We start from the raw sequence: 124,461 nt of genomic DNA, 5'->3' as shown, positions 1-124,461 counted from the left end.
GAGATGTTTTTGCATCTTATTTTTGGAGATGAGATTAAGGATGTCATATCCACGACAAATATGCACAATTACTAAATCGATAGGTGTTCTCTTTTTCCCATTGTTAATTGCCTTCCCCTTTTGCCTGCAAGGTTAAAAATTGGGTATAAGATTGTGGACATCTTCTAATTTGCAAGACATAAGTTTCTAGAACACATCAAAGTATACTCCAGCACTGATTCGGAAGAGTCCTTTTCTCGAGTTCATAACCTTTGCAGATATAATCTAAAGAAAAAATGATAATAAAGTATACAAATGTGAATAAAGAGTAACAGAAAGATACTTTCTTTTAGGTAAGAAGTTTTAACTTAGTTTCAGATTTTTTGAAATTTGAAAATTTCCTAACCAAGGATTTTTAACAGGGAGTTTGGGGATATCAAAAACAATAACTTAGGGCGCCTGGGTGGCTCAGTTGGTTAAGCGGCTGCCTTCGGCTCAGGTCGTTATCCTGGAGTCCCGGGATTGAGTCCCGCATCGGGCTCCCTGCTCGGCGGGGAGTCTGCTTCTCCCTCTGACCCTCCCCCCTCTCATGTGCTCTCTCTCATCCTCTCTGTCTCAAATAAATAAATAAAATCTTAAAAAAAAAAAAAAAAAAACTTAGAGCAAGAACCTCAAAAGTTATTCATATGCAAATATTTAGTATTCTGGATCAAGGACTATGGAATTTTCTACACGTAATATACTGGTAAGATTGTTAACCTGATAAAAAGGATATATTACTTTTTTAGATAATACATTTAAATTTTTTTTCTAATAATCCTTGTATTATTTCAGCCAGAAATTATTAAGCAACTAGAAAGGTTTAAAAAAAAAAAAAGGCTAAGAGTGAAACAGTTTTGGCCAGTTTAAAAAGAGAATAAAATAGTAGTTAAAGTACACTTTCTGAAGTGAGAATGCAGTGGTTATTATCGAAGCATTGTTACTCATTCTGTGGCTTTAAGTTAGCCTTTTAACATCTTAGTGCTTCTGCATTCTGACTTTCTAGTTTATCTTTTTATTTTCATCTCCTTTTAATCCTTATTTTTGTTTTTCCTTTGGTGTTCTACAGATTTAATATAATGTTTGGAGATGTGAATTTCCTTTTTATCCTCAATATATGCTGGCTTCCCAGTTCTTTCAATTTATGTTAGTTCTGTAAAACATTTGGCCACTAGTTCTTCAAATACTGCTTTTCTATTCTTTTAGGACTCTGCACAAATTATGGACTTTCTTATTCCATCCTTCATGTCCCTTAATCTCATAATTTTTGTCGTCTTGTTTATCTGCTGCATTTTGGTTAATTTCATCAGCTCTGTCTCTTGTTCATTAATTTGTTTTTCAGCATTGATCTGTTTAAAACACTAATGATGGTTTTAATTTTAATAATTATATTTTTCATTTGATTCTTTTTCTGATCTTCCCATTTATTCATTATAGCCTTTTATAAGTCCGTTTCTAATTTTTAAAAACTCATAAATATTTTATATTCTATTTTTGGTCATTTCAATATTTTAAGTCTTTATAAGTAAGTTTTTGGATATTGTCGTGTACCTGTCGATTAGCCTGTTTCCTTGAGTGTGTGGCTGAGTTTAGTCTGTGGGAAGGCAAAGGACCGAAATTGTGCATGCTTCCCTTCAGATATGATTTGCATTTTTTTTTTTTTAAGATTTTATTTATTTATTTGAGAGAGAGAATGAGATAGAGAGGGAGCATGAGAGGGGGGAAGGTCAGAGGGAGAAGCAGACTCCCCGCCGAGCAAGGAGCCCGATGCGGGACTCGATCCCGGGACTCCAGGATCATGACCTGAGCCGAAGGCAGTCGCTTAACCAACTGAGCCACCCAGGCGCCCCAGATATGATTTGCATTTGCTTCCAGTGAGTCAGTACGAACCCATTTGGTATCACTGTAGCCCCCTGAAGGGTCCTTCCTGAATGCAGTTGTCTTAGTTTGTCTTATTTTCAGCTCCCTGACCTTGCTACTGTCCCAAGGTTTTGTCTCCAAAGGTGGTTTGCAGGCATTTGCTGTCAGGGTGAACCCCACCTTTCAAGAAAGTTTGCTTTTTGCCTGATGCTTCCTGATCCTTTCCTGCTTTTGTTTCAGCTCAGTTTTTTCCCCCTGTGATTGTAGGGGATTCGGGCCTGGAGATTTCCCTTATATAGTTCAACTGACAATGAATTAAAAAATCTGTTTTCTACGGAATCTAGTATTTTGTATTGAAGGAACTCTTAAGAGTATTTGTCCCTCCATAGTGCAGAAGTGGAAATCTATTTGGATTTATTTTTTTCATATTATTTATGCTTTCTGTTTTTCTCTTTTTCTATGCTATGCTATACTTTTTTTTTTTTTAAGATTTTATTCATTTATTTGACAGAGAGACACAGCGAGAGAGGGAACACAAGCAGGGGGAGTGGGAGAGGGAGAAGCAGGCTTCCCGCCGAGCAGGGAGCTCGATCCCAGGACCCTGGGATCATGACCTGAGCCGAAGGCAGACGCTTAACGACTGAGCCACCCAGGCGCCCCGCTATGCTATACTTCTTTCCCATCTTTTTTCTCATCTTGTTTTTGGATTACTTGAATTTTTAAAATATATTTTCCCTTGACTGATTTGAAATGTAAACATTCTAAGTATTCTTGATTACCCTTAAAAATTAAACATGCCTAACATCCAAAAATGGTAAATATATGTACCTTTTTCCAAACAACATAAAGATGTTAAAATATGTTAATTTTTTTAAAAAGATTTTATTTATTTATTTGAGAGAGAAAGAGAGAGAGCACATGAGAAGGGGGAGGGTCAGAGGGAGAAACAGACTGCCCGTGGAGCAGGGAGCCCGATGCAGGACTTGATCCTGGGGCTCCAGGATCATGACCTGAGCCGAAGGCAGTCGCTTAACCAACTGAGCCACCCAGGAACCCTAAAATATGTTAATTTTAATTCCTCTAGTTCTTTATTAACCTCCAAATTGGATATTACTCATATTTTATAGAGTTAATGTTTAGATTTATGCACATGATTATCTTTTTTTTCTGCTTAGCTTTTTTACTTGAATCTCATACATTCATTCCTTCAAAGTAGAATTCACTTTCTGAAATTACGTCTTTAAAACTGTGGATTTTGAGCTGACTTCTTTGGACTGTTTTAAGATATTCCCTTTTACCTTTGGAGATCTGCAATTTTTATTGTATGTCTAGCTACAGACTTCTTTTTATCATGGTTGGGATTTAGGTGCTTCCTGAATCTGCAGGTTTATGCCTTCATCAAATCTGGATTAATTTCAATATTTAAAAATATTTTTTTGTGAAATTTATATGCAGAAAAGTGCATAAGTAAGTTAATGGGTAATTATAAGCAACAACTATGTAACTAGGTCAAGAAATAAAACATATCAAGTGATCAGGAAAGTCCAGAGGTTTTTTTGTTTGTTTGTTTTTGGTTATGTAACTAACTCAAGGGGTTCACTGTTGGGGGTTGAACATCACATTGAACACAACCCAAGGAAATGTTGAAAGCAAAGAACTTTTTATTGCTTGTTACAAGTAAGAAGACAGGAAGGTAGCTCCCCAAGAACTGTCTCACCATGCGGTTAGTGTGGGAAGCTTTTATTCAGTGTGAGGGTGGGAGCAGGGAGCTTGCACAGGCACTTTGGTTCAATTGCTCATACCTAGCCTGTTGAGGGGCTAGTGCATACATCATATGTTCAAAAAATGGCAGAAAACTCCACCCGTAGAAGGAGATTGTAGTATTATAATGAGCTAAATGTAACTTTAGGACAACTCAGCTGGAACCCCTGGTCCTCAGCTCCAGTCCAGCTCAAACTAGCTCAGATGTGGGGCTCTCAGGTGAGACACACCTAGCAAGGGGCTATCAGGTGAAACACCAGTTGAGCTTCTACTTGGCTGGAACTGTTGGTTCTGCAAAACAAAATACATTCCTTCCCTGCTTTTGTCCCTTCCCCCACCTCCCTTCTGCTGAGAGCTTTCAGGTCTCTCTGAGTAACTTTCTGTTCCATCCTAGATAACAGTTGTTTTCTTTTTAAATTTAGATATAATTGACATACTATCTCGGGGTACAATATAATCATTCGATGTTTGTATATGTTGTAAAATGATCACCACAGTAAGTCTAGCATCTATCCCCATTCTTAGTTACAAATTTTTTTTTTCCTTGTGATGAGAACTTTTAAAGATCTAAGGAAGTCCAGAGTTTTTCTTAGGGTATCAACATGTTGGGAGGGTTTAGTAAATCATTGACCTTGTGGTTAAACTCAGTCTCCAATTCCCCAGGGCTCCTACCCTCCCAGGATGTCAGGATGGCTCCAAGTCTCAATATTCTAATCATGTGGTGGTCTTTTTGGTGTGGGCTCTTGCCATCCTAAGCCTTCCTGTTGACATAAACTAGCCCCCCCCACCCTTCCCCCCGCCCCATGAGTCACCTCATTAGCATATACCATGATGAATAAAAAAGACACATTGGGAAATTCTAAGGGTTTTAGGAGCTCCATGCCAGGACAAAGACCAGATAAATTCTACTGCAGAATATTTTGAAATAAGTCTTGAGATGTTTTATGACCCCAAATGTGCTCTACCTTAGTAAATGTTATGTGTGCGCTTGAATGTATGTTTTGCTGTTGGATGGAATAGTGTATAAATGTCAATTAGCTTTAGTTAGTTAGTATTCAAGTCTTCTGTATCCTTACTGATATTTTTGTATATTAATAATTGAGAGAAGAGTATTCAAATCTCCAACTATAATTATAAATGTATCTTTTTCTCCTTGCAGTTTTTTATCAAGTTTTGCTTCATGTTATTTGAAGACACATTCAGGGCTATTATGTTTTAAGGAATTGGCCCCTTTATCATTCTGAAATGACCTGCTCTGAAGACCAGTTTCTTCATAAGAGCCACTATAGCTTTTGTAAAAAGTAATGTTAGACTAGTGTGTTTCCCCATCCTTTGAACCTATTTGTATGTTTATGTAAAAAATGATGTTTTGGGGGGGGGTTATACAACAAATAGTTGGGTCTTGCTTTTTCATTCAGTCTGATATCTTTGCCTTTTAATTGGGGTTTTTGGCCATTCATATTAACATGGTGACCGATATAGTTTTATTTAAATCTACCAGTCTGCTATTTATTTTCTATTTTTCCCCATGTGTTCTTTGTTCTGTTTTTTTTTTTTTCCTCTTCAGGCTTTTACTGGGATTGAGTATTTTTTTTTATCGTTCTTTTATCTCCTTTATTGGCTTGTTACCTATAAACTCTTTGCTTTGCCGTCTTAATGGTTGCTTTAGGGTTGATACTATATGTCTCTAACTACTACTTTATGTTTAGGGGCCTTAAACCCCTTATGTACTTACTTCCATTTCTCCCCACTGGCCTTTGTGCTATTGTTACCATACATTTTACTCCTCCATACATTGTAGCCCCATAATATATTTTTTTATTTTTATTTTTGCTTTATATAATCAAATTTTAAAGATTTTTTTTCTTTGTCTTAGAGCATGCATGTGGGCAGAGAGAGGGAAGGGGGACAGAGGAGGAGGGAGGAGGAAAGGGAGAGAAGCAGATTCCACACTGAGCTTGGAGCGCAAAATGGGGCACAATCTCACAACACTAAGCTCATGACCTGAGCTGAAACCAAGAGTTGGACACTTAACTGACTGAGCCACCCAGGCATCCCTATACAATCAAATTTTAAAAAGAGATTTAAAAATAGGGGGAAGGGCGCCTGGGTGGCTCAGTTGGTTAAGCGACTGCCTTCGGCTCAGGTCATGATCCTGGAGTCCCAGGATCGAGTCCCGCATCGGGCTCCCTGCTCGGCAGGGAGTCTGCTTCTCCCTCTGACCCTCCCCCCTCTCATGTACTCGCTCTCTCTCAAATAAATAAATAAAATCTTTAAAAAAATAAAATAAAATAAAATAAAAATAGGGGGAAAATGCTGTTAAATATACCCACATTTCTGGTGCTCCTCATTTCTTTGTAGATCTATATTTCCATCTGGTATCTTTTTTTTTCCTGCCTGTTAGACTTTCTTTAACATATTTTTGTAGTGCAAGTTTGCTGGACATGAATTCTTTCAGCATTCTTATGGCTTATGTCTTATGTTTTTATTTTACCTTTATTCTTTTGAAGATAATTTTGCTGGGTATAGAATTCTAAGTTGTACGTGTTTTTTGTTTGTTTGTTTGTTTGTTTTTTAATGTGGGAAGGAGGGGTCTGGTTGCCTTTAAGGTTTTCTCTTTATTACTGGTTTTAAGAAATTTGATTATGATATTCTTTGGTATAGTTTTATTCATGTTTGTTGTGCTAAGTATTTGTCAAGTTTCTGGAATCTGTTCATTTATAGTTTTCACCAAATTTGGAAAAATTTCAGCTATTGTTTATTCAAATATTTTTATGCCTCCCACCCTCTTCTTTGGGGACTTGAATGAGATATTTCCATTCAAGTTGTTCAATAGCCCATTCAGTATTTTTTCTGTCTCTTAACTTCTGATTAGTTTTCATTGCTCTGTCGTCAAGTTCACTAATTATTTCTCACATAGTTTGTCAGCTGTTACTTCTATTCACTATGGTTTTTGTGTCAGACATTTTATTTCTTTGGATATCTGATTTGGGTTGTTTTTGTACCTTCCATGTCTCTACTTTTAATATACTCAGTTTTTCCTCTACCCTCTTGAATACGTGGAATATTAATATTAACTTAATTGTTTTAAGGTCTTTTCCTACTAACTGATACCTGTGTCATATTTGCAGCTATTTCTGTTCATTTGCTTTTCTCCTCATTATGGCTCATATTTTTCTGCTATATGTATGCTTGGTAATTTTTTTTAAATGAAGTCTTTTTTTAAGATTTTTAAAATTTATTTGAGAAAGAGAGCACAAGCTGGGGGGGAGGGGCAGAGGGAGAGGGAGAAGCAGACTCCCTGCTGAGCAGGGAGCCCCACTCGGGGCTTGATCCCAGGACCCTGAGATCATGACCTGAGCCACCCAGGTACCCCATAAATTGTTTTGTAGTAGTTGTGAATTTTACCACGTTGCATAATTGGTGTTTTTGCTTTTCTGTAAATATTCATGAGTTTGGTTCTTGGTCACTTTAATGGGCTATTTTATTAGATGCAACCAGAGCAGCAATTAGTCTAGGGACAATGTAGGGATAATATAGGGATATGTTTTTCAGTTAGTTTTTACCCACTTCTCTTTACCAAGTGATGTTAGCATCATATTGTTAATGTAGCATGAGTCCTTCAGGGGAAAATTAGATTTTATCAGTTAGATGTAATCCCATGATTTTTGAAAGGTGAAAAATGTAACAAAATTTACACGGTGAAGGTGAGATGGAGTCCTGCCTATTTATTTTCTGCTGACAAGTAAGGCTGTGCAAACATGAGTCATTTTTGTAGTGATATTGCTCAGTTTGTTCTCCAGTTTTCTGGAGATAGAATTGTTATGGAGATGGTGACTGGACTCTTTGTTCCAATGCCCAGTCACCAATTCATAGATGTCAAGAAGTATTTGCAGAAGTAAAAGTAATGATTTCCTAATGTTTGAATTACAGCTGTAATATATGTTCTTACACGTAATATTTCCAATGTAGACTTAGAAGGAGTAGCTCTTCTGGTAGGATGCCTCCCTAGTATTCTGGGAGACATCCCTTGGCTGAGAACCTGCCCATCCAACTTTTCCAACAATGTTCTAGGTAGCAATTTAGCTGTATTAAATCCATCCCTTTCTACTTAAAATACCTAGATTGTTTCTTTCCTGTATTGTTTCTAGAATGATAAAGTTCTATTTCATTTTTAAAAATTTATTTATTTGATAGGGAGAGACACAGCAAGAGAGGGAACACAGACAGGGGGAGTGGAAGAGGGAGAAGCAGGCTTCCCATGGAGCAGGAAGCCTGATGAAGGGCTCAATCCCAGAACCCTGGGATCCTGACCTGAGCCGAAGGCAGATGCTTAACGACTGAGCCACCCAGGTGCCCCTCTATTTTGTTTTCTTAAAAACTACTTAAACCTTTTCTTATACTCTGTATTAAACCAGTTTATTAGTCCTGTCTTTATTTTACTTGTTTTAAACATAGTCATGTTAATTCTGTATTAGGTAATACAAATGTTTGAGTTCTTTGGTGGAGGACTCTTAATTCTTTGTCTTATTTATTATTTCTTCTGACAATTTATTCATGCTGGTCTTTTTTCTCAGGTATTCTATGATTTTTGATTGTGGGCTCATACTTGTTGGACTTTATTTGTGGGACTCCTATAAGGTCTGGATACCGATGTGCCCCTCCAAAAAATATATACACTTGTTTCTGCCAGCCCTTTGGGAAACCATAATTTTGGACCATTTTACTTTCTCATCTGTACAATTTAACCCTAGATCTGGACAGACTGTGGGCATGATTTTGTAGGCAGGGGATACTTCTACCTTTTCCCCTAAACCCATTCATTTGTCTTTTATTTTATGGTTGGATTATTTTGTTCTAATTCACCATTTTACTGAGAGGATAGTCCTGTGAGGTTCCTGGGCCATCTCATCCCAGTTACCTGCCTTGCATGGGTCCAAGTTTTTGTCCTTTGTCTATAAACTTAGATTTATTTTGTTTTCTTATTTACCACATTTCTCTCTTTTGCATACTATTTCCACTTGTAAATAAATGATTGAGTTGTGTGGAATTTACTCTCATTTGTTATCTCACAACGTTACCTGTACTGTCTTTTTTTTTTTTTTTTTGGAACAAATAGATATAATCTCCATATATAACCTTGTTCTCCTATAAAGTTGATTGACATTAACAAAATGTCTTACAAAGAGTTCTGCCTTTGATATGTAAAGGTGAAGCTCTCATAATTTGGTGATATTTGGGTATGCTTTCTTTCCTAAATTGTATTTATTATATATTAGGTGTATTAAAAATTTAAGATATTGAAAAAATATTTTTAAAATATGCTACAATACTTTGGGATAACTAAACTTCTTTCAAATGTTTTGGTCAGGAAGATGGAACTTCTGTAGATATTTTAGGCAAGAAGATTTAATATAGTAAGTTAGATGCTTACAAAATTATTGCATTGCTAAAGGAGTGGGTTCTGGGCTTGGCCTCTAGAATCACATCTGAGAACTAGACAGAACCAGCCCACCAGGTAAGCTGTCTCGTTTGAAGCCATTGGTGAAACTATGAATTCAAGGAGCTGAAATAAATAGGCTGTCACCACTGCCACTGCTTGACATCTGGAAGGCTGGAGAATAGTCACCTACAATTGTGTCCCAGTGATCGGGAACAAGAAATCAAGAAGATGCTGCTGCCTCTGTCACTGACATACCCACCTTTTGGCACAGAAGAATCTGGCAGGTGGACATTGGAACACAGAAGAAAAGCCCTCACTTGTCAGTTGTCCTTGCTGGCCAGCAGAAACAACAACCACAACCACAACAACAACAACAACAACAACAAAAATAGGAAAAATGGCCTCTGCCTCACTCAGCTCTCACAAGACTTCATCCAATGGGTGTAACCTAATTTGCGACCAAAGACTAGGTGCAGTCAGCTCCTGGGATGCCTGGTTTTTTTTAGCTTTCCATCCTCTTTAATTAGGAGCAAGGTAGAATGAAGGTGAGAGAGCCAATACACAGAATCTGTCAGTTATGTGTGTGTGTGTCTGTGTTTTCATGTGCATATATATGTATATAATATATATGTACAGAATAGTAATTTATATATAAATTATATATATTATATAATTACTTTTGAATATATAATTATATAATTATATATACATATGTAAAAATTATATATAAATTATTTTATATATAATTATATAAATTACATGTATAATTATATGTATATTTTATGTACATGTAATTATACATGTAAATGTATAAATATACATGTAATAATTATGTGTATATAATATATATTATAAAATAATTATATATTATATAAATTACTATTGAATTTTTAAAAAGTGGTTACTACAATATGTTTGTGTCATAGTGGCAATTTTTTATATCATATTACAAACCTGAACTGTGATAAAATTCATCCTGCAGTTGATTTATCTGAACCAAACTTATGGGGATACAGATATATTGAAGTAGAAAAACCTGAGAAGTTGATAGAATATTTAGATTTAGCCAGATTATAGTATTCTAATTAAGTGTCATCAGCTTTTTTGATATAACACTCTAGCAGTAAAAAGAATGGGGAGCCATACACTTCCAGTATCTGTATTTTTTAACTAGGAATACCAAAGTTTAGCTTTAGTCTTGGTATTCAGCCAAATTCAGTTATTTGGTTTTTGGGCAGTTGAATAATCAACTACTTTAGCATCATTTGTGGCTTTACTGAAATTATGCATGAAATTACCATATGATTATATAGGTTGCCATCATATCTAATCATTGTTAATGATTCTAGTCACAAAAATAAGTCATATTTAAATTTATTATTAGCATCTAAGTATTCAGTTTAAATATAAAGTAAGCTTTCCAGATATAACCAAAAAAATCTCATGAGCTTTCTCTTGCAATTCCATCAGAGTATAAATTTGTAATTGTTATTGCAAAGTAAAATGTTGCAGTAAATGATGAGTGTGAAAACTGCTAATTTTACATAGAAAACAATTTTCAAATTATTGAATAGGGAAAGAGATTGATAATTAGAAGATGTGGGGGGGTGTGTATGTATACAGTATACACACTGGATTATTACTTAGCCATAAAAAAAGCACTACATCTTGCCATTTGTGAAAACATGGACAGACCTAAAGGGTATTATGCTAAGTGAAATAAGTCAGGCAGAGAAAGACTAGTACCATACGATTTCATTTATAGTGGAAACTGAAAAATAAAACGAAGAAAACAGACTCATAGATTATAGAGAACAAACTGGTGGTTGCCAAAGGGGAGGGAGTTGGGGAATGAATGAAATAGGTGAAGGGGATTAAGAGATACAAACTTCCAGTTACAAAATAAGTCACAGAGAAGAGAAGTACAGCATAGGGAATATAGTCAATAATATTGTAATAATGTAAGGTGATAGATGGTGACTACACTTATGGTGGGCACTGAGTAATGTATAGAATTGTTGAATCACTATATTGCACACCTGAAACTTATATAACCTCATATGTCAACTGTACTTCAATAATAAATATTTTAAAAGATTGAATTACTGTGGATATTGAAAGGGTGCAATTATTCAATAACTTTATGATGAACATATGTTCTTTTTTAAAAAAGATTTTATTTATTTGATAGAGACAGTGAGAGCAGGAACACAAGCCGGGGGAGTGGAAGAGGGAGAAGCAGGCTTCCCACGGAGCAAGGAGCCCGATGCGGCACTCGATCCCAGGACCCCAGGATCATGACCTGAGCTGAAGGCAGACGCTTAACGACTGAGCCACCCAGGCGCCCGAACATACATTCTTTTTGAGTCAACAAAAAAATGTGTGGTTAGAGGCGCCTGGGTGTGGTTAAGGGTGCCTGGGTGGCTGAGTCGTTAAGCGTCTGCCTTCAGCTCAGTTCATGATCCTGGGGTCCTGGGATCGAGCCCTGCATCGGGCTCCTTGCTCCGTGGGAAGCCTGCTTCTCCCTCTCCCACTCCCCCTGCTTGTGTTCCTGCTCTCGCTGTCTCTCTCTGTCAAATAAATAAAATCTTTTTAAAAAAATGTGGTTATTTGCGTTGTGGCATTATTTGAGTAATAGATTACAGCTACCCAAGTTGGTACTGAAGGTGGGGAGCTGTACAACAAAAACCTGAAGTATATGCTGTTGGCTTTTGGACGGTAGCAAGGTGAGAAAACTGTTCACTGAAGCTGGAGTAATGGTGAGGAAACTGCTTTATTAAGAAGCTGTTGTGGGGGAGGGGGGTGGGAGGATGGGTTAGCCTGGTGATGGGTATTAAAGAGGGCACATTCTGCATGGAGCACTGGGTGTTATGCACAATGAATCATGGAACACTACATCAAAAACTAATGATGTAATGTATGGTGATTAACATAACAATAAATTTTTTTTAAAAAAGAAGCTGTTATGACGCATTTGATAAAACAGCTGTTTGTGCTATCTTAGAAAACAGGAAATAAACCTAATGAACTTTTGGCTTTGGGCAAGGACATCTCCAGGCAAAACGAAGAAAGTGCCACCTGGTGGTTTTTAGCTGCGTAGGCTAAAGTACTCCTACAAGAAAGAGTTGAGCTAAGAAGGAAGAAGAAAGGGAGGAAACTGTTGTCTTATTTCCAGCCAGCTCCACTAGCAAAGTCTCAAAGTAAGACATGGGCACACATCAAACATCAAATCAAGATTGTAACCATCAGATATTTTGATAAGACCTCTGAGTTAAGGTGGGTACTGAGTAGATCTTCTCAGGTGGACAAAAGCCAAGGGGGTGGTCCCAGAGAATCCAGATCCAAAAGTAGCAGTAAGAAAATCTAAAGAAGCATATATTGCTACCAATTATAGGTACGGCTTTTGGGTGTGTGATGGACCAGAACCAGACAAGGAAGCTCAAAAATTTTAAAGAAAGTGGTACTAGCAAAAACAGCAACTGCTTGGGCTAAACTAAAAGATGATCCTGCTATAAAAATGTCTCTTGGGCCTTGACTGTCTTTGGCAGGAAGCAGCTTGAGAAAGTCACTCAGCTGCTAACAAGGATGGGAAAAGAAGGACATGACATCTCAGATAGTATAACAAAAAGCTATGGGGAGCAGTGAGTCAGGGAGCAACTCCCAAAATGCAATTAGAGATTGGGCTCCAATCAGGAACCATTTCCCCGTTGCCAGAGAGGTAGGCCCAGTAGGTGATCAGAATTGTTAGGAACCAGCGACTATATGCTTCCATTTCTTCCCCCCTTCCAGCGAACTATTTATTGTGGTTATTCTGTTCTCTTTTAATTATTATATAGTGTGTGTGTGTGTAGGCAGAGGGGCATTGTCATCTTGTCATTTTATTTCATAGATCTCTGGATCAAGAGGAGCTGCATCTGGACCTGATGTATATCACGAAATCCTAGACTTGAGGGCTGATGCTGTGATTGTATGAGAACTTTGGGGGTCCTGGGATGAGTGAATGTATTTTGCATGTGGAAGGGATGTGATTATGACCAGAGAGTGAGTGAACTGTCCTAGAACAGTTGCATTAATGGTCTCACTTCTCCACCTCTTGTATTCATACTCTGTTACCATCTGACTCTACAGTTTCACTAAAAGGTTAGATTTGATTTCTTTGCTTATTGATTACAAGTTTGGCCATGTGACTTGCTTTGCCAATGGGATGTTAGACTTGAAAAAACACAATGTTTCCACTTCCTCCCTTTGCCTTCATCATTAGAACATGTCTGGGCTAGGCGGCTGGAGGATGAGACGAAGCACAGCCCAGCTTTCCAGTTGTCCATCCTTTTTCACATGACTCAAAGTCAATTGCTGGGCCTGTGAGGGAGCCCAGCTGATCCCAGCCTAAATTACCCACAGACTTAACAGATAAATAAAGGTAGCAGTTATATGCCCCTGAGGTTTTGTGATTGTCTATTATACATTATTATTGTGGTAATTGGTAGTCATAATAATTTATTACAATATACTTGATGAATCCTCTTCATCACAAAGTATACAAAGAAAGTGTTAGGGAAAAAAAGTGGTGGTGAAAACATACTTTCTTCTGACCCATTAAATCCCCAAACAACCTTTAAATGGAGGATAAAACTTAAAACAACTTATTAAAATGATTATTATAGACTCCACTTGAACTTGTGTGTTTTATAATATCAAATATGTATAGTTTCTGCAGGTTTAGTCCAGTAGCTGACAACACTGAGAAATTATTTGTCCCTGCACTCTGTCAAACTTTAAAGTGTTGACGTCTAAATTCTTGAAACAAAATTGTAATATTTTTGGATAAAACCTCAGATTTATCCTTATATCCCAGTTCATTTTATGATGGTGATAATAGAAACTGGTCAAAAACTTATTTTTTTATTGAAGAATAATTGACATATAATATTGTGTTAGTTTCAGATGGGTAACAGTGGCTTGACATTTATATACATTATGAAATACTCACCACAATAAGTCTAGTTACTACCTGTCACCAAAGTTGTTACAATATTATTGACTATATTCCCTATGCTGTACATTACATCTCTATGTCTTATTTTATAATTGGGAGATTATACCTCTTAATTCCCTTCACGTATTTTGTCCATTCCTCCACGCCCCCTGCTCTGGCAAGCATCAATTTGTTCTCTGTATCTATGCATCTATTTCTGTTTTGTTTGTTCATTCATTTTTTTTTCTTAGATTCCACATCCTCACCAACACTTATTAGTGCAGAATTGCTAAACTATTTTTATTTTTCATACTATTTGGATGACAGTGTTATCATCAAACTTTTATATGGAATTTTTGTTATTATAGATGGTACCTTCTAAAATTCCTAGCTATTTAGGGGTAATCAAGATGGTAAAACACCATAATATGTAGGGATAATGACAGGACAAGGAAAAGGAATCAAAGATACAGTACTTAGTATTATTTCTTTGGTATTATTTACATTTTACCTTAAATAGGATACAAGTTCATTAAATATATCATTTTCCTATTTGTGTAATGGGGAAAACAGTTTCAAAAATCATTTGTCTTTCTTGGAAAAATGTACTGTATTAAAATGTGTAATTTTGTGATTTGTGTGTTTGTGGCTAAAAGGCTCACATTCTTCTGAAAGTACAGTCTAAATTGGAAAATAGTAGAAGTGGCATATTCACAAAATAAGGTACATTCTAAATCATAGTATAATTGCATCTTTCATTATGTCTTTTGAAAATTTTGTTAGAAAAGGAAAAATACTCAGAATTTGCAGAGTTTTAGGGAGACCAGCATCCAAGGAGTTGGGGACAGAAGTCAGAGACTTCCTTTAGTCAAGCTGCTCTTCAACATCACAGTGGTTTTCTCCATACTTCCCAGCATCTTTCCCACTATGCCCTCCCGTCCCCCTCCCGACCAGGTTTCCATGCATCCTTTCTCACACAAAGGAGGCTAGTAGAGGAACTTCTGCATCTAGAAGGTGATTATTAGAGGAGTTAGTTACTTTGCTATGAAAAATTTAATCATTCTTCATGAGAATGGTACTTCTGCATCTTCTTACACTTGAATTTTGACATAATTTTCTGTGAAACATCAGAAGCTGTTCAAGCGACAACTCCCAAAAAGGTGTGTACCTCTCTATATATTTGAGATTTGGTATATAATATTTATAAACAAAAGCAGACTTTTTGATGGGGTTAGGTATCTCCTTAACAATCATTCCATACAACCAGATTAGAAACTCTTGAGTGGAGGAATTGCTTGTAAAGACTGTTAAACAAGTACTTCTAATGTAAACACATCAACTATATTGGTAAAAAAATGAGATCTGTGATAGGTTAAAAATAAAATTTTTAAAAACACATGATATTGACTCTGAGATAGCCTTATAGTTTATAATTTTATGATTCATTCAATTTGGGAGGGTTGGATAGGTTTTTAAATTTTTTTCTATCTTTTTTTGAGATAATTGTGTTTTTGCATGTAGTTGTAAAAAAATTAATGCAGAGAGATGCCATATTTCCTTCACCCAGTTTCCCCCGATGGTAGTATCTTGCATAAATGTAGTATAATATCACAATCAGGAAATCCACATTGGAACAATCCACTGATTTTAATCAGATATCTCCAGTTTTACATGCACGCATTTATGTGTATGTGCATGTGTGTGTGTGTTCAATTCTGAGCAGTTTTATCATATGTAGATTCATATGACCATCATCACAGTCACACAGGTTTATCACAAGGATCCCTCCTGCTACCCTTCCAAAACCACAATCGCCTCCCTATTTGGCCCCACCTCCTTGATCCCAGCAAACCTCTAGTTCTGTTGTCCATATCCATCATTTTGTCAGTTCAAGAATGCCATAAATGGAATAATATACTATTTAACCTTTTGAGATTGGCGTTTTTCACTCAGCAATATTCCCTTGAGACCATCTAAATTGTATCAATAGATTGTTCCTTTGTATTGCTTAGTAGTATTTCATGTATGGATTAGTACAGTTTGTTTACCCGTTAACGGATATGTGAGTTTTTGCCTGTTTGGGGCTATTTATAATAAAACTGCTGTGAATCTTTGTGTACAGGTTTTTTGTTGTTGTTGTTTTGAGAGAGAGCGAGAGCTGATGGGGGAGGGGCAGAGGGAGAGGGAGAGAGAATCTCAAGCAGGTTCCATGCCCAACACGGAGCCCAACACGGGGCTCAATCTCAGAGCCCCGAGACCATGACCTGATCCGAAGTCAAGAATCAGACACTTAACCGACTGAGCCACCAGGTGCCCTTGTGTACAGGTTTTTTTGTTTTTTTGTTTTTTAAGATTTTATTTATTTATTTGACAGAGAGAGAGACACAGCGAGAGAGGGAACACAAGCAGGGGGAGTGGGAGACGGAGAAGCAGACCTCCTGCGGAGCAGGGAGCCCGATGCGGGGCTCGATCCCAGGACCTGGAATCATGACCTGAGCAGAAGGCAGACGCTTAACGACTGAGCCACCCAGGCGCCCCGTGTACAGGTGTTTATATGAACATTTGCATTTCTTGGGATAAAGTGTGCAATTGTTGGGTTGCATAGTAAATGCAATGTTTCATTTTGTAAGACACTGCCATAGTCTTTTTCAGCGTAGCTGTACCATTTTACATTTCCACCTGCAATGTATTAGTGATCCAGTTTCTCTACATCCTCACTAATAACACTTGACATAATCCCTATGTTTTTTTAAATTTTATCCATTCTGACAAGTGTGTACTGATAACTCAATGTGGTTATTATTTGCATTTACCTAGTGGCCAGTGATGTTGAATGTCATTTTGTGAACTTGCCGTCTACATATACTCTTCACTGAAATGTCTTTTGTCCATTTTCTAATAGGATTTTTTTTAAAAGATGTATTTATTTTAGAGATAGAGGAGGCCAGAGAGGGGGAAAGAGAGAATCTCAAGCCAACTCCCTGCTGAGCATGGAGCCCAATGGGGGGCTCGAACTCATGATCCTGAGATCATGACCTAAGCTGAAATCAAGAGTCAAGCACTTAACCGACTAAGCCACCCAGGTGCCCCTCTAATAGGATTTTTTAATACTGTTGAGTTTGAGTTTTCAAAGTTCTTTACATATTCTAGATACAAGTCCTTGACAGAAATATCTTGCAAATATTTTGTTCCAGGCTGTGGCCTATCTTTTTATTTTCTTCACAGGGTCCTTCCTAGAGTATACATTTTTAATTTTGACTAAAGTCATTGGCTACTGTAACAAATTACCATAAATTTGGTGGCTTAAAAAACCCAGAAATTTATTCTCTCATAGTCTGGGACCAGAAGTCTAAAATCAAAGTGTCAGCAGCCTACTCTGAAGGCTTTGGGGAGAATCTTCCTTGCCTCTTCCAGCTTCTGGTGGCTCTAAGTGTTCATTGGCTTGTGGTTGCAAAGCTCCAATCTTTGACTCTCTTCTGCCTCCTCCACTGTGTCTCCCTTTTGTACATCTCTCATAAGAACACTTAATGATTAGGTTTGATTTAGGACCCACTCAAATAATCCAGGATGATCTCATTCTGAGGTCCTTAATTATACCTGAAAAGATCATTTTTCCAAAGAAGGTCACATTTAAGGTTCCAGGGATTTGACAAGGACATATCTTTTGGAGGTCATCGTTCAACACACTACAGAGGGGAAACCACTGGAATGCATTGGGTGGGCATGGAGGTGCAGCATCCTGCTGGGCCTTGGTGACACTGGGGTTCGGGGCAGGGCAGTGAATAGTGACCCACACTTCTTTGCACTAGCTGGCTAAGTCTTGTTGTTGCTAAGTGGGGGACACAGGACCCCAACTGACACTACCCCAGGAGGGATATCAGAGGACCACTACCTGCTTTTGCTGGGTGGAAGATGGAAAATCAGCCCCCAGGTTAGTCAGCCTATACCACCTGGAAGGGCAGTCATAGTGCTACTTCTGCTCAACTCTGTCAGAGCACCACCACCTGCTTCTGTGGGATGGAAGCAAGGTGGAGTGTAAGATCATCTCTCTACTTTGCCCCACTGAAACCAAAGAGTGAGTGGGCACAGTTTTTAGGTTGATGTTTGGCTGCTGTAGATTTTGTTCCATTAGGCCACCCTTTTGTTCATAGCTACTTCTAGAGCTATGAGGAAGAAGCTTTTGTTGTTGTTCCTGCCAGGTGGTGGTTCCAGGTTCCTGTTTGGAATATATGGAAGGCAACAAGGAGACCCCGACAATGACTGCTATGTCATTCCTCAAGTCCTAAGGTCACTAGGCAGTTTGCCGCCTTCTTTTTACACATGCTTGAATCTTCATATGCTTCTATGCAGAGTCTTTTAGTTTTAAGAGGAAGGATTTGGGAGGAATGGGTTACTACAGCTTGGCCAGAACCAGAAACTGATTCATGATTCATTCAATTTTAAATTTTAGATACCATTCTTCATACATTCTATTGGAATTCTTCTCAATTTTTATGAGAAGATCATAAAATGATCTTTTTATTTGTAAATGATCAATTTAAGCAGTAAGCAAAGAAAAAACAATTAAAAATATATTTTAATTTTTAATTAGTGCTGACCTCTGACTGTGTATGTTTTCTTACTGATCCTTTTGCAGAGTATTTTCCAGGGGAAAAAAAGCAACAGATAAAAGTGCATTAAGAACACTTGTTATTAACATCATTCTTATATGATTAAAAACTATATTTAATGCTGTTCTCTTGTACAACTAGGAGTTCTTATTTCCACAGAATGCCTTCAGTAATTTGTACAAGGATACGGTCTAGAATAGTTTAACAGTGTTTATGCATACTGACTTGGAAGTAAACTGCAGTAACTGCCACACATGCTTTTCTACGGCTCACTTCTTTAGGAATGATGAGTGACTGCTATGAATGGTACCCACATCCTACTGGAGCTCTGAGTGTCTTTATTCCATCCTTGGCACTGAGGACGAAGCTTACTAAGTTGGAAGGCATGGTTGCTTCAATTACTGATGGGGAGAATTTTCCTCTCATTTCTGTCTGGATAAACATCACTAGTTTGGAATGTGCTGGGTTCCTGTAAACAAAGGAAGAGTTAAAAAATATAAAGATTTTTAGATTTATCTATTGAATTTATAACTGATAGAAAGCAGGATTATTGTCTCATTCACCATGGATTCCCTCCAAAGTGCTGATGATAGGACAGTTACTGAAGGAAGGGGGGAAGGAAGGATACAAAAAAAGGGCAGAGTGATTTGTACTCATAAACATTTTACATAAAAATATTAAGTAGTCAGACTATACGTTACAGTCTTCAGTCAGCTTTTCCTTTTTGTCATTTTGTTAACTTTTTAAAAAAATTACAAAAGTAATGTATGCTTATAAAAATTTAAACAATACAGAATTTTCATAATTATCCTGTTCCCCAGAACTAATCACTATTTATACTTTTGTCTGTATCTTTTCAGACTATTGTCTATGTATATACAAAGATAGCATACATATATGTATACCTACCCCACACATTTTTTTTTCAAAAATAAGATAATTTTTTTCTGCAACTAGCTTTATTTTCCCTCTTAGTAGGATATCATGCACTTCTTTCTGCTAATACATACATATCCACTTGTTTTTCATAACTGTATTATAATATAATTATAGTATTTCATTCTCTATGTAATCAATCCTTTATTGATTATCAGTTGGGTTTTTCCTTCACTTTTTGCTACTATAAATAAAGCTGCAATAAAACATCTTTGTAATGTATCCATTTGCACTTTTTTTTTTAAGATTTTATTTATTTATTTGAGAGAGAGAATGAGATAGAGAGAGCATGAGAGGGGGGAGGGTCAGAGGGAGAAGCAGACTCCCTGCCAAGCAGGGAGCCCGATGCGGGACTCGATCCAGGGACTCCAGGATCATGACCTGAGCCGAAGGCAGTCGCTTAACCAACTGAGCCACCCAGGCGCCCCCATTTGCACTTTCTACAAATACATGGAATTTCTAGGTCAAAGGTTTTGTGCATTTAACATTTTGAAATATTCTTTCCAAATGACATTAGGAGGACTGTAGTATTTTATATTCTAATCCAGTAATCTTCAAACTGGAAAATGTGAAGACTTTCCAAAGGGTATGAGAGAATGAATAACATTTAAATGAATAAATTTACAAATCTCTAACTTCCATATGTACCTTTTCCCTAGACTGATCTGAGTCCATCTCTGATGGAAATGTAGGCTTCTCCTTTTCCACTAGCCTGTTCATATCATCCTTCTTCTGTTGCTTTACAGAACAAAGGTACTGTCATCTTCCCTGAATACTATGGTACTTTACTCTGGCATATAAAAAAGTGAATGACAGAAAGTGAATGACTAGTGATTGGGTAATAAATCCTTACCAAGTCATGTCGTCAATTCTTTGCTTTCAATAAAATTTAGTTGTCAGCTGATAGGTCATTAAAAATAGTTTTTGATTATAGGTCACTATGTAATTTGTGGTATATAACACAAAAGAATTCAAGGCATTTAATGAAAGTCCTGGAATTACACTCTTTTCATTTTAACCCATTTATTTATGCAAACATTTTCTCAGTGCTTACATTCATAAAAATGCCAAGTAGGAGTAGACAATAGTAAGTGCTATCTCAATTTATTAGTATTACCAATACACAGTTAAATGAGTTGTAATTGTTAGAAGCATGGACTCTGGAACCAGTTTGCACTGGTTTGAAGCTGAGCTTTGCTATTACCTATGTTTAACCTCGAGAAAATTACTTCATCTCTCTGGACTTCCATTTTCTTTCTGCAAAATAGAGATAGTAGTACTACCTACTTCACGAGGTTATTGGGAGGATCAAATGAACCGATATATGTAAGTTGTTTATAAAGTTCCTGGCACAAAATAAGTGCTATCTAATTTTTGCTAATAATAAAAGGTGTGTTTTCAATAAGTTTTCTTTTATATTTAGTAGTTATATAACATAAATATATTTTTTACTTTGATCATGTAATAATAATTTAATCTGTACACACATATATTTTGTAACATTTAGATACTTAAGGTCACAGGAAATAAAATGGATTTTTAAAATTAAGCATGTATTTTTTCAAAGAAGAATGACAGGGTGATTAATAAAAGAATAAAAGAATTCAAACCATAAAATATATTCTATTAGGACTAAATTATATGAGGGGAAAAAAGTAAGAATGTGGGAGCAAGGAGAAAATCAATGATGTAAATTTCTGACTGTTAGAGGTTGTATGTATTTTGAAATTGATAGTTATGGTAGGTTTCCAGTTATTATGGTATTCAGAGTTTATTGGGTATGTTTACAAGAATGATATAACACGTTTTTTAAGTGTCAATATTTAGAGTGCTGAAATTTGCACCCTCTTAATCTTATGAAAAAATTTAATATCAATTTAAAACTGTGCAAGGCAAAGTACAGTTTTACAAAATTCTTTTGGGGGGTATGAAGACCACTCCTCCAACAAACCCTGTGTCCATTTTCTTATACTCTTGTCTATGGAGTTTAGACTATTTTCACAGTGCCTTAGGCAGCTAGATTGAGAACATTCACCAGCTGTTGAAAAGGTTTTAAATCTCTATTTGAGTTTGTTAGGGCTTTACATGCTTCAGAAAACCTTTCCAGTATTTACTAAACAGTACCTTTACTACTGATAGTAAGTTTTATAAGTTTACTACATGACTTGTTTACAAATGTTGCCTGCCCAAAATGTTGTGCTGCGTGGAAAGAGAGATACAAAAGAGTCACTTTTTTGTGAGTACCTTTCTCTGAGACTATGGATGAGACTGTATCTTTTCCTCTAACAGGATGCTAGGCAGAGCTCCCACCCTAGATGGGATGTCTAGATCAGAGCTTTTGTCCCATGTTTTTTGCAGTGGAAAGGGAAAATTGACAAGATGCAAGAAGGAGACTTAGCCTGTGAAACACACATCAGAATGTGTAGCTTCCCAACTACAGTCCCTGCCAACCGTTGATTTATCCAACTGATCTGAAGCAGTAATCCTTCCCTTGTTTTGATTTCTCCTGCTGTGGAGAATAAAGTTTGACCATAGATTCAAAATTGACAGGTGGCTGGAAAGACCACCATTGTCACCATCTGCACCAATGATCCTGTCCATTAATATGCGTAACTGTGAATTTCAGTTCTCTAATTCAGTAGAGAAAATATTAAGGAATACAGTCTAAAATGTAATTTTATTTTGACTTTCTTCATGTTTTTTTTTTTTCTCCTCTGATTGAGAGGTTTATATCTGGCCAATATAAAATTTTACATGTTTTTTTTTTTTTAAGATTTTATTTATTTATTTGTGAGAGAGAGAATGAGAGAGAGCACATGAGAGGGGGGAGGGCCAGAGGGAGAAGCAGACTCCCTGCCGAGCAGGGAGCCCAACGCGGGACTCGATCCAGGGACTCCGGGATCATGACCTGAGCCAAAGGCAGTAGCCCAACCAACTGAGCCACCCAGGCGCCCAAAATTTTACATGTTTTTATGTACCAATATCTTTTACTTGTATGAAATCATTTAGCAAAAGCTAAAACTTAAGGAATTTGTGAAATGATATACATTGAATTAATGTACATACATTTACAAAATACGTGTATTTTATGTTACCATTTATTCCTAGGCTGGTTACCTATAGGCAGTGACTCCTCTGATTTCTCCTAGCTCTTTCCAAATTTACCTATTGTAGGTCTCATTCTGCAGGTATTTGTAGGTAGTCCACTGGAAAGAATTCATTTAAGGTAAAGCATTCATTGCTGATAAATGTGAGCGTATTATAATTCTAGGGAAATGTATTTTTAATTTACAAAAAGTCCTTAATAATTCACAGAAGTAACTCAAACAGAAATATAAATCATCAGGTTAAGATTCACTGGAGATGAGGGGATAGAGGGGAATGTGTATGTATGACTAGCCACAGAGACCTCAAACCATACTTTATAGGGAATGATCCATTCTGATGATGAAAATACTTACAAAAATTAATTGCATTTAGGGGCAATTTTTTTTCCCCTAACAGAATATGGTAGCACACACTCCTGCCAGTGAGTTAGGAAACCTTTAGTAGAAATGACAAATTGAACTAAAAAACTTGTTAAAATAGAATAAATACATGCAAGTAACACTTACTCTTGCAGAGAACATATACAGTCATAAGCATGGTTATAACCACGGATATAATTTGAAGATGCAGGATATGCTGGAAAATCCACACTGTTAGCTAAGGGATTTAAAAAAAAATAAAATGAAGCCTATTCCACACAAAGATGAAAAATTATGTTTCAAGTAGCATATTTTTAAAAATGTATGATATAGCATTTAATTTAATTTAGTTATCATCAGCACTGATATTAGTTTTATACATGTATATATACATGTTTGTACACATGCATGTGTACACAGACCAAAACTGAGAAAATACCAGTATGAGCACTACCGTCCTCTCAAATTTTCTCATGCCATTATCGCTAAAGATGCTGTTACCTTTTACATACAAGAAAAAGTATTAAAAATATCATTTAATTACTTTCTGAGATTTGAAGCAAAAGAAGAAATCACAAAGGAAAAGACTATTCCATGAGGGTAGTGGGTTTATAGATTTTTTTTTTTGGGGTGATCATTATTTTTTTATTTATTATTTTTTAAAGATTAGATCCTTTTTAATCTACTTATTTTTTAAGTTTTTATTTGAATTCCAGTTAGTTAACATACAGTGGAATATTAGTTTCGGGTGTACAATATATGTGATTCAACATTTATGTACAACATGTTCATCATTTTCTATTTTTATTGATTGATTGATTGATTTAAAAGATTTTATTTATTTATTTGACAGAGAGAGGCAGTGAGAGAGGGAACACAAGCAGGGGGAGTGGGAGAGCAAGAAGCAGACTTCCCATGGAGCAGGGAGCCCAATGTGGGGCTCGATCCCAGGACCCCGAGATCATGACCTGAGCCGAAGGCAGACGCTTAACGACTGAGCCACCCAGGCGCCCCCATGTTCATCATTTTCTAAATAAAATATTTGACATGGTTATTTTGTCTACCAATAAAGAGAGTTTAAATGCTCTTTTCTGCCGGAGCACCTGGTGGCCTAGTTGGTTAAGCATCCAGCTCAGGTCGTGATCTCAGGGTCCTGGGATCGAGCCCTGGGTCGGGCTCCATGTCCAGCATGGAGTCAGCTTGGGATTTTTCTCTCCCCTCCCCCTGCCCTCTCTCTGTAATATAAATAAATACATCTTTAAAAAAAAAATGCTCTTTTCTGCCAATTCCCTGTACCTAATTCAAAGCATAATTAAAAATCAGTAGCGTTTGTTTTAGGAATTATGCAGCATAACTACATTGTATGTGAATGTAAAAGGGAGGTGATTTGATTATGATTGTTCATGATAATTATATAGACTCTAAAAATATTTTTTAAAATATATATTTTTTTCTGTGCAACAGAGCCCATTGTGTTGGCATAGCGGTACTGCCAGAGGTGATTTTAACATATTTTTTCTCTGGTAAAATATGGAGATTATCCTTGCCTTTCTTTAAAATATTTTGTTGTTGTTATATTCCACAAACAAGTATGGGTCTTTTGTGAGGCATATCGTATGATAGCACAGATTTTGGAAACTCAGAAGACTTGAGTTTTAATTCTGGTTCAGGTGCTTATTAGCTATGTAACTTAATTTCTGTGAACTTTAGTTTCCTCATTGGTGAAATAATGCACACAAAATATTTAGCTCAAAGCAAGCTGCATAGTAAGTTAAACAACAACAAATGGAACATTAAGAAGAAAACTCAGTATTCATCAAAAATTCATTTAAAGAAAACTGCTTAGAGCAGATTTAGTATTGATCACTGGGTGATTGAGTACTACTACTATTTGTTGATTTTAACTTCCATAATTCTTTTTACCTTCCCTCTGACCACTAAAAATGAGATTGAAGTGGTCTGCTTCAAAATACAGAAAATAACAGATCTATAATTCAGACATGCAGTATTTTGTGCTGTAGCGGTGAATAAAATTTTATGTACTCTCATTTAAGGAGACAACTCAGTGACAACTGTATGAAACTATAAGAGACACCTACAGAGAAGCGCTGGATCTCAGGCCTTAGGGGCCTGCTGCAATAGAACTGTGTTTAAGTGAGTGCAGTTAGCAGAATGATGACGCAATCTGGACTCTGAAACTTGAGTCCTAGACAGAGCAGAGCAACTGAAACCTTGTTGGAAAATAATAATTAACAGCACTTAACTGTCCTATCCCCAAGAAGTTTACGATAGAGAAGTCTATTCAGATAGGAATGGTGAGATTAAATTGAAATCTGGAGAAAAATAGGGCTCTAGGCCACTGTCCTACCAAAGTCCCTTCACCAGGAGTTACTGCATTTATCTGAGTCCAAAGATCTTTATGGTATGAACTGGTATGTTTTAAGTGAATAAAGCAAGTTAGGAAATAATTACACATTTGCATTTTACATAGTGATACATTTTCAGGAGGGCTAAGGATATATCAAAACCTCCAATTTCTAAAAGAAATACAAGCACATTTATATAAAGACTAATCTAATGAAAATTTCTTCCAGAATTTTATCAGTTACTGGATATGCCCATTCTACACAATTCAAATATAACATTATATATCCAAAGATTAACTTTGTGTCTTAGTAGTTTTAAAATACATGCTGTGAGGTTTTTGCCTGCAAGTATCTGTCCATACCCAGGGCTACATGGTATAAACTGCAAAAAGGCAAGCAAGAGATGCCATCATTATTGACTGATGTAAATGGCACCTCCAGTGTTGGGTAAAAGGTCAGGATTCTTTGTCTATATGATACATATGTTTATTGGTCTCACTAAGTAAATGAAAAAATAAAAATGAATTGAAAACACAGTATCTTCCAAACTGTGGGTTAAAGGAAAACACATTCATTAATGTCTCATATTAATTCCAAAATGTGGGCAAAATGTTTCAACTTACAACTGATAATATCCATATTCCCTTCGTAGTGCTTGAGGTACACTAAGTCGATAAAGTCTCGGGGGGAAATTGAGCCCATGGCAAAACTTTGTGTAATGGTATGACATATGAATGTGTCCTGGAACAAATCAAACCATAAAGATTGCAAAAGTTATTTGATATCTATTCTTTGTATCACTTCCCAAAGAATTTCACTGCATAAGGTTAGCTACTATTTGGAAAAAGCAGGGCTTCGAAGTTAAAAGAAGTTATCATCTTGCATTTTCAGTGTTAAAGGAACATTAGATCTATAAGTGCAAGGTAACAAAAGCAAAATTAAACAAGTGGGACTACATCAAACTAAAAAGCTCTTCACAGCAAAGGAAACCATAAATAAAATGAAAAGGCAATGTATAGAATGGGAGAAAGTAATTTGCAAATCATATATCTGGTAAGGAATTAATGTAAGTGCAGAAAATTCAGAATGGAATCTTGTTGTCATCTATTCTTTGAATTTTTATTTTATTTTTTTATTATTTTTTTCAAAGATTTTATTTATTCATTTGACAGAGAGAGACACAGCAAGAGAGGGAACACAAGCAGGGGGAGTGGGAGAGGGAGAAGCAGGCTTCCCGCCAAGCAGGGAGCCCGATGCGGGGCTCGATCCCAGGACCCTGGGATCATGACCTGACCCGAAGGCAGACGCTTAATGACTGAGCCACCCAGGTGCCCCTACTCTTTGAATTTTTAGATGAAGACATTGAAGCCTAAGAGATTAAATCACATGCGAAACTAGAGATAAGTACAGAACTAGAACCCATGTTCCTGATTCCCAGGACAGTACTATTTCTACCTGTTCACACTGGCTAGGTAATATATTCTGAAAAATACAGTGATTTAGCACCCTGGTGCCTCAGGTCCTGCCTCTCTGCCTGCACCCTGTCTTGACCTCCCCATGTGGCTCCTGGAGGTGTGCCGTGTACTTTTTCCAGGACTTGTGAGTAATAAACTTCTCTATTTCAATTTCTCTTGTGGTCTTTTGTTGAAATGTGGCTCACCATCTGGCACTCTGTGCTCCATTTAACAAATGCCAATTTAACAAAGTTGGAATAGTCCTCCTCTCCCAGGCTGTGACTAAGGATTAACGAACTGCTGTTGATCTCATTTGTCTAGTGTCGGATGTCATGTGTTTGATCACCCCCTATAACCCTAAAGCAGGAATCCCTCCCTCATTAATGGGGGTGAATGAATCAGTTAAAACACATCCCTGGAGATGCATACTATAAACATTCATAGGAAGGTAAAATAATTCTTACATGTAATGCTACTCAGAGATATGTAGTATATTGGAAAGGGCATAGAATTTGGAATTAGGAGATCAAGTGTTAAGTGATGGTTCTACCACATATTGGCTGTGGCGTCCCTGGGCAAATCACATAATTGCTCTGAATCTGTTGCTAGGTTTTTTTGATGCCAAATATAGTATTCTTTCCATTATTACAGCTGACTTGCAGTAATAGCAGAAATATATGAAGTATGAATGGAACTGTATAATCAGTCATGAAAGAAACAGTCCAAGGTTTGAATTTTTATTTCTGATGGACTATGTTTCTCAAACTGAATGTTTAAATCCCAAGAGGGTAATGGAAAGGTGTTTTTTGTGGATAGGAACTTCAGGACCTTTCTACAAAATGAAACATTTACTTTCCTGGGCTTTTCTACAACCTCTCCTCACTCCCAAGCCTTAAATTCAATTTAATAAATGGAGGCAAAGGTAACCTACAGAATTCTAAGCAAATGATAAGGTGATGGCAGATACGTGGGACATTTGTTTTGATGTGTGGAATGTAGCTTGGAGACACTAAGGACCAAAGACCTGGAATTTTACAAAAGCAATTGTTTGTGAAAATCATAAAAGTTTGCTTTATGACTCAATTTTTCAAAACAGCTTATTGAGGGGCACCTGGGTGGCTCAGTTGGTTAAGCATCTGCCTTTGGCTCAGATCATGATCTTGGGTTCCTGGGATCGAGCCCCATGTTGGGCTCCTTGCTCAGTGGGGACTCTGCTTCTCCCTCTCCCTCTGCTCCTCCCCACCACTCGTGCTCTCTTTCTCTGGCTCAAATAAATAAATAAAATCTTAAAAAAAAAAAAAGAACATCTTATTGAGGTATAATGTACATACCACAAAGTATAGCAGTCTTTTTTTTTTTTAAAGATTTTATTTATTTATTTGAGAGACAGAGAATAAGAGAGAGAGCACATGAGAGGAGGGAGGTTCAGAGGGAGAAGCAGACTCCCCGTTGAGCAGGGAGCCTGATGTGGGACTCGATCCTGGGACTCCAGGATCATGACCTGAGCTGAAGGCAGTTGCTTAACCAACTGAGTCACCCAGGTGCCCCAAAGTATAGCAGTCTTAATAAATAAGAGGTCTATAGTGCGCTGCCCTAATTCTCTCTTAAATTCGGTCTTTTCTCTCACCTCTACGACTTCTTAAACTTTCTACTCTAATTACTTGTATTTTTCTTTTCTCTTTGTTTTTATTCTCCCCCTTCATCTATTTAATTGAGATAATATATTTGAAAGCAAGTCTAAAACTACAACCATCTATATAACGTTATTCCATACTGTATCCTTACTCTTAAAAAAAGTTACATGCTGTTTGCTCTTAAGTCCCTACAGTATGTGTTTGCATTATTCCTGTTATTTAATGTATTATAACTAAGATAAATCTACTGACTTCCTAGCAACAAGGCATGCCTAATCTTTTTCTCCACCTAATGGAGGAGGTGAATACATAAAGTTCAAACCCCTCAAGACAAAAGACACACACCTGCAAGAGCTAGCTAGATTCAGAATGTGCTAAGTCTTTACAATAGAATCAAGCTAATCGGAATTAAACTTTTGACTAATTAAGAGGGAAGTTTTAAGACTTTTATGAAGATTTCAATTCTAGCCTATAAAATATGAAGTGTCTATATCATACTGTCTACATCACACAGGTTTAATATACTTAAATCACTAATAAAACTAAAAATATATTGATACAGTAAAAGTCCAATATCATACAGCAAATTACCAAATCAATCTTGTGTACCATATTATACACTTTCAATGATTTATCCCATGCAACTCTGTTTTCAGGTTTGTAGAGGAAATCAGACAGTTTAGTTATTGATTCTGGAATTATTCCTTCAACACGATATCTGCAGTTAACAAAACAGAAAAAAATCAAAATTTAACAAGTTTCGTCTAAGCTCAAAATATGATGCTATTATAGTATAAAGTAGGTTAATTTAGCAAATAACAGGAAAGAACATTTGAAAGTAATATCAGCAATTCAAAACACTAATTTCAATTGGAAGTAGCCAGGTTTATTTAAATAAGCACTGCAATAACTAAGTTATTTCAAAATGTATTTTTCTACAAATCTTGTTTATACTGTTCTATTGTTGTCTTTTTAGAGGGGGCTACTTTCTTTTAGGATTTTTCTAAAATCTTTTTCATAAATATTTACCTGCCATATTTATCCTAAGCCAAATGTAATTGATGAGAAGTTTGTGTGGTTACACATTATCTTTTTTTTTTTTTTTTTAAAGATTTTATTTGACGGAGAGAGAGACACAGCGAGAGAGGGAACATAAGCAGGGGGAGTGGGAGAAGGAGAAGCAGGCTTCCTGCTGAACAGGGAGCCCGATGCGGGGCTCGATCCCAGGACCCTGGGATCATGACCTGACCCGAAGGCAGACGCTTAACGACTGAGCCACCCAGGCGCCCCGTAGCCCCAATTCTTAATTTAAGGATGTAATGTTTCTAAAGCAGTGGTCAGCAAATTTTTCAGGCCAGATGGTAAATAATTCAGGCTTTGCAGGCCACATGATCTATGTTGCAACTATTCAACTTCGCTAGGGTAGCAGTAAAGTAGCCATAGACAATATATAATGAATGAGCATGTCTGTTATAATTGAACCTTATTCATAGACAGTGACTTTTGAATTTCATTTATTTTTTTATTTTATTTTATTTAAAAAAATTTTTTTTTAAGATTTTATTTATTTATTGAGAGAGAGAATGAGAGACAGAGAGCATGAGAGGGAGGAAGGTCAGAGGGAGAAGCAGACTCCCTGCTGAGCAGGGAGCCCGATGTGGGACTCGATCCCCAGACTCCAGGATCATGACCTGAGCTGAAGGCAGTCGCTCAACCAACTGAGCCACCCAGGCGCCCCTGAATTTCATTTATTTTTAACATGTCAGGATTTGGGCAAGTAACTAACCTTTGTGTTTGTCCATCACTTAAATTAGATGTGGTTATCCATCAATGGAATTAAGACAAGATGAGTAAACTGGATTAAAACTCACTATTTAGGAGAAGGTTGTTGAATAAAAACGAAGTCTGAATAATATTGGCTGTACTCTTCTCCCTGTTAATGATTCTTTCCAAACTGAGGAGATAGTTTTAAGTAAAATCAAAATTTAAAAAAAAAAAAAAAACTCTAAAAAGTTAAAAGTCCTGGGAGAAGTGAGATAAAAACCAAATACTATTATTAGTCTAAATAATTGTCATATTTATGAATGGTTCTTCCTCTAAAACTTTGTTTTTATGATTTGGCAAATAAATAAGGAATTCATTAGACTATTTCTTTGTACGTTAATTTCTCTTTAAAAGCTCAGTTAGTCCTTAATTTTCTTTATGAGATACCCTCAAATTTCCTTACTATGTAATGTTTCCTTCCTTCAGATCTACAAAGTTTTTAAGAGTTCATTATTAAGCTCTGAATAAGATAGTGAGAAAACAACCTGGGATAATTATCAGGTCCTGTGAAAAAGAAGTCAGATATAATACAGTTAAAATTTTTTTTTTTTAAGATTTTTTTTTTTTTTTTTTTAATTTAACAGAGATAGCGTAAGTAGGCAGAGCGGCAGACAGAGGGAGAGGGAGAAGCAGGCTCTCCACCGAGCAGGGAGCCCGATGCGGGGCTTGATCCCAGGACCCTGGGATCATGACCTGAGCCGAAGGCAGATGCTTAACCGACTGAGCCACCCACGCGCCCCAATACAGTTAAAATTTAAGTACAAAACTATGAAGGGATTTGTATATGCTACCATGGATTTTTTTTATTAATCTGTTCTCTCTAATTATACTATAAACTTTGAGGATAAAACTTTTTTTTTTAAAGATTTTATTTATTTTGACAGAGAGAAAGAGAGAGTACAAGCAGGGGGAGTGGCAGGCAGAGGGAGAGGGAGAAGCAGGCTCCCTCAGCAGGGAGCCGGATGCGGGACTCAATCCCAGGACTCTGGGATCATGACCTGAGCCGAAGGCAGTCGCTTAACCGTCTGAGCCACCCAGGCGCCCCGTGGATAAAACCTTTTTGTATTTCTAACTAATATATACAGATCTTCCTTGATTTATGATGAGGTTACACTGAGATAAACCATCATAAGTCAAGAGTATCTTAAATTGAAAACGCATTTAATACACCGAACTAACATCATAGCTTAGCCTCGCCTGCGGTAATCTGACACAAAGCCTATTTTATAAGAAAGTGTTGACTATCTCATGTGATTTAGGCAAAGGTCCCTAATATACATATAAGTTTATCAATATTTGAGGATTTGTGATTTTTCCCTATCTACTATTTAGGACAGGGTTTGGCAACCTATGGTCTATAGGTCAATCTAGCCTACTTCCTGTTTTTGTAATTAGTTTTACTGAAACACAGCCATACTTATTCATCAATGTATTGTCTGTCTACTAATGTTAGTGCCCTTGTGCTGTAATAGCATGAACATTTATTGTCTATTTATGTACTGTGTTTCTATGCTATAATGACAGAGCTAAGTAGTTGTAACAGAGACCACAGCAGCTACAAAGCCTAAAATATTTACTTACTCTCTACCCCTGGTTTAGGCTGTCTACTCAGTGGCTGATTTGTTTATTTTCCAGTCATTTGTAAAGGTGAGAAAAGTATAAGTTACAGGTATTATATGACTACAAGGCAGAAATTATTTATTTTGCTTTTTGGAAGATTATAAAACATAGTTAAAGTGGTGTCTTGGGCAGAGGGTAGGCTACTAGTCAGAAATTACCTTATCTTAATTCACTAACTGGAGGTCTATTAGAGTTAGTGGCTTTTAAAAATATGTAAACATCAAGCCTCTCTGAAAACACAAAACATTTATGTGTCTTGAGTACTTGAGCCTATCACTCTTCAGAGGCTCTTCAGAGAGATCAATTTTGTCATACTTGAATCTAAGAACTATATTCTTATATCTATTGATCGTTAAGATGAACAGTTCACTAGATATTTTACTATGATCTATAATAAAGCTTTGTTCTCATTATACGTGAAGTGATCTCAGGTCAAATTAAAAATATTTTAACTATTTTCTCTTGTCTTTTACAGTTTCTGACAAACTTTAGCTGGTATATGGAATAACTGATAGATTGGAATACATTGTTACACTTTTTACAGACCATACATTTCATGAAGCTTTCAGGCTGCAATGGAAACCCTTTAATATGTGTGGATTTGTATCAACACACTAATTTTAATGTTTCCAAATCACTTTATAGCCTTTTATGATTTTTGTGAATGAATGCCAAAAGAGTAACTAGAAGGATGAGGGGGGGAATGTCTATTTTGGCACACTAGAATGGCAAACTTGGGGAAGCATCTGTAAGATGATAAAATAGTCACAGGCTTTTAGTGATCATATTTTTGTCATATCCTATGTGATATTAGAGTTGGGGGTGGGACTTCCAGAGTAGCTGTGTGAGGATTTTAGTAAACCCTCCTCCATAGTGAAATAACTGATGAAATTACTTTAAGAAACAACAATTTAAATTCCCTAGAAAATGACCTAAGGACATTCAGGAAATGGAGAAACATTCATTCAAAAAAACCTACTAAATCTAGGTAAGAAAAGAGTCTGTAAGTCACCAACCCTTATCTGTACCGATTGAGCCACAATCAGCTTCTAGGCAACACCTCCTCACCCCTGAAAGCCAAAGAGGACCTCCCTCTCCCCACTAATTCCCAGTCTGCGCTATGGTTTCATCCTAGGAGGGGTGGGATACTGACATCTCTCATTCTTGCACCCCCCAGCTCATGCTGCATACTCTATGCCCAGCAGGCACTGCTGAGAAGACTGGGGTTTCATTATCCCCACCCAGAGTTTACTGATAGGGTGAACTCTGTCCAATGCAGTAAATACTGGGGCTTATTTCCCCTCCCCCCTACAAGAGGGGCAAGCTGAAGTCATGGTACCATTTCTCCCCAATGCCACCCTCACATCCCCTTCCTCCTCATGGATGGAGGTGTCACTCAGCTCCAGTAATAGTGCATAGGTTCTGCTCAGGGGCAAAGGCAAGACGAAATGAGCTGGCAGCATCTCAGCTGTGGCTGAGAAAATGGATTTCATGGGCGCCTGGGTGGCTCAGTCGTTAAGCGTCTGCCTTCGGCTCAGGTCATGATCTCAGGGTCCTGGGATCGAGCCCCGCATCGGGCTCTCTGCTCTGCGGAAGCCTGCTTCTCCCTCTCCCACTCCCCCGCTTGTGTTCCCTCTCTTGCTGTGGGTCTCTCTCTGTCAAAGAAATAAAATCTTAAAAAAAAAAAAAAGAAAGAAAGAAAATGGATTTCATTTGGAACAAAATGTGGAGAAATTTTTGAAAAAAAATACTTTGTTAGTGAACAATTAGAAGAATTATGTGGAACTAATGCAAAAGCACAAGAAGACCAGCCAGAAATAGGGAGAGATACAGTTAGATGAACAACATAAGATCACGCTCATCTCTGGCAGGGGGGTTCGGGTGTGGAAGGCTGTGTATATGCAGTAGACTGCCCTGGCTCAGAGCAAGTAGAGTGGATATCTTATGTTGCACCTATTCAAGATATTAGAATGGAGGTATAAGGATGCTTTTACTCAGAGCCATCAGAGCAGATACACTAGGCTGCCCCTATTAGAATAATTAGAATGGATGTACTAGGATACCCCTACTCAGAGCAATCAGAGTGGATGTATGGGCTGCCCCTATTTAGAGCAATCAGAGTGCACGTACTAGGCTGCTCCTACCTAGAGAAGAGGGGGTGTACTTGGCTGCCCCTACTCAGAGCAATCAGATTAGATGTACTAGGCTGCCTCTATGCAGAACAGTCAGAGTGTATACACTAGGATGTCCCTACTCAGAGCATTCTGATTGGATGTATCAGGCTGCCACTACTATGGAGTAATCAGAGTTAATGTGAAAGACTGCCCACTCAGAATAAGTATACTGGATGTACCAGACTGCTCCTATTCAGGAATAATCATACTAGATGTACTAGGCTGCCCCTACTCAGAACAATCATATTGGATGTACTAGGCTGCCCCTCACAGAAGCATTCAATGCAAGATAAGGGTTGGTGACTTACAAGCATTTTCCAAACTGAAAACTTCAATAAAGAGCTGAAGTCTTACTGGCTTAAGAGACTGAAATATAACATCTGGCACATAATATATTCTGACCACCTTAAAATAAAATCATACTCTTTGCTGCTGTTCTGGAAGAATGTCTGTATGCCCACGACTGTTCCCTCTGAGGAGTGATTGGTTACAGAACTTCCAAGCTAGCTGTCCCTGGCTCAGTGCAGGACAAAATCATAAAACTGCTGAATTGTGAAAACAGTCTGTAAGCCATACACAGATCTAACTGTAAAGGGTAAAAATTTTACTAGTTTGGGGGTCTTAAGCACAACTTGTGATCAATAAACAGCTTATGTTGACCCCTCCTATAGGTTAAAAGATCAAAACAAGGAAAAAAGTGATTTTGATAACATATGATGATCTATTTGCATTAATGTGATATCATGAGCAATGAATGAACAACTCTTAAGAATAAGATTAAAAATGTCAGCACAATTTCTCAGTGTAGTTATATTTGAAATAACAGGATCCTCAAAAGTATCCTCAAAAGCAGCTTTCAGAAAACATTACATATATCAGCAAGAGAAGTAAATTGGGGAAATAAACTTTATTTTTTAGTGGTTCATTTAATGGAAAGGTGAGATGTTTGAAAGGCCACAAAATACTACTGTAATCAAGAAAATACCAATCTGCTTTTATAGTAATTATTTCTTGAGGTAGAAATTTCCTATCTTAATGAATTATTCACTTGAAAGACTTTTTTTCCTGATTGTCTTTGTTTGAAAATGATTAGGTGGTACATAACTGCTCTAATTTATTAATATCACATTTCAACCCAGTGACTTTATAATTAATTTCTATTTCCTGATCACTAACAAGCAATGTTATAGCTAATGAAGCAGCACTGAATTCTAGATACATCAATGCCACTGAATTCAAAACAACTATCAAAAGGAAATTGTACTCACAGATTTCCATGGAATTTTTTAGAAGCCTTGCTGGAAACAGTTATCTTTTTCTCAAAGGGGAATAAAAATCCAGAAATAAATTAGCTGTCAGATACAGAAAAAAAAATAAAAATAAATACAAACAAACAAAAAGTAAAAATATATTTTTTGGTTATAAAAATATTTTTAGAAGTCTTTTTGAATCACTTCTCATTAAAAAATAAACTCTTGAAACATATTTAACTTGTTTTCTTACTGAAGTCTTAACCACTTTCCAGCCTGATGTATCTTGACTGTATTCTAAAACTTCTTGAGCAGTTTCTTGGGCAAGTGCCTTATAGTCCATCTACCTGCAAAGTTGTAAAAACAGACAACTGGTAAGAATATAACTATACAAAACAATTTTTAAATGCTGTATTACATTTTAATACTATTTCTACAGTATCTGTTACATAGTAATGAACAATAGCTACTTATTTTTTGTTAAGTTTTTACTTAATAATTGCTAAGTGTGTGAATGCATGAATTCCTTCTTCCTTCTTCATAATCTTTCAAATGAGAAAATGTGTACGGTACAAAGAGCAGGCTTTGGACTCAAAGAGACCTGGGTCAAATCCTGTCTCTGCCACTAGTTGTGAACCACATTATTTAATATTTCCATTTTTCCATTTTCTGGGATAATAACTAACTCTGTAGAATTAATGTGAGGATTAAATGAGATAATGCATTTAAATGTTCTCGCCTGTTGCCTGGGACATAATAGTTATTCAGTAAATCATTAATATTTCCAATAGCTTAATCATGCTTCCTTTCTCTTGTAAAGCATCATAATCTGTTGATCATGTGTTCTTGGGAATTAGTCTTTTTAAAGTGAGGGCAATGGCACTAAATGATCTGACATTTGGCTTCCTCTCCAAAGGCAACTCCTACCTGTCTTCTCTTCCACCTCAGCTCCAATCATATTGACCTGGCTGTTCCTCAAATACAACCGAGCATCTTCCTACCTCAGGATCTTTGTACTTGCTATTCATACTCTGCTTGTAACATTCTTTCCAAATGTGAATGACAGATTCCTCTTCATTGGTGTCTTTGTTTAAATGTTTCCTCTTGAGACAGGATCAAGTTCAAATCAATTCAATATGAACATATTTATGGAACCTTACTAGTGATTAGGTACTGTGGTAGGTATGGCAAAAACAGTTGAGTAAGATACTATTTCCGTTCTGAATGGGTTCAAGAAACTGGAGTCTCATTGGTCCTTTGGTTCATTATCTAGTTTTCAGTTAGGGTGGCTGTATGGTGGAAAGAATATGACAACACACAGCTGGATTCAAATCCTAACTTTGCCACTCACCACATACTATATTATTTTGAATAAATTGCTCAACCTTTGAACTTCAATTTTTACATGTATAGATTGGGGATGTTAATACCTATCTCATGGGGTCATTATAAGGATTAAGTGAGTTAATAAATGCAAAAGTGATTGAAACAGTGTGGGACCCCTTCTTGATGATCAGAAACATTAGTTTCTTTTCTTGAAATGACACATTTAAATCTACCTTTTAAAAAACTCTCCAAAGAGCTGCCTCAATAAAACTTCTTAAAGTTTAATTACCAGAACCATGTCTTAATTAGCTCACTTAAAGCTCTAGGTTGGATCATAAATCCACTTTCTTTTTTTTTTTTTTTAAAGATTTTATTTATTTATTTGACAGAGAGAGACACAGTAAGAGAGGGCACACAGCAGGGGAGTGGGAGAGGGAGAAGCAGGCTTCCCGCCAAGCAGGGAGCCCGATGTGGGGCTGATCCCAGGACCCTGGGATCATGACCTGAGCCGAAGGCAGACGCTTAACCGACTGAGCCACCCAGGCGCCCCATAAATCCACTTTCTCTTGTTTAGTTCTCCAGCAAGGCATAACACCTAGTTGACATCTATATTTGAAAAGCTTTAGAAAACCATTACAATTCCTTTTTCCTAGTAGACTTTTGGTTTCCTTACCTTTCCTAATAGATCTAGTCCAGAATTTTAATAATTATTGGGACTCTTCTCCAAATCCTTGTGGAGATCTCCATATCTCTTAACCTGTGAAGGAACAAAGTAGAATTATTTTGATCCATGAATTAAGTCAATATATTTGATCACTTCCTTTACATTTTCTCTGTGTCCTTTGTTTTTACTTTATGTCCTCATTAGGAAACATTTGGTATATATGCCCAGGATGAAAGAAAAAGGCAGTAAGAGAAATGTTAATAATTGTGTTTATGAAAAGAACCTTTAAGAAATTATCTTAAAGAAGGACAGGTTAAAAAAACATTCAGTGGAATGTAAATAAAGATGTCTCACTTTTTTAGCTCATGCCATTAACAGTCCTTGGCTAGTCCCTGACCTGTGCTTGTCCCAGCACATATAACTCAGTTCTTTATTTCCAATCAGCAACATACTTGATAGAGTGATCTAGAAAAGGCACCAATTATTGGAACATAGCACTAGAGTATAAATGCCTGCGGGGACTTCTACTCATTTTCAAATCACTAGCACTCACTGCCACAACAAATGTGTTTAATTGAGCCACTTAACTGAATTTTATAGCTTGTGGACTTTTTCATTTGCTAAGAAAAAAGGAAAGGCTAGTTTAGTGGGCCAGGGAGGGTGAAAAGAGAACAAAGAGCAAGCCCACAGTCGCATTACCTGGTGATGTAACATCGGATGACCTGGAACATATTCAGGTAGAGTAATGGTCTAGGATATCTTCACCCAGAGGGTCAGTGGAAAATAAACATAAACCAATATTGAGATGGCATCTTTTTTTGATACACCACTTGGTTGCAACTGGATTCTTCGCACCTCATATCCTGTCCCAGCCTCGTAGACAGAGTCACACATGTTGTTAGTGGGTCTTTACATCGGTTTGGATAATCTCCCTCTTTCTGGGCTGCCTGACTGGGTCCCCAGATCCGTGCTGGGTCGCTGCCATTCTTCCCTGGGAATCAAGGTCCCCAAGGAATTTGTTAAATCCCATCCCTGGCCAAACTCCCTCCTCCAATCCCGCATCTGCTCGGACGGAGTGTGAGGGCCCGGCAGCCAGACCAGAAGGGCCGGGCGCAGGGATGGGACGTGGAAGGCCCTGAGAAGAGAGCGAAGGATGTGGTCTGGGGAGCTCCAACCCCGGGTGGAGGTGGCGTCTCATCCTGGGAGGGGGTGCTCTGAAAGCCGAGAGGCCGAAGTCAAAACGGCAGCCGTCAGCGCCCCCGAGTCTCCTTCCCCACCTCACCCCCTCACACACTCCCGGGGAGCCCGCAGAGGGAAGCTCAGCCTGTCGTCAGCGCCGAGGGGCCCCAGAGAGCGGTGACGGAGGTGGGGAGAGCGTGCGGGGCAGCGACGCAGATGCCGTCCCGAGACACCCTCCCCACCTCCACCCCAGAGAGATGAGGAGGGGGAAACTACATTTCCCAGCATGGAGTGCTGCCAAACGCCCCGCGGCACCCCCTTTCCCGGCGGCCCCGCCCCTCGCCCCGCTGCCCAGGGGGCCGAGCGCCACGCATGCGCACCGCAAGCCAGCGCCATGTTGGATCAGTTTGAAAGCGAGCGCGGGCGTCGCGCTCCGCTGTGACGGCGGAGCAGGCTTCGAGCAAGCGGAGCCTGAGGCGGGGCCGTGTCCGGGTCGGGGATGCTTTGTCGCGTCTTCCGTCCGGTAACAGGCGCGGGCTTGTGGTGGAGAGTTGTGGACGTGTGCGTTTTTATCTCTTTTGGAGGCTTGGTCGGTGAGTTCGGCAGGAAAAGGTGGTGTATTTTCAAGCGGCGCCCCATCCTTTGACAGCCCGAGGGAAAGGCTAGACAAAGAGTGGCGTGGAGGGAAGAGGAAGATGTCTCCTGAGGGAAGGCGCGAGCGGACATTCCCCGTAGGAAGAGAACATCCTTATCGGGAGGCTCCCGAGAGGGGGAGGGTCCCGGACGAGGCGGGAGGGCCTTTTGAGCCTCGAGGCGTCGATTGCAGAGGGCGGGGCGGGAGGGGGCTTGGGCTTTAGGGGCCGTCACCTCGGAAGAAGTCCGTCCGCCCACGGGGGAGCCCACGCTTGCTGCCTAATAAATGGTTTCTGGGTGGACGTACCTCACTGAAGCCTGGGTCTGTTACCGCCGGGGCTGCTGCAATCCCGAAGGGGGTGTTTCCCAGGTAAGGGCGGAAGGGTTGAACCCCGACGCGTGGGGTGGGGAAAGGATGCTCTCGCGCAGGGGCCCAGCGATCTTCGCTTTCCGGCTTCATTAATTATTCTCTTCCTGTTGTAGAGTAAGCAAGTCGATGTTCGGTTTCAAAACATAAATCACAGAGCTGTTGTTTCTAGGAAGTTGTTCCTTTCCTGTGAGCTGTGCCCATTGTTTATTTAACACTGAACATTCTGTTTTTGAATCAAAGGTAGTTGACATTTTTTGCCGATCGTTTAACATTTTATTCTTCGGAATGATGGACTTCCTTTTGGCTATAGGAACGGAAGTGTTTACGGAAGAAATGGTAAGATGCATTGGATTTGTTTCCAAATAATCCTATGGAGGAAGTGGAGAGAAGTGGGTGGATAAAAGTTGGGGTATGTTGGTAATGGTTTGAAGAGGGATGATGGGTGCATAGGGTTTTATTAAACCATTCGTTCTACTTTTGTGTACTTTTGGAAGCTTTCCACAGTGAAAATTCACTGTGGATTTTCTTTCTGCCTCCTGTGAATTAAAATAGATGTTATTACCCACTTCCTGAGAACTGTGATCCAACAGCTTTATCTTTTAGAGGTTCGTTTTTGTTTTTAAAATAAGATTGGTGACCTGTACTGTGTTGGAATAAGGGAGAAAATGTTTGGTCAAGCAGTTATTCACTTGAGAAAGTTTAGACCTCATTAGTGAAAGGGGTAAAGAAAGAGCAAAGCTGACGTCGTCTAGCCATTCTTCGGAGATTGACCGACATCACAGCATTCAGGGAAATCAGAGGGGCTCAATAACCGTTATCCTGTGTTCCGCCGCTGCTTCCACTGACTGCTGTCCGCTCTCTTGCCAAGGCAGCGCATGCTCTAAAGCTGAGGCAGGAAGATGTTTTACTCTGTCTTGAAATGGGAAACTTTCCGTATTTTAAAGTCAAATTTGATAGTTATTAAGATTACATTAAAAGTTGTTATAACTTAAACATTCCCAAAATTACAGCCCAAAGTTAAACGTATTAACTTTATAACATTATAGGGTGTGTTAAGTCCTAGACATTAACATTAATTTTTCATTTTTAATACGGAAGATCCATTTCCACTGATTTAATTTTTTAAAAGAATGTCACATCATGTACTGAAGTCTTGTTATTTTTTAGTTTTTCAAATGTAGATCCTATTACTACCTTAAGGTAGACAGGAATTCTCTCAATTTTAGTAATGGAAAATCAGTAAGATGAGTATGTTGTCAATTATCTAAGTCTCTTTTAAAAGAGAGGGTGAATCTGTTTAACATAAGTGGAAATGGTAAGGATCCTGCCATAAATGGTGAGAAAATGATTAGCAGTGTTGTTTTAGGAAAAGAGCATTTTGCTAGCTCAGTAAACTTGGTAGTTTATTTCTTTATACTAAATATTGTAAATTATTTTGTTCTTGAGTTTTCCTGGGGGAAAGGGTTGGCTAAAGTTACATATTGGCATTTACAACATTGAAAGTGGATATTCTTTTCTGTTGTTTCTTCTTGTTTCTAATACCTCATTTGATGCCTTTAAAAATTTATTGAGCACCTACTATCTGTGATGCATGATAGTAGGCTTATGAAATGAAAAATATTCTGTATAGGAGAATGTTAGGTATTGTGATGTCATAGACTCTGTCCCCATAAGAAAGACCGTACCTCAGTAGTTTTTACGGCTTAAAAATAGTGAGGACTCTTCCCCAAGGACTACTCTCAGATAATTATGTATACAAAATTTCAGGAACATAGTAGGTACTCAATAAATGTTTCTAAATCAGTGATGAAGGAATTCAAGGTAATTACAGTAATAGAAAATCTATAATGTGCATTGCCTTAAAAGGATGATAGAAATGGATTTTATTCTTTAAAGAAGATTATAAAAAGTTTACATGTTTAGTAATTTCTCTCTGTATGGCTGTTATTCCTTTTAATGGAACTGTAACCTGTTGTTTTTGTATTACAGTTTTTAAGAGAAGTGAATAGAAATAAACCATTTTGAGGAAGCCATGGCAAAATCAATTACAAAACACAGAGTTTGTTCTCGGCAATCTTCAGTATCTTCTCTGTTAGCAAGCTGCAGCCTGAGTGGTAGTAATTCCTCTAACTCTGATGGCTCTTTTCAGTATAAGGATAAACTGTATAGTTCTGCATCTCAGGCTCTACAGGCCTATATTGATGATTTTGATTTAAGCCAAATGTATCCTGGTGCAAGCACTGGAAAGATTAACATTGAAAGATGTTCCGCTAATATACCAGAATTCTCCAACTGTATTTATAAACCAAAGAATGGTATGCTTTTATTTTTTATTTTTATTTATTTATTTATTTATTTAGTCTACTGATTTAAAGCATTTGAGAGATGTAGCCTTGAAAAACTAGACACTTTTTTTTGTTGTTGTTCCTTTGGGGTAAAAATGACTTTATAATATTGAGGTCTTGATATTTTTCTTAAATGATTCTGTAATTCTCTGGATCTCAGGAATTTTCAGCTAAAAGCTTCTTGTGACCTTGGAGGGAAGGTGATGAATGTAACTAATAACAGCAGGTGGTTGATCCTAAACCCTTAAGCCATTTTATTATAGCATAATGGAAACAGCATTGACTTGGTGGTTCTAGGTTTCATTAACTAGCTTAATGACTTTAAACAAACTTGTCTTTCTGAATTTATACTTGGTTAATCCCAGTTGACAGAATAAGACTCTATTAGTCTTCCTGATCTGTATTCTGTGGGACAATAATATAAGATGTTAAGAGTTTTTCCTTGATAAGGCTTCCACAAAGACAAGTTTGGAAAATGCATCTGTTGATAACCCAGGTAACACTTTACTAAGTACTTACGGAATGGCCCTAGTATGGAAAAAATTTGCATTCAACTCTTAGAAGTATGTGGGCATTGTATTCTGGAAGAGTATTAGAACAGATGTTCTCTTTGTGTTAATGCTGTTGCAGGTTTAGTAGGCAGAAAGCAAACTATTTTTCCACCTAGTTTAATAGCATATTTTTCTCCTAAATTGCAGCCAGTGTTGAGTGACCAATATTAATGTGAGTGTATTAGTGCATCAGGTATGTCTAGATGAAAAAAGTTGAAGACACAGTAAATTAAAGAAAAGGGAAAATTTAAGAGTTTGAGAGAAAAATGTAGAACTTAGTTAAAGTAAATTGGAGAGATGGGAGGAAAAAGCACATTGTATTTCATCAACCTATACCTTTTATACTTTCAATCAAAGTTTTAGTGAAGATAAAGGGAAGCAGCAAGAATGATTCTTAAATTCTTAATTCTGTTTACTGTTGACTATTATGAAGTATTGTTATATGTAATAGGAAAATAAACAGAACTCTGCTTTGTTTTTCAGCTTTTGAAAATCTTGATCCCAAAAAATGCTCCTCTTCATCCTGTAGAAGAAAGACTGTTAATGACATAGACTCCATTAGCCTAACAACTGATGATCTATTAAAACTTCCAGCAGATGGATCATTTTCTTTAACTTGCATTGGATCAAGTCACCAAATTAGCAAGAAAAACAAGAAATGCATTCGAAGACTGAGTTCCTCGGATACTGAAAAGAATCAAAATTTTCGAGAACCTTCCACTCCCATGTGCAAAGATAACTTAGTTACTCCTGTTGTATACACAAATATAAATGGAAAGCAACGTGGTAGGCTAAAAAAAACAAAACTTGTGAATAAGACTAATAAGTGGGTTTCTGAACCATCTTTATCATTTTCCAAGAAGTTGTCTTTCAAAGACAGTTCAGAACACAAACTTGAAAAGAATTATCCAAGATGGCTCACTAGCCAGAAATCTGACCTTAATGTTTCAGGAATAACTAGTCTACCTGATTTCACATACCCAGTCTGGCTCCACCATCAAGACTTGCTACCTGATACAAATAGTCAAAGGATTTCTAAAATATTTAAAGAAGATCATTGTTCCCCTAGACATAGTTACCAGGCACAAAGAACTTCTCGACTTATGAATAAATTGGATAGTTTTGAATATTCTTTTGAACCCTCAAACATTTCAGACTCCTTGAGTGATGATAAAGGATTAGTTAATGAATATAAATGTGATTCTGAACATAGCCAGTGTCAATGTGAGAATCCAGTTCTCCCAGGACAAACCAAAAAGCCATTCAGTGGTAATTGTTTTGTTTTTAGAGAATTTTTTTTTTTTTTTAAAGATGTATTTATTTGAGAGAGAGAGAATGAGAGACAGAGAGCATGAGAGGGAGGAGGGTCAGAGGGAGAAGCAGACTCCCTGCCGAGCAGGGAGCCCGATGCGGGACTCTATCCCAGGACTCCAGGATCATGACCTGAGCCGAAGGCAGTCGCTTAACCGACTGAGCCACCCAGGCGCCCCAAATCTTTTGAACACTTATGGTCTTCATTTACGTATCATTTTGTGCCTAGGAAATGTCTTTTCTCCCCTTTTCTTCTTTGAAATGTCATATTAAAAAAGTTTATTGTTGCAGTTATGTGTATATTCCAAATTATCTGAATTCTTATTTGTTGCCTTTTTGATTTTGCTGTGCTTTTTATTTATTTTTTCTCTTGAATTAATTTAATCTTTTAAATTAGGTGACAAAATTGAATTGCTTATCCTGAAGGCCAAGAGAAATCTAGAGCATTGTACTAAAGAGTTACCGAAGTCTACAAAGAAGGATGATAGTCCTTGTTCATTAGATAAACTTGAAGCAGAAAGATCATGGGAAAATATTCCTGTTACTTTGTACGTAAGTTACGATGGAAAAATTTCCTAGTTTTCCAAATAAAAAATGTCATGTGAACAGCTGATTTATTTTTTAAGTAATTCAATGATAATTAACAATAATAATGACATTAGTTGTATAGAGCATTGCTTTGTGTTGTTTCTTTAAATTGCATTTTTCAGTTGTTACAAGATGGTGTAATGTTTCATAACCTTAGGCACATTCTATAACTTTCGCCTTTGTTACATGTTTCTTGTGTTGCACTATAAAATACTGATTTATGTTTAATATGAAGAATCATAGCCCAAAGCAACTATTTTGCAGTTTGAGGATATAAAATTCTTGTTATTTTCTTTTTACTTTAAGTTTTTTCTCCTTCTATATTCTCTCCATATATGGAGCTATGCAGTTATCCATTTCTTTTCATTTACATTTTACTTTCTCTTAGTTATTTTCCTTAAACAGTGGTGCAATTTTTGTATGGTCTGTGGTATAAATTTTTGTAGTTTCTAAGATTATTTTCATTTGTGTGTTTAACCTTCCTATGACATAGCTTCTCAGAATAATTTAAATAGTGTTTACCTAGAAACCTATGAATGTGAGTGTGGAGTAAGAATTAAGCTTAGGTAGGAAAGCTTTTTTCCTTAGGGATATTATTACATCTGAACTCATCAGAAATGCATTCTTGGTAACACTATATCCTGCCTTAGGCTCTGAAAATTTATCATCTTCTGTTGTCTAAACTTTCATTCTGTTGTAGTCTGTTATAGACAGAGTCTGTTAATTCCTGTATCCATTTTTTTTTTTATCACTTCTCAGTTGAACATCTTATTTTTTTGAATATGGACACTGAATATAATTCTGGTTAGGAATCCCAGCCCTGTGACTTCTTTGCTGACACCTTGTACAAGTTATACTTCTGCTTTTTACAAATTACTACTGCTTTGTACAAATTCTACTATGTACAAGTTACTTCTGCCTTGTATAAGACCTTATATAAGTTCTTCTTCTACTTGGGGTTGCTATGAGAATTCGTTTGATTAGAAAATATATACAAAGTACTTAGAACAATTTCTGACTTTTGATGAGCTCTGTTGTAATTGTTAATAGTGGTGATGATTATCCAGAATATTTTTTTCCATATTTAGCTTCATTTCTCAATTGTTGGTTCAATAGTATCTTTATTTTTTAAAACTTGGGTTAATAACTAGCTCACTTAATTCTTAAACTTATTTTCTAATTATTTTCTTGTCAGTTGGTCTTTGTGAAGTACCATAACTATAATACTTTGCTTTCACTTGCAACCAAAATGGGTGAGCAGATAGTATAAGAGGTATTTAAGACTAAAATTTTTGAATGCATGTAGTGTATTATGTGATTAGATAATATAATTTACACTTGTATGATTATTACAATCATTGGTTTGGCCCAGTACCTTGTGTATAGAAGTTGGCTTCTGGAAGATTGCATTCATATTATGATGGGTATGTTTGTACATAAAATGAATGATGGACTGTGAGGAGAAGGAATTAGACCTGACCTCAGTGTGATGTTGACAACTTATTGTCAATCTATCATCAAAACAAAAATTGACTAGGAAGTACTCAAGGTAGTGTACTAGAAGGTAGAACACAATCACAGTCAGATAATTACTTTTTTTGTTTGTTTATTTAACATTTTTATAATGGAAAATTTCAAAGAAATACAAAAGTAGAAAAATAGTATAATGAATCCCTATGTACCCCACACTTATCTTCAGTAATCTGGTAAATGCTTTTTGATGGTAGAGGATGGATGTGCAAACTCTTTTGGTAAAGAATGGGCAAAAAGACTACTTGGGAGCAAGAAAAGCTCATAGTAAGTTACAAATCAAATGAGTCAATAATGAAGTATTGTTAATTACTAAGAAAAATTAGAATTGTGACATTTAAATGTTAGAGAAAGATTCTTAGGTATCTGAGCACTTGAGTTAGAAACATTTTATTTATTTTTATTTTTTATTTTTTTAAAAGATTATTTATTTATTTGTCAGAGAGAGAGTGAGCACACACAAGCAGGGGGAGCGGCAAGCAGAGAGAGAGCAGGCTCCCTGCTGAGCAAGGAGCCCTATGTGAGACTCCATCCCAGGACCCTGGGATCATGACCTGAGCCAAAGGCAGACGTTTAACTGACTGAGCCACCCAGGCGTCCCTAGAAACATATTTTATATTGACATATGAATAAGAGAGAGAATGATTTTATTTATTCTCTGTGACTAATAGAATTTGTTTTGGGAAAATTCTGACTTGCTTGGGTTGCCCTTTGCTCTACTATACCCTGAAACATCAAGAAATAGGGGCGCCTGAGTGGCTCAGTCATTAAGCATCTGCCTTCAGCTCAGGTCCTGATCCCAGGGTCCTGGGATTGAGCCCCGCTTTGGGCTCCCTGCTCCGCGGGAAGCCTCCTTCTCCCTCTTCCACTCCCCCTGCTTGTGTTCCCTTCTCTCGCTGTGTCTCTTTCTGTCAAATAAAATCTTTAAAAAAAAAAAAAAAAAGCAACATCGAGAAATAAACTAATATTTATTGAGCATCTATTACATGTTCCAGGTACATAGAGTTAATTTATGCAGTACTTCTGTAAGATAAGTGGGACTACAAATGTAAAACTGAAATTTAGATAAATAAATTACATATAATCACATAGTGAGTGGGATTGGGATTGGAACTCCGGAATTTTAATTTTAAAATTCATCTTTTCCCCACTGTAATCTGTCCTCTTTGTTTTTTGTTTTTTTTTTTTTTTTTTAAGATTTTATTTATTTGACAGAGAAAGACACAGCGAGAGAGGGGAACACAAACAGGGGGAGTGGGAGAGGGAGAAGCAGGCTCCCAAGGAGCAGGGACCCCAATGCGGGACTCAATCCCAGGACCCTGGAATCGTGACCTGAGCCAAAGGCAGACGCTTCACGACTGAGCCACCCAGGCGCCCCTGTCCTCTTTGTTGATGCCAGTTCTGGAGGGCAGGTCCTATTGCTTTGACATGGAAGAGCATGTAACTGCCATTCCAGTAGAAACTCATGTATTTGTGGGGGGTTTTAACTATCACTGGGTGACAAACCATGTCTGTTTGGAAAAATGTACTGCTTATTTCAAACAAACAAGATTTTGGAGTATAGCCTGTAGTTGAAGGCTTATTTATTTAGTTAAAGACTAATGTTTTTACTTTCTTCATAGTTTTTCCTTAAAGCTTTAAAGGAGAAACAAGGAGATAGGGAAGGTTAGATTCTGGTATCAGTTTAGAGAGAAGATGAGGGAATTACAAAGCAAAATCAATATGAATCCTATCTATAATGGTTGTTTCTTGGTGACTATTTTTGTTTAAATGATAACCATTCAGTTATACACTAAGTTTTATGAATTGGGAACTTAATTACTATTTTGTATCCTTAAATCCTATTTAGCAAATCTCCTGTTCCTGTTAATTCTGATGATAGTCCTCAACAAACTTCAAGGGCAAAGTGTGCTAAAGGGTTCCTTGAAGATTTTTTAAATAATGATAATCAGGTGGGTGAAGTTAAGTCTTTTTAACTTACTAAAAGAGGATTTTTTAACTTACTAAAAGAGGATTTATGACTAATACACAGATTTTAATTTCTAAGATGTTAAAAAACAAAAACTCATTCGAATTCCCTCTTTTTCTTTTTTTCTTTTTTCTTTTTTAAAGATTTATTTATTTGAGGAAGAGAGAGAGACAGAGAATACAAGCGGGGGAAAGGCAGAGGCAGAGGGAGAGGGAGAAGCAGACTCCCTGCTGAGCTGGGAGCCCGACATGGGGCTTGATCCCAGGATCTGAAGATCATGACCTCAGCCGAAGGCAGATGCTTAACCATCTGAGCCACCTAGGCACCCAAATTCCTGCTTTTTCAACACAAGTGCATTAAACCATCGCTCCTAGAATTATTGATAATTTTGTTTTAGTATTCTAAAGTAGAGGGACCTGGGATTGAACTCTACAGAGAGCTTAAATTATCATGGTTTTTTTGTTTTGTTTTTTGGGGCAGTATATAAAGCATATCATTATAGAGTAGGTTATATTTTCCCATACAATGGTTGATTATTCAGAGTTGTGTTTCTAAGAGAAAATGATAAATCTCTATAATTTAGGAAAATAGGAAAATTATTATCCAATTTTACAAAATCAGCATATGTGCATCTTGCAAGTAACCCTAAAATAAAGTATAAATATGTATATGTGCACATAAGAAATTATATATCATTTGACATAGAAATATAGCCATTGCTGTTAAATATTGAAATCATACAGGGGCGCCTGGGTGGCTCAGATGGTTAAGCGTCTGCCTTCAGCTCAGGTCATGATCCCAGGGTCCTGGGATCGAGCCCCACATCGGGCTCCCTGCTCCTTGGGAGCCTGCTTCTCCCTCTGCCTCTCTCTCTCCCTCTCTCTCATGAATAAATAAATAAATAAAAATTAAAAAAAAAAAAGAAATACTTTTGGGGTCCTGAAATATGGAAGATTTGAGAGGTTAAACACTCAAAGATTAGCTGAAAATTTAATAAAATGAACTCCTTCTGTGAAATTTACTAGAGAAAGTAGAAGCTGTCAGAGTATGTTTGACCTTAGAACTTTGTGTAAGATACTGTAGCAGATATTGGGTAAGTGAAGCTTAATTATCAAAAAAAAAATTTTTTTTTAAGATTTTATTTATTTGACAGAGAGAAACAGTGAGAGAGGGAACACAAGCAGGGGGAGTGGGAGAGGGAGAAGCAGGCTTCCTGCAGAGCAGGGAGCCAGATGCGGGGCTCAGTCCCAGGACCCTGGGATCATGACCTGAGCCGAAGGCAGATGCTTAACGACGAAATCAAATATTTTTTTGGCAAATATATCAATAGTAAGCACTTTTTTTAGAAACTGTATCCCTAGTAGTGAATAAGAGAGAAGAAATCCTTGTCTTGTATTTTTTATTCCAATTAGAGAGAAAATTAAACAAAAATATTGTATGTGATATATAAGGGAATACTGTAAATGTTGTGAAGAAAAATTAGTTGGGATAGAAAAATAAGGGTATAGTTTTAGCTAGGGTAGTTAAGAATGACCTTTAATGAGCTGATATTTGAGCAAAAATCTAAAATGAGTGAATAAGCCAAATATACATGGGGAAATAACTTTACATGTAGAGGTGATACTAAGTGCAGAAACCGCAAGGCAGAATTGTATTTGGCACATTCAAAGAATATTAGAGTCCATTAGGGTAGCTTGATCAGAATGAACAAGGAAAAGGATGGTAAGAGGTAAGATGGAGAGGTAACCAGGAACCAGATCATGTAGGGTCTTATAAGTGATGGAATGAAGATTTTGTTTTATTTAGGTGAGATGAGAAGTCACTGGAGGGTTTTGAGTGGAGGAATGAAGTGATCAGATCTACATTTTAAAATAAAAAATGGCAGCTGTGTGGAGCACAGACTTAGAAGGAGCTGGTGAAGGAGCAGGGAACCCAGTTAGGAAACTTCTGTAGTCTTTCTGGATAGGATTGGCATAGGGTGGGTACATTGGAGGTAGTCAGAAATGGGTAGACTTTGGCATGTATTTTGAAGGTAGACCTAGTAGGATGGAGATACAATTCAGAGAATGAATCCAAGATGTTTGAGTCAAGCAGCTAAAAGATTGGGTGGTGGCATTTACTTAGGTAAAGAGCACTGGTAGAGGAATAAATTTGCAGAGGTTCTTTTAAGTTTGAGATGGATGAGTGTTAAATACTAACCAACTGGTCCCTTTTCCCCTGCCAGTACACACGCAATCTCACTACACTACCAGGTTGTTTTGTTTTATTTTTTTGTTTTTGTTTTTTAAAGATTTTTATTTATTTATTTGGCAGAGAGAGAGAGTCAATGAGAGAGGGAACACAAGCAGGGGGAGTGGGAGAAGGAGAAGCAGACTCCCCACCGAGCAGGGAGCCCAATGTGAGGCTCGATCCCAGGACCCTGGGATCATGACCTGAGCCGAAGGCAGATGCTTAACGACTGAGCCACCCAGGCACCCCTGTTTTGTTTTTAATAATTTTAGATGTAAAGAAGGTTCTTATCACCCTTCTTTCAGCTTCCCTAATGTTATCATCTCACATACCATACTATAATGATCACAAACAAGGAATTAAGATAGGTACAATTCTGTTACCTAAACTACAGACCTTACTCTGATTTCACTAGTTTTTCTACCGATGTCCTGTTCCAGGGTCCAACATTGTGTTTAGTTGTCATGTCTCTTTAATCTACTTCAGTCTGTGACAGTTCCTCAGTCTATCCTTGTCTGTCATGACCTTGACACTTTTTAAAGAGTACTGGTCGGTTGGTTATTTTGTAGGTAGTTCCTTAATTTGGGTTTGTCTGAAGTTATCTCATGATTAGAATGAGGTTATGCTTTTGGCAAGAATGTGACAGAAATCATGCTTTGCCCTTCTCAGTGCATCATACCAGAGGGTTCACGATATATTGATATCATTGATTTACTGATATGTGTCTTAGTTGGGCTACTGTAATAAATATGCCATAGACCTGGTGGCTTAAACAACAAACATTTATTTCTTACAGTTATGGAGGGTGAGAAGTCCAAGATCAAGGTTCTAGTGAGGTCCGGCTTCCTAGTTTGCAGATGGCCATCTTCTCCATAAGAGCTCCCATGCCAGAGAACAGGGAAGAAGCAAGCTCTCTTGTGTCTCTTCTTAGGAGGGCACTAATCCCATTCATGAGGGCTCCACCCTTGTGACCTAATTACCTCACAAAAGTCCTTTCTCCAGATACCATCACATTGGGATTAGGCTTCAACATAAGAATTTTAGGGGGACACAAACATTCAGTCCATAACAATGTGTTAATATAATAATATATGAAATTATAATATGTTAATACTTGTGATGTTAACCTTGAACACTACAGTGTCTACTGTCTCTCCCTTTAGTAAAATTACAGTTTCCCCTTGTAATTAATAAATAAGGGGAGATACTTTGACACTGTGCAGATAGTCTCAAAATTTCACTAATTTTAGCATCCATTGGTGGATCTTCTTTTCTTTTAATTGAAATCTTGTGGAATGAAGAACTGTTCCTTCTCCTCCCCATATATTAATTAAATTATTTATATCGATAGGGACTCCTAAATAGATATTCTAAGTTTTTAATACAGTGTTGTTACTTTGTTGCTCAAATTGTTCCGGTTTTGGCCATAAGGAGTTCCTTCAGGTTGGGCCTGTGTCCTTTCGACATGTCCTCATCCTTTTTTGGAGCACTTCTCTGTGGGGCCATGTCTTTTTAACTGGAAAATGGCATTTAGAAATGAAGATCTGGGCACTAGTTGTGCTTATTGCTACTGGGATGTTATTCATTCTAGACTTTCTCAGCAGGCAGATCTACGAAATATGTATGTTTACTAATCCACACATGCACATCTATATTTCTATATCTGTATATTTTATATGTATGTATAAAATCATGAGTTCATACTGATACCTCTGACTCCAGTCCAGTCCTTCAGGGTTTGTTTTAGCCTTTCCTGTTCCTTATTTGTAACAACTTTCCACTGGTGAGAATCGCGTCTATTATCCGTAATCCCTTAACTATTCGTGCATTCTTAGCATACACATTTGGCAATTGTTAATCCATATGCTTGTAAGAAACAAATTTACTAACTAGATCACATTATTTATGTATAGTTCTTTTATCTTAGCCTTACAATATCCAGTCAGAGTACTGCTTTCCAAAGTTACCTTGGTTAATTATTTCTTCCCAACACCTTTCATTGTGGTCATATTGTTCAATTGTAATTCTGTTAGGTGGTTCACTTTTATTGTATATATTGAGTTTAAACCACATCCTATTTGGTTTAAATTATTTGTTTTTTTAATATGTGAAACATTACTATAGTTCTGAGAGAGCTATATAAAAAGATATACTCCAAAACATTCACTACCAGGTTTTATTTTTATTTTTTTAAATTTATTTGAGAGAGAGAGTGAGAGAGAGAGAGCACAAGAGGGGGTAGGGTCAGAGGAAGAAGCAGACTCCCCACTGAGCAGGGAGCCTGATGCGGGATTCGATCCCCGGACTCCAGGATCATGACCTGAGCTGAAGGCAGTCGCTTAACCAACTGAGCCACCCAGGTGCCCTCACTACCAGGTTTTAATGATGAGTCTCAGGACAAATTCTATCAGACATACCAACATTTATTAAATATTCATTAGTGAATGGCACAAACAGTTCATATAATCTGTTTCTCGTAGTTTTCTTTTTGGAACTCTGATCACTAGTTTGCATGAAAAATTCACTCCAGAGGCAGGCTTTTGTAACCCTTATGGTTGGCATCAGGCAGCCAGAAATTCTTCTAAGTCAGTAGCTGGATAGAGATAATGCTTCAGGTGCTGTCCACAAGAGTCAAGAGTCAGGAGTATAAGGCTAATTGGATCCTTTTTTTTTTTTTTTTTAAAGATTTATTTATTTTTATTTGAGAGAGAGAGGGGGAGGGAGGAAGGGAAGGGCAGAGGGAGAGGGAAGGAAGAGAATCCCAAGCTAACTCCCTGACGCAGGGCTCCATCCCATGACGCAGAGATCATGACCTGAGCCAAAAACAAGAGTTGGATGCTCAACCAACTGAGCCATCCAAGTGCCCCAAGGCTAATTGGATCCTTAAGCCCTGTTTATTTTTCTTTATTTTTAAAATTCTGGTGAAATATGTATAACATAATATTGAAGATGTATGTAATATGGAAGATGTAAAAATAAGAGTTTGGTAAGAAGACTTTAAAAAAGAAGTTTAAAAATATCCCTTATAGATTCTCTTAAAAGAATCCTGACCACCTTATCTAGTGCTGTTGCCCTCCTTGAATGCAAGTAAGATCAGTGATAATTGAGGTATGCGTGTTTTTTAGGTAGCAAGGAATGTGTGGCCAATGAATAAGTGAAAAACTAGCATTCTCTGTGTGAAAACATACTTAAAAGTGTTTAGAGAATGCCATATTTGAAATTCTAGTCACTGTTCCGCTGATAACCAGCTTCATTTACATACCCAAAGAGAGCATGTTGGCCTACCTGAGCTTGTCAGTTCTAAAAAATCTATGATTTTAAATGTATAAATGAATGTATTGGCAAATGTGAAGGTGTACTGTTCATTTGAAAAGAGCAGAGACTAGAAAGAATATTGCCTAACTTTAATAATGGTTGTCTGTAAGTAACTTTATCGGGGGACTGGGTAAAGGGAGGTGTTGAGTTACAATTTTGATTTTTCAAAACACATTATTGATTGTACGGTTTGAATTTTTGCACTAATTTTATATTGGGGGAAAATAATAAAAAATGTAACTTTTTCCTCCCTGAATTGCTTGGTTTCATCTGTTTTAACCTCAGAGCTGTACCCTTTCTGGAGGGAAACATCATGGTCCTGTTGAAGCACTGAAACAAATGTTATTTAATCTTCAAGCAGTACAAGAAAGCTTTAATCAGAATAAAACAGCAGAACTGAAAGAAGAGATTAAGCAAGTAAGCACAGACTTGATTTATGAATTGAGATCTACGAATGTGAATTGAGATCTCTGAAGATATGATTTCTTCCTAGATCTTTTTCAGCTTGACCACTATAGTTACATGTTAATAAGCATGCCACATAACACATGTTGTAGAGTTGTGCTAATTGTTATTTTTTTCAGAAATTAACTTAATTATAATACTATTAGATTTCTGTAGTTGTGTGTACCCCTGAATGGGTTGCTCTATTTAGTTTATGGTTGTAAATACAACATCTTATTTAGATCTACCAGCATTACAACTGTAATATGGAAGGATTGTAGGAGTTGTTTTTTTTTTTTTTAAGATTTTTATTTATTTATTTATTTTTTATTTATCTGACAGAGAGAGAGATAGCTAGAGCAGGAACGCAAGCAGGGGGAGTGGGAGAGGGAGAGGCAGGCTTCCTGCCGAGCAGGGAGCCCGATGTGGGACTCGATCCCAGGACCCCAGGATCGTGACCTGAGCTGAAGGCAGACGCTTAACGAATGAGCCACCCAGGCGCCCATAGGAGTTGGTTTTTTTTAATTTTTTTAATTTTTTTTATTCTTATGTTAATCCCCATACATTACATCATTAGTTTTAGATGAAGTGTTCCATGATTCATTGTTTGTGCATAACACCCAGTGCTCCATGCAGAATGTGCCCTCCTCAATACCTACCACCAGGCTAACCCATCCTCCCACCCTCCTCCCCCTCTAGAACCCTGTTTGTTTTTCAGAGTCCATCGTCTCTCATGGTTCGTCTACCCCTCCGAGGAGTTGTTTTTTAATGCCCTATAAAATTATCGGTATAATCCAACTTTTTGTATTTATATTTGGGGAGGCCTGGAAAACCTTTTCAACCTTAGACTTCTCCACATAACCTTTGTCTTCTGAAATTTTGTTTGGTTACCATGAGTTTGGCTCTTCTTATAGCTGATGTAAAATTTTATTTTAAAACCATTATGTTTTTGTGTATTTCCTAGGAATTTGGAAATTTCTTAGCGCTTTGGGCTACTGTTCTGTAGGGATTGAATTTTCTTCACAGTAGTATAGTGTTTATAGAGAGTTTATGTTCTCCTAAATCCAATTTTGAATTCTAATTCTGCCACTTAACTAGCAAGTGCAATATTTGTACAAATCACTTAACCTCTTTAGTTTCAGCTTCCTCTTCTGTAAAATGAGGTTGAGAAGATAAATTGAGATAAACTCTGTGAAGTACTTATTATATAGTACTTGACACCTGATAAAAAATAGCTAGTAAATACTTAAATATTTTTATTGTCATTGGGTTTTTTAATTCTTATTCAGTAGAGCTTTATGAAATTCAGTTTTAATTACATATGAATGGATCAGCTCTTAGGAACTGTATTACTTAATTCTTGTCTATACATTTTAATGATTATTACATTAACATATAGAGTGTATTCCATCCTTTTTTAGACATCATTGAGACATAACCTTGTTCTTACAGTTATAATTTCAAGTCAAGGTTTTATTTTTATTGGACATACATTTAGAAGTGTACATGAAAGGGTGCCTGGGTGGCTCAGATGGTTGGGCATCTGCCTTCAGCTCAGGTCATGATCCCAGGGGCCTGGGATTGAGCCCTGCACTGGGCTCCCTGCTCCGCGGGGAGTCTGCTTCTCCGCCTCCCTCTGCTTCTCCCCCTGCTCATGCTCTCTCTCTCTGTATCTCTGTGTCTCAGATGAATAAATAAAAAAATCTTTAAAAAAAAAAAGTGTACATGAAAGATGAATCTAAGTAGTTATATTTTTAGAATAAAGAGAAAATATTTATTTTTAAAAAGATTTTATTTATTTATTTATTTGACAGAGAGAGAGAGAGAGAGCACAAGCAGGGAGGGGGGCAGTGGGAGAGGGAGAAGCAGGCTCCCCACTGAGCAGGGAGCCCAACATAGGGCTTGATCCCAGGACCCTGGGATCATGGCCTGAGCCGAAGGTGGATGCTTAACTGACTGAGCCACCCAGGCACCCCTAGAATAAAGAGAAAATATGTAATGCTTCACTGAAAATTATTTGCTAGAATTATTTCCTTGGAAATGCAGACAATATTTTTTATTCTTATTATTCACATATTAAATAGTATTTAAGTTTATAGTTACATAATATTTTCAATAACTTGTTATATTTGGTGTTTTTAATAGGTTTCAGAAGATAATTTCTCTAAATTACAGTTGAAGGAAAGTATGGTTCCTATTACTAGGTCACTTCAAAAGTAAGTATTCCCTACTAATTTCTGAATATATTATGGATACAAATCCATTTTAGCCTTTCCTTTGAAATCAGAAGATTATAGGAGGAATTAAGTAGTTCTAAGAATAGATATACTTGGTATATTTAAGCTTCATGGAACAATGTTTAATCCTGAAATTTTCTCTTAAACTTGTGTTATTTTCTATTAAAATGTTCTTAGGACCTAACGAGATAACCTTAGACACCTGAGTATAATGGATGTGAGTGGCTTAAAGAGATTCTCTTTTCATTTCCGACTAATAGCAACAATTTGAGATAGTATTGGTATGGATATCATGGAAGAACAACTTGTTCATGAAATGTGTTTTTATGTATTCCCTCTAGAATAAATATAATAATCATAAATGTGTCATTATTTGACGTATCTCCACAGAAACCTAAAGTGGACATAATGTCCTGGATATAAAAATAGGTCTAAATGCCATAAAGGTGTTAATCTGCTATTTCCTTAGTTAAATTATCTTAAGTAAAAATGTGGAGATGAATACAAATGTTTCCTATGGTCATGGTATTGGCAGAGGGAATCGTCTTTATTTATGGGTTTTGTTGTGTGAATATGAAGTACCCTCAGAAGATGGAATACTGAACTTTAGGACATGCTAAGATTGAAATTTTTTACTTTACTGACATCATTTCACTTGGCTATAAGTGGGGCTAAACAAATATTGTCTACCTTTTGTCCTTTCAGAATTTGCTGAGGATTTGGTTTTCTAAGGAAGTGGTGGAAAAGTGAAACACTAGACATGTAAACTTAGGACTCTAATTGCCATGATATGTATGTGTATGTGTGTGTATACACACACACACATTTTTTTGTTTCCATGGTTTAAAAATATATGTATGTATGATTTTTCCCCCTCTACTTATAATGTCCTGGGTACAAATAATGCCTCTTTCTTTATAGCCTGCCATAGTACTTGGGGATAATGTTCCTATCCAGTAGGAGTCAGTGAATAATGATAATAACTAACATTTATTGAACACTTACCAAATGTCCGTGTTCTTAGTGCTTTTGAATGTAATTCATGTGATCTTTATAACCCTATGAGGTTAAGTACTGTCATTATTTTCATAATTCAGATCAGGTAATAAAGATCAAGTAATAAGGTAACTTGTCCAAGGTCACATAGCTAGTGAGAGGTAGCAGTGGGATTCAAACCAGATAGTCTGATTCTATAGCCTGTGTTCCTAACATTCCTCTTATTAATGATAGTGGTACATTATCCATTTAGGCTAGTGCAGGGCCTCAATTGGTTGTCTAGGAATAAAGACCTCATTCTGCTTTAAAATTTAAAGTAGATGACCTCAAGCTTTTCATGTTTCTTAAAAGCATTTATTTATTTATTTAAACAAATTTTTTAAAAAGATTTTATTTATTTGAGAGAGAGAGAGCAGGAGAAACCATGAGAAAGCACAAGCGGGGGGAGGGTCAGAGGGAGAGGGAGAAGCAGACTCCCTGCTGAGCAGGGAGCCCAACTTGGGCCTTGATCCCAGGACCCTGGGATCATGATCTCAGCTGAAGGCAGATGCTTAACTGACTGAGCCACCCAGGCACTCTTCTTTTTTTTTTTTAATTTTATTATGTTATGTTAGTCACCATACAATACATCATTGGTTTTTGATGTGGTGATCCACGATCCATTGTTTTCGTATAACACCCAGTGCTCCATGCAGTATGTGCCCTCCTTAATACCCATCACTGGGCTAACCAATCCCCCTCCTCCTCCCCTCTAAAACCCTGTTTGTTTCTCAGAGTCCAAGTCTCTCATGGTTCATCTCTCCCTCCAATTCCGCCCCCCCCATTTTTCCCTTCCTTCTCCTAATGTCCTCCATGCTATTCCTTAAGTTCCACAAATAAGTGAAACCATATGATAATTGACTTTCTCTGCTTGACTTATTTCGCTTAGTATAATCTCCTCCAGTCCCATCCATGTTGATGTAAAAGTTGGGTATTCATCTTTTCTGATGGCTGAGTAATATTCCATTGTATATATGACCCCATCTTCTTTATCCATTCATCTGTTGAAGGGCATCTCGGCTCTTTCCACAGTTTGGCTATTGCGGACATTGCTGCTATGAACATTGGGGTGCATATGGCCCTTCTTTTCACGACATCTGTGTCTTTGGGGTAAATACCCAGGAGTGCAATCGCTGGGTTATAGGGTAGCTCTATTTTTAAATTTTTGAGGAACCTCCACACTGTTTTCCAAAGTGGCTGTACCAACTTGCATTCCCACCAACAATGTAAGAGGGTTCCCCTTTCTCCACAACCTCTCCAACATTTGTTGTTTCTTGCCCTGTCCATTTTTCCCAGGCGCCCTTCTTAAAAGCATTTATATTGAACTTGTGTCACAGACTTAAATGTGTTTTCTGAGTTAAAGTACATAGCCTGGAAGATGTTTTTCTTGGTGAAGATGAACACTGGGCTGTAAGTAATTAAATGACCACAAAAATTGATATTATAGGTGCTTTTACTATTAGCTAAAAGAATTTTTTTTCATAGTAGTAACTTTTTTCTAGCTTGGACAACCAATAATCTTGCCTACATGTAGAATGCCATTTTCAGAGAGTAAGATTCATGTTCTGTTAGATGGCTTTTAGCTGTTGGTTCTGTTGGATTATCTGGGGCAGTCTTAATTTGGCTTTTACTTACATTTCAAAGGTATTATCAGTAAGGCATTTGTACTGTTATGAAGTAAGTTTAAACTTTTAAAAGTGTGTAAGTACATGTTTTCATTATTTTTAATCTGTAGATTATTTTAAGGACAATTTGAAATTCAAATTGTTCTGGTTAGGTTTATAGTCATCTTTTCATAATTCAAAATAAACAGACTCAGCTTCTTCAAAAGTTGCGGATTGTACCTTGGGTGCTTTAATGACCTTTCCTGGGATGAAAAGTCCTATTATGTCTTTCCCCACCCCTCAAATAACAGTTTTTGTTTTTAACAGTTTGATTGCTAACCAGTTTTAAAATGTCTTTCATTAGCCTTAGGAAATGCCAAGGTCTTAGTATGGTTCTGTTTACTCTGTTGGGACACTCAGTTTTCTTATATTCTTCCATTAGAAATAACTGCTCTCTGGGAAGACTCATTAGACCTGAAGTATAAATGATTGAGTAGCTTAAAATGTTATTTTTTTCAGAGGGATTTTGCTTTTAGTAGGAATCTAAATTGTAATTGTTTTGTATCCCTATAATGCTTTAGCTTTGTCTTATGTATTTACATAATAGGAACTCAATAAAAACTTATTAACTAAAACGTCCATAAGAGAAATTTGTCATCTTAGCAAATGAAAAAGTTGTAGTTTTTTGAGCAGGGGCCTTTTCTAGAATCTTGTATGTCATGTAAGCCACCAGCTACTCTGCCCAGGATGGCTGTGAAGAATGAGCAATAGTATGTTGCTCATATGCTATAAAGGTGAGCAGTAGGAGATGATTGCAAAATCATCAGTCATCCAAAAATAATTTGTATTGGCTTTGGAATTTGTTGTTTTATATACAATTTGGAAATGGATGTGTAAGATTTTATAGTTCTCAGTACTAAAGGCCATGCTGTGAAGACTTAATGATAGCTAGAAAGTTGTACTGTTTCTCAGTTCTCTTTTCTTGCTCAATTTTCTGGTCTTCATTCTATACTAGAAATAGACAGAATTACCTCTCAGATTTGCAAAACATGATCCTAGAGCAAGGATTTTTCTTTTATTCTAATGTACTCTACTAAAACCTAGGGAGTGGTCGGCAGTTTGTTTAGTTGTTGCTGGATACTAGGCTGAATATAGGCCGGTAAACAGTATTTAAGAACAGCCAATATAGCAGTACTAATAGGAAACCAGATGCAAGATATCAGTAAGTTAAAAATATAGTTAAATTGCCTTCATATAATCAGTCTGTTACTGAGTTTCTGTGGGTTGATTTCTTTTTTTTTTTTTTTTAAGATTTTATTTATTTATCTGAGAGAGAGAATGGGAGACAGAGAGCATGAGACGGGAAGGGTCATAGGGGGAAGCAGACTCCCCGCTGAGCAGGGAGCCCGTTGTGGGACTCGATCCTGGGACCCCAGAATCATGACCTGAGCCGAGGGCAGTTGCTTAACCAACTGAGCCACCCAGGCGCCCTGTGGGTTGATTTCTATTTATTTATGCTCACTGATAGATCCTTTTTCATAGTAAGACATGAGCTTTTTTATTTCAATTTTTAAGGTGAATTGACTATTCAGTGTTGTATGTAACATAACTCTTAAATTGATATTTTCCCCATTAGCTTGCTTTTTCACCTTTTTGGAGAAGAAACTCAGGAATAATTTCCTTCTATAATTTTATTCTGCACTTGTCCCTACACATAATAGCAAATCACTTTTGATAGCCTCTTCTCTAAGTAGATTGATTGTCTTATTCTTAGCTGGGCAGATAAAAGTTAAATGAAAGGAACTGCTAGCTGATTGTGTAGGGGGACTGAAGATTTCACATTTCTGCTTAGCTTTTTTTTTCATTCCCATCATACTATACCCCTCCCTTTCCTTCCCATCATTCTCCTTTCTCCCTAACATTGTTTTTTTTGTTTTTTTTGGTTTTTTTTTAAGATTTCATTCATTTATTTGAGAGAGAGAGCGAGCACATGAGAGGGGGAGGGCCAGAGGGAGAAGCAGACTCCCCGCTGAGCAGGGAGCCCAATGTGGGACTCGATCCCGGGACTCCAGGATCATGACCTGAGCCGAAGGCAGTCGCCCAACCAACTGAGCCACCCAGGCGCCCCCTAACATTGTTTTTTAAAGACATGAAATAGGACTAGAAAGGAAGCCAGTTATATTGAGTTATAGTTATGAAAATGTTAGAATAAATTTCTAATTAGTAATACATGCTTCTTTATTAATGCATTTAAATAAGACATTTAAAATACAGGTAAGTTAAAATTCATTTTGTGAAAACATATTATATGAAGGCCTTTTACATAACTTGAATAAAAGCATTAAACCATGCTGTGGTCTTTTATTTACCTTTCACATGTTGATCAGCAAACAGAGAAAGGGAATATTGGAAAGCATCAATGTCTGGGTCACCAGTTATGTCATATGAACTTTTGGACTGTAAGCAGAAAGACTTAGAATGCATATGTTTTAGCAATGGGGTTAATAATTAATGTAATTTTGTAACTATTATATATAACTATTGTAATTTTTAAGTAGCAGTGAATATCAAAACTGTTCTGAGATACCTGCAATGACTACAGTGTGATAGAAAAATATCTCTAATTTCTGTGGCATATGAGGTCACCGATTTTGGTCTGTTGCTTACACTCATAATGGAAGGAAATGCTAATTTACAGGTAGCATTTAGTGAAAATAAAGATGAGGATTTTTTCCCGCAACCAATTTAGTCAGCTGTCTAAATCCAAGGGATCTGTGTCCCTCAGAATTGTAAACAGCGAGATAAGACGCTAGCTGCTTGCCCCTCCCTCCCTTTCTTCTCTCCTTCCCTCCTTCCCTCCTTCCCTGCTTCCTTCCTTCCTTACTTTTTTTAAGATTTTATTTTTAAGCACTCTCTATACCCAGTGTGGGACTTGAACTCACAACCCCAAGATCAAGAGTCTCACGCTCCACTGACTCAACCAGCCAGGTGCCCCTCTTTTGAATGTAGGTTGCTAAATAATAAGCCTGAAAAGAAAAAGATAGATCTAAGTCCAAAGTATATTCATAGATTATCTTCTTTCTCATAAATGTGTGTCTCTAGAAAGAAAGTGATTTTTTAGGTAAAGAGATATTACTATAGGATGTAGAAATGATAGAGTCTAATTTTACCTCTGATTGCATAGTAACTTTGGGTGATTTATTGTCATTTAGTTAATGAAGATGAGAATCTCAAAAATTAATTGAAGTTGCCAAAAGGGTGGCAAAATCCAGATTCTTATTACATTTGAGTAAGTGTCCAAGAAGTAGAGTACAGGGAAATAGATATAATGCAGTAATTAACAGTACTAGTTTCTTCCATCTTCATATCCTGGGTCAAGTGGAAAATGTATTTTATTTAATATAAATTTACCAAACCTGTGTTAGAGACCGTAAAAATAGGGTATTGTGGTCACCACCTTTCAACTCAATTTAGAAATTACTAACAGATTACTGCGCATCATAATTGTTACATTATTTGTTTTTGTTGGTCTCTTATTTATCAGAGATCTGAAAAATGGTTGATTAACTGACATTTTCTGGGTGGTCTTTGAGGATCTGAATGAGTAATAGGGGAAAGGAAAAAGGAAGAGTATTTTTAGAGGAAGACTGGAAAGTTAAGGGCCTCTTTTTTATTGGTTTGTTTGAGGGGTGATTAAATTTTCTTCACTGAGACCTGACCTATAATCTTAGCTTTATTTTAGAGAAAAAATCAGGTTGTTTGTTTAATACAACATAATTGTCATTTGTTTCCCCTTATCCTCAATAAAAATGAGTTTTCCTCAACTGTAACGGATCCTTCAGTGCTATTTTTAAAATTTTAGCTATTCTCAATGTACATCTTAATGAATGTACTTTTTTCTTAAATGATATAAACAGTATTCCAAAAGAAAAGGTATAATTTCACAGAGCTATTGTGATAATGACATAAAAAAGTGTTTTGTTAAGTGTGACACAAATAAAATCTATTATTATTAAACTTTGTGGCAGACTTTCAAAAAAAAATCCCATGCATGTCAAAAATATATTTTTTAAAGTAAATGTTTATAAAATTTAAATGAATTATTTTAGCCCTCAGTTATTCAGATCTCAAGGTTTTATAAAGAAAAATTCTAAATATTTGACACTTATTCTATAAATTCATTTCTCATATACTAATTTTGAAGTTAATAAACAATGTAATCACCATTTGTTGCTGTCTGCATTGTCTGTTCAGTCCTTAATATTGGTTTATAATGTGTTTTATACTTTTTAATGAAGGGCTTTGCACCATTTATCCCGCCTGAGAGACCTGGTTGATGATACCAGTGGGAAACAGTCGCCGAAAATGTGAAGAGGAAAAAAAAAGGGTCCACCCAATAAATGGTCATCACAGAACAAAGATGTATTTTTATTCCTGTTGCTTAAACTGACAAAGAAATTATAAGCCATACATTATTCTGTGATTGGTTCAAGTATTATATATTTTTTAAAAAACAAACTTGAAAATGTGCATAGGTTTTGTGACCTATCCTCATTTAATGCCAAAATACCAGAATGTGAACTGGAAGGACCCATACGTGTCCTGCAGTCTGGTTTTGGTTTTCAGGCCAGCAAATGTCCAATATTCAAAGATGGATGATGTCCGTTATTGAAGCTTATGTGCACTTAATCTTCTTGAGCGTCCTCACCATTTTATCATCTAATTCTAGATTATTAAGAAACTCTTCCTGGTTTCTATCCAAAATCTCTTAAGTAGACATTTTGATACAATTAGCATCTACATTTAAGTAGGCTAGAGGAATATCAAAATTGTTATGGTTTATCTTATCCATATAGAAATATGTTGCTTTTAATTTTTATAAATATTTAAGATATGTTGTATTTGCAGATAACATTAATTTAATAATGGGATGATACAGTGCTAAAAGGAATGTTTTATGTTGTGAAATCTAAGAGAAAAACTCATTTAATTAATGCTTTGATTTTGATTCTGTGTAAGATAATCTTGATATCACTTGACAGTTTACAAAACATTTTTTGGGGAGTATATTTGATAATTTAATATTTTGATATTATTTCCCAAATTTTAGTTTTGAGGTTAGCTCAAACTAGTAAAAATTATAAGATCAATGACCAATCGCTGTATGCAATTTGTTAAGTAAACTTAAAATGAATGTGGAAAATCCAAAAGCAACTCTGTATTATAAAGCTATTTTGTAAGAGCTGAACTTTCTTTAAAGCAATCTGTAAAGTTTGTCTCTAGCTGGAACTCAACAGAGCTATATAATTTTGCATTTTCTACCAAGTAAACTTCTAATAAACAAGAGAGCATCTTTACCAACAAAACTAGGAATTAAATCATAAAGCATATTTTAAAAGCCTGATGAAATGAAAGAACATGAGTGTTTGTATACAAACAGTACAAATTAACACTGCCCAAATCGCAGCATCTTTGCTAGGTAGCTTTACTGTCAAATAGGAGTTTCTAAGTACATTGTGTTGAAGACTTTTTTTTTCCCTCAAGTTTAAAGCACTGTGTAAGAGCTTTGCTATAGAACTTACATGTCAAAAACTATAGAGTGAACCCTGTCATTTTTTTTCTTGGCCATTGAGTCAGAGTTACCACCATACAATTGTTTTTGCCCAGTTTGAGGGTCACTCGGCATTAAGTTTGTTTTGCTTACTCCATTATTTCTGCTACCAACATTCTATTTTCTGATTATTGTCTTCTGCTTCAAAACATATAGTTTGCATATAATCAAACAAAGTATTACTTTGATGATGAAAGTATGGGTGGCTGTTAAAAATGCAGATTTTAAGTAGGTGAACATGAGGTGGATCTGGGTTGATCATGTTCCAGGCTTAGCCAAATCCACTGTTACACAAATTCTATAGAAAACAGAGAAGATGAATACATCAGATAATAAACTTCTAATTGCATATATGTTGATCAGACTTAGTATTTAGTATACCTAAAAAGTATTTCCAAAGGTATTATGCTATAATGACTGAACAGCACTGATTTGGTTAGTGCTGTCATTTGCAAGAAAGTATCTCCAATGCTAAATAAGATAAGCCTTCTAAATTTTTATATTATAGCTAATATTTTAAGAAACTTGATTATACTTATTAAAGGAGTATTTTCCTTTTGTGTTAAATATGGAAGCTTAGTCATTTACCTAAAAAGGGAATTAATTTTATTGAAACGATTAATTCCAACTTTTTTTTTTTAAGATTTATTTATTTATTTGAGAGAGCAAGAATGAGAGAGAGAGTACATGTGAAGGGGGGAGGGTTAGAGGGAGAAGCCGGCTCCTCGCCGAGCAGGGAGCCCGATGCGGAACTCGATCCAGGGACTCCAGGATCATGACCTGAGCCGAAGGCAGTCGCTTAACCAACTGAGCCACCCAGGTGCCCGATTAATTCCAACTTTTTAATAAAAGAAATGTATGAGAGTCCACTAAGAAAAAAATTTTTTTTAAGATTTTATTTATTTGACAGACAGTGAGAGAGGGAACACAAGCAGGGGGAGTGGGAGAGGGAGAAGCAGGCTCCCAAGGAGCAGAGAGCCCGATGCGGGGCTCGATCCTAGGACCTGAGATCATGACCTGAGCTGAAGGCAGACGCTTAACCAACTGAGCCACCAGGCACCCCTATTTCAGTATTTTTTATTTTGAGTTTTCCAGGGGTAAAAGGGTGACGACAACTGAGACTGCTGAGTTGGAAATTAAAAGCAGACAATGGTAACAAAGTTTTTAAAAATTGCAGTGAGAATATAAATTTTTATCAACCCCTTTCTTTTAGGTTTATTTAAAAGTATTAGGTAGAAAAGGAATTTTAAAAAGACATTTCAGATTTTTAGTTAAGTATGAAAAAAATTTAACAAACCTAATTCCAAAATTTTTTGAGATCAAAGGATAAGGTGTGATGAGTATATGAAGCCTCAAAACTCAACTGTATGTTCTTTATTATCAGTAGGAACTTTACTTTCAGTATTTCTGTGTTAGCATATACCAGCTTCATAGAGATTTCTGACCAAATCAAGGAACACTGTCTTGGGTTTGTTTGGGTTATATGTCTCTCTAGTTTTGTTATTTCTTGTTGAAATTTATAAATGTGGATTTTTTTTTTGGTGTTATATTTAATGTTTAGGATAACATCTTATTAAATTACATACAGTTCTGACAAATTTTTTTTTAAAGATAAATCATGACAATATTTTCCCCCTTATGTTTTGAATACATGGAATCACTTATGGATTTGAATTTTTGTTTCATCTTTCCTGTTCCAATGTTAACTGTGTCTCAAAACCTATTTGGTGGCTATGAAGAAGTGAACTTGCCAAAAGGCAAGTATCGTGAAAAGAGACAAAAAAAGCAAAAGGCAAATAAAATTGATAATTTCTGAGCAACTGAAGTTTCTTCAAATGTGAAAGATTGTATCATTCTAGTCCATGTATCAACTGGATGTTTTATACGTGGTTATGTGTCCTGTTGGGTTGTAGTGCCTATCATATAATGATTGGTGCAAACCTAGGCCTAAACCTGAACATATATTCAGGTTATATTGTTACATTTTTTTCCCCATGACATTTGAAATTATTCCTTTCCTATTTCTCTGTTTTATTTCTTCTTTATTTTCACCTGTGACTAAGATCATTTTCCTTTTTTGAGCAAAGATATCTTTGCTTTTTACCCTCCCAGTTTGTTCTGCATTGTCCTTAACTCTAGACCAAACTTGTATTAACAGCTTTTCTCACAATGTAGCAACTTTTCTAACAATGTAACAAATACAACAGCTTCTATCCATCCTTCATTACCTTAACTAAGAGGAGCCTGTTTGCCTCCTAATAACCTATTTCAACCTTAAGCATTCCTTCCCCTCACTTTCAGCCCTTGCACTGAAGACAGGCTGACTGGTCTTTGCAAGACACTGTTGCAATACCACCACTATTAACATTACTAATTTATTTCAGAAATTTGCTGCGGTTAAATTGCTTTACTCATATTCTCCCAGACTTTCTACATATATTCTCACCTTTGTGCATATTATTTCCTATACTTGAAACAGTTTTCTTTCATTCTGGTTATGTTAAGCTTACTCTATCATTTATTTAAAGTTCTGACTGAATGTTGTACTTTCTTTTCCACATCTTCTAACATTTTTTCCAGACTTGATAGGTTGGCTTTCCTTTTTCCTTACCCATCACTCATTTAGCTGTTATATTTCTTGTTCTTGTATTGAACAGTGTCTCTTTACCACATTGTTTCTCCAGAGGAGAAAATGTCTCAAAAGTTAGAGGATTGATTTTTATCTCCTTTATGATAGCACCTCTCACATTACATTGTATAACTAGGAACATGTAAACTTAAAATGAATGATGATTTTAAGCCTAGTTCTCTCTATTAGATTGTAGGCTTAAGAAAGGAGAAACCGTATTTTTTATGTGATGTTCTGCAAATCCTTAAAATGAGGTAAATTAAACCTATTTGTTTTTTGATGTTGCTGCCACTGTTTTATCAAATAGGATCAACATATGTTTAAGTATTTTGGATGACATATCTATAAACAACCTTTTGAACCCTCAAAGCTAAGATTTTTTAGTTTTTATATATTTTGCATTTCATCAGATATACAAGTTATTTTACAGATTTAGGACTACATCTAGGAAAACTTTCAGTGGCTGGTTTTCATTGTATTGCTTCTCTGAGCCTGGCTTGGTGGGAAAGTATCAGTCTGGGTCCAATCTAGAAAGAGAAGCCACCTAGTGATTATAACAGGGAAGTTTAATATAAAAAAGTTTTTTAAAAAAAAGATTTTATTTGACAGAGAGAGTGAGAGAGCACAAACAGGGAACAGCAGAGGGAGAGGGAAAAGCAGGCTCCCTGGCTGATCAGGGAGCCCAATGGGGGGCTCGATCCCAGGGTCTTGGGATCATGACCTGAGCTGAAGGTAGATGCTTAATCTGAGCCACCCAGGCACCCCTTTAAAAAAGTTTTAAACTGTGGCAAAAGAAAGAAGACATGAGAATTCTATATGGTAACCCAGAGCTGAGGGAGAGTACTGAAGGAAGAGGTACCTGGACACCTCTTGGAAGTAGGGGGCCCAAGTTTGGGTTCAGGCCTCCCCTAAGAAGGGGTAGCTACAGCCCACTGGATGGCAGAGTTTACTGGTTTGCCTAGACCAGAGCTGGTCTTCAGTCACTAGGCTAGTAGGAAGCCACCCTCCAAGATTCAGGGAAGCTGTAGCTAGTTACTGAGTGTGTGAGCACACAGAGATGGAGGCGTTTCAAGTGTTGGCAGGACATCTGGAACATGAGGTGTTTGTGTTGGAAGGGTTGCAGGAAGATGATCATCAGCCTGGCCCAGGTCTGTGAGTGCCAAGGAGAACCATATATTCTGAGATTGTGACTAGGGAAGAGCATCACCAGATGTCTTCATACCCACCTTGTTTACTGATGGTGCAGCTGCCAGAAGCAGTGGGAGAGACCCTTCAGGGTGAATTTGGAGCTGAGAGACTAAATTGATAGATTCTGGAAAGGTTTGGTGGGAGAGAACATACAGAAAATATAAAATGCCTCACCTGTCCACCTCTGCTTTCCCTGCTTTGCAGTATCTTATATAGCCTATTCAAACCAAGAACTGGGCATAAAAGTAAGGTAGCAAAAATGTCAGGTCATTTAGAAAACAGGCAAAATGAGAAAACTTGGGCCAAGGTTTTAAACATCTATCTTTTTTTATTTTTTATTTATTTTATTTATTTATTTATTTTTTAAAGATTTTATTTATTTATTTGAGAGAGAGAGAATGAGAGAGAGCACATGAGAGGGGGAGGGCCAGAGGGAGAAGCAGACTCCCCGCCGAGCAGGGAGCCCGATGCGGGACTCGATCCAGGGAACTCCAGGATCATGACCTGAGCCGAAGGCAGTCGCTTAACCAACTGAGCCACCCAGGCACCCACATCTATCTTTTTTTAAAGGTTTATTGGGATGCCTGAGTGGTTCAGTCGGTTAAGTGTCTGCCTTTGGCTCAGGTCATGATCCCAGTGTCCTCAGATTGAGTCCTGCATTGGGCTCCTTGCTCAGCGGGGAGCCTGCTTTTCCCTCTGCCTGCTGCTCCCCCTGCTTGTGCTCTCTCTCTGACAAATAAAATCTTTAAAAAGTATATTTATTTTAGAGATAGTGTAGGGGGAGAGGGGCAGAGGGAGAGGGAGAGAGAATCTCAAGCAGAATCCATGCCGAGCATTGAGCCTGACGTGGGACTTGATCTCACAAACCTGAGATCACAACCTGAACCTAAACCAAGTTGGATGTTTAACTGACTGCACCACCCAGGCGCCCCTAAACATCTAATGAATTTAATAACTATAAAATAGTTCTGAACTGGAGATCTGGAACTATTCTAAGTATTCTGGAATTACATGAATTGTACTCTTAAATCAGAATGTCAGAGACTGGAATTAGAGTACATTCCTTCTGTTACTTTTCATCAAGGTAGCCACATAGTTTTTATATGAACTTTTCTGGAAATGGGGAGTTTCCTGCAATTGGAATGCTTTGTTTTATAGTATATTCTTGCTTCAGTTAAATCACTTTTTGCTTTTCTGTGTCTTCTCCATATTGCTTTTAATTTTGCCACTCAAGACAGTCTCACATGCACATTTCAGTCTTCTAGGTATTGAAATCAACAAGACTAATGCTCTTTCCATCTTTCAGACTAAGTGTTTCTAATTTCTGAAGTATTTCTTTGGACAGTTTTGTTTCTTCATGGTTTCAGTTTTGGGATGTTCTCTAGCTTTCAATATTTTGTTGTTTAAAAGCATATATTTTGGGGCACCTGGGTGGCTTAGTTGTTAAGCGTCTGCCTTCAGCTCAGGTCATGATCCCAGGGTCCTGGGATCGAGCCCCACATCGGGCTCCCTGCTCAGCGGGAAGCCTGCTTCTCCCTCTCCCACTCCCCCTGCTGTGTTCCCTCTCTCGCTGTGTCTCTGTCAAATAAATGAATAAAATCTTAAAAAAAAAAAAGCCTATATTTTACAAATGATATAGAGCTCTACTTAATATAAACTAGAGTATATGCTCTATTTTTTTATTTTTAAAAAATTGAGTTATAACATTTTCATGTGTACAATGATTTGATATTTGTTTATGTTGTGAAATGTTCGCAATAAGTCTAGTTAACATCCATCCACTTTTTTCTTTATTTTTTTAGAATTTTAAGTCCAGTAGAGTGTTATACAGTGTAGAGAGTAATATAACATACAGTGTTATATTAGTTTCTGGGGTATGATATAGTGATTCAACAATTCCATCACTCGGTGTTCATCAAGACAAGTACACCCCTTAATCCCCATCACCTACTTCACCCATCCCCCTACCCACCTCTCCTCTGGTAATATCAGTTTGTTCTCCACAGTTAAAAGTCTGTTTCTTGGTTTCTCTCTTTTTTCACTTTATTTTTTCTTCTCCTTTGGCTAATTTTTAAAAAAGGTTTATTGAGGTATAATTGACAAAATATTTAAAGTGTACGTTGTGATGATTTGATATACATACACATTGTGAAGAGTCCCCCCCCCACACCCATCTAGTTATTACATCCACCATCTCATATTTATCTTTTTTTTTCTTTCTGTTGTGGCACCAATATGCAAGATGTAAAGAGTAGAATGGGGACTCTACATTTGATTCTTTAATAATCTGTTACTCCATCCAGCTAGCATTTATTTGGCTCCTGGCACTGTGCAAGATATGTGTAGAGGTGGATGGAGGAGGGGAGGAATGGAGCGGGAGAGGTGATGATGAATAAGAAGGCATGACTCTATCTTGAGGAACATAATGGTGGAAAGATATAAATGGACACAATTATAGTACAACCAGTAAGTATCGTTTCAGAGAAATGAAGATGGAGAAACTGCTATAAAGGCACAAAAGATGGAGCAGCTAAGTGGCCTGGAGAAGATCAGGAATGATTTCACTCACGAGGGAAATTGAGTTGATCTAAAAAATGAACAAGTTTGCCATGAAAGAAATTGGGTGGAAGGGTGTTCTAGGCAGAGGGTAATAATGTGCAAAGACTTGAGTGGTAAAATGGTCTGGTTCAGAATTCATTGACTCGCAAGGGTGTGTTGTGGAAGAACAGTGGAAGAAACCTGCACCATAGTATCAAGCTTATGATTCCACCATTTATTAGCTCTTCATTGTGAATGAAGCACTTGACTTTGCCTGAGTCTTTTTTGTTTTCCCTCCCATTTGTAACAGCTACTTTGTAGTTTTGAGGATTAAATGGTGTAAGTTATGCCTGGCACATATGACACAGTAAATACTAGCTGGTTATGTGGTGATACCTCTAGTTGGGGGGAGGCACTAGGAATAAGACGTAAGACTGCTTCTACCCTTGTGCCTCCCTGTTCTAGTCTCCATACTATTGCAAGGCTTCTTCTTCTTTTTTTTTTTTTTTAAGATTTTATTTATTTGACAGAGATACAGCGAGAGAGGGAACACAAGCAGGGGCAGAGGGAGAGGGAGAAGCAGACTTCCTGCCGAGCAGGGAGCCCGATGCGGGGCTCAATCCCAGGACCCTGGGATCATGACCCGAGCCAAAGGCAGACACCCAACAACCGAGCCACCCAGGCGCCCTGCAAGGCTTATTCTTTTAAAAACATGTCTGAGATGTACCTCTTCTCAAAATTTCCAGTGGCTTCTCATCTCAGAGTAAATGTGAAGTTTCTGCCATAGCCTAAGAAGTCCTCTGTAGTGTGCCAACACCTCTCCCTTCACTCCCAAAACCAGAGCATTTCCTACCACTGGATTTGCTCTCTGATTCAGCCGCACTGGTCTTACTGTTCTCAAATAACTACAAATATGCTTCTGTCCCCACACTGTTGCACTGTATATCCTTCATTTGGGCAGTCTTTCCTGAAATACGCCATGATTCCCTCAGATGTATGCTCAAATGTCATTTTATCAGAAAGGCCTACCCTAATCCCCACCACTCCCCTACACCACTATTTTTGCCCCTCTACTTCTACTTTATTTTCCTTAAAGTTGAGGGCAGAGACTGTTTTTTAATTCACTGTTTTCTTCCCAACAACTAGAATTATGTCTAGCATTAATTTGAAGTGATATATAAATATTTGGTTCTCTGAATGAGGCTGAGAGAGTGGCCTGGGCACCCATCTAAGACCCTTGGAGTGTTCAGCTAAGAATTTTGGATTTTATCCTCAGGCAAAAGGAAGGTAACCAATGTTTTTGATGCAGCCTAAAGTGAATGTTAATCTTTTGTGTTAGTCCCTACATTGATTTGTGGTTGCAGCCAAATTGAATTTTTCCAAATACTAAAACCAATTATTTTCCTTCTTTCCAGTAATTAGTCCTTAAAATCTGATACCATGGCATAAATGCATTATGTTAGCAATTTCTTTGGGTAGTTAAAATTAGAATGCAGGCTTTATTTAGTTTTTGTTCAGAGGTATAGAGCGACTTTTACTGCGGCTACTATGATGTTTTAGTGTAAAGTTCTCAGAATATAGGTTTCCTTTTTTATAATGTTTAGAGGTCTGTTGATTTGTCTTAGGCTGCAGTAGTAAATGCCATTTAATTTACTGAATAATTTATGTGGGTTTTTGGACAAGAGATAAGAGAAATGAGCATAAAGAAGTCTTTTGGGGGTGCCTGGGTGGCTCAGTTGGTTAAGCGACTGCCTTCGGCTCAGGTCATGATCCTGGAGTCCCGCGATCGAGTCCCGCATCGGGCTCCCTGCTCGGCAGGGAGTCTGCTTCTCCCTCTGACCCTCCCCCCCTCACGTGCTCTCTCTCTCTCTCATTCTGTCTCAAATAAATAAATAAGATCTTAAAAAAAAAAAAGTCTTTTGGAAGGGGACTCAGAAGCTCTGATGACAGCAGAATATTGTGCATAACTTGTTTCACCCAGGGGTAGAGGTAACATGATGATGCCCCTGACTAGTAATTCAGCACCACTTAAAATCATTTAAATCTTCAATATTTTGAGAGAGACTTAGGGGAAATATGAAAAATTTTATTCATGAACAGGCTTACTTATTTCATTATTACAAGTTAAAGCTTGCAATATGTTACTAGAAATGAGCAATTTGGGGGCACCTGGGTGGCTCAGTCAAGTGTCTGCCTTCGGCTCAGGTCATGATCCCAGGATCCTGGGGTTGAGCCCTGCATCGGGCTCCCTGCTCCGCGGGAAGCCTGCTTCTCCCTCTCCCACTCCCCCTGCTTGTGTTCCCCCCTCACTGTCTCTCTCTCTGTCAAATAAAATCTTTTAAAAAAAAATGAGCAAGTTGTAGCAAATGTTTTCCAAATTTCTGCTGTAGTTCTTGGCTTTTTGTGTGTGAGCATGTAGTTTTCTTTTTTTTTTTAAGATTTTATTTATTTATTTGAGAGAGAGAGTGAGAGCAGGAACGCAAGCAGGGGGAGTGGGAGAGGGAGAGGGAGAAGAAGGCTTCGCCGAGCAGGGAGCCCGATGCGGGGCTCGATGCCAGGACCCTGGGATCATGACCTGAGCCGAAGGCAGACGCTTAACGACTGAGCCACCCAGGCGCCCCAGCATGTAGTTTTCTTAAGACAATTTATTTTTTTAAAAGATTTTATTTATTTATTTGAGAGAGAGAATGAGACAGAGAGCATGAGAGAGGGGAGTGGGAGAGGGAGAAGCAGGCTTCCTGCTGAGCAGGGAGCCCGATGCGGGGCTTGATCCCTGGACTCCAGGATCATGACCTGAGCCGAAGGCAGCCGCTTAACCGACTGAGCCACCCAGGCGCCCCTTAAGACAGTTTAAAATATAAAAGTTATTTCGTCCCTTGCCCCCACCCCCCTGCCCTTATTGGCTGGGGTGCCTTGGGCAAGTTATAGTTTTAAGTTCAATTTATAAAGCAGAGTTAAGGGTACCTGCCTTACACAGTATTAAATGAGGTAATACTTGTAAAACGCTTGCTTAGCACAGTGCCTCACACATAGTAAGTGTCCAATGTCAGATATTATTGATAAATACAATTATTTCAGAATTTCAGCTGATCATGATTATTGCCATGTAGCTGCCTGTGTGTGGGTATTTTGTAGAAATAGATAAGGCTCAGTGTTGGTAGTAAGGGCGGCTTAAAATTTTTTCCCACTAGAGGGCACTGTGTTCTTTGACGATGACAAGATTAAGAAACTGCCTGATTGGGTTACTGCCCCTAATGTGGTTTTGAGCTCAACCCCTGGCATTCATTCTCCAGTTACAACTCTTTTTTTTTTTTTTTTTTTAAGATTTTATTTATTTATTTGAGACAGAGAGAATGAGAGAGAGAGAGAGAGCACATGAGAGGGGGGAGGGTCAGAGGGAGAAGCAGGCTCCTTGCTGAGCAGGGAGCCCGATGCGGGACTTGATCCCAGGACTCCAGGATCATGACCTGAGCCGAAGGTAGTCGCTTAACCAACTGAGCCACCCAGGCGCCCTCCAGTTACAACTCTTAAAGACTGTGCTAGAGTATGTTAAGAAATGATCTTTCTGGGGCGCCTGGGTGGCTCAGTTGGTTAAGCGGCTGCCTTAGGCTCGAGTCATGATCCCAGAGTCCTGGGATGGAGCCCGCGTCGGGCTCCCTGCTCAGTGGGAAGCCTGCTTATCCCTCTCCCTCTGCTGCTCCCCGCTTGTGCTCTCTCTCTATCTCTGTCAAATAAAATCTTTAAAAAAAGAAAAATAATCTTTCTTATTTTCCCTTTCCTTCCCACTTCAAGGTATAACTTTTTTCTTCTTTTTTTTTTTTCTTTTTCTTCTTCTTTTTTTTGAGGAGGGAGAAGCATCTTTCTCCATTCTGTAAACTGGATATATTCTTTAGACATAAGACATTATGATTCACACTCTGACTGTCTTCTCTTCAGCATATGTTAGCCCCAGGGTTCCTAGTAGAACACTAATGGACATGCATCGTACCTGGTCTCTTCCTTGCCACCCTACCTAGAATTGCATAATGGAGGAGTGTTTGAGCCTTGGCACATGCTTTTGCCATTGTAAAGGGGTGGCCCTTGAAAGAAAAATTGGCTTTGGGTCTTCAGCAAGATATAGGCTTGACATCATGAAGTGGGAGTGGAGGTCCAAGGGAAATACCCTTGTAACTTATCATCCTTGAAGTCTCTTCCTTCTGCATATGGTTAAAACACGTTCAGCTAGTTGACTAGACCAATGACCATAGCTTCCCCAACATCTGTTCAAGTCAGGGAGAAAAGAGGAGAGGTGAAGTGGGGAAGGAGAAAGAAGGTGGAAAGGGGCAACAAAAAGTGAAATACAAAGTTTGGTAACATCACTATTTTGAACAGATCCTGCTTAGGTTAATCTTTTCATGGATTAGTAGAAATTTCTGATTGCTACCTGGTGCCTGGGTCTACAAAGTAACTTTGCAGGGGATGATATAACATCCACATCCTAGCCTGCATGTGACTTATCATTTTCTCCCTTGTTTCCATCTGTATACAGTGGGATGTCAATGTGAAGGGCCTCCACTTAGCGATGGCAACAGAAGGGAGCCCCTAAACATGAAAGGGTGAGTCAGGTATAGAGATAAGGGACAAAGAGGAGAGTGGAGGATCTGCCAGGATGACTGGAATGCTAGAAATTTCTCTAATACCCAGTGGGAATAGTGGGGGGAGGAGCCCCCCTTTGAGTCATCTAGGGTCCTGAAGTATAAAATCCTATTAGGAGCTGGAGTCCCTCTAGCCCAGTTTTAGGTTCTAGAAATGTTTAGATTTCATAGCATATGTTTTTCATAGCATTCTCTGTGACCCGTAGTGTCAGATTCAAATGAAAAAGTCCGAATTTAGCATTAACTGCATAGCGGGGGCTTCTCTGGCTGTTGGAAGGAAGGTCATTGTTGTCAAGAATGACCCAAACCAGGGCTTTGGTTCAATAATTCAAACAGTATCTCATCCAAGGACCATACATTCTGACCTCAGCTGAAAAGGGTACCCCCAATAAATGTTGATTAAGGTTCTTATCACATAGCTTTCTAGATGATGAGAAATAACTGTGTTCTAGAGCTGGGGTGGGCAAACTATGACGCACAGGTCAAATTTTAGCCTGCTGCTGGCCTTCGTACAGTCCACAAGCTAAGAATGTTTTTTACATTTATAAATGATTGAATAAAATTTAAAAGATGAATATTTTATGATAGAAGTAAAAGAATACAATCTACATCAACATTACTAGACTAAGTACTCATCACAATAGTTCTAATTCGCAGAAAAGCAACAAATTAGAAAAAAAAAATTTGTAATAACCACAGCAGAATTTCTTCACAAAAATCAAAAATGAAAATGGGGTTGAAGCCATGGTGTTTTAAGTGGCTTATTTGTTAGCCTAATAAGGGAAACTTATTTATTGATAGTGGGTTAGTTAAATTGTGATTGATTACTGCAACTGAAGGGATGTGTCCAGAGAAAATAAACTTAAGACTGTTAGTCTTTGGGGGAGAATAGGTGACCAAAGAGTTGATGACTTTAGGAGCAATATCAATAGTAAATTAAAAATCAGGGCAAATGAGGGGCACCTAGGTGACTCGGTTGTGTCCAACTCTTGATTTCTGCTCAGGTCATGATCTCAGGGTCATGAGGTGGAGCCCCATGTTGGCTCTGGGGTGGGCATGAACCTGCTTAAGATTCTCCCTCTCTACAACTACAGATGTTGTTGGACTGTTTTTAGTAGTGACAGAGCTCGGAATGTATACATGAATTTACACAGATGTTTCTTTTTTTTTTCAAGATTTTATTTATTTGAGAGAGAGCACATGAGAGGGGGGAGGGTCAGAGGGAGAAGCAGACTCCCCGCTGAGCAGGAGCCCGATGCGGGACTTGATCCAGGGACTCCAGGATCATGACCCGAGCTGAAGGCAGTCACTTAACCAACTGAGCCACCCAGGCGCCCCTACACAGATGTTTCTTATATTGCTATACCATACCTGTTTTGTTGTGTTTTGTTTTTTAAAACTGTTCTGTATATGGTTTCATTGACCACTTAGATTTTCTCCTATTTAACAGTATTCTAGAAGGGTAAGACAGGGGGAGACTGATGAAGGCTGGGTGCATTGGTCACTAGTAGGTAATGGAATGTAAAAGATCATGTAAGAATGAGTCATTTATTTACTCATGTATGCCTACTAAATGCCCCAGGTATTATGCTAGGCTTTGATGATTATGTCTCTGCTCCATGTGGTCTATAATCTGGTAGTGGAAGCATTCATGTAACAAATAATTTAATCTGGTAGTGGAAGCATTCATGTAACAAATAATTTAACCATTAACTGAAATGAGAACTTCAAATGAAACATACAGAATGTTCTGAGAATGTGTTATAGGGGCACTTATGTAGTTCTGGGGGTGTTAGATTAGATAGAAGGGAGCAAGGAAATGGCACTTGGCAGGTGAGTGGTAAAGAACAGTGAACCACATTCAGAAGACGCTTGCTGTATTTAGAGACATCAAGGGCCCACACAGACAGGAGATGAAATTGTAGCTATAGAAGGTTTGTTGTTTTTAAAGAAATAATTTATACATTTTCTTCCAAAGCCTTGTGAATTAAAAGAAAAAAAAAAAAGAGGATCGAAGTTTATGGGCTGTGTTAAAAAGAAAACCACAGGCCCAAAACAGTAGTATCACTTAGATTAAGGCCCCAAGTCAGTAAACCAAGACTTAATACCTAAACTAACTGTAGTTTCAACCCCCCAAGAATGTAACCTTGACCCAGTCATCATGGAATTTCCTGGTCAGTACAAGGAAAATTTACTGATAGACCCCTTGAGCTCCTCTTAAGAGGGCAACCTTGCCTAAACAATGCATTCCATGCTAATAAATTCCTTCTTTTTTTATGCCCTCTCTCTGCCTTTGAAAACCTTTCTTTTGTTTAGCTCAGTGGAGCTCTCCTGTATTTGCCAGATGGGGTACTGCCCATTCATGAATCATTTAATAAAGCCAATTAGATCTTCAAATTTACTCTGTTGAATTTTGTTTTTTAGTACTCATTTACCTGAAGAGTAAGAAAGACACAATTTATATTCCTTTCTTATAGGCACATAGCTTGGCACCGAAAAAAGCTGAATTGCCCTTTTCTAGGAAATTTTGATCACCTTCTTGAAATTGCTCCCTCCCATACCACACACTTCTGCTTCTCCCCTGCTTATTTTTTCCCCATAACACTTACCATTTTCTAATGTAGAATGTAAATTACCATTTTTTTTTTAAATGTTTGTTCTGATTCTTCTACTAGAATATAACCTGCACACGGGCAGGGAACTTTTGTCTTTTTCATTTACTGATATATCCCAAGCAACTAGAATGACACCTGGCATATATGGGGCATTTGGTTAATATTTGTTGAATTAATGCATTTGAGCTGTGTTGGAGAGGAAAATTTTTTCTCTGCCCTTCAAGATTATTCTGCTGGTCTAGGAATTAACATGAGACAGATTAATAGGAGAAAATCAAACCAAAGTTTTTAATAACACATATACCTCCAGCACACATGGAAGAGACCCAGAAAAACTGAGTAATTCCCATAATGACTGAAACCATCACCTTAAATACTATCCTCAGCTAAAGACAAAAGAAGATGTTGGGGTTGGGGGGGGTTGGTTATGGGAGGTTACTAGGAAAAACGCAGTAAATAAGGGTAAGATTGTTAAGCAGATTTAATTCCATGCCTTCTCCTAGATAAGAGTTTCTAAAGATTGAGTCATTTCCCCCCCTTCCTGTCATAGCAAGGGAGAAATACCCTTACAAATGAGATTTCCCTTAGGAATGTAAATACCTTTTACAGAAGGGTAACGTCTACTTGGTTTTCAGACTTTCTCTTATTTCTGCTATTTCTTAAAAATAACCAGCTTAAAATAACCAATATGCCAAAGAAGCATATCTTGGGGTGGCAAAATTTGCTCCCCTTCAGCTATAATAAGTTTTCTGGAGTTGGACTCAGTTGATTTTGTTGTTCATATAATCACTCAGTGGCCTTCCTGGAGTTATCTTTCTCTGTTAATATTCTGTTAGATTGGCACTATAAATTACATATGAAGCAATTTATTTTGCAGAAAAATTGGAATGTTGAATATCTTGAATCATTATGTCAATGGAATCTTGAAAAAATGGGAGTGTTGGGAAGCTAGCAGTTTAATGCTGTTTCTCAAAGATAATTACATCCTCAATTCAAGTAGGTAGAGCTAGAATGTCATAAGGCCATTTAATCTAGCCTTAATTTTATACACATGAGGAAACTGATTTAGCAAGGTTAGTTTAAGATCAGATTGTCATGTAGAGTTGAATGAATAGAATATTCTCATTTTCTTACCTTCGTAAGTTCAGAGCTCATTTCCAGTGTTCTCTGACACTTATTGTAGAAGCTCATACTCACATAACACCTTGATGTTAGAGTTCCTCCTGAGAACATTCTGGAATGGATAATGGTGAGGTGTGGGAGCAGGGGGAGTATGTATTGAGCCTTTTCCCACTAAGATCTGAACTTTAAATGTATGGCATTGATTTTGAGGATATAAAATATTTAAAATAATTGTTTAAGTTTTATCTGTGGGGCCAGTAAGGTGATTTCCTCATCTTACAGGGTGCCATAAAACATTACATTTTCCCTGTTTGATTTTCCTTGTGCATTTGTTGGATGGAATGAATCATTACATTTTAGAGTCTTTGAGGCAGGGGTCTATGTCATCTATGATTTTGGTAATCTCTAAAGTGTCTGGGATAGAATACATCCTCATATATCTCTGATATCCAGTGGTCATCTGAAAGTTGAACAACAGATAAGAAACATTTGCATAATGAAAGCATTGATCAATCTTGTTACTGGTAGAGATTTCAAAGGAAATAATCAGAAAGAATTGCCCAACACTGTCTTATCAGTCTTTTCCACCTGAATGATTATAGAAGGCAAATAACTTAGAGATGGGGGAAGTTGGGGGAAATGTTCTTATTGGAACATAGCAGCACTGCCTTTTCTTCCCTCCTAGCATGGCATACAAGATCTAATTGGCCCAGTTTATTGAAGGAAAACAATATTCTTTTCTGATTGGATGTGTTCCAGGAAAATAAACTCAAGTCATTTAATGAAGAGTTGTATCTTAATGTATATTCAGTTTATCCCTTTACAGATATTGCTTTTTAGATAGGGAAGTGGGAAAGGGAGAGAGAGGATCCCAATCAGGCTGTAGCCCAGTGCAGAACCTGACACAGGGCAAGATCTCACCACCCACAGACCATGACTTGAGCTGAAATCAAGTGTTGGACACCCAACTGACTGAGCCACCCAGGTGCCCCTCTTTGATAGATTTACAGTCAGCAGCACTTAGCACTTGCCAAATTTATTGTAGTATGCTCCTAGCCCTTGTGATGGAGATAAACATTAAGCAAAAATAAACCTGGCAGCAAACCTTAGTGAAAATAAGGGCTTGAGAGTGTACAAATATGTTTGTCTTAGTTTGTGTTAAAAAATAGACTGCCCAGATGTATCCTGGTGCAATAGAAAAGAACTTTATTACTATTATTATTTTTAAGATTTTTATTTATTCATTTGACAGAGAGACACAGCTAGAGAGGGAACACAAGCAGGGGGAGTGGGAGAGGTAGAAGCAGGCCTCCCACGGAGCAGGGAGCCCGATGCGGGGCTTGATCCCAGGCAGATGCTTAACGACTGAACCACCCAGGTGCCCCACATTCATGTGTCTTAAAATGATTTTGATAATACTCCTGCTTTCAGCTGTTTTGCTTCATTTCACCTTGAACTATTTACATGTATATAAAGGAATAAAGTTCCCCTACAGCAAATAGAAATAGGAAAATTTCTGGCTGAAAGTGAGAGAGCTGGACATTTGTTTTGGCTCTGCCAGTGACTTACTGTGTTACTTAGGGAAAAATGCTTAGCCTCTCTGGCCCCTATTTTCTTCTTTTTAAAAAAAGATTTATTTTTTTATTTTAGAGAGTGAGAGAGCATGAGCAGGAAGGGAAGAGGGAGAGGGAGAGAGAATCTCAAGCAGACTCCACATGGAGCCTGATGCGGACTCTATCCCAGGACCCTGAGATCATGACCCTGAGATCATGACCTGGGCTGAAACCAAGAGTCTGACGCTTAACCAACTGCGCCACCCAGGCCCCTGCCCTCTGTTTCCTTACCTGCAAAAATGAAAAGGCCCTCATCCAGCTGCAGCATTCTTTGATTTAGTGCTGAAGTGAGTTTTCATATAGCTGGTTGATGATTTGCTTCTCTTGCCATTTAAATAAATGCTAAATGTAGCTCCCAGATAATGTTGGTGACAAAGGACAGTGTTTTCATACTTCTGAGAAAGAAAAATGGCAAAATACAAAGTGGTGTAAAACTTGCTTTGAAGATTCATACAGTACCATTTGCTGACAAGACCAAGGAAAAGTGGCATACTTTCATTTAGTCTTAGAGACCATTCACTGTAAAACATATCCCATTTTCAGAGATGCTAAGGTGTGGAATACATTCCAGTTAACAAATGCACAGGGAACATCAAACAGGACAAGCATTGTATTTTATGGCATCCTGATAACAAGATGATGTCACCTTACTGGCCCCACAGACAATTATTTTAAATATTTTATGACCTCAAAATCAGTGCCATTCATTTCAATTCCAGGTCTTGCCGGGGAAGGGCTAAACTAACATGACACACTGCTGCGTCTTAGATTTGATGAGATGTGATAGGAAGGCCCCAGGGTCAGCTCTCCTTCGCTGCAGCCTGGTGACCACCTGCAGCCTTGTCGGAACCTGAGCTGCCTAACCCAGACAGGGTCTACATCTTTATCATATGTTCCAGAGCTGCTTCTAGACAAGCCAGAAATATGGACTTGAGTGGAACTGACTAACTGGGCCCACCTCATGAAGCCGTGTTGGGACTCATTATGACTTCGGAGACGTCCCATCTCAGACACAATCACTGTTTTCTCTCTCCTCCCAGGGCCTCGTGCACACTTCTGTCATAACACAGCACAGTCTTCGGTAATGGTTTCCTCTCCATTTCTCCTGCTAGAGGCCATTCAACGGCCTTGTGCTGTGGCCCAGGTGTGGTAGACAGTCTGGAATACAGTAGGCATTCAGCCATGCTTACTGGAGGAAGACAGGAAGATAGGAAAGAAGGATGGATGATGCTGTGGATTATAGGCGTGGTTTTTAGGTGACGCAGGCCACCACTTGTCACCAGGAAATAGGATGCAAGTGAATTTTGAATGAAGATTTAACGTTCAGGTAACAAGATTATTCAAGAAAGCACATGGGAAAATCAGTCCATTGCTTAGAGGCAGGGCTGGTTTGGGTGAAAATAGATTGTACTAGACTAAGCACCCACACTGAAACTCTGTAGAGAACCAGTGTCATGAAAAATCTTCTGATAGCTGGTGCTTTGCTCTGATGCTAATATCATCTGGGCAGTCACTGCACCTCCATGCCTCAGTTTCCTCATCCACAAAATGGGAAGACTCAGAGTACCTGATTGAACCGCTGTAAGAATTCAATCACATAATGTATGTGATTAGTACAGTGCCTGGTACACAGTGAAAGGAGGAAATAAACGTCAGTTACCATTATCTGTGTATGCGTCATCAGTCGGCAAAGAGTTGAGGACCAACGGAAGTGTTTTATTGGTCTCTAATTTGACAATTCTTTCTAGGGGTTTTTCTTAAACCAAGATTATAGCTTCCTTATTTTGTTTCCTTAACTTTCAGCTCAATATAAGTACTCCCTTACTTCAGGGTTATCATTTTTCACCTCTCAGGGATTTTCCCATTGGCTACAACTACATTTCCCCCCTTTTTCTTTTTCAGTGAATTGGCTGCTGCTTTTTGTGGATGGACAACTCAGCATTTGAAATGCATGAAGATGCAGCACAGAATGCTCTTTCTATGGGGAAGATGACCACCATCTCCAGAATGGTAAGGTGGAGATTTACACCTTGAGATTAGCTCCCCCCAAACCTTTATGCAGAGCTCAGGAAAGAATCCCTTTTTAGACCAGCTTTCCTCAAATGACCCTCTTTTGAAAGGTAGCATCTCTTGCTCTGACCATTTCTTGATTTGCTTTCTGTCTCATAAACTCTTAGCTCACATCTCTGTTAGCTCTGTAATGGACCAACTTTCCATGAATTGTTGTTCACGGTATTAATGAATTGTTTATTGCTCAGTATAATATCCTCATACAATGTTAAACTGAGAATGTTGATCAATGATTATTCTATACAAAATGTATCATTTAAGAATGCTGACATACTAAAGTCTATGTTAGAGTTATTAGTAATCAAAGATATGCCTGCTCAGAGAGGAATTCAGAGGGCAGTGGACAGGAAACCATGACATTAGTACTTACGAATTCCATTTTAGTGGTCAGAGGAACAGGGCATGTTTGGTAGCTTTCAGTAATGTGGATTGTAACTCACAGAAATAATACTGTTGTTTGTAGCAATGTATTTGTAATGTGAAACCAGGAAATAGTAACACAGAAATATATGGAAATATTGTGCTTGGAGTTGGAATAGATGTGCTTAGTAGGGTTAGTAACTCAGACAGGTAATACACAGAAAGAGGGGGTTTAACGAAGCTATTTAAGTGAAGGAGGGAGGGAGAGGGAGGCTGAGATCTGTCAGGCCAGTTATTTACTGGTATGTTACGTTTCCCATGCTTATTACCGGTACATGTGATTACTACATATGGACATTCTAGAACTAAAAATTTCTTAGAATCTAGTCTTTATAACCTTTTTCATTTTCAGGTGAAGAGACTGGCAAATAGGGGCTAATTGGCTGCAATCGAATGCATTTTATATACAAACTTAACTGGCTACTTAATTTTCTAGTAATTTATTCTGTGCCTCAGCTTTTCATATGTTTATTGTTTTCCTTATTTATTTGAGTGTCAGCCAGGTATATGGAATACGTGTATGTGTATGTTTGTATTTATTTACACTTATATTTACACATGTATTATTTTACTGAGTATATTTACCCTACAAAGGCATTTTTTGAGTAAAAGAAAATATAAGCCAAATTGAGAAAGGAAGCAATTATTGTTAATGCATCAAGAGTAGAGAATAATGGCTTCATAATTTCCCTTAGGAGAAGAGGCAGTGGTCACTGTGGAGCGTTTTCCTGATGTGTCTCTTGGCTTGTACCCTTACCACAGCAGGAGGAGTACTGATACTTTCCTTGGTTTATGTTCACAGCTCTCAGCAACATTCACAAGTCCATCTAGGACTCGAAGCCCGGCCTCTGCAAACAATGGTTCCCATCGTGCAAAAGGCTGTTGATCCAAAATTCCAGTTTCTTAATCATTTGCCTAAATCCAAGGTATGAATCACACATTTAGCAGAAAGAATCATCTTTTCTAACGGTGATTTCAGAACAAAGTTCCCATTGCCTGTTTACTAAGCTTTGTCCTCTCCTCATTGGAAGGAACCGACTGTGGGCCATCTAGATGAAGGGAGGTGAGAGAGGAGAGGAAGGGTTGGGTTGATATTGGCCCCAGGCAGAGATTTTCTTTCATAGATAGCTCTGGGTCAGCCCAGAGGGGAGGCCTGGAGATAGACAAACGCAAAGCTCTCTATTCTCTTGTCAAGATAGGTGATCTTGGGGCGCTTGGGTGGCTCAGTCGTTACGCGTCTGCCTTCGGCTCGGGTCATGATCCCAGGGTCCTGGATCGAGCCCCGCATTGGGCTCCCTGCTCCGTGGGAAGCCTGTTTCTCCCTCTCTCACTCCCCCTGCTTGTGTTCCCTCTCTCGCTGTCTCTCTCTGTCAAATAAATAAGTGGAATCTTTAAAAAAAAAAAAAAAAAGATAGGTGATCTTTTCATGTCTAACATGGATAGACTGACAGTTCTGTAGGTATTACTGCTGTCATTCCTGGAGTCTGGTGACCTAGTCTTCCTCTTCCCTTCTGGGACTTCAGTCTTCACCTCTTCACCACTGCCTTTTCTGTTTTGCCTCCCTCTTACTCTGCAGGCCCCAGTGGCCTCCTGTTCCTCAGATGGCCTCCATGTTGACGGTTGCTTGTCTATGACGTTTCAGGTGTTTGAATTCCCTGGTGGTGCAATCCAGTGGGCCCCGTACAGGAACAATGTCAAAGACTACCTCAGTGTTGAAGAAGAGGCCTTCGGCAGCAGCTTGAACAGTCAGAGATCACAGATGACCCTGGGGACTCTGAGAGTAAAAAGCAATGGCCTCCAGGCCCCTCACTGGCACTTCAATGCTAATGAACATGGCTACCTTGTATAACAGGTTTGCCTGTGTTTGGCGCCTCAGTGTTTATGCTTTGTATCCTCAAGCTATTATTTTAGTTGTTGCAAAACCTACTTAACTAAGTGGCAGACAACACCCAAGCTTTGGTGGTGTATTCAGTTAGATTAGTTAGCAGTGCTTTGAAGCGTTAACCTGTTCGTTGTAATTATTCTTGGCATCACTTTGAACTTCTTTCTTCAGTATGAAGTCATTTTTATTTGCTATTGTTAAAATAAGATCACTGTTCCATCCTTTGAGCCAAAGCTAAAACTCGTATCTCTGATCCAGTGATCAAAGAGATGGCAGCTTTCTTCTTCTTCTTCTTTTTTTTTTTTTTAAAGATTTTATTTATTTGATAGAGACACAGCGAGAGAGGGAACACAAGCAGGGGGAGTGGGAGAGGGAGAAGCAGGCTTCCTGCTGAGCAAGGAGCCCGATGAGGGGCTTGATCCCAGAACCCCGGGATCATGACCTGAGCCGAAGGCAGACGCTTAACGACTGAGTCACCCAGGCGCCCCGGCAGCTTTCTTCTAAGGAAAAAATCAGTTTGCTGATGTTCAGCCTGGAGTCCCTCAGATCAGGCCAATTGGATGCCCTTTTGTGGTTCAGACTTTTTAGAATTGTCTGGAGTCAAGTGAAAGAGAGCTGGAGGTGAAATGAGCATTCTCACTTGAATTTCAAATAATTCATTAGTTCTCAAAAGTATTCATTGTTACATTCTGTATTCCAGATACTGGGAGAGGGGTAGTGACTAAACGCTCATGGCACTTTCAGTTTGGTCTTACCCTGGTGATCCTATTAATAGATCAGCCAGTGTTATGTGACATATTTCTGTTGGTGTTAATAAAACTCCTTTTTAATGCAATTCATTCAGTTTTAGAATTTACAATGGGAAGAGAGATTAGAGTTTCATCTGAGACCAAATACTTCTTATTTCTTATGAGAGAACAGAGGCTCAGAAAGATTGACTTTTCTAAAGATAAACTGTAGTTGTTTGCTGGCCTGGGACAAAGTCCATGTTTTCTGACATTTTGTCTTTTTCCACATATACAGAATATGTAAAAGAGGACTGTCTTGGGGCACCTGGGTTGTGCAGTCGGTTAAGTGTCCGACTCTTGGGTTTGGCTCAGGATGTGATCTCAGGGTGGTGAGATGGAGCCCTGTGTCAGGCTCCGTGCTCAGTGTGGATTCTCTCTCCCTCTCCTTTGCCCCCCCCCCCCACTCCTTCTCTCTCTCTCTCTCAAATAAATAAATAAATCTTAAAAAAAGGGGGCGCCTGGGTGGCTCAGTTGGTTAAGCGACTGCCTTCGGCTCAGGTCATGATCCTGGAGTCCCAGGATCGAGTCCCGCATCGGGCTCCCTGCTCGGCAGGGAGTCTGCTTCTCCCTCTGACCCTCCTCCCTCTCATGCTCTCTGTCTCTCATTCTCTCTCTCTCAAATAAATAAAAATAAAATCTTAAAAAAAAAAAAAATCTTAAAAAAAGAACAAAAGAGGACAGTCTCCAGAAGGTTGGATTCCAGGGCTCTGGCTGAGTAGTAGGAAGAAGGAAAGGCAGGTAAGGGGAAGGGGACCCTTAATAGCAAACCCCAAGTAGGGAACTTAGTCTGGAGCATGTTCTAGTAGATAATGGGCCTGGAATCCAGCTCAGTCTGGGGAGCAGTTCTGGAAGTCCAGAGAGAGTTTATAATCTGATCTTCTAAATGTGAGCTAGAAGGTGGTCAAAAGGTACTAACTTCGTTATAAAATAAATCAATCATGGGATGTAATATACAGCATGGTGACTATAGTTAATAATTCTGTATCGTGAATTTGAAAGTTGCTAAGAGAGTAGATCTTGAAAGTTCCCATCATAAGAAAAAATTCTAGCGAGGGTGATGGATGTTAAAACTAGACTGGTGATGATCGTTTCACAATATATACAAGTATCAAATCTTTATGTTGTATGCCTGAAACTGATAGAATGTTGTGAGTCAATTATATCTTACTTACAAAAATATAAAAAAATTCTATAAAGGAAATAAATGTGGCTAGAATGTTGTTTAGGTCCCAGGAAAATTGTAGGATCACTCACACACATGGTAAGGAACCAGTCAATAGGATGTGACAGAAGTCTCTCTACTGCATACTCACCCATGGATGTTGCTTTTGTTTCTGAGTATCTTCATGAAAGCCTTGGAAGGAGTGGCCCCGAGAGGAGCGGGGCAGCTGGGGTGGCCAGTGTGCATGGCCCTGCAGTTCATGTCCCACTGTGCTGGCTCTGCTGTCCGTTTGGAGTAGTTGGTAACTTCATATGAATAGATACACACTTTTGCTGTTCTCTGCCTGTGTACTTGGAGAGAGCTCTTCAGGTTCACCTCCCCCTGTATCTTTAATACCCATCTGGAACTGAGTTGTACACGTCTGTGTAGACACAACAAAGACTTCTTGTGCATGCTTCCCTAATGACCGACTCTGGAAGAAATATTACCTTTGTATTTACTTTACAGAATAATACTACAGAAATGATTAGAGAATGAGAAAAAGAATTCTGTATAAGTGGAATCAAAGTACGGTGTAGTATGGATTAAAAGTGTAGACTTCCCCCCAGCCTCTGGCAACCACCATTCTAGTCTCTACTTCTAGATATTTTGACGAGAGAATTAAGTTTTAGGGTTCTTCATTGTATCTATCATTAACAATACTGTATTGAACACTTAAATATTGAAGAGGGTCGGTCTCATGTTAAATGTTCTTACACAACTAAAAAAAGTGTGGACTTTGGATCTGGAGCTTAGGTCCAAATCCCAGCTTTGCCATTGACTAGCAGAGTAACCTTGGGAAAATTGAATATTCTCTCCAGATTCAGTTTCTCATCTATAAAATGAGGGTAATAATAGTACTTGCTTCATAGGGTTGATACAAGGGATGATTGAGTTAAGTCAGGTAAAGTGCTTAGAAGAATATCTGGACACACAGTAAAAGCACCGTGTTATTACTTTTAGTGTTGTTATTAAAACTGGATGCAGACTTTTTATCTAAAAATAATTTGCATCCATATACATACACATGGAAACATGGACATACACAAACATGTATGTCAGTGTGACCACCTGTGAACACACACTCATGTGCTTGTAGTCTTTTCAAACTCTATTTTTTGTTTTTTTTTTTTGTTTGTTTTTTAAGATTTGATTTATTTATTTGCCAGAGAGAGAAAGAGAGAGAGAGCGCAAGAGAGCTTGAGAATACAAGCAGGGGGAGCACCAGGCAGAAGGAGAAGCAGGCTCCCCGCTGAGCAGGGAGCCCGACATGGGACTCAGTCCCAGGACCCCCAGATCATGACCTGAGCCGAAGGCAGACGCTTAACCGACTGAGCCACCCAGGCGTCCCAGTCTTTTCAAACTCTAAAGGATGAACTTAGAACTCTAAATTCTCAATGGGGGCGATATTGCCCCCTGGGGGGGCGGGTAAAAACTGGTCCTTAGAAGGTAACAACGCCTTACTTTTTTTATGTACAAAGCACAGATATGCATGTGGTACATAAGCACTATGTATGCACGGTATACCCAGATTTACAGTACATCTGTAGTGTTAACATTTCATAGGATGGTGATTAGTAAAAAAAGACTAAAATGGTACCTTATAAGAGATGTAATGAGAAAAGTTTGAGAAACATTGCTCTAAAGTGATGTTGTATGTGTTTTCTGTTGATGTTTCAGGGCTCGGCATGGATTGGGGTGGTTGATGATGGTGGTGTAGTTACCACATACAATGTTACAGCTGGCCAAGTGATCTTCTTCCCTAAAAATACTCTTCACTGGATAAAGAATGTGGGGAATGAAGACTGCTTTTTTTGCTCTTCTTTTCCACACATGATGAACTTCAGACCCTGGATGTTGATGATGTATTTTTTTCTGTACCTGAAGACATTGCTTCCAGGTCACTTAAGGTCTGTATCACTACTGAACACAAGTCCCTCCTTGAGGGTTTGCATTACATAGGCACAAAGAAAGCGTGAGTATTTGTGTTTCTAGGGTAGCAGTCAGTAGGGTAAGAGTTGGGTAATGAGTTCAAGAACATAACTTGTATTCCTACTAAAGATATACAACTTGTTGAAATTGACTTAGCTTTTACTTTCCTTTATGAAGGACTTCTACAGGAAACTATAATGAATTGGTAGAAAAGTTTTGATAGAGGTAATAAAAATTACTATAATTTACATCTCTGAAAAGATGTAAGCTCGGGGTGCCTGGGTGGTTCAGTCATTAAGCGTCTGCCTTCGGCTCAAGTCATGGTCCCAGGGTCCTGGGATTGAGTCCCACGTTGAGCTCCCTGCTCTGCGGGAAGCCTGCTTCTCGCTCTTCCACTCCCCCTGCTTGTGTTCCCTCTCTTGCTGTCTCTCTCTGTCAAATAAATAAAATCTTTAAAAAAAAAAAAAAGACATAAGCTCATTCAGGGAGAAGTTTGCTACAGATGACATAATTATGTTCTCCTAGTCTAATGCAGAGGAGCCTATTGTTTTCCTGAAGGAAAGCTGCTTTTGGTCTCTATAAGTAGTTCTATTACCATGGAGGGACTGCTCCTAGAGCTGGGTGTAGAGGGAGAGGGCCAGATGCAGATGCTGACAATACAAATGGGTGATCAGAAGAATTGGTGGTGGCCTGTGAGTGGCAACTGGAAGGAGTTCTGTGGCAAATTTAGAAATCTATCTAGGGAGGTTTTGAGATTTACTTCCAAGCCCTGCGAATGTAAAGCCTAATGTTATAGGGAGAAGTGGAAAAAATGAGTCATTAGGAGAATTTTGGTAAATATGAGAACCACTGTATATTTTTGTAAGAGTTATAATGATTATAAAATATCAACACATTTTAAGCCAAAATGCATTGAAAACTTGGGAGGATTTTCATGAATATCACAAGCCTCAGGATGGTTGAGGTCAGCTCCTTTGACTGGACCACTGAAAACCACAATGTTACCCTATCCTTAGCTATCTACCCTTCTATTACTAAAATTTGTAGAATGTTTCACAAATATCTTATATGATTTCTTATGTGTTTCAGCCTGAAGGTGGAATTAATTTCATTAGAACATTCCAGAAGCAAAAAGAGGATCAGGCGGTCAATCTTCCTCCCAACTTGGCAGAACTGGTTATAAATCCTAGTTATGTACAGTCTCCAGACAGTCTTGTGTGGAAATGTTTTTATGACCTTAAATGTATAGTATGTTATTTTGCAAAACTTTTATAGTTAAGTGTTTATATATGGGATTATATAGGTGTTGGATTGAGATGTAACGTGTTTTTTTTTATAGTGGGTCACAGTCAAGATGAGTTTGAAGAAACACATTTCTCTAAAGAATAGGAAATGAGAGAAAAGGAATGGAAGCAAAGGAGAATGTTGTAGAAGATTTCAAAGTATGAGGGGCGTGTGTTGGGGCCAGGGGTGCCTCAGGCGAAGAGGCTGATGAGAGAGGAGGGTCCAAATATGCAGGTTTTAGAAGCCATGCTGATGAGTTTATACTTTATTTTGATGGGAGCAATTAAGGGATTTTAAATAGGAGATTTTAAATTAAGTTTTAAAGTTTAAATTAGGTTTTGCATTTATTTATTTAATTAATTAATTAATTAATTAATTTATTTATTTAAAGATTTTATTTGTCAGAGAGAGAGACAGCACAAGCAGGGGGAGGGGGAGAGGGAGAAGCAGGCTTCCCGCCCAGCAGGGAACCCGATGTGGGACCCTGGGATCATGACCCGAGCCGAAGGCAGGGGCTTAACTGACTGAGCCACCCAGGTGTCCCTATATTTATTTTTAAAAATTATTTTATTTATTTTATTGAAGTTAATTGACATAAAACATTAACTTTAGGTGTTCAACATAATGATCCAGTATTACTGTGAAAAGATCACTACAATAAGTCTAGTTAATGTCCATCACCATACATAGTTACAGAATTTTTTTTTCTTGTAATGAGAACTTTTAAGATCTTAGCAACTTTCAAATATGCAGTACAATATTATTAACTATAGTTACCATACTATACATTACATCCCCATGACTTATTTATTTTATAACTAGAAGTCTGTACCTTTTGACTCCTTTCACCACCTACTTTGCAGACAGACACCTTACTCTCTGCCAATCTGTTCTCTGTATTTATGAGCTTGTTTTTTGTTTTTAGATTCCACATATAAATGAGATCATATGGTATTTATCTTTCTCTGTCTGACTTATTTCCCTTAGCATAATGCCCTCAAGGTTCATCCATGTTGTCCCAAAGGCAAGATCTCATCCTTTGTTATGGCTAGATAATATTCCATTGTATGTATACACCACATTTTCTTTAACCATTTATCCATTGATGGACGCTTATGTTGTTTCCATATCTTGGCTATTGTAAATCATGCTGCAATGAATATGGGGGTGCAGATATCTTTTTAAGTTAGTGTTAGTTTTTTGAAGTGATGGCTGATCTAGCTGAATTGTGGATTGGAAGAGGAGAGATGAGAGGCAAGGAGATGAGTCAGGGGGCTCTTGAAGACCCTCAAGTGAGGGATGATGGTGGCCTGCACTATGGTAGTTTTGAGAGGGAGAAGATTGTTATGAAGCAGGAGAATTTAAAAGAGGTAGGACTGATGGGACTGACCTACCTTAAAGAGGCAGGACTAAAGATTGACATGTAGAATGATAGAATGACTCTCAAGTTTTCTAGCAAGGTCCCCTGCATTGAATAGTCTGTGTTAAAGAGGTCACTCTATGTTAGAAATTTCAGAACTTGGAAGGTAAGACAGTATGTGACCGTATGAGGTCAGTATCTTAGGGGCATGTAGGATCTGGTGGCAGTGATTCCTACCACATGTTTCCTGTGACTACAGAAGAGCTGATGTACCTTAGTGGGACTACATTTGGCTCTCCTTCTGTACCATTTTGAATGAAGTATTTTATTTTGTTTTTTAAATTTCCTCTGACTCAGGTTCAAAAGAATATCAATTTCCAGGAGGAGTAATACAACTGGCGCAATACTGGAAAAATGGAAGTGAACTAAGCAACCACGAAAAAATTTTTAGTGAATTCCTGAATCAGGTAATTGAGGAAAAAATTTTTTTAAAGATTTTATTTATTTATTTGACAGAGAGAGACAGTGAGAGAGGGAACACAAGCAGGGGAAATGGGAGAGGGAGAAACAGGCTCCCCGCTGAGCAAGGGAGCCTGATTTGGGGCTCAATCCCAGGAGCCCAGGATCATGACCTGAGCCGAAGACAGATGCTTCACCAACTGAGCCACCCAGGCGCCCCGAGAAAAAAATTTTTTGATGATTATTAAGATTGATGAAACATACGATTTAGACTGGATTCAGCCTTCTTTTGGAAAAAAGGAAAGGGAAAAATCTAGTCAAACATTACTCGATTTGATTAATGGAAACTATTAATTGAGGCCACAGCGTGGATTTGGGAGCTTCACTTCTTGGCATGGATGGTTGCATTAATGGAAAGACTGGATGCTTGTGAGATTTCTCTTTCATTTGTTTTTAAATGCTCAACTGGCTGCCTTGCATAACGACTAAGAATGCAACGGTGACATCAAATTCCCTGATTCAAATCCCAGGTCCGCCACTGTCCGACCCTAAGTAAATTACTCAGCCAATCTACATTTCAAATTCATCACCTGCAAAAAAGGGGGGGAATAAGACTACCAACCTTACAGGATTGTTATAAGGAACAAGAGATACAATAAATATAAGGGATAAAAAAAATTGTATGTTCTCAGTGAGGGCTGCAGAAAGATAAGTTATAATTAGGATTATGTGAATGGTTAAGTTGCTGAGTAGGATGTTTGCTAAATAACTGGATTTATTTCTTTTTCCTTTTTCAAGCATCAGAATGCTCTCACTTTGAGTACACTCAGAATTTATAACAATGGATTACGACAGCCACATTTTCATTTCAATGCAAATGAAATGGGGTATGTAATAAGTGGATGTGCAAAGGTAATTTCTCCACAAACAGCTTTTTGAACTTTCCTTTTTAATGCAGAAAGAAGCAAACAGGAGGTTTTTCTTTGTTTTGGTTCAGTTATTGGTAACATTGAAAGACGTGGTGTTAATGGCTTTCTGGATACAGTTTCCACAGAAAATACCATGCAGGCCATGCTAGGTAGCTTCTAACTTTGCTATTAGCATGAGAAATGGCTAAGACCATGTTAGAAATGATAAAGAAGTTATCACATAGGGTGAAGTGTTTGAAACATTTTACATTTTCAGAGTTTCACATTTTTAGGTAATGCAAGGTTTAAGGTGTTGCCCTTTGGGGACTGTGACATCACTGTTGGCCCCTCAGTGTAATGTGAGTGGGGGTGGCTGGGGAGGTGTGGAGTGTCAGCAGGGTGACCACGTATCCCTGTTTATGCAGGATCCTTCTGATGTACACTTGTCTTTTTTTTTTTTTTTTTAAGATTTTATTTATTTGAGAGAGAGGGAATGAGAGAGAGAGAACACCTGAGAGGGGATAGGGTCAGAGGACGAAGCAGACTCCGTGCCGAGCAGGGAGCCCGATGCGGGACTCGATCCCGGGACTCCAGGATCATGACCTGAGCCGAAGGCAGTCGCTCAACCGACTGAGCCACCCAGGCGCCCTGATGTACACTTGTCTTGGTGACAAGAAAAGCCACACCGAATAGCACGTTATGGTAGTGACTTGACCACAGTTCTTCTGGACTTTCACGGGGCTCCCTGGGCAAATCTCCAATGGCCTACCCAGGTCAAATGAACTACTAGCTTTTCCCCGTCTCCATCCTGACAGAAAGAACCAAACCAGACTGACTTGCGCATGTTAGGGCATGCATAGCAAAAGTTTTGTTTTATGTTTTTAGAGGCGAAGGCTTGAATACCCTGGAAAAGGGCACTGCAGTCACTCCCAAATTACATTTCAAGGATAAGATTTTATTTTTGGTGTGCTTGTGTGCTCATGGGTGTGCATTTGTGTGCACATTTTGTTTCTGATCCCTTTAAGGGGGACTATTAGGATGCTGCTGTCCTGGAAGGCTGAATTTCCTGGAGAAAGTCAAAAGGAGGGCATGAGGGCAATAAAACAGTGGGATGTAAGCCTTCTGCCTGATTAGGGAATTTATGATCCTTAATTAGAACATAGTGATTGATGTTGTTTTTGCATGATGTTCCACAGTATTGAACTCACTAATGCATTTTGAGGAACATTTCTGAAATAGAGTGTCTTTTGACTTCTGTGGGGCTATGTCTCAGAAACAGAAGATTTTATGTAAAAGATGGCCTCTATTTTCTGCTATTTACCCTTACTAAGAAGTCCTTTTATAATTATATGTTTTTATTCATCTGTTCTTCACTGTTAATACATCTTTTTTTTTTTTAAGATTTTATTTATTTATTTGACAGAGAGAGACACAGCGAGAGAGGGAACACAAGCAAGGGGAGTGTGAGAGGGAGAGGCAGGCTTCCCGCGGAGCAGGGAGCCCGATGCGGGGCTCGATCCCAGGACCTGGGATCATGACCTGAGCCGAAGGCAGATGCTTAATGACTGAGCCGCCCAGGCGCCCCTATTAATACATCTTCTTAATAAATATTTGATTTTATTTGCTTAACTTCAACATAGTTTTTCCCCCTCCCTCTTTAGGTGGGCATTATTAATACTCAGGGTATCATAGAGTTTGATGTTCACATTGGAGATGTGGTATTTTTCCCCACTGGAACCCAACATTACATTAAGAGCTCATGTGATGAGGATTTGCTTTGCCTTCTTGCCTTCAGCACCGGAGACCAGGTGAGTATAAAACAGTTTTAGAGAGATTGCTGAGTACCTCAGATGTGCAGAATATTCTGCTAAGCAAGGTATCTGGACCACAGGAGGCCCTCAGTAAATGTGAGCTGAGTGAATAAATGAATGAACTGGCAGAATCTATGTGTGAAGAGAAGGAGAATCAAATAATCTTATTTGGTGATAAAGGGATCGAATATATCACATTCTCTCCTAATTCCCCAAGTTCCGAACCAACTGAGAAACACATACGCATAGACACATTGAGAGACAGAAACACACAGTGAGACAGATCCAGAGGGGCAAATTGAGACAGGCTGACTGAGAAAGAGAGTTAATGTCAGAGAGGAAAGAGCGTGACAGAGAGAGGGAACAAGGACAGATGGTCAGACCCAGCCGACTGGATAGCCTGGCCAGACAGGCAGAGATTATCAACCCCATGGAGGAAGGCCTGTGTCTGGCTGTGGAGTAGGAGGACAGCGAGGTTTGCCTCTGTCACGTGCCACTGGGCATGGAGCTCTGAGAAGCCCTTTTGTTACTAGTCCCTGCGCACAGGAAAACAGGGGGTCTTCACTCATCAAAGAGAACTCCCTTTCAGTAGGATAGACGTCCCTTCCAAAGAAACTTTCCGATGCCTCAGCACCTCTAGCCATCAATCGGACTTTCCTTATTCTCAGAATTGAAAAGGTGAGCCCCCCGTGGCAAGGGAAGACAGGCATATGAGGTGACCGTTCGCAGGAATTCGTAGCGGCCATAAAGTTACACAGCCAAGTACCTTGCTGGCTTGCAAGTGCCTTGATGACCGTAAGATCTGTGTAGGAATCTGAGGACTTTGGTGCTGATACATCTTGTTTTGGTTTCCACTGCCGGTTGCAAACCCTTGACATGGACGATTATCTCCAGGCCACAGCAGACCACATCCTGGCCCAACTTTTCTTCAAGAAGCAAAGTGAGTTTAAGAAGATCCCCAAATTCAAGGAGGACCAGGCAATCAACCTGCCATAGATTTGCCGATGAGTTCATATTTATTTTTCCTTCTTCATTTATTATTGTTTTTAAAGAAGGGCCACTTGGCTAATGAATCTGGAGCTCTTTACAGAGTAGAAGTGGGAAAGAAGGTGCAAAACAGCCCTGTGAGCATATATAGCTGACAGTGATGATAGGCAGCGTATGCATTTCAGTATCCTCTGTGTAGATTAGTAGATCTATGGAGGAGACCCAATAATGTATTTTTATATTGATTTTAGTGTATGTGTATATATTTGTTTATTTTCCTTTTGTTACTTCAAATTTTGTTACTCTAAATGAAAAGTCATTCTTTTTATGCATATCAGTAAATCTTACTACCATGCGTGTATTTTTGTCATTCATCTCTGTGAAGGGAAGTCAGCCTATGTATGTACGTATTGAGGCACTGGAATCTGGGTCCCTCAAACTTTGTCTGGAGAGTTCAGTATAGAACCCGAGGCAGGTGATTCCTAACCCTTTTGTTGGTATGAAGTAACTTTTTACAACGGCAAAATATTCAAGGACTCACTCATTTTACTGGTTGTTTACTTACTGTGTATTAGCTGAGAAAATATTCAGTGATGAACTAATTATAAATTTAGTACTTTCTTTGAATGTATTGGATTTCATTAATCACATCAGGAACTATTTACATTTGAGGAGTAGTCATGCCTATACTTGAGAAACATGTGGTTTATTTAGTCCATTGGCAGTGCTGGCTATGTATGTGGATTCAGGAACCGCTTGTCATCACTGGAAGCTGGTAGGGGCTGGTGGTCTCCAAGTTGGGGGTCATCGTCTTAAGTAGAAAAGAATTTGTTCAGATTTAATCTGTGCTGGGTTTTGTTTACAATTTATTTTAACAGGTATTTGGTACTCCTGCATTGTACTTGGGTCCTGCCGTTAGTTCTGGTTTTATGGGACTAATGGCAGTTGGTCCTATATAAAAATTTTGAGTCGTTGTAGCTAAGTTTTAAGGCTTTTGACCACCACCATGCCTCAGATATTCCCCTGATACCCAGTGGAATTTTTAGATGTCTTAGGATGTTTGTTCCCAGGCTAAAAAGGTCTATAATGTTCCTTTCTCTCTCTGTCTCTGTTTTTATTTCTGTATCTTTCTGTTGACTACAAGTACAGAATTCAATGAGAATCAGGAATAGCTCACTTCTAGCACGAGGAAGTAGCCATCTACATAATGTACCTAATCAGATAACATAAGGCCTGTTATCGCTTGGAACTACTGTGTATTACCTTATTGCCCTTTCCTGGGAGAGCCAGGCAAGATCAGAACTTGGTAGCAATGGGAGGTTTATGATGGCGGTGTTGTTTTGAAGAGACTTTATAGGGAATGGGTCACTGTCCAGGAGGAGGAACATAGTTGAGAAGATGCAGGGAACAGCACAAGGCAGTAAGTATATGGAAAGAGAATGTCCAGATAGAGGGGAAGTAGTCATAAAAGGAAAACGGCAGTGTTTGTAGACAGATTTTATCTATAAGTTTTATTTTACTTTAGGAACTGTTTTATATACTATAAACTAGTTCATAATCCATTCTCTTATATTAAGAAGTATTGTGTCGGGCGCCTGAGTGGCTCAGTTGGTTAAGCGACTGCCTTCGGCTCAGGTCATGATCCTGGAGTCCCGGGATGGAGTCCCGCGTCGGGCTCCCTGCTCGGCAGGGAGTCTGCTTCTCCCTCTGACCCTCCTCCCTCTCATGCTCTCTGTCTCAAATAAATAAATAAAATCTTAAAAAAAAAAAAAAAGAAGTATTGTGTCAGGTTTTATTTAATAAAGATTTTATGCATTTTTGTATATTAATTTGCCATTGTAATTTTGAATGAAATCTGTTCTTATGGTTTTATGTATTTGACGCATTATTGGTTTCCCTGTATGCATCCGTGAAATATGACTTAGTAATCCAATCCACTATGTATTTAAAAAAGAAAAATCTTAAAAATAAAAACAATCTAATGAAGACAATTCAATTGGAATATTGTTGGTATGTTATTTTATAGGGGGATGTATTCTTAACTTCTACTTTGTTGGTCTAATTTCAGTCCTTTATCCCTCCTTGGGATGCTGATTTCTAGTTTTCATACCATTTTATTCTCTAAGGTGACTTAGTCCACTTACACTCAAGTGCTTTTAAGCTTTTTTTTAGGCCAACTTTATTAATTACCAAATCAATAGATTAATGAGTGAATTGCTCAATCAGACTGATTATCTGGCATCATTCAAGCAAAACCCAGACATTTGAAAACTTCTTTAAACTGAACCCACCTTAACCATTTTATATACACAGTCTATATTACAGACACACTTGATTCATTTGAAGTGGTGTCAGTTGTTCTTAACTGTATTAAGAAATCTTTAAAAAGAACTTTCTTTTTTAACAGCACTTTGAATAACTGAATAGAATGAATTAATTTGAATAGAGGACCTACAGGTTTAGGTAAACAACCCTGAATGTTCCTTATTGCTTCTAAATAGTGGAAGGTGGTTATAAAAAGTGTCTTTGTTCATACTCTCATTCTTCCCTATTGAAAAGCAATCAGGCTGCTTTTTATCACCCAGCTGATTAAGGAAAAGGAAAATAGTTAAAATGTTACTATATAACTTGATTCCCAATGACTGTATTTTCTTAACATTTGAAAATGATTCCGCAGTATATTATTGCTTTAAAAAACTGAAAAAGATCTTTATATATTTTGGATATTAACCCTTTATCGATTATGCCATTTACAAATATCCTCTCCCATTCAGTAGGTTGCCTTTTAGTTTTGTTGATTGTTTCCTTCACTGTGCAGAAGCTTTTTATTTTGATGTAGTCCCGATAGTTTATTTTTGCTTTTATTTCTCTTGCCTCAGGAGACCTGTCTAGAAATACTATATGTTGCTATAGCTGATGTTGGAGACATACTGCCTGTGCCCTCTTCTAAGATTTTTATGGTTTCAGGTCTCATATTTAGGTCTTTAATCCATTTTGAATTTATTTTTGTGTATGGTGTAAAAAAGTAAATAGGTGATGGGGATTAAGGAGTGTACCTACCGTGACGAGCATTTGGGTTTTTATGGAATTGCTGAATCACTATATTGTACACCTGAAACTAATATACAACTGTTTGTTAACTATACTGCAATTAAAAAACTAAACAAGAAAGAAAGCTCCCCCCCCCCCAAAAAAAGCCACAGTGATTTTGTGCTATAATTAGAAGTGACAGTGGTGTGTCCTCCACAGTCTGCACTCAGGTTAGCTTTATGAAACTGGTATGTTCATTTGGATCACTCTTCCTTTGAAAAGAAGAAGACACTTGAAAGTTCAGAACAGAACAGTGATGACTAATGAGATGAGAAACTGTTTTCGTCATTGCACTTAAGTTGGAACTGTTTGGGAAAAAGACGTTAAAGGATAACTTAGAACCATGAAATCATAGAGCTGGTAGAGGCCATGTGTCATTTGGTCTCATTGCTTTAGTTTGTAGAAATGGAAACTAAGTCCCGAGAAGGGTACTTTACCCAGGTTGCAACAAAGTCCAGAAATTTTGAGCCCCCCAACTCCTCGTCCTGCGTAGTGTTTTTTTGCTTACTATCTTCAAATGTATGAAAGATTCCTCCACATGAAGCAGAACTCTATACTAGAAAAATGCACCATCTTCAAGTGGGAGAGATGGCTTCTGTCATCTACATATAGGCAGCCCCTGATTCTCCTTTATGGGCCTTCCACACACTGGATGCCCAGGTTCCAGCTACTTCTGTAAAAAGGTGGTCAGAGCCTCCTGAGATCACAGGTCACTATCCTTATCTAGCCAGATACTCACTGCTTGTGTTTTATTTTAAAATTTTTATTAATTTTATAATTTTACTAAAAATTAAAAAAATTGTGCTAGAATATACAAAATGTAAAATTTACCATTGAGCCATGTTTAAGTGTACCATTCAGTGGCATTAAGGACATTCCCATGGTTGTGCAGTCATTACTACCATCCATCTCCAGAACTTTGTCATCATCCCAAACAGAAACTGTCCCCCTTAAACACTAACTCCCCATTCCTCTCTTCCTCCAGCTCCTGGTAATTAGTCTCCATGAGTTTGTCTATTCTCAGGTACCTCATGTAGGTGGAATCATAAAATATTACTCAATGCTCATTTTTATGAAATTCTTGCTCATTTTAAAAAATTGTGCCTTTACCATGTAGTTAGCATTGTGGTAAGATAGGCAAGAGACCCAAGATGTGGAGAATTTGAATCCATCTTAGCTCTCCTATTTCCAGAGAAGGCAACATACAACCCCTTTGGTGATTCCCATTCCAGGGTCTTTGGTCCTTTGGTCCTCAAATTTTCCACAACTCTCATAAAATTTCTTTTCCCCTACTTTTTTTTTTGTGGGTGGGGGAGGGTTTGAGGCTTCATTCTAGTCTCTGAAGTTTAAGCATCCAGATAAGACTGTTTCGATCTGTGTGTGTGTGTGTGTTTAAATATTAACAAGAAGGGGCGCCTGGGTGGCTCAGATGGCTAAGCGTCTGCCTTCGGCTCAGGTCATGATCCCAGGGTTCTGGGATGGAGCCCCGCATCGGGCTCCTGGCTCAGCAGGGAGCCTGCTTCTCCCTCTCCCTGTGCCTCTCCCCCTGCTCATGCTCTCTCTCTCTGTATCTCTGTGTCTCAAAAGAATTTAAAAAAAAAAGAAAAGAAAAAAAAATATTAACAAGAAACCCTAAATGGCCTCAACAGGTGTCTTTCATATCTCTTATCTTGGCTCAGTAATGCCCAGTTTTATCCTGTTGGCAATATATCTATCACTATTATTTTAGCCTGATGCATTCAGGCTTTTCCTTGGTTCAGAGGTTGGAGTAGCTCACTCTGAGAGGAAGCAAGCTGTGATGTGCAGCTAACTGGGATATTGTACCACATGGGCAGTAGTGAGGGGGCCCTGGACTCACTCAATGTCAGACAAGGCACTGGTACACATCCAAAAGCCCACTTTGGATGTCAGGACAATGAGAAGATTCAAAAAATTTAAATTATCACCCCCAAAAATTTGGAAAGCAATTAGTAACCATCATTGTTATGTTTTTGTCTCTCTTTTCAGGAAATTGAGCAGCCAAGAGGCAGGGTTTTATTATTTATTTATTTATTTATTTATTTATTTATTTATTTATTTATTTATTTATTTATTTATTTATTTATTTATTTATTTATTTATTTATTTATTTATTTATTTATTTATTTATTTATTTATTTATTTATTTATTTATTTATTTATTTATTTATTTATTTATTTATTTATTTATTTATTTATTTATTTATTTATTTATTTATTTATTTATTTATTTATTTATTTATTTATTATTTTTTATTTATTTATTTATTTTTAAAAAGATTTTACTTACTTATTTGAAAGAGAAAGAGAGTGTACCAAGAGCAGCGAGGAGGGGCAGAGGGAGAGGGAGAAACAGACTCCCCGCTGAGCAGGGAGCCTGAGTGGGGCTGGATCCCAGGATCCCGAGATCATGACCTGAGCTGGAGGCAGATGATGTAGGAAAGAACATTAGGGTTTGAAGCTGATGACCAAGAAAGAATACTTGAGATGTCTTTGGTGTAAAAAAGTGATTTTATTAAAGCATGGGGACAGGACCCATGGGTAGAAAGAGCTGCACTGGGGTCCTGAGGAGTGGCCCATTATATACTTTGAAGTTGGGAGGGGGTTATGGATAGCATAAGTTCTTAAGGAATTTGGAAGCAAGGTTTCTAGGACCTTGAGGGGGCTACCTATTGTTGGGAAAAGGTCATTTATTACCATCTAATTGTAATAAAACCTTAGTCATGAGACCCTTCCAATGTGTATCAGTGGGCCATATGCTTAGGGGGTGATTGCCAACATGTATCTTGGGGCTTTAGAGATAAAGGAAATTTCTAAAGGAATTTTTATATGTTAAAGTAGACTTACAGGATCCTGGGGTGGGGTAGGGGGGCTAGGATTGCCTTTTGCCCTTAGCTAAATGTCAACATCGAGGCAGTTGAGTCCCTAGAGTAATGTCACTCTGCCTGTTTCAAGGACTTGTCAATGGGCTGTAGGTAGTAAGGAAATTTAATAGTTTTTCTTCTGCCTCTGTTTCCCACATCAGCAGATGCTCAACTGACTGAACCACCCAGGTGCCCCAAGAGGCAGGGTTTTAAATTTGTTTTTGTTTTGGTATTAAGGATGCAGTGTACTGTAGGGGTTAGTACCATAAAGAATAAATTAAGTGAAAAATACAACAATTATTAGTATTCCTGAGTATTAGCGCTGTTCAGACAATATTGTCCTTGGAGGTGTTTGTCTCTGTTCATAAGTAGTTATAGATGGTAAAAGTTAGGGGAAAAAATTCCTGTTAGCCAGGAAGAGTTGTCCTTTCAAATATACCTTCTCCTATCTTGTAAAGTAAGCCATTGGAGATGGGTTTACAGGTTTATAGTACAGAGCCCCCACTTGGCCTGGGTGAGGGAAAAAATTCTTAACGTACAGACAGCTATAGGACAGAAAGAAGTGGGAACACACAAAAGGGAAAAGTATGAGTTTAGTGTTTTTTGTTTTTTGTTTTAAATTTCCTGGCTTGATGGGTGGCTCAGATGGTTGAGCGTCTGCCTTCGGCTCAGGTCATGATCCCAGGGTCCTGGGATTGAGTCCCGCATCGGGCTCTCTGCTCCTTGGGAGCCTGCTTCTCCCTCTGCCTCTCTCTCTGTCTCTCATGAATAAATAAATAAAATCTTTAAAAAATAAAATAAAATAAAATAAATTTCCTGGCTTGATGAAGGGCTGGAGCATAGGTCTTGAGCTTTCTTCCAATGAGTTATCTTGAATGTTCCCCATAAAGTATTTGCTTTTGGGTGGAATAATTTTCTAATCAGCCACGGTCTACTTCAGCCCATATTTTTAGGTGCCACCCTTTAGGTTTTTAACTTTGAACTTCTTCTTTAAATATAGCATACATGGAGAAAACTGTGCACATCCTAAGTTTACAGCTTGATGGATTTCTGCGAACCGAGCATGCCCATCCAAACAGCAGCTCAATCAAGTGCTCTAGTGGTGTCTAGTCATTGGCCCCAGTATGGTAAAATTATTTGTGCCTGTTTTTAGACTTTATGTAAATGGAATCATACTCTATGTGCTTTTTGGTACCTGACTTCTTTTGCTCAACTGTATATTTTGTGAAACTCATTCATGTTGTGGCTCCTCTCCTTAATTTTTATGCTTCTTAATGTTTTCTTTCCTTTCTCTTCAGATAAACCCTTGGCTTTGATGTGTCACCTCCTTGATTCAGTGTTGACAGTCATGACATGTACATAGTAAGTCAATCCTCACGGTGGCCTTTGATGGCTGAGGCTGTCCCTGCTCTTTCAGCTCTATATGGTTATCTGGAATGTAACTGTGCTCATTAATCTGTGCCCACTAGCTTATAGTTTGACTAATGGTAACCTCTTTGAGATTTCAGCAGAACACTGACCCTGGGGAAACAAGGAACCAGGGGTTCCCAGAAGATCAAATTTGACCATGCTAGAAAATAGCCAACCCTGACACCAGCTTGTGTGCTTGAGATCATGTGGAGAATGCTTCCCCTGTACTTTGACCCTCCCTACCTCCTTGGCCTCCCCCTGAAAAAACTCCTGCTTGCTCCGGGACTTTGGAGATGATCTTTGGACATTAGTCTACCATCTTCCCAGGTTGCTGACTTCCTGAATTAAGCAACCTTTCCTTTCCAACCAACACTTGTCTCTCTGAATATTGTCTTTGGATCCAAGAGCAGACGAACTTGGGTTTCAGTAACAGGAAGAACCCAGAGCTAAGAAGAGAGGAAGTCAGTATCAGTGAACTCTGCCCTGCAGCATCTTTTCCTTTAACATTCTTCTCCTCTCTCCAACCCATTCCAGTCCAGTTCTTCAGGTAGTGGGAGTGTGGTAGATGCCCATTACACCAGCTGGGTTAGATTTTATGGCAATGCTTTTCCAAACAGGACTCACTTTCCTCTCTATTTAGGGAGGGAGCAGTGGAAGGCTGTGGTCTAGGAACAGATTATCAGCTTTCATAAAGGAATGGCTTGTTTGGTAATTTGTTCATGATTTTTTTCCCACTTCTGATGAGCTTGCCCATGAGAAATGAAATAATATTTATAAAATATATAAATAACTTTAACATTTTTTTTTTTGAGATAGAGATTTAAACTGCATAAGCACACAACTTAGATGAAACAACGCAAGGGCTTTGATTCATTCAAGGTTGGGCAATTGATTTTTTAAAGATTTTTTTTCCAGGTCCCTTTGCAGAATGAAATTTATAATAGTAGCTCTGTAATTTTGTAGGTCATCTTTCTACTAAGTACTAGTCAAATTCGTTCATCTTCCTGTACTCTGCAGAGATAAAGCCAATAGCCGAGTTTGTCAACTTCAAACGCTAATGCCGTATCAAGAAAATCAATGGGGTGTCTCACCACTCTTGCAACTTATTCTTCTGGCCTCAAAGGCAGAGAATATTCCCTGGAAAGAAGTCAACTCGGACTTTTAAGTTACAGCTAAAGTGGTTATAAAACCAGGTATTTACAAGATAATTTTGCATCTCTTCTGGTACTTCCTTATATATTATAGTCAGTATTTGCCGCACTGGGAGAAATTTAGGAGGAAGCAGAGTAATTAATGGTGGCTGTGATTTTAAATGCCAAGGGAGATACAGACACTTCTATAACTCTGTAGTAACTGCAGGAAGGCAAGGCCGGGTGGTGTAACATGGTGCAAGGAGTGGTGAATCCTTTTGGCAGATCCCCTCTTCACATTCAGTGACACTAGCTGACTGTTTGGAAAAACCCCTCCAGAGGCAATAGTTCATTCAGAGAGGTCTCTTCCATTCTCCTTTTCTTGGGGCATGAGAACCATTTTGACTTGCAGCATGAAATGTTGAAAATTCTCTATATGCAGGCACTAAAAATTCCCCAAATACCACACATAAAGGTCAAATGGATTAGAAAACCCATTCTTTGAAGGCTTAAGAGGCAGAATATTGGTGAGAAATTTTAATTATTTTGGGACAGATGCTGGTAAGGGCAGCTTAATCGGAATGATGGGTTAGATGAAAGGCTGGGGCTCCAACCATCAGTGATACATCCACAATAGGAAATTCATATGAACTTGAATTACTATCTGAAGCCTTTCCCGAAAGTGCCTTTGTTTAAAAGAGAGAAAAACCTCATTCATTAAATGTCACGAGCCAGATTACTCTGTCACATGCTATGGCATCTCCATAACCACCTGGAATGCCATATGGCTTGTTACTGTGTTTTACAGAATTCCTGCTTGTGGTGATTCCACTTCCTTCACCAAAGGCCCCTTATATGCTGCTGTACTCCTTGCCTTCCAGATCCTCACCAATGCTTGACCTCACCTTACCCTGTTGTGCAGGAAGGCTGTAAGAGAAAAAGACACCCTCAGAGCTGGGAAGGGACATTTAGATCAGCTAGTCCAGGCAGTCCAAGCTGTGCTCCTACAGTAGTATAAGCAACCTCCATAAAGTTAGGGCTTGGAGAGGGCCAAGCCAAACTGGGGGTGCTCAGTGCCTCTACCAGCCTTCACACTGCCCTGCTTCAAACAAAACAAACGAGTCTGAAACTCAATGACCTAGTCCAATCCCTGTCCTTTCCAGATAAGGAAATTGAGACCTGAAAAGCTGACTCTCTAGATCCAAAGTGAATGAGAGCGGTGGGCATAAAACTGCTCTAGAAACAAATGATTTCTGGGAATCAGAAGCCCAGCTCTCACTTCTGGAGCAGGGCATTAAAGGGCAACCTAACTTTGTAAAGCTTTGGTTTCATTGAGAGATTTTGATCTTCCCAACGATGTGCTCAATACCTTCTTTTGATTCTCTACGTTTTTGGAACACAGCTTTGGAGTGTTGAGCAGGTTGTTTCCCGAAGAAATCCAATGGCAACTTTCAGCTAGTACTTCTCATGGCGGTGTGAGGCCAAGCACAGGGTACTATGGTGAAGACTATTTCTTGGCTTTAGGCTTATCTTTAAAGTTTTTTTTTTTTTTAAGATTTTATTTATTTATTTGACACAGAGAGCACAAGCAGGGGGAGCAGCAGAGGGAGAGAGAGAAGCAGGCCCCCTGCTGAGCAGGGAGCCCGCCCCACTTGGGGCTTGATCCCAGGATCCTGGGATTATGACCCCAGCTGAAGGCAGATGCTCAACTGACTGAGCCACCCAGGCACCCCTAGGCTTTTATTTATTTATTTATTTATAAATGTTTTATTTATTTATTCATGAGAGTCAGAGAGAGAGAGAGGCAGAGGGAGAAGCAGGCTCCCCACCTAGCAGGAAGCCCAATGCAGGACTCGATCCCAGGACCCTGGGATCATGACCTGAGCTAAAGGCAGACACTTAACCATCTGAGCCACCCAGGCACCTGGACCCCTAGGCTTATCTTTAGTTCATAGCTCCCTTCCCACCTCACAGACAAGACCATGATGAAATGATAAACATGCCTCACCCATGCCTGGTGGTTCGTGGATGACTGCTTCTTGACTTGTGACGGTGTTGGAGATCCTTGCTCTCACTCCTCCACCTGCCCAACCTCATCTCTCTGTTAGACCCTCCCGCCCCACCCTGGACTCTAATATGCAACTGTCTACTTGACATTTCCACTTGCTTGTGTAATAAACATCGAAGACTCAACATGACCAAAAGCGAATTTCTGATGGTCCCTCCCGAATCGATTCCACCTGAGCACTTTTCCTTACGGTTAATGGCAATCTCAACCTTCGGATTACTCAAGCCAAGACCTTCAGAGTCATCCTTGCCTCCTCTCTGTCTCATCCACTCTGCCAGCAAATCCTGGATCTGACCAGTTCTCACTACCTCCACTGTTACCGCCTTGGTCTGAGCAACTACCATTTCTCTCCTGTCTTGCTTCAGGAGCTTGCTAACTTGGCTTCTTTCTGCCTTTCCAGCCCATTTCAGTCTATTCTTAACAAAGTAGGCAGAGTGGATCTACCTCTTCCAACACACCCCTCCAACTGCCAGACCCCAGACACAGCCCTTCAGGCCACACCCTTCCAGTCACGCCCCCCCGCCCCTTCATGCCTCCTCTCCCATGGTCACCCCTCCACGCCTCACCCCCTTACTCCTCTGGCCTTCTCTCTACTACTTTTTCTCCCGGTCACTCCACTGCGGCCACATCAGCCTCTGGGCTGAGCCGCAAGCTCCCTTGGCTTTGCTTCTGATTTAGGGCATTTGGCTCTGCGTGGATCACTCCAGCCAGATTTCTAACTCCCTCACACCTCCAGGATTTTGCCAGATGCCACTTTCTCAATAATCATTCTAGCTAACGTGGGAAAACCCCACACATAGCTCCCCCCACCCGATCTCGCATCCGGCTACGCCCGGGAGTATTTCTACGTGGGAAGACGCTGGCGGAAGCGCTCAGAACTCTCAGAACTCTCGCGAGAACTGTCGCCTGAACGGGGTGTCGGGAAAACGCGTGGCTCCCTTCGCCCTGGCTTCCTGGCGGCCCTAGGCGGCGTTGGGACGTGAGCCCGCGGCAGGGGTCGTCAGAGCTCTGGCCGCCTTCCTCAAAGAGCTGGGGAAGCCGAGAGCCCTGAGCGGGTGGACACTGTCAAGCTGGGGGGTGCGTGGGGTGCGTAAGGCGCAGCGGGCTTCTGGTCAAGAGAACTGCTTCGGCGCGGAGCTGTGTGCCCGGAGCGGCACCTGTCCCTCCCGGGTGATGCCGGCATGGGCTCGATGACCTGGGTTTGCTGGGACGACAGCGACACTGCGTCTTGCCCAGCCACTTCAGCCCGGGCTCCAGGCCCTGGCGGGGCTGGAAATGGTGGAGAAGGACGTCTGAAGGGCAGCGAGAGCCAGACAGGATCGCCGGACAGGTAATAGCGGCGGGGTTAGTAGATTGCCTCACCGGGGAAGGGCGCAGAGAATAGCTGGGGTCAAAGTACACGTGCTTAAATTTTACCCAAACCCACCATCCAGAAGGACTCTGCTGATCTGCGTTCTCACCACCAGTGTGTTCTTTACTCCAGACTCTTTGAAAACACGGCATTATCATGAAAAAAATTCTCTGCCAGTCCCATAGGCAGAGAATTATATATTATTGTTTTAGTTCATATCTTTAATTACTATTAAGTATGAACATCTTTTTGCATCTTTATGGATAATTTGTGATTTTTACTTCAGTGAATTGTCCTTTGTCTATATTTTTAAGTTGTCAAATTATAAAAGCTCTTTTTGAATTAACCATTTCTTAGTGATAAACCTTGCACCTGATTTACCTTTTATTTATTTATTTTTTAAGATTTTATTTATTTATCTGAGAGAGAGAAAGAGGGTGAGAGAGAGAGCATGAGCTGGGGGAAGGACAGAGGGACAAGCAGACTCCCACTGAGCGAGGAGCCTTTTGCCAGCTGGATCCCAGGACCCTGAGATTATGACCTGAGCCAGAGTCAGATGCCTAACCGACTGAGCCACCCGGGAGCCCCAACTTTTTATCTTTTATTTTTTGGTGTTTTGCGGGTCATGAAAGTTTTAAATGTTTAGATAGTCAACTATGTCAACCTTTTATGAGATAGAATTTGGTGTCTTGCTTAGAAAAGTGTCTCTCACCCCTTCTCATATGAATATTTATCCATATTTTCTTCTAAGTTTTCTATGATTTTTATCATTACATTGAAATGTTTCTGTAATCTGGAGTTCATTCAGGTTTGATGTGTGGTCGCTTGCAAAAATGGCTGCAGTTCTCCACCCTTCTCAGCAGGCACCCCTCTCCGTAATCGGGTATTGCAGTTCTGCCCAGGAGGAGGGGGAATCCGTTTCCCAACCTCTTTAGTCTGGGCTGGCCTTGTGACTCTCTGTGACCAATCGAACCAAGTGGGAGTGACCATGTGCCAGTTCCAAGACTAGACCTTAAGAGGCGTTTCATGCTTCTGCTTGCTCTGTCAGCCACCCTGTGAGTAAGCCTGCGGGTTGAGGAGCTGCATGTGGGCCTTTGCTGTCCATCACTCAAGCTGACAGCAAGCCGACTTCAGAGATGTGAGTGAGGTTCTCTCAGACCAGTTGGTCCCCAGCTAAGGAAACAGCAGAGTGGTAGCTGACAGCAACAGACATATGCCTGAGCCCCGCCAAGACCAGAAGAGCTGCTTTTCTCTGTCCAGCCTGAGCTGCTGACCCACGGAAAAGTGGGGTAGATACACTGTTGTTGTTTTTAAAGCCCCAAAGGTTTGGAGCTTGCCTGGTTAGATAGCAAAAGGTAACTGATGCATGAAGTAGGGAATCTCATTTTATTTATCCAGAGGTTAGCATGTGGTCTAACATTGTCACTGAATAGTTCATCTTTTCTTCACTGATTTGAAATGTCACTTTTATTCCAAATACATTGTCTTGGGTCTGCCTCCAGGTTCTCCATTATATTCTATTGATTAGGCTGGCCTTTGTGTAATAGCCTTGCTCCGTGTGTTTAAATATCTCGAAGGATAGGTCTCACTTGGTTACTCTTTTTTCCTACAATTTTTAGCTATTGTTGTATTTTTATTCTTCCAGATAAACTTGGTATTATTTTTCCATATTCCAAAAAAAATATGTTGGCCTTTTGATTGGAGTGGTATTAAACATATAACTTGAAAAGTATTGACATTCAGAAGATACTGAACTGCCTTATGTAGAAACACAATATTTTGCATCATTTAAGTCATATCATATATTTCAGAAGAATTTTATTGTTTTCCTCATGTAGCTTTCTCACATTTCTCTTTAAGTTGGTGTTTTTTATATTTTAAATTTTATATTAAATATGGGTTATTTTTTCATTATATTTTTTCTTTGATTATTTTTGATATTTAGGAAAACTGTTGATCTTGATGTATTAATTTTATAACTGGCCACCTTCCTGAACTCTGATTATTTAAAAAAAAAAATTTAAAGTTGGGTTTTTCAGCTATACAAATCATATTGCAAATAATATTTTTTCTGCTTTCCAATATTTTCCTCTCTATTTTGTATTTGAAGCTTATTAGCCATCACAGAATAATGTTAGAGAATAGTGGTGACAGGGTCACCCTTTCCTGAATCTTGTTTGTATTGTTTTCTTTAAATAAGACAGTACCTCTTTAAGAGCAGGGTCCATGTTTGGTCTTTTATTCTTTCTCCCTTAATTCTTAGCACAGTGCCTTGCTTATTTATATGTGACGATAAACACATATTTAGTAATTCAAGGATCACACACTCACTGCTGACCTTCCCTGTGTCAGACGTTGTACTAGGTAAGTGGTGTGTGAAGATTAAGAGGAGGTTCCCCAGCTTCAGGGCTCTTTTAGTCCATTCTATTGTATGGGTTTTGGAATTAGATAGAACCAGGGCCAAACCTTGGCTTTGTGTCTTATCAGTGGTGGGACTTTAAAAAAATGTATGTCACCTTTCTAAATTTCAGTTTTATCTACCTGAAAATCTGGAAGTTAATAGTAATGTTCACATGAATTTGTTGGGAAGATTGAAATAGTTGTGTAGAAAAGCATATTGAAGGAGTTCTGAGTAAATGAACAGAAATAGGAAATACAGGAAAAGCCACCAAGGTATGGGGTGGGTGGGTGGGGGAGTATGGGCTCAGATTTGGACATGCTAAGTTATAAGTACCTGCGGAACTCTAAGTGGAGTTCTATGTTTGGCAGTTGAATAGACAGATCTGGAACTTGGAGAGATTTAAATTTATGACTGTGCTACTTAGGTCCTTAATGTTTCAAAGACAAGAACATCACTCTTGCCATTACAAAAAGGGTGTTTGGGGGGAGGTAGGGAGGACATGCATATGAAGCTAAACTGAAGGTGGAAAGCTACCACATGGAGGCAGCTCAAAGAGGAAGGAATTATCAGGAGAGGCAAGTGCCATGGAGTAGTCCAGGGAACTTTGGGTGACAAAATGCACTGATGTCAGCATTCAGTGCCCTCTCAGGCACAGCTCCGCTGGAGGGGTGCGAGTGGAAGCCTGATTGCAGTGCAAGTGGGAGGTGAAAAAGGAGAGAAGAGCTCAGCAGGGAGGACAGAAGGAAGTGCATCGCTGTCCATTGGCTTGTGGCTGGTTCATCTTCATTGTTGGGGTTCAGATGTGTCTCTGGGAAAGTCTTCTGAAGGTGGCTACATCTGCAGCCTATTTCTAATAGGGCCTGAGACACCCCTTTGGCCGGTAGCTAACAGAACGTAGCTACCAACGAGAGAGAGGATCTCCCCACTTCATGTTGGAGTGCAACCACACTGAGGATTCCAGAGGATGTAGAGCATCTCTGGCTTTTCAAGGCCTCGGAACATCAGACCAGCAGACCAAGTGTTTATTAGCAGCATAGGCTATAGTGTGTGGCAAATGGGATAGTACCCAGCAGCAGAATCATTGGTTCCAGGCATAACCATGACAGCCAATGACAGTAGCAGTGGCTGGAGGATGCAGAGGTCCCTGGAAGAAATGACAAGTGCTTTCCAGAGGAGGCAGTTCCCAGTGGGTGTGGTGGTGCCTTATGACATGAGAGGAGATGGTGGCTGGGGCTCCTCATGACACCTGACTGGGCTTGCTTGTTGGTACATTTGAGACAGTCCTTGCGGATTCTCAGGAAATATGCAAGGGGGCTTTGAGGGGTTTAGAGTTCTATATGGCAGGTTAAGTATAGGAGCCAGCAAAATATGGTATTGAGTTTTCCTATGTTCCCTTGTATACCCATGAGCTAGGGTGTTCCCAAGGCAACATGGATCGCCAGGTGAAGGAATTGTTCTTAAATAGGCCATAGAGCCCTAGTGGAGCAAGACAGTTTACAACTGTCTCTGGGATTGTTTGTGCATTCCATTTTAGTGACACACACACGTTTCCGGGATTAAATAATCTGGGAAACAGTGGATTAAATAATATTGAATGGGTGTTCTTTTTTCTTTTTAAGAGTTATTTATTTATTTTAGAGAGACTGTGTGTAAGAGCAAGTGAGCACATGAGCAGGGGGGAGGGGCAGAGGCAGAGAAAGAGAGAGAATCTCAATCTCCCTGCTAAGTGGGAAGGCTGATGCAGGTCTCCATCTCAGGACCCTGAAGATCATGACCTGAGCCGAAACCAAGAGTCAGGGGCTCAACTGACTGAGTCACCCAGGCACCCCAGAATGGGTGTTCTTCTTCTTTTCTTTCTTTCTTTCTTTTTTTTTTTTAATTTTATTTATTTATTTGACAGAGATATAGCAAGAGAGGGAACACAAGCAGGCGGAGTGGGAGAGGGAGAAGCAGGCTTCCTGCTGAGCAGGGAGCCCAGTGCGGGGCTCGATCCCAGGACCCTGGGATCATGACCTGAGCTGAAGGCAGATGCTTAATGCCTGAGCCACCCAGGTGCCCCCTGAATGGGTGTTCTTAATAAACTCTTTCATTCAGGGTCTCTCGTGTCCTGGTCTATTCAAGTCATATTCATTGAGCAGCTACCAGTGGACGAGGTGAATACCACAGACATGGTCCCAGCAGTCTAGACGGGGAAACAATACAAATATAGATTGTGAATCTCAAGGGGGAAGGGTATTCAGCATTCCCCAAATTTACACCATGAAGCTCTTTAGGAGGAACACGGATTAGCAGCTCTCGCGTTCTATGGAGTGCAACTTGGGTGCATCGGGTGCCCGTTCTATGGGTGCAACGGGGCATCAAAGGAAAAGAAGTGGGGAGGAAAGCTGCAAGGGTGTGGTATGGCTGTCTGGTCTCTAAGCAAAGGACATGAAACTAGCAAATGAAAGATAAAGAAAGAAACAATATACACCATAGAAAGTGTTTATAAATGAACAACAAATCTCAAATTGGGATTAAGTGACAGGAAGGAGATTTTGAATTGCCCTACTCCTCCAGAGCCCTGAGAAGGACCTCTGTCATACAAAGAGCTGGGTTGTTCACATTTCGTTATGGACTGAGGGCCCTGTAATGCACAAAAGTCACACAGTGGCTGGTCCAGGTTCAAGGACTGTGAAAAATGACAACCAGTACTTGGGTAATTTTTACTTTGCTTTATTAGCACAGTACTTCTCTCTGTCTTGGTTTGTTTTTTGGTTTTTTGTTTTTGCTTGTGTTATCTCCAGTTTGGGAATCTTTATCTCCTCTCTCACATTTATAGTTGATACTTTAAAATTTTTGATTTAAAAACTTTTTATCATAAGCTTAAATAGTTGTAAATGTTGCAGTTATCAGATTATTGTATAACATATTTGTGCTTCAAATATATTTTAGAAACTGCAGATTTAAGTTGTCTATTCATAAAATATGCCCACCATGTAATTAATTGAAAACACCGTTCCTTATCGCCAATCCAAATAGCCAAATCAGACTTTCTTTCTGACAAAGACTTTCTTTCGTACAGTTTTTCAGTTCCATTCAAATACATTCCTTTTTTTTTTTTAAGATTTTATTTATTTATTCATGAGAGACAGAGAGAGAGACAGAGGCAGAGGGAGAAGCAGGCTCCCAAGGAGCAGGGAGCCTGATCCAGGACTCGATCCCAGGACCCTGAGATCATGACCTGAGCTGAAGGCAGACGCTTAACCATCTGAGCCACCCAGGCGTCCCTCAAATACATTTCTATGACAGCCATCCCACTTCCGAATTCTCATCCTAAAGTAGAGAGAAAAAGAGCAAGAGAGAGAAGACAAAGAAAGACTCAAGACTGCCTTCAGTGTGACACTGGATGAATAAGGCTTTACCTCCACTATTTCCTACCTTACTTGCTTTGCTTTGTCCTCACAGGATTCTATTTCAGGGGAGATACGTTCTCAAACTATGGTTTTAGTGACCTGGAAGTGTTTCGAACCCAGGACAGTGCTTTGGGGTAGGACTGGGGAAGGCTGTCTTTCCTTTGTGAGGAGGGAAAGGAGGATTGTCAAAGAGGAGGTGGCAGGAGGCCCTGTCCCACATCAGAGGCCTGTTAAGGTTTTTACTTTTAGGAAAAGACAAGGACATTTGGGAACTAGGATCCATGCCCATGTGTCCCCCAAAAGCCTTTCTGTGTCCCAGCTTACTTGTACCTGATAAATACCACTACTGAGCTGTGGTCCATAACCAGAAAGCAATGGAAAGAAGGCACCTCTGATTAAGTTCACAGTCAATGCAGAGGTAGGGGGCCTCTGTTCTTCCTCAGGGAGGCACTCTTAAATTCAAATCTCAAGTTCACTGTCTCCCAGCCCACTTGTGGGGATGGATCTGCAGGCTGAGGAACCTAAAGCTGGAGCCCATAGATATTTGCATCATTTTTGGCTTGGATTAGGAGGGAGGGGGGCCATCATTAGCACCTGGGGGTTATCCTGTCATAAAAGGGGGAAATTCTTTTTTTTTTTTTTTTAAAGATTTTATTTATTTATTTGAGAGAGAGAGAATGAGAGAGAGCGAGTACATGAGAGGGGGAGGGTCAGAGGGAGAAGCAGACTCCCTGCCGAGCAGGGAGCCCGATGCGGGACTCGATCCAGGGACTCCCAGATCATGACCTGAGCCGAAGGCAGTCGCTTAACCAACTGAGCCACCCAGGCGCCCAAAAGGGGGAAATTCTTATTGTGCCTGAGTTGCATTCTTCTTCCTTACCCTTCTCTCTATATTATTGGGTCCCTTCTACTTCCCCTGACCCCCAGGTTTCAGTGCAGCGGGCCCATCTTACCCACATAATCCTCTTCTACTGAGCCCAACAGTCTCAAGGAGAGGAGTGCTACCTCCCTACCTTCAATCAGGGCAGTCATTGCCACCAGCGATCTAGTGCCCACATTCAGTAAAACCTCCATGGTCCTTTCAGCTGTCAGAGAGTGGGCCTCTTTCTAGATACTCTTCTAGCTTCCTGCAGTCCCTCTTATAATACTTGCAATGTTGACCTTTCTTCTCTAAGTTGTCAAGATGTTTTATTTTCACTGCCAGAGTGGGAACTCCTTGGGGGCAGGGTTTTTTGTTTTTTTTCCCTCCTCCTTCATTTTTGTTTTCTCTGTAGTACCAGGACTCAACAAATACTAGTTAAATGAATGAAATTGGAGATGACATAATATAAATATATGACGTATGCCTTGATAAGAACAAGGCCACAACTATAAAATAAAATTCATATAAAGGAAAATATGGACATCAAAATTACAACTGAGGTTTTTAGCAGTTATAATGGATATTATTGGCTTATGCATTATTGACAAGGGAATTCATGGAGTATGAGCAGGTGGCTCTGTATTTTTTTAATTAAGTTTTTATTTTAATTCCAGTATAGTTAACATACAGTGTTATTAGTTTCAGGTGTACAATATAGTGATTCAACAATTTTGATGGCATTTTTGTGGTTAGGATGTCAAGCCTGAAACCAGAAGTCTGAGGCTGGGACCACCCTGCCTCTGGGCACCAGATGGCGCCCACACACCACCAGAGAAGGTTTTGCAAATAGTCTGAAGTTTGTGTTTACTGAAGGAGAGAGCTGTGACTCTAGGAGAAATTCTGCAACAAATTGATTTCCTACAGACTTCTGGGCCATTTCTCTAGTTTCCAAATAAGGGTTTAATACCCACGCATGAAAACCTGATTGTAAAGCACCCAGCTCAGGCTGTATTGAAGGCCAAATCCTGTTTCTGTGAATGCAGTGACATTGTCTTTTCCTGTGTGGTCTTTGTGCCTTTTAAATGGCTTCCTTACAGGGAAATGATATATACCAGAGAGAGGGTGTTCAGGGTATTCTCAGAAATCACTGTTGACCTTCTGAGAAACCCGGGGTGCAAGTGCTTTGGCAGATCACTTGTCCTGAGTGAGCAAGCCAGGGTTTCTTCATACACGGAGTGAGGACACTGCCTCAGTGCTCAGATCTGTGGGGAGATGAGTTTTTACTATGTCTTGTCACCTCTCATCTCCTTACTCTGCAAAACCGTTGTGCCATAATCTCTCTGCTGTTTTCTCTCCTCCATCATTAGTCTGCAGGGATGAAGTAATAAAAACAACAACAAAAAAACAGGCTCTGTCACTTACCACCTGAGCTGGTGTCCTCTTTGAGCCTCAGTTTACTTATCTCTAAAATGAGGTTAACAATACATACTTGAAAAGGTTGTTTTTATAAGAATTGAAAAAAATAACAAATATATGGCCAGTCATGTGCTTTCTTATACCTCTGAATAAACAACAAATGCAGGCTAAGACTAATCAAGAATTTGAGTATAAAATCTCCACGGGTTCATTTTCAGTCTCATTACTTCTGAGCCATCACGTTTGTTTCTCTTCAGTTGGGCTGGCTCTTTATGACATGATTGTTTTTCCATTCATTCTTTTATGGGACAGATATTTACTGAGCACCCAGTATGCTCCAGGCACTGTACTAGGTACTGCTGAGACTATGACAACAAGGAGAACAAAATCCCTGACCTCATGGAATGTATGTTTAAGTGGCAGAAATAAATAACAAACAAGTAAACATATGGAATTACAAATATTTACTATGAAGGAAACAAACAAGTGCCATGGTTTAAAAAAAATCACAGTGAGGGGAGGGATATGTTAGTTAGGATGGTCAGGGAAGGCCTTTTAGGGGGAGGCAGAATCAAAGTACAGAGGGAATCCTTTGCTGTGGAGTAGGCTAGGGGACAATCCATGAACGCCTGCTGTGAGATTTTTATTTTTATTATCCTTAAATAGTAAATGCAACTATGCTTATGATAATATAATAATACTATCCTGTAACATCTTGCAGTCTATGTTAACATATTTCTTTGGGAGATTGCATCAGGTGCATCGTTTTACCCAGGAGCTTTACTATCAGCCTGGTCCATAGCAGGTGCCCGCTAAAAGCTTGTTGAATGAATAAATGGTTACAATGGCCCCTCAGTGTGGGGAAGGCAGGTATTATTGCTCCATTTCAGGAAAGTTTAATGACTTGTCCCTGGCCTTATGGGTCACAAGGGAGTCACAAGAACTAGAATCCTAAAATGTATATGTGTATATTTTACTTTTAGTGTTCTCAGTTTTCACTCTTTGGAATTCAAGTTTCATCCTTAGGTTTATGGAAGTTTTCCTCAATATACAAGAATGCTTAGGCAAGATACAGTTCATATATTTGACTAAAACCAGTATAATCTTGTAGGGAATGAGTTGTTTCTAGGTAACAGAGGTGTTGATCCGAGTGGAATTATCCACACCACCTACACTCCACCCATAAAATTCTGGACAGGTTTACACCTGCCAATTGCTGATTCTTGGGTGTATTTCCCAAACCAGTGATTAGCTCTAAAATTCTAATGCTTCTGTGAGTTATTATTAAAGAATGATTCCAAAGCTTCAGGAAAGATGGGGTGACACCATTGTGTATATTGTAGAACATCAATCAGTATTTTAGGAGTGGGAGATGGATTCTTTCACATTCCCATCGGTATTCACCCCTCCTTTATAGGAGGTAAAGTTCATGTGTTTCTCATGTGTTGGTAGATGAAGGAGGTAACTAAAGAGATGCCTGAATAGAACGATCTAAAGATAAGATCTCTGGTCAAAAATCTCTTATAGGGATCTGGAGTGCCACCCCAGTGGCTTTGTTTCTTCATTTCAGGTAAAATCCTTGCCTTGTAGCCTTTCTTTAAATACAAATATATTAATCCATCACTGTGCTAGGTTAGTTTCTGAGAGAGATTCAAAGGACACAAGTCATTCCTCCCTTCCCCGTCCAAGAAATTCATTCATTCATACATCATTCTCCAAGTATTTCCTGGGTACACACTGTATTCCAGATGCTGTGCTAGGCTCTGGAGGAATCAAATAGCTAACATATTTTGAATGCTCATTATGGACAGACACTGACTGTTCAAAATGCTTTTTATGTATTAACTCATAGGCCCTGTTGATAGATCAGAAAGTTCAGAGAGGTTAGATGAATTACCTAAGGCCATAAAGCTAGGGAATAGTTGTGACAGGATTCAAATTTGGGCAGTTTGGCTCTAGAACCTGAGCCTTAACAGGGTCCCTGCCCTTGAGGAGTTCACAGCCTAGCTGGGGGGACAGAAATGTAAAGCGATGAACTGCAGTCCGACAGGGCTGTGATTGAGGGGTAGCCAAGGAGACTTCTGGAACTGGCTGCCTGGAAGAGCTGAGAAACCATCACCAGATAGAAACACTGACCTTGGAGCCATAGTTTAGTCACAAACAATACAAACATGAAGAAGCACCTCTTTTCTTCTTTACTGACTTCTTTGCTTTGCTGTTTAGGTGTATCATGCCTCTGAGCTAACTTTAGTAATATAATTTCAAATTATTTTGGGGCGCCTGGGTGGCTCAGTTGGTTAAGCGACTGCCTTCGGCTCAGGTCATGATCCTGGAGTCCTGGGATCGAGTCCCGCGTCGGGCTCCCTGCTCGGCAGGGAGTCTGCTTCTCCCTCTGACCCTCCTCCCTCTCATGCTCTCTGTCTCTCGTTCTCTCTCTCTCAAATAAATAAATAAAATCTTTAAAATATATATGATTTGGGGGCGCCTGGGTGGCTCAGTTGGTTAAGCGACTGCCTTCGGCTCAGGTCATGATCCTGGAGTCCCTGGATCGAGTCCCCCATTGGGCTCCCTGCTCGGCGGGGAGGCTGTTTCTCCCTCTGACCCTCCCCCCTCTCATGTGCTCTCTCTCATTCTCTCTCTCTCAAATAAATAAATAAAATCTTTAAAAAAAATTATTTCTAAGATAATATAAATGAATAAATTACTGATTGAAGCAATGAACAACATTTGGGTTTGTAAGATATGGCAAGTACACCATACATAAAGAATTTCACTGTATGTTCTTGCTTTTCTCTCTCAACTTCTTTTGTTCTCTGGGTTGGGTGTGGGGCCTGAGCCAGAGTGGAAATTGCCAAGACCCTGGTGGCTCTGCAGGACCACATAGACCTCGTTACAACCCCTAGAAACGACTTCAAGGGGAAAGTGGATGATAAATTAGCCACACCAACATGAGATTTTATCCATTAATTCTCTCCTTGCTTATTGTTCCTCAAAATCTGTCTTTTGTCTCCTTTCCCTGAAGTTCAGTATCATTGCTTTTCCTGCCTAAAGGACACACTTATAGCCTGCCTCTTTAAGGAAGACTTCCCAGGGCCTCACCACTGATTCTTGCTTCATGCCAAACTCCTATGGTGCTTAGAATCCACACCATTCATCTTACTATTAAATAGGCGTGGCTTTGAATAGCTGACATTTTTATATTATGACTTCATATTTCATATCTTTTCCTCAAACAGGAGCTTCTAGTGAACTATACATGTAGGGTTTGGCTTCCTTTTAAAGCCATCCTAATCTTGAATGTGCACCTGTAAGTTTCTCTCCTTTAAAGCTCATAAGCAAGTCAATTTTCCAATTCTATTTTGCTTAAAAATTAGTTCATCTTGTGATCGACTGCTGACACTTTTGACTAAACTTCATTTACACTGAAGTTATAAAAAATTATAGGCATCATGATTGTTGCACCTTTTGAGAATATTTGCATTGTTTTGTGTATGCTTAAAAAACTTTTTAAATCATAAAATATATTTATTTATTTATTTATTTTTAAAGATTTTATTTATTTATTTGACAGAGAGAGACACAGCGAGAGAGAGAACACAAGCAGGGGGAGTGGGAGAGGGAGAAGCAGGCCTCCCGCCGAGCAGGGAGCCCGATGTGGGGCTCGATCCCAGGACCCCTGGGATCACGACCTAAGCCGAAGGCAGCCGCTTAACGACTGAGCCACCCAGGCGCCCCAATCATAAAATATATTTAAATACAATTTACCATCTTAACCATTTGTATATCCTTTTAAATTCTCCAAGCTTTTGAGCTAAATAATCTGAATGCATTTCTTTATTTTTATATTCTAATTGTTCATAAATGTATAGGGCTCCACATATTAGTCATTAATGTATCCCGTTGGAGCATTTTTGCTCAAACAGTAATCACCATTTTTCTTGTTTTACGGTGACAGTGAAAACACATGATTGATACATCAGCAGGTATTTACTCAACAAATTCATTGCACTTTAACTTTTGTATTCCTAATTAACTCTGGATCGTGAAAGGCTAGCTGGTAAGTTCACAGTTATGGACAACTGCACCAAACTTAACTACATTGTGCTTTTTACCTTCACCCGTTCCTAGGTTTCAAGTATTATTCCTGCTCAGAGCTGGGGGCGAATTATTTTTGACATTACCTTGAACATTATGACTTAAAATCTAACTAATACTAGTAATATGAATACTACTACATGTAGTAGTTAATAGTTGTCAAGTACTTAACTATATTGCCAGAGACTATTCTAATTGATTTACATAGATTGACTTATATGTGCAAAACATTAATTCCAGTCCATTCTTATGGAGAGTAACAGTTAATAATATCCTGTGAAGTTAGACGTACAATGGATGCAGGTGTTTCTTGGCCTCCCTTGAGTTTGTTCTTGGAATAATAAGGCACAGATATTAAAGCTCACCCAGAAGTAGGTGAGTAGTAAACTACACTAGATTGGAGGTCTGTTGAATTATTTATTTATTTATTTATTTATTTTTGAATTATTTATTTTTGATGCCCCACGTGTTGCTAGCACATAAATGTTTGAGAAATAAATTAATGACTATTACTTGATTAGAGCCCAACAAAATATAGCACCATGACAGGCTTTGAAATGGCAGGGCAGACAGCTGTGCAGCGAGCTGAATTTGCAGCTAGAACTTACCTGCTGTTAGGGAAGGAACTATTCCTGTCAAGGAAAAAATTCAGAGTACATAGTGTTGGCTTCGTTCATGATTGCAAATGTCAAAATTCCATTAATTTGATTTTTAAAGTTTAAGGTATTCTGCCATTTGGTTACTCAGTATATGAATAGAATGACATTTATTCTACTTGGCTCCGTAAGCTACACATGCACTCTTGTTTGAAGGGTATCATTTATTCCTTTAATGAGAATTTTGGGAGCATACCATGTAGGGCTAAATAGGATAAGTGATCTGAAGGAAAAGAACATACTCCGAAGTTTAGATTCTAATGGCAGACAGGCCTAATATACATGAAAGTCTTAAGTTATAATGAAAAACTGTGGGATTAAGTGGCAATGAGTGATACAGACAAGGCAATGCATCTATAGAGTTGGGAGAAGGGAGAGAATGAGCTGCTAAGATCTTATGAAGATGGTAAGATTAGGTTCAGACTTAGCCTGCAGAAAGGGGAAGATGGAGGGTCCTTTAGGAGTGGTATATTGTGACCTGGAGCAGGAATGAATAAGGACTGATTTTTGAGGAAAGGTAATGATTTTTTCCTGGCTGGAGTGGGGAGTTTTGTTTTGTTTTGTTTTAAATAACTTTATTTATTGAGCACTTACATGCTAGGCATTGTACTAAATATTCAGGTACATCATTAACTTAATCCTTAATATAGCCCTATGAAGTAGCTATTACTAACTTCATTTCCACATGAGGAAACTCAGGCTAAGGGAGGCTAAGTCACTTGCCCAGGGTCATACAGCTCATCAGCAGTGGAGTAGACACATGATCTCAAGTCTCTCCCTCACAGAAGTTTGTGCACTAACCCATCTGCTCTCCTCCCAGTTCATCCAAACCTGGATGGAACCCGTGTGTCAATCTCCGTCTCCAAGTCTCACCTCCCTTTAGTATATTTAGGGAAAGGTGGGCTTATGTCATGTTTCCTCTAAGTTGTTTCTGAGGCACATGTTCTTGCTCACTTCTCTCAGCCTGGCCCTGGGGCTCTGCTTGTTTCAGGGGCCGTCAGTGGCCTGGACACTACGGTCGTAGTCCTTGTGATAGGACGCTGCTATCACAGTGCTGGCTGCGGCAGAACGGTCAAGTGGAGAAGGATGTGGTGGTTTTTACTGCTCAATTAATTCTTCACCATGTCGCCAACACAAAAAATTACTGAAGGAATAAACTGGAGATTCTGTTAGTTTGGATGTAGGCTTAGTTGTGGAAACAGAGACCCAACATTAATAGTGGCTTAACTGTGATGGGGGTGTGTTTCTCTGCCATATAAAAGTCTGCGCTCTTACACGGCTCTCCTTCGTGTGACATCAAGGTGGTGCACCTAGTAGAGTCTTTTAGAAGAAAGCCTGGAAGTTGCACACGTCACTTTTACAATCGTCCTGTTGGACCAAAACATGGTCACATGGTCCTAGCTAGCTGCAAGGGAGGCTGAGGAATCTCGTCTGTGTTCTGGGTGACCAAGTAGCCAGCTTAAACTCAAAGGTTCTATTAATGTGAAAAGAGCAGAATGAATTTTGAGTGATAGTTATCAATCTGTGACTCAGAATTATAAAAAAGGATAGAACTGTAATACTTAGATGATAAATATGGCTGTTCCCAGACTCCATTAGAAAAGACTAAACTATTTGTTTTTTTAGAGAGAGAGTGTGTGAGCTGGGGGAAGGGCAGAGAGAGAATCTTAAGCAGATTCCAAGCCCAGCGTGGAGCCGACATGGGGCTCAATCTCACGACCCTGAGATCATGACCTGAGCCGAAATCAAGAGTTGGACACTTAACTGACTGAGCCACCCAGGCGTCCTGAAGACTAAACCATTAAATCTCTTTGGGAGGGGTGTTGTTACTTAATAGATGTCCAGTTACAGTCTTTGCTTCCCTTCAGGTGTACCTTCTTTTTTCAGAAAGAGAAGGGGGGGGGGGGAGAGAGAGAGAGAGAGAGAGAGAAATGCCCTAAGGTACATCTCTGTCTAAAGGAAACTGTGAACATCCTAAAAGATGTAGTTCCCCCTCTCAGACCCCTCCTCTGCACTGTTGGTGGACACAGTGACCTGCAGCCACACCTTTGCTAAATCCTGAGTTGTTCTATCTAGAGTTACAAGTGACATGAGCAGAAAACCCCAGCCTTGGCTTTTGTGGAGGTGAAGTTGTGCCTCTTCATTCTGCAGCAGATTGCTCAGGTAATTGGCGGCGGGCGGGGGGGATGTGCGTGTACTCACATACACAGACACGCACCCATATTCCACTCACAGGGACAGAAATGACCCTTAGATTCCATACAGTCGAAATCTAAGTTAACAAAGAGAAATGCTGTTTAAGGGTCACAGTCTGGACAGACACCGCAGCGTTGAGCGAGCCTTATACTTTATGTGGAGTAACGTGAGTTTCTCCTCTTTCGCGGGAGAATCATTGCTCTTTTCAAACATCAGGGCCATCAAACCCTGATGACTACTGTTAAGCTATTTCAATAAGCTTTGAAATTACATCTTTTCCCCTTTGGGTCAGATAAAAGTACTCCTGTCTCCCCATACTAGTCTAAGGTCATAATGAAACAAAATATAAATATGTATTTACTTGTTTTCAGGGTAAACCATAGTGTCTGTGTGGGTGTGGTAGTTAGATTTGTATTTCTAATTACATTTGGTAAAATGTTCTCTTATGATTTGCGAATTCTCTGAGCTCGTGTATCCTCTGGTGATAGTGGTTCTTCTGGCTCAATGCGGTTTTCTTTGATGAGTCCTTGGATTGCTTCTATCTGCTTTGCCACCTTTTACTCCCAGCTCTGCTCCAGCTGAGGATGCATTGTATCCTTCCTGCCAGATGTTAAATAGTTACTTTTTTTTTTTTAAAGATTTTATTTATTTGAGAGCGAGAGAATGAGAGAGAGCACATGAGAGGGGGGAGGGTCAGAGGGAGAAGCAGACTCCCTGCCGAGCAGGGAGCCCGATGCAGGACTCGATCCAGGGACTCCAGGATCATGACCTGAGCTGAAGGCAGTCGCTTAACCAACTGAGCCACCCAGGCGCCCCTAAATAGTTACTTTTAATCAAAACCTTCACTTGGGGAAATTTGCTTAGCAGCTCTATTCCTCAAAAGTTCCCTTCCAGAATCAAAGCATGAATATCTAAGACAGAAATATGGTATAGAAATACAGAACCTCTAAGTGACAACCATTAAGGTTAATAGCTCTGTTTTCTCTTCTTTCCTTGCATCTTCTTTTCTAAGCAAAAGAGGCATTTAACTGCAATGGAGTTTTCAGAACTTATGGAGAATTTGGGTCTAAAAAATTATGTCACTAAAATTACAAGTTGAACAGATGCAATAGAAGAGTGTTACAAATGCATTCAAAGTGGTTTTTGCTTCACATCATCGTCGGCTTTTTCCTTCTCAGAAGCGAAGTAAAAGTGGACAGTCGCTCTGATTGTCCCCGGCAGCTGGTTCTGAGTCTCCACACAGTCGTTTTCAGTCTCAGCCGCTGTTAGAATCCCTGCGGAAATATTTAACATGCCAATGCTTGAGTCTCACTCCCAGGGCTTCTACTCGGTCTTGAACGCGGCCTGGGTCTCAGAGATTTAAGAGGTGATTTTAGGGCCCAGCCACTGGTGGGCTCTGCTACTCAAGCTTTTGAGGTACAATTTTGACTGTAAGGATTTAGATTTACTATGTGCTTAGGATAAGTGCACGGGAAAGGAGGAATCTCAGGCCCAGGAGTGAATTAAACTTCCCTTCTCCCAAGCGTCCCTTTTGGAGCTGCTTGGCTGGCCCTGTGTGTCCTGAGGGGCTGGGATAAAGCAGGTGGGACCCACCCCGCCTCTCCCCACGCCCTCTTCTCTCTGAGCTGCCCCACCAGACACCGTGGGCAGTTCCTAAGCGAGCCGAGGCACATTTAGATTTGCCCTGGACTCTTACAATCGCTTTTTATAGCTTTGCCCCTTGATTCAGTTAGTCTCT

At 38.9% G+C, this 124,461-nt stretch overlaps 3 protein-coding genes across 9 annotated transcripts; 2 read left to right on the top strand and 1 right to left on the bottom strand.

Moving 5' to 3' along the window:
* Positions 1-14,625: 14,625 nt before the first annotated feature.
* On the bottom strand, positions 14,626-39,608 carry STARD6 (StAR related lipid transfer domain containing 6). 2 transcript variants are annotated; one of them, XM_045886684.3, is made up of 9 exons: positions 39,502-39,608; positions 38,082-38,373; positions 37,392-37,475; positions 35,646-35,739; positions 35,411-35,460; positions 29,116-29,242; positions 26,060-26,177; positions 23,218-23,308; positions 14,626-19,136 (listed from the first exon to the last, which is right to left on the bottom strand). In XM_045886684.3, exons 4-9 carry the CDS (start codon positions 35,733-35,735, stop codon positions 18,965-18,967), a joined length of 648 nt encoding a protein of 215 aa, XP_045742640.3. In that variant the 5' UTR covers positions 35,736-35,739; positions 37,392-37,475; positions 38,082-38,373; positions 39,502-39,608; the 3' UTR covers positions 14,626-18,964. The 2 variants fall into 2 exon arrangements, with proteins under 2 accessions (XP_045742640.3, XP_064434967.1); XM_064578897.1 differs by lacking the exon at positions 38,082-38,373 and having other exon boundaries at positions 39,502-39,573.
* Positions 39,016-66,149, top strand: CUNH18orf54 (chromosome unknown C18orf54 homolog). 6 transcript variants are annotated; one of them, XM_064578896.1, is made up of 9 exons: positions 39,016-39,154; positions 39,805-39,900; positions 41,554-41,879; positions 42,944-43,246; positions 44,169-44,319; positions 47,739-47,841; positions 53,688-53,819; positions 55,992-56,062; positions 63,021-66,149. In XM_064578896.1, exons 3-9 carry the CDS (start codon positions 41,597-41,599, stop codon positions 63,091-63,093), a joined length of 1,116 nt encoding a protein of 371 aa, XP_064434966.1. In that variant the 5' UTR covers positions 39,016-39,154; positions 39,805-39,900; positions 41,554-41,596; the 3' UTR covers positions 63,094-66,149. The 6 variants fall into 6 exon arrangements, with proteins under 6 accessions (XP_064434966.1, XP_064434961.1, XP_064434963.1 ...); XM_064578891.1 differs by having other exon boundaries at positions 42,944-43,729; XM_064578893.1 differs by lacking the exon at positions 63,021-66,149 and adding an exon at positions 60,678-63,007 and having other exon boundaries at positions 42,944-43,729.
* A 15,239-nt stretch (positions 66,150-81,388) lies between these two features.
* On the top strand, positions 81,389-97,770 carry LOC123852328 (uncharacterized). Its single transcript, XM_045886327.3, is given in 10 exon segments — positions 81,389-82,682; positions 83,858-84,088; positions 84,805-85,014; positions 88,714-88,846; positions 88,849-88,943; positions 90,055-90,208; positions 91,967-92,076; positions 92,867-92,980; positions 94,638-94,783; positions 95,648-97,770. Coding segments are annotated over 10 exon segments (1,413 nt in total). The 5' UTR covers positions 81,389-82,598; the 3' UTR covers positions 95,784-97,770.
* Positions 97,771-124,461: the final 26,691 nt, after the last annotated feature.

The sequence above is a fragment of the Mirounga angustirostris genome, unplaced genomic scaffold (genome assembly GCF_029215605.1).
Source record: "Mirounga angustirostris isolate CCGP_5_RB_7025 unplaced genomic scaffold, mMirAng1.0.hap1 SCAF_14, whole genome shotgun sequence".
Taxonomy (NCBI): Eukaryota; Metazoa; Chordata; class Mammalia; order Carnivora; family Phocidae; genus Mirounga; species Mirounga angustirostris.
The sequence above is the reverse complement of the archived record's forward strand: the minus strand, read 5'-3'. Positions and strand labels throughout refer to the sequence as shown.

Excerpts from the sequence above, each read along its gene's own strand:
- STARD6 (XM_045886684.3), bottom strand. The coding sequence starts at position 35,735 with ATGGACTATAAGGCACTTGCCCAAGAAACTGCTCAAGAAGTTTTAGAA. Across the intron at positions 29,243-35,410 it reads AAAAAATTCCATGGAAATCT|ATATCGTGTTGAAGGAATAA; the intron begins GTGAGTACAATT and ends TGTTAACTGCAG. Across the intron at positions 26,178-29,115 it reads TGGTACACAAGATTGATTTG|GACACATTCATATGTCATAC; the intron begins GTAATTTGCTGT and ends GATTTGTTCCAG.
- CUNH18orf54 (XM_064578891.1), top strand. The coding sequence starts at position 41,597 with ATGGCAAAATCAATTACAAAACACAGAGTTTGTTCTCGGCAATCTTCA. Across the intron at positions 47,842-53,687 it reads TTTTAAATAATGATAATCAG|AGCTGTACCCTTTCTGGAGG; the intron begins GTGGGTGAAGTT and ends TTTTAACCTCAG. Across the intron at positions 53,820-55,991 it reads TGAAAGAAGAGATTAAGCAA|GTTTCAGAAGATAATTTCTC; the intron begins GTAAGCACAGAC and ends TGTTTTTAATAG.